Source organism: Amborella trichopoda, chromosome 6 (assembly GCF_054954075.1).
Source record: "Amborella trichopoda isolate Santa Cruz 75 chromosome 6, AtrichopodaSantaCruz75HAP2 v2.0, whole genome shotgun sequence".
Taxonomy (NCBI): Eukaryota; Viridiplantae; Streptophyta; class Magnoliopsida; order Amborellales; family Amborellaceae; genus Amborella; species Amborella trichopoda.
Window position 1 is genome coordinate 39,137,795 of NC_142341.1, and position 144,179 is coordinate 39,281,973.

Genomic DNA, 144,179 nt, shown 5'->3' on the forward strand with positions numbered 1-144,179 from the left:
TTGCTTCATTTGCTTGACTTTGCATGTGGTTTGGGGTTCTCATAACTTAGGAAACCATTTTACTTTCACATCTTCATTGAGCTGACTAAGTGTTGGATAACAAGGACTCTGGTCGGAGCTTGCAAGATTCCTGAAGCTAAGGTATCGGAAAACTCTACTGGTTCCCACATATTTCGTTCTGGGCTCGGCATGATGTCTAGTCTAAGTGGACTTGCCCAAGTTTTTTAGCAGAGTTAGTGACTGTATGCCATTTGCTTCCTGGCAAAACTTCAAGGGTCTATTTTTGGTGGACTTGCGGACGATGCCATTTTTTATTTTTTCATGCTGAAGTTGGTATAACTATAGTTATTGGGATTGGAAGCGGGGGCGGGATTGGGAGCATGGGATTGTGATAGGGTAGAAGCTCCCTATTGTTGGGATCGTTTTAGGGATCTCGATCCCAACATGTTGGAGCTAGATCCAAACTTTTTGCGATATCATGATAAATTCTAGAGGTCAGAGACCCATCTCGTAAAGCACTTTGAAAAATATAGAGTACATTATTATGTGACATAATTGCTTTCTTTTTTTAATAAATGTGCATTTAAGACTTGTTTCTGTATAAAAGATTAATATAATATGAGTGTGATTGATGTCAACCAATCCCTAAGGGATTGGGGTCGTGTTCCCCTCATATGGGAGCGAGATCCATCGTCAGTCCAGCTCTGGGGGAGTGGGATCACCACCAAGTTGGGAGATCCTAGTAACTATCAGTAGAACTCGTATTAGAACAGCTCAAATCACATGAGGCTATAGCTGATACCATGGTAAGTTCTTGAAGAGAATGTTTTCTGTGCTTGTGCATGGGGTGAGTTGACACGAATTTAAATATTGCTCTTACTGCAGTGATGTTTGTTTCAAATTTGTAGTTATTGTCAATGCCTTAGAGAAATTCGTAGGACATAGCCATGGCATGGGGTCTCTCAGGTAGTGGTTATGACATATTGATGTTAGGACAACACACCATTAATATCTTTGATATTCTACATTGTTTTATTTGGATGAGTTAGGGTTGTCAATTTTGGTGCATATGGAAATATTCTGTTATTTTTTACAAATGTATGACTTGTTTTTATGTTATTTATTGAGAAACAGTATCATTGCCAGTTAAATTTCTTTTTCATTTCTTTTGGTATATCCAGTGGCACGCGGATTAAGACCCGCAAACGGAATATAGCAGCTCCTTTGGACCCTGCAACTTTTGCGGATGCAGTGGTCCAAATTTATCTGGATAATGCGGGTGATTTGGTAAATGTCTCTCCTGTAAAGATACCTCCTACTTTATGTGGCAAATGAACTTGAATGGCCTTTTTTACTTTCTAAACGCACTATGCTAACAAGTCTCTTGTGCTTATCTTTCCCGTATGTAAACAGAAATAGTTCAATTTTGTGGGCAGTTTTGCCAGCATGTTAATTCTGTTCTGTAATATTTCAAATTTCTACCCTCTGAGTTCTTTTACTATTTTGCTGAGTAAATCTGTGTTTTTAGGAACTTGTTGCGAAGAGCATTGAATCCTCAGATCTCAATTTCTCAAGATATGGTGACACCTTTTTCGAGGTGAGGATATGAGATTATTTGGGCCTTTTAATTGTTGCCATTCTTAATGCTTTGTTTTGTGGAAAACGCTTCACTCAATGAGATCTTTGCGGTTAGTAATTCTATGTAATGTTTTTCCTGTTTTGGAAACTCAATTTTACAAAAATAAGAGAGGCTTATCCAAATGAAACAATAAACTGATCATCGTCAAGAAGGAAATACCTTCACAATAGTATTTATCTTTTGTGTAGTTCAGCAGTAGGAATCCATCTTGGGCTGTAGTGCTGCTACATGTTTGCTGCTAAGTACTTGAGCCCAAGCCCGAAATCTTTGCACAATAGTACCTGATCTAATGAAAGATCAAGGTTTGCAATTCTATCTGCTCCCTAGCTGGCATGATGTTAATGAGAATCTACACATTGATTCATGGATGACATTCCAAATTACCTATTCAAACATACGACACCTTTTAGATTTTATCCAGGATTACCATAAAGATCTTATCCAGACTTTGTGGTCGCCTAAAAGACTGTAAGGCCAATGGTTTTGGAAAGTCCTACATTAAACTGGTTGGTGAGAGCGAATCACAATTGGTTGTGAGATCTCTATAGGATGATCTTTCTTGGAACACCCCATACGTCTTTCATGACTATGATAGCTCTTATAATGAGTATAAACCTCTGCAAAATGACTGAACAAAGCGGTGGCTTCTTGACAAATTAATCCTAAGTCTGAGAAGATACCTTTTAACTTCCTATGATAAACCAAAGGTTGTCCATGTGATTTTGGTCGGCCTAACAAAAATTGAGTGTCATCTGGCATCTGCAAACTGAAGGTTGAAAATAGATGCTTCACCAGGAGCTACAATCAAACCTTGCACCAAGCTCAAGCTAAAAGCTTTGTTGTTGCAAAAGTTTTTGCTGCAGAGGTGAACTAAAATGCTGATGAAGGGTTATGTTGCTGGATAAGCCACAAGGAGATCTGCTAGTCGAAGTAGGAAACTACATGCTGGAATGCTTGAGGTTTGCAGACATCCTCTTGCTAGTGCTGTTAGGCATCCACTGTTGCATATAAATGAGGAAAGCCCGATAAATGCGGTCATTAGCTTTCTCCATTTCAACCATATTGGGTGATGGCTGGCCATTTTTTCATTATGTCTGGAGCCTCTCCTGAGCAGTATTGTTTGGTATCTGCCTCCCTTTCACAAGGCTCCCTAACGAGGGAAGTAAACCAATAAGCCAATACAACCTATATCATAGAAGTTTCTACAAGATTTATGAACACTCCCTACTATAATGACTGTGGTTGGAATATGATTCCGTTGTTTAATAAAAAAACACATATTGCGATTTCCTTCAGCCATGTCGAGGCTTCTTTCTCCTAATTATTCTCGATCTTTCTCAGCATATACTGGAAACTCATCTGTCTTTTCTCCTTTTCAATGTCTCCCTTTCTTCTGATCCATCTGACATAATTCTTTCTTTCTTTTAACTAGAATTTAAAAAGAAAACATTGTCAGATAAAACCGTTTCTTTTAGAAGGGATGGCCTTGTCTTCAATCCAATCACACACCTCCCCGTTCCAGATCTAAAGGTTCTCTTTTCAGCCACTAAGGCTTTTTATGAAATCTGTATAGTGTGACCATCCAGGAATGTATATAGAATTTGTTTTCCTGCCCAAGTTTCTGTAACTGATTGTTCTGAGTGGCCATAATGGAATAGGAGTTCTGCTTGGTCTCCTATGAGAGCTTTTTCTCTTTAAATTTTTTTTGGTATTAAGCACTTTAATTTAAGATTTCTTTATATCTGGGGGCTACAAGTTTCTGTCCACCTTTACTTTGATCTTAGCATGAAACCCACATCCATCAAAACTCCATGTTCCTCATCCATGGAAATCATCTATCCTTGGAAAAATGCAGGAGCTCTTCTCGTCAGATACTGTTTGTGCAATACGAGGGAGGTATGAACCATTATGCCCTTGTATTCTGAGGCCAGACCAATATGTTTCAAGGAGGAAATGAATTATCTCCTTTTTGAGTTAAAAATAGACAATTATGGACTTGCAACTTGCCAGTCTATATGATGGATAAGTGCAGTGGCTAAGATTCCTACTTTTTCCTTCCCATGCATCATTTCCTAAATTTTATGAATCAGAAGATCATTAGTTTAAGTAAATGGTTTTAAGGTGTATTACTGAAACAATTCCCGTTTTCAATGGTTGCTGAGGTACACTAAAAGTTGTCACTTTTTATAGCTAATTCAAGATTTGTGTGTCCAGATCAATAATGGTTTTAAGGTGGAAGTTAACCTTCTCTCCTTTTCCTTCGGTGCTGGCATACTTGCATAAGGATTGACCATGCTAAAAGTTGTAATATTACAGTTCCTGGGATCTCCCAACCTAGGTGGGGATCCTGCTCCAGAATCTCGCTCCCGTGTTTCGGGACAGGGGTCTTCAAGGGATCTTCGATTTTTTAATTTCGGGATCTTGATCCCCCCGGGTTAGGGATCTCATTCCCCCATATTAGGGATCTTGAGCGCTACCTTAAAGACCAAGATAAAGGCCAAAATTATTTTTCTCAAACCAGCAAGCAATGCAACTATACTTTTAATATAGGTGCATTGCTTGTTGTCTATAAACAAAATGATCCCCTCTTTAAAAAATATGTATGGTACTAAACTGTATATACTTTTTAAGGTTATGAGCATGATCTCCGAAATTTTGGGTTCGAGATCCCAAAAGCTCAGGATCAAGATTCCTAACATTTAGGATCCTTAATCCCTAACATATGCATTCTAGGGACAACGTTCCCAACAATAGGGATCTTCTAGCCTTTTAAGAACCCCCAGCTCTTGATTCCTATACTGCTCCAAATGTGCTCCCGATCCCAACAACTATGATCGTATTACTTGTGTATGACTTGTCTAAGTACTTCAATATTTGTGTGTCCAGATCTTGTTATCAGTAAATATAGCTATTCAAGATTCAATAACAGTAGCTGTGCCTGAACTCTGGTTTTAATGATGAAACTCGAGTTAGGGGAATTTTCTCCTTTAGATACAAGTTGGAAACGTGTTTTCTCTACTATATTATCATGAAGAAGGATACATACTTAAAAGTTGATGAGACAATCACCAGGTTGGGCACATTCTTTGCGATGGACTGAGGCTCTTTAATTGGCTTCAGTTATGAATTTACGATTGATGGCCTTACTAGTGTTTTACCTACTCATATAGCTGTGCCTGTGATTGAAACTCCATTAAAGGGTGTTTGTGACATTTTTGAGGGTACTGGATAAAAATTGGGTATCAATCCAAACAAATTGGTCAAATATATTGACGGAATGAAATACCATTTAATCTTCTAGTTAGTGAGGGCATTTTAACCAACTCAGAAAACATAGGCTTCCTTCCATATACACATTGTAAATGAGGGAGGCAAATTTTTTTTTTTTTTGAATAAAGGTTAACTTGAGGGAGGCAAATTATTAGTATTATTATTATATTTTTTTATGTTTTTTTGCTCATGAAGCGGGTTGAGCCCACAACCTCAAAGGTCATGACTCCAACTGCCACTCAAGTTTGAGCTATGGGCTTGAGCCCTGTTTGGTAAAATGGAAAAAATTATGTGTTGGAGATTCATTATCTACACTGGAACTGAGAGTTCATAATGAGTTATTTCCACTTTCCAGTAAAATAATCTTGGTGTGTATCTATTATTTTCAGGGGAAAACAGTCCATTGAAAATTGACGGTTGCTTATGAAATCGCAGGTGGTCTTCACTGGAGGTCGCACTCAACCTGGCACAATAAAACCTGATGAGGGAGAGCGCCACACTAACTCTGTTTTAGACTGTGAGCCTATGCGTGAAGCCGTCCTGCCATCTGTTCTATACATACAAAAGATTTTGCGCAGGAGGCCATTTCTCATAAAGAATCTCGAGAATGTTATGCGAAGGTTCCTTCAGTCGCTGGAGCTCTTTGAGGAGAATGAGAGGAAGAAGCTTGCCATTTTCACTGCTCTCACCTTCTCTCAGAAGCTGTCGGGGCTTCCACCGGAGACCGTTTTCCAACCACTGCTTAAGGATAACCTTGTTGCCAAGGGAATTGTCCTTCCCTTCATAACAGACTTCTTCAAGGAATATCTTGTTGATAACAGCCTTGATGACCTCATTTCACTTCTCAAAAGGGGAAAAATGGAGGACAATCTTCTCGACTTTTTCCCAACTCAGAAGCGCTCAGCTGAAGGGTTCTCCGAACATTTTACGTGGGTTCTCTTTATCTAAGCATCTAAGTTTATGATTCTCTTGCACTTATTTGAAGTTTGGGTATTGGGATGTGCAGTTCTGCACTCATGATTTTGTCAATGGCTTAGAGCATCCACATTTTCATAATGCCATGTGAGAAGTGGGGGTAGTATTTTAATGTTGTTGTTTTTCTGTATGACCGCATATGAAGTGTCAAGTCTTTTTGTTTCGCTAGCTGATCTTCTTTATGAACTGCATGTTAAGGGTACTTTGAAAGTTCATGTCCAAATCCCTTTGAATGTATTATTTTCTCTTCACTCATGCCATTATATAAAAAGGCAGATCATGTATAGTTTGTGAAATGGGTTTTGCATTAAATTTTGGCGGTGCAAGGAAAGCTCTCTTTGTAAAATAGGGGTTGCTGTGAAGCATGAGTTCCATTATGCTAGTTTGGTTGTAGACTGCTGCTTGGTGCATTTTTTATTTCATTGCGTATTATTAATTATAGGTTAACTTTCTTAAAAAAAAAATGTTCAGCCCAGAGTTGTGGGTATTTTGATGGCTTACTGTTCACTTAACTATTTTTTGCAATATTCGTAGGCAGCTTTACTTTTTATTTTTACTTTTGATAGGTTGATCACAACTAGCTGGTTTCCTCTCCCATACTTTTTTTTGCTTAATGGCTATTAATTGTACGGTAGTTAATGTCAAGAATCTTCCATGTATATACCTGAAATAAGTTCCTAAAAAACAAAGAATGGTTAGTCATACTTTTACTGATCTTGTCAAAGTTTTTGATGGGTACCCTTCAGCAAGGAAGGCCTGGTGGCACTTGTGGAATACAATGAGAAGAAGAATTTTGAGGTGAAACTGAAGGAGATGAAATCAGCATTGACATCTCAGATCGCTGACGAGATGGATATATTAGAAGTCATAGAGACAGTGAAGCAGCACATGAAGGATGCCAAATTACCTGATGTGGAGGTTGTGCGCATACTGTGGGATGTGATAATGGATGCTGTTCAATGGTCTGGTAAAAACCAGCAGCAAAATGCAAATGCAGCTCTTCGCCAGGTGAGAATACCTGTCAGCATACGATCATGAATATGCATATATGGTTTTTATGTGATGTCCACTTCTCAGAGATTAATCTTCCTTTGTTTTCTCCCATACTTGTCTTCTTTTTGTTCTTAAGTACAAAAGTTCCCTGTTCCCTGATTTTGAAGCCATATGAGCAAGAAAGGGCTAGATCCTGCTGAGACTTTTGAGCAAAACATGAACTTCCAGTATATGTATGTTTGTATCTCTGTAAGATTTTTAAGAATTTTTTTTTCAGAAGTATTAAATGCGATATATTTTGGTGTAGCATTGGATGTCCGTTCTGTTATTCTTGGGAAAAGGAACATAAGGTCTATTTTCTTGAAAATACTCACCTGCCAGATACGTCAGAAAATTTTGGTTCCTCTTAATGCTGTAGGCAATATTGCCTTAATATTTTTATGAAATAATGGAAAATTGTCTTGTGCTTGCAGGGCATAAATGATGTGCCTGTGCAAGTGCCTACACAAGACATCCGAAAATTATGGAACTTTAAATTTGTGATCTTTTGGTGTAAGATTAAATGAAGCTTTTGGATATTTTTACCTTGAGAAATTTCAATAGTTTGATATGTTCAAGAGAGGTTTAGGGTGTGGTCTTAGTCCTGTTTTTCTCTAGTTTTCTGTTTTTCCTTGGAAATTCTGGAAATTTTTAAACTAGCTAAATAGCTATTTGCATTCTATCAAGTCAAACATCCCAAGGTCGTCAATTGAGTGAGGTTGATGGCTTGGCAAGAAGCTTAGTTGTCTATATCCATATAAAAAAATAGAAGCAATGCTATTTTTTGTCCTTTTAGCATTTCTTCTTTTATTTATCAATCAAGAAAAATTATTTCCTCTAATTGTCAGATGCAGTATGTTACCTGTGTGCTTCTAGAAAGTTGACTTGAAGTCTTTGTATGGCTGCATGTGGCCTCTGTACTTTTCCCTATGTATTTTTCTTCCTTTTCTGGTCTTTGGGTCTGGTAGAACTTCCTTAACAGTAACCCATGGTTGGCTTAAATGCGAAAATCCTGTTGTAGCATCAAGTATCTTGTGGTATTTTGGTAGTCATGGCAACTGTTGACCGTTTGGGTCAAGCCGGAGTTTTCCATATGGCTCCTTGGGATCTAGCTGTAATTGTCATATTTAGTGAGTAGCCATGAATTTCTATCAGCTGAGAAATAGAATATTGGAATTCAGATAGGGAAGTTTCACCAATCCAGTCGAAGTCGCAAGTAGTGCACCTGAGTGTTTGTGAAATACTCGTATTGGTCCACATACAGTTTAGTTCCAGCAAAGGACCGTACTTAAGTTTCCAATGGAGTTTTTAGGTGTTTTTATGCCATTATTTTGCAAGTTAGACTAAAATAAAACCAAATTAATTTTTTGCTAAAATAAAACAAAATTATTATTTTTTTTCAGTTTTGAGGTGCTGAAGTTTTTGCCTTGAGCATAGTTTTTGCAGCTGCGCATGTTGATGAGAAGTGGTGTTTTGCATGTGTTGGGAATTTGCTCATCACCATTTTCCTTTGGTGGCAGGTGAAAATGTGGGCGAAATTGTTGAACACGTTTTGTACAAGTGGGAAGCTGGAGCTTGAACTCATGTACAAAGTGCAGATCCAGTGTTATGAAGATGCCAAGCTCCTGAAGCTTTTCCCTGAGATTGTGAGGTCCCTCTATGAGCAGGAGGTGCTTGTGGAGGATACCATTCTCATGTGGTTCCGAAAGGGCACCAACCTTAAGGGCAGGTAGGGAAAAACATCACCTTCTCAGTATAGTGATGTGGCTTGTTTTTACTTGCTTTTCTATTTTTTCTAAATGGTTGTTGTCTTTGGCCTGCTATCAGAAACCAAGAGTACGCTTAATTCCCAATCAACTTGGCTGTTCATTTTTTGTCAGTTTTTAGGAATGGAATCAAATTGCTACTTCTTGGGATCATTTTCAAACGTAAATCAATAATGGAAACAAAAACTGGGGAAAGTTAGAAGCTCTCTCTAGTGAATAATTTATTCAGAAAGATCTTTGGATAGGACTATGGTAGATTTCATATCTTGTTGAAAGTGAAGGTCAATGAGGGGAGGGGGCACATAGCGTGCTTTTGTGTTGGGGGGCAGTTCAGTGGGTGGAATTAGAATCTGGAATGTTGTGCTGCAATTGTCCATACCCATAGAACCAGATGCTGATTCCCAACTGATTCATAAAAAGAGTTTGGTCAGCTTGGTTTGGTTTTTGGACAAACTTCCTAGGATATGAACCGTTGTTCTTCCTCATACAAAACAGCTCTCGTCACCTTTGGCCAAAATTGTCGAGGGGGCACATAGTGTGCTAATATTAATGCTTTACCTTGGATATATAAAAATTTGTGTTAGGATCCTCAGTTTGTCTGGTTATATGGGTGTGCTAGGACAGAGGTGCTTAGCCTTTTGAAAGGTAAATGAACCGGGAATTCAGGGGAAGTATGGGCTGGTTATATCTATAAATGGTTTATGGATATAGCATTGGAAAAGTACTGGCATCAATGCACTGGGATGTTCGGCTTGGTAACTTTTAGGCTTTCTAATATTAATGGTCTTTACTGGATAATTTAGGATCAAACCAACACTCAATTTTGTTGGTGCCGCTATGAAATGCTTTCTTTTTTATGTCAGTTTTTCCTTATTCTCTTAAAGCAAAGTTGGCTTGGAAGTGGCCTATATTAAAGCTGGCTGGTGGGTACCCTCCCATGTTTTTTCATGTAAATGAAATTGCAAATGTGCTTGATATTAATAAAGGCAAAATATTCCATATGGTTTCTGCCTGCAAAAGGGGCTTGTTCTTGTTCTTATTATTTTTTTTCCAGTTTTTCCAGGCTTAATTTTCTTCTCAATGTTGAATTATGATTTACCAAACAACCAAAGGAATTATCTCTTTGATGAATGATGAATTGCACTACCCTGCTTTTCAGTTTAGTTTCTGATTCTTGGAAGGTTATGTTGTGAAAACAGGCAGACCTTTGTGAAAGCTCTTGAACCATTTGTTAACTGGCTCGAGGAGGCCGAAGAAGAAGAATAGAGAAGGGAGGCCAAAACAGTCTCTTGTATGCCTCTTTCGGAGGGCCATAAGTTTATCTCTAGTGCTGCATTTCCTCTGCCTTTTGTCTGCCACTTTTATCACTTTACACATATCGTATGCTTTCGACAATAGATTTGGTGTTCAACTACTCAATTGACTGAGCCTAGTATTAATTATTAACTGCAATAAAACTTTTGGTCATCTAGATTTCTTTTTTTTCCCTATAGTCCCACTTTGTTATTGCTATTTATATATTATGTATTACTTATTTTGCTGTCTGTTATTTATTTTTTAGTATTATTCTTTTGATTAATAATTAGAAAGATACTCAGAAACCTCGGCATATTACTCTTAACTATTGGAAAAAAGAAAATAAGGAAATAAAAAATATTTGTGGTGCTTTGGCTTTCCAAAGCTTTAGCAAATTAGTAGCTGCTACGAGTCTGGTCTCCGTTGTCATTGCTATTTTCTTTTTCCTTCAGAATTTAATAGATTGTGAAATCTCCTGAGCTGAACCAGTTAACAGGAACTTGAAAAGCAAGCGTCTCACATGCAGGGAGTCTTGCCCCTGTGACCCTGACTGGGGACCCGGTGATTGGGGCGATGGTCCCTTGTTCCCCATATTAGTCATCTTCCTCATACCTCAGAAGAAAGTAAAGCTGATTGCTGATGCTATTGTTATAATGTAGAATATGGAAGGGATAGGAAGAAAGTCAGCTGATTGCTGCTGCTAGTGTTATAATGTAGAATATGGGATGGGTTGTGAAATCCTTTATGTTATGCTGTTGGCGGAAGCGAGTCCTTTTGAACAGCGTAAGAGCGGATTTTTAAGAATAGGTCTGTTCCATGGGACAAATCAATAGGAAATGTTATTTATCTCATAGGAAGAAAAATGAACTTACTATGAAATGAAAGATTTTTCACGGGAGTTGTTTTGATTGTCGGGTAGAATTTAGAAATAGGAAGAAGTGTTATCGGACGATTACCTACAATTCTTCCTTGTATGGAATAAGTCAAGAATCAAGCTTCAAGTCTCAATTTATCAGAAATTCACAGATCTTTTTGTCTGGGTTTCGTTGGTGGTTTTCCTTCCTGAGTTTGGGGAAAGATGATGATCAATGGCAACAAGACAAGGGAAACCACCCAAACTATCGCCTATTGTCGCATTGACATCACCTAATAGGCACTTCCATACTATTTGGTGCAATTTAATTTTATGACCTTGGATTCCTGCTTTTAATTTTTCAACTCAACAATACTTTTCTTTATGCATAGATTATAATAATTCTCTGACCTATGGGAGATGACTCTCAGATCTTGTTTATATAATTTTCCCTCGAATAGAATGAGACCATTGGATGTAAAGTTGGGTGGCTGCAATTATTCTATTGACAAGCTCGAATTTCAATTTTTTTTTTTTCGAACTTTGTGACATCCAAGCTATCAAATTTCACATCAAATCATTGTAAGGAATTGTAATCATTTTGTATAAAAGGTAAATGGTTTCATTGTATATAATTTTTTTTAAGATTTTATAATTATTTGTTTTAAAAATAATTTGTGGCAATTTAAAATACGAAAATTAAAATTCTATTGTAACATTTATTCAGAACGAATATAGGAATTTTTATTTAGAGTATTTATTGAATGCGCTTAGAGCAAAAGATTGCAAATAGAATGTCACGAGAAAGAATTTAATAAAATTAGAAAGCAAAGGCAATCATAGGGACAAAATTCAAATTTTAAACGCCTATTTATCTTTTAGTAATATATAGGTTTCGCAAGCAAAAATAAGAGATGTGATATTCCTTCTAGGGTATTTATTGAATGTGTTTAGAGTAAGGATTTGTAGAATTTAGATTGCATATTAGAGCATGATATGACAGTACAAGATTGGTTCAAACGATAACAAATAGTTGGGATAAGACTCGGATGAAGATAATTTTAAATCATAAAACATCATGTTCCTCTAATACCACCGGGTCTACTGATGAACGTCTCAGGCACTAAATACCTCCATCTAGTAGGTCCTCTAATACCACCGTGTCTACTGATGAACTTCTCGGCACTAAATACCTCCATCTAGTAGGTCCTAAATCTCACGCCGAAGCACGAGACATTCCTCGGTGTCTTGGTCACGATTTCGGTGCCATTCACATAACTTAGAGTTATCCCCAAAAGGAAGTGGAGGAATTCAGGCCATAAGCAATTAACGTTTTGAGGGCATTGCTCATTGGCTCATCAATTCGTGCAACTACTTTGTCGTTGCTACGTGTACGAATGACCCTAGGTTGGCTCATTAATTCCAAATTCATTAGTTACCCCACCAGGAAAGGTCGCCTTATCGTTATGTCGTGACGTAGCTGATCCCCTGTGCATAGGTGGCTACCTGGTTTGATTCTTTACAGCTCGTATCGGTTAAATTTAATAGAAAGACTATAATTTTTGAGCTTCTTTTATAAAAAATATGATCCATGGAAAAAAACTTTTAGAATATAACAATGGAACTAAAAAGAAACCACATGATCTAGAAAAACTAGTTGAATGGGGGAGTTAATAAAAAAACTTAAGATGATGACTTGGTTGATGGGGTATGTGGAGACCAATATTGGAGTCAACTTGAGCAATTTTCAAAATGCTTGAGAGGCATGGGTTTTTTTGGAAGCAATCTATCATCATACTAACTGGGCGAAAAAGTATTAGTTAATTCAAAACTTCGTTCACATCGACAATGTGATCAGTCCATTCAAGACTTTTATTCTACCATGAAGGTGCTTTGGGATGCCGTGGCCCTTATGAAACCTGAAATCACTGAAGGACCTAGTATAAAGATTTTTGAAAAATCATGAAATTAGTTTATAGTTATTGAATCCTGATGGCACTTTGGTCTGAATTTGAGAGTGTTAGGAATGCCATGCTGCACAATGCCACTCTTCATATCTCACTCAAGTGCTTTCTGAGTTGATTCAAGTCTTGTAGTATTGTTCCAATGTGAGAATCAACTTTTATTACAACTCAAAAGTTGAAATACAAAGACCCTAAACATAGTTCTTCTTATATACCTCGCAAGGATATGTCATTTGTTAAATGTTGTTATTGTTAGAAACTTCACATGCCCAAAGAAGAAGAAGAAACATGTTGTTGCAGTTGGTGTAGAGTCAAGCCAGTGCTTAGAGGGACGCATTCCGGATCAACAAGTTATTGGTGATACACAATCATCAGTTTGCTTTACAATGGCAGAGCTTCAATGATTTCTTTCACAAATTCAAGTGTCCAACATATTTGTTTTTTCTTTTTTAGGTAAAACAACTTCAGCTTCTTAGTTAATAGACTCTGGTGCCTTCCATCATATTACAACCAATGAGTCTATTCTTGTTGACTGTAAACCATGCTATGATACTGTTCATACTGCTGATGGAAACACTATAAAAGATTCTAAGGTTGGCTCTATTACTACAACTTCTGATCCCTCTGATAAATTAAATGTCTCTGGTGTTTACCATGTTCCATCCATCATTATGATTCTACTATCTGTTGGCCAAATTTCCATATCCAATTGTAAGGTCGTTTTCTATCCCTTTGGATGTTATGTGTTAGACAACCATGGATGATGATTGGGGCTAGGTATAAAGTTGGTGACCTCTCAATCTAAACAAAAATTGAGGTTATGAAACTTTTATTTTATTTTTCTTGATTTTACTTAGGAATAGGAAGTGCACTAGGATAAGTTAAGTGGGAGGAGGGAGGATTTTAGTGCACGAGTTGTTAAATGGGAGGATTTTGGTGCGTGAGTTGTTTTGATAATGTGGTAGCAATTGGGTTGGTTAGGATACGTTACACTTGGTGAGATAGAGTTAACATTTTTATTTTTATTTTATTTATTATTTATTATTGCTTTTAGTTGTATTTAAACGGAAGAGGTTCCTTTTTTGTAAATAGCTTATTAGTGATTTAGTAAAGAGTTTGATCTTGTGAAAATATCTTGGGGTAGACTCCTTTGCAGATTTTGAGAGAAGGTATAATCTCTCAACTCATTTTATTTTATTTTATTTTTCTAGTTTATTATTTTTTTCCCTGTATCAATCGGTATCAGAGCAAGTATGATCCAACTATTGCAATACCATAAAAAACTAATTATGTTATAGATGATCGCCTGGGACAAGTTTTAGAAAATTTGACCAAAATCATGGAGGATGTTCAAACCAAATTTCGTAAAATGCATAAGCAGTTACAACGGTTAGAGAACAATGTCCATCACGAAGATGGTGCTTGCAATCACGAAGATCCAACACCTGATTTCATTGTAGAGATGAATCGAGCCTCACGACTAACTAGGGTTACCGATCTTGAATGTGACAATCACATTGTTCTGCAATAACTACAATCTGAGGAGCATCCACATGATCTTGATATTCAGTTCGATCTTCCCAAATTTTACAAAGAACTTGAAAAAAAAAAAAAATCATGATTGAGCTCGAGATCCTAATGTTCTATTTAAAGATGAGCAAAAAAGAAATTTATGAATCGGTTTATTAAAGAAAAAATGTCAAGGCGCATGGTGGGACTATATTTCCAATAAGTCGATTGGCTGCAAGCTTGAGGTCGAGCTTCTCCCAAGCCCGGGAAAATTATGCAAATAAAAATTGGGGTTGTCAAAATTTTATTTTATTATTTTATTGTTTTTCTTAAGAATAGGAAGTGCGCTAGAAATAAATTAAGTGAAGTGGAATGAGGGATGATTTTAGTGCGTAAGTTATTAAGTGGGAGGATTTGGTGCGTGCATTGTTTTGATAATAGGGTAGAAATTGGGTTGGTTAAGATATGTTAGACTTGGTTGTAATAGAATAGAGAGAGTTAAATTTTCTATTTTTTTTATTTTTTTATTATTCTTTTTAATTTGTATTTAAAGGAAGATGTTCTTTTTTGTAGACATATTATTGGTGATTTAGTAACGAGTTTGATCTTGTGAAAAGATCTTGGGATGGACTCCCTTGTAAACCTAGAGAGAGGGTATAATCTCTCGACCATTTTTATTTTATTTATTTTATTTTTTTAGTTTATTATTTTTCTCCCTTCATCACCTCTACTACCTAGACCATCTTTATGGGAAGATTTCTGCTAAAACCTTTGCTTTTGTTGCAACTGTTGATGAAGGATCTTTATGGCATCAGCGTCCAGGTCATACTTCCAATTCTTGTTTATAGTTTTTGTTTTGATTCTATCCCTTCTAAAATCTTGTCTACTGTTAAAGATTGTGAGTCTTATAAACTCTCCAAAATGGATGAATTTCCATTTAGTCATAGAAATTCTATTTCTACATCTATGTTTGATCTTTTGCATACTGATGTTTGGGGACCAGCTCCACTTCTGGTTAAAGGAAGGTCACGGTATTATATCATTTTTATTAGTGATAATACTAGATACACATGGATTGTCTTTATGAATAACCATAATGAGCTATATGACATATTTGTCCAGTTTTTTGACGCTCAATTTTTTGCTAAAATCAAAGTCTTACGATCTAAACCCAACGGGTAATACATCAGTGGGACATTTCAAAAGTTTCTTTATGATAAAAATATCCAACATCAAATGTCTTGTCCCTATACGTCATAACATATTGGTGTTGTTGAGCACAAAAACTGCCGCATCCTAAAAACTACACGAGCTCTACTTCTGTCAGCCTCAATTCCAAATACTTTATGGGCTGAAGTTGCTATCACAACAATTTATTTAATTAACATTATGCTTTTTGCTATTTTGTTTGGATATTCACTTTTTAAAAAACTATAAAGAAAAAAACCCAGATTACTCTGCTTCAACCGTTTTCAACCTCTCAATGGTTCGCTTTCGACCATCATGAGTTTTTTTAGGGATGTGTCAAATATTATATAAATATATAAGGTGTTCTCGCATAATCAATATACTAAAATATACATATCAGTCACATAAATCAAATTTAATATCTTGGCAATGGGTAAGATCCAGTCCGATTGCATATTTTATACCAAGTCAGGTCAACCCGGATCTGACCCAACCTAACTTGATAGGGTCCACATGCCAGACCCAAACCCCAACCCAACCTAGGTCGGGTCCAAGCATTTGGATCCAGACCTAACCTACTGGGTCGAACACATAGACCCAAACCCGGTTGTTCGGGTTGATCCAACTGGTCCGCGGTTCAACCCAACCCGATGGCTACCCCTAATTATTAATATCAGCCGCCAACAACTCAAGTTCCTGATTCGTAAATGTTTCTAACACCGCAAAAGCCCAAAAGAAAGGTATCTTGTAACACCTCCCATGTCACTCCCCACCGACTCAAACCTTGGACATACCAAAGAGCTACACAATGTGACAGAAGTCCTACACTCTATTTTTACACCTTTTACTAAAGTATTTTCCTGAGCCAGCATGAGTCATCGAGAAGCGTATTTTACAGTTGATGATAACCATTTTCTACCATAAAAAATCAAATAATATATAAATATCACTTAATAAATTCATAAATATTCAAGAGTCTCCCATGCAAATAGACCACATGTCACTCTCTCACAGGTACTGCTGTTAGAAGTGTGACACGTTCATACGCTAGTAAATAATATTAAATATAATTATTTAATTAAAAATGGGAACTAAAAAATTAAATATAGAAATATGAAGACGTGTTAATAGTAGCCTAAGAAGCACGGCTGTTTCAAGTTCCTGGGTTGGAGTGGTGTGTCTTTATTAGTAGGGGGACCTCAGGACCAAAAAATAGAATTAGTTTTGCCCCAAAAGAAGGCACTAAAATAATATTAATATTATTTCAAGGGGGTTTGGGGAGAGAAAAAGGGGCAGCTGCCCCTACCCACCGTGAGCCAAAAGTCTTCCTTTATAGGAGTTCATTGGTGGCCGTAGATTTTGGAGGTGGCCAGGATCTTATAATGATTCCTGAAGATCTACACCTTGATGGTAACGTGTAGGGTTGGTAACGGCCGAGCCGAGTCACAAGTCTAACCCAACCGATTCCATGGCTGGACTATGAAACATTGACAAGTCGGCCATTGCATTATTTTTAGATCACCCTTAGAAGCTCGAATTCCTTTTGTTTGTGAAATTGGGCTTTTCTCATTAAGATAAGGCCAGGTTTGTATCAGGTTGTTACCTTATAATATACAAGTAAGGCGCATCTGTAAATATTTGTTGGAAGACGTATATCTGGTGTTGGAAACCTTAGTATGAGTCTATGTTCAACCTTAATTATAAAATTTAAAAATTTCAAAGATGATGTGAATCAAACAGATTTTTAAATAATTGAAAATATTGAAAATAAACTGTCTAGATAATTTTTTACAAGATACATTATTTTTTGGATTCAAATTTTTTATTTTTTTATTTTTTCTTATTGTATCTATACGCCTCGAATTGAAGATGATCAATTGGAAAGTTTCCCAACCTCATAATACTATTTGTTACTTGATTTTTTTAGGAACTTCTATATTATAAAGTTATAACTTTATATAAACTTTTTCCTTATAATAATGAATCCTCTGCAAATACATTTTGTGTCAAACTTGGCAAAAGAGCTACACAGAATGAAAACCTGTGGACTACCAAAAATGGATCAAGGGCAGTTACTTTCCATAAATCAATGTACAAAATGGAAATCAATGCACAAAATGGATTTTCAATTTTCTCACGAGATTTCTCTAATTTTGTCAAAGATTGAGATTAGCTTCCATATCCTACGTTCACCATTGGATTATTTGATGGCAGGCAGCATCTCCTTCGGACAATAGCTCAAGTCCTACAACAACTTTCTATAGAAAATTTCTCTCAACCCTCCCACCAGTAGTGCGGATAAAGAGAATTTTACCCCATATTTGGTCCACGTAAAGGTATTTTCACATGAAAAAATTCTCTCATGTAGTTAAATGTGGGAACCTTTTTACATCAATTAGTTGATAAGACCAATTTGTATGATTATATTTCTACACTTAGCCCCATGAGATAATTTATTCATGTTAGAAATATTTTCATGCAAACCAAACCTGCCACGGAAAAGGTTTCTGCTTTTTGAGGTTTTCGTCACGAGTGAGAACAACCTAGAAAGGATGAATTTTTTTGGCTTGGGACCTCTCATGTAGAGAGAGATTGAGTTAGGGTAGGGTTGGCAATTGGCTTGGCAGCCTGGTCCAGGCCTAAAAGAGTAGGGCCTGGCTACAAATTGTGCTCTAAGGGCTGAGCTAGGACCAGCTTGACCGACTCTCTTTTTTCTTGTTTTTCTTTATTTTTTTTTCATTTGTTTTTTTGGCTCCGCTAGCCCGGCCTTATACGAACAAGGGCCGGGCCAAGGCTAAGGCTGGCCTGACCCGTTGCCACCTTTTAGTTTCTTCTCAAGTGAAAAGACATTTTCGCTTCCCAAAAGGGCAACAATGAAGAAGCACAATTATCCCAGAAAAAGCTACAGGACTGGGAGGCCCAATCGTGAGTTAAAGATGGATAGCCCATCTCTCACACAAACATGAACCTAATAAAAAATTTCCCTTCTAAGATGCCTATATTAATCATTTGTGTTTATTAATTTGCTTGTAACGTTCCTTTGGACTAATAAAACCTAACTTTCTTGGTCTTTTTTTCCTTTGTTTTTTTTCTTTTCCTTTCCACCAATAAAATGAAAAATAAAATGGTTTCTTTTACTTTGCCCTACATTTGTTAGAGGCAAATTATTGGTCAACCCGTACACAATTGATGCCTTCAACTTCCCCCCTCTAGGAAGAGGGGCATGTAAGTTTACTCCTTGGGGGAAAAGACCAAAACTGGAAATATTCTTTCCGGGAGTGAGAAGAGAAAGATTCGGAAGCTAAAGAGAGAGGGGGGGGGATTTTAATAGAAAGAAAGCATGGTTAAAAAGAGAGAGAAAGAGAAGACATCGAAAGCGAAAATATGGCAAGAGAGATGAACTTCTTGAAAAACTACATAAGTGAGGTCTATGGGGGATGGAAGCTTATGTTTTCAATTTTTAAAACACATAACTTCTTAAACCCAGATTCATGTAGTGATTCTTGTTTTCAAAGAAGGAAATCCAACAGTAAACCAGAGTTTTTAACTTCTGGATGTGCATCTTCAATATATCAAACACGTTGTTAATCAAAGATTTTGGGATCTGTAAATGAGTACTAAACAATCAGAATGGATGTTGAGTTCTTAAATACTCAGATCTAACCATTTAAAATTGTATGATCTGTAATTAACGTACCTCGAAGGAATTTTTTTTTCCAAATTTTTGGGAACCACTTAAGAATTATAAGATGATTATTCTTTTAGAAAACATGAAATTTGAGTTTTCTAATGTTTAGATTTCGCCATCTAAAATTTGGATGGCCTCTATTCAATGTTGAGACTTATTTTTTTCATGTGCATAGAGGGTAAAATTAAAAAAAAAAAAAAAAAAAAAAAAAAAAAAAATATATATATATATATATATATATATATATATATATATATATATATATATATATATATATATATATATATATATATATATATATATATATATATATATATATATATATATATATATATATATATATATATATATATATATATCGAGGTTAATCTATGTGTTGAAGATGTTACGTCCCAAAAATTTGGGGTCCTAATATTAATTTTGGGTGGGGTTTTACCCTAGGGTGTAAATGGACAATATACACCTATAGAAAGTATAATATTTTTGGCTTGAGTAAATAAGCTATAATTATTTTGTACGTAAGCCCCGTTTGGATAATTTTTTTTTGTTGTTGTGGTAGCAATAGAATATGAAATATGTAAATGAAACCCTTCACTTTTGATGCAAGGAAGTCACTGTCATTATTAACTTTAGGATGTGAAATCGGGTGGTTGATAGTGTGTTATTGATAGGATATAAAACTAAAATAAATTTTTTCAAATATTGTGATATAATTTAATCTATTAGATTTCACATCTCATAGTTAAAAATAATTGTTACCTCCTTGTATGAAAAATAAATAATCTTATAGTATACATTCTCCAAAAGCTACTGACAGTCACAAACAACAAGAAAACCATTGTTTTGCAACTATGTTAAAAATATGAAAATGTTTATATAAGGTGTCAACCTTATACTGTAAAAGTAAGGTGCACCTAAAAAACCTACGAGAGAATGTTGTTCCTATGCTAGAAAACCTTCAAATTGGTCATCTTGACCTTGAGATTCATAAACATATAAAAAATCTGATTTGTAGTACTAAAAATAATTCATTTTTTGATATATTATCTGAACCTTTCATTTCAAGATTTTCAAGTGTTTATAGATCTACTTGATCATTATCATTTCTGGAACTTAAAATTTCATAATGGGTGCAATTTATATAGAGCCGAGGCTCTAAACAATCAAAGTAGAGCGCACCTTCAAATAGTATCGAGAAATGTGGTTTCAATATTGAAAATCTTTATGATAGCCTTAAAATATATTTTTATATTTAATTACGAAATTTAAAGCTTAAAAAATAGTGTAGATCGAACATATCTATGAAAACTTGAAAACCTTAAAAATTGACCGTCCAAAATTATACTATTTCTAAAACTTGAAATCCATTTTTTCTCATGATAATGCATATTGACGTCGAGATGATCAGTTTGAAGATATTTGGTCATCAAAACAACCTCTTCTAGTGAAATTTTTGATGTGGGCCATAAAAAATAAAAAGACTGAGATATTACTGCGGCATACCCAACGGACCCATAAAAAAAAGAAAATTTGTTTCATGTGGGGTGGACCGTATATCTATACATGCGGTCTAAAAAGTGTAAAGCATCCATTTCAAACCTGCATATCAGAGGGGGAGGACAGTGTGCATGACTAAGTGTTGAAAACTAGCAATAACAGGCATGGCAATTCAACGGTGAGGAGAGGCCACATGGAGAGAGGCAATAAGAACATTGGAAACTACATATATTTGGACAAAGAAACATAGTTTAGACTACAATTGCAAAAATTTACCACGAAACACTACAGTAATGGTATTCATTCTAAAAAAAAAAAACACTACAGTAATGGTATTATTTATACATGTATTGTGTAACCATGCAGGTAGCAAGGGAGCTGCGGGGGATGGGTGTGAAGTGCCGGCTGGTTGGGTTGAGTGGGAATGCAATGGAGAGCGATAGAGAGGAGTTTATGCATGCCGGGGTTGACCAATTCCACACAAAACCAATATCACGCGACGTGCTACTCTCTCTTATGCAAGGCCTCCCTCCCTCGCCAGGACTCCTAAATCTGTCTTTTCAACAGTGTCAACCTCTTGACCATCATCACCATGAATCATACACTTCCGCCCTCTTCAGCAGAGACCGTTCAACTTTCCAAGCCTTTACATAGTAAGAATGGCTACAACCATTACATAGTAAGAATGGCTACTCATACCAATTTCCCGCACTTAGAGCCTCAGTTGCATGGAACCGTTCAAATGGATGTCATAGCCGAAGTTTTTTGAGTGACAATCCTCAGCAGCAGCCATGTAATAGATAATAATTTTTGAAGCCAGAGTCCTTCAGAGCCCTCATTCTTCGCAAGGCAACTTTCACCAGAGAATATCAGCAGGGAGAAGGTAAGAGTTCGTATAAAAGACTAGTTCCAGGTGCACTTCGCTGAGCCTATATGCAAGCCCACCACAAATGTGTCACTCTAACTGTAAACAAGAAAAGCATAAAACGTTGCAGTCCTCTTGGATCGGTTTGTAATTGATGATTGCACAGAGCAATTCATTGATGATACTTCCCATTTTGTATTCCTTTATTTATTCCAAGCAGATGACTTTTCAAAGCTTACAAGTGTAACTGGAAAGTACTGGAAATCAAAACAAAATCCTAAAATACCGATATATGGTTTGATGGTATACATGCCATGTGTGCATATCACGTACATATACATACACTCATACATGAGCCATTCAATAAATTTAGCTTCAATGGGAACCAAGTGCTCTCAAAAGAGTTGCCCTTACACGTTCTCTCTCTCTCTCTCTCTCACTTCTCACAATCACACTGTTTTGATGCCGTAGAGGCAGACCGAAAACTGCGTTCCCATGTATCTGAAGGTTCAGCCTGGGAATGAGGGACATGGAGTGGATGCTTTTCTCTTTTGTCGCCCTTTAGTTGCCTCAGCGCATGGGGTAGAGCAGGCATTAAAGCGTCTATACATTCTGCTACAGCGTTTGGGTTGCCAGGCATGTTGATTATCTGGAAACAAAACAAAATGCCACCCCATAAAATAACCAAGATGAACAAAACATGATTATATATTTTAACAATAAAAAGGGAGGAGGAGATATGGTTTCGGCATTCAGGGCTGTTGCATACGAGTGTGGATCCTCTTATTCCCGCCATGGCACGAGAGAGCATGGCAAATGGGGTCACCTGCTCAGGGATTAAGGGAGGGCATGAGTTCCATGTGATATTATATATATACACAAACAGGGATAACAGTGATTTAAAACTTGGACAGCCCAAGTGGTCTGACTCAGCTGAGTTTGTGTGAATGACAAAGATGTGTCATGATCCCATGAGACACGGATGACTCTCAGGGTTTTTGAACTGGACCCAGCACTCTTCCAGGTCCGAGTGACAGGGCAAGTCAGGCCCAAGTCACTGAGTTATCTAACAGTGGACATAGACATATAACCCGCAAGATAAAAGCATATACGTGTACATATATACCTTTTAACATGCTCTTGAAACCCCATAAATGAATACATATATCTGGTGTAATATATATATCTGGTGTTCAGTGATTCAATAACCAGAGTTGATGGAGTCTCTTTGATATGAGTAAGTTGAAAAAAAATTGCAAAGAAACCATGAACTCCTACCATTTATAACTCAAGAAATGTATCTAAAGGAAGCATGTCTCATGTAATACTAAACTGAAACAAAATAATCAGATGATAAATAGATTCCAGAGCTACACATTATGAAAAGATTCTATAAAGAGACTTCTATCAATGGAAATTCGCCTAGATGCATCCCCATTCAAGAGTACAGATTTCTCAATTTAGCGCACAGAAATAATAAGCCATTTCATATGTTTATCACTTCATTTATATGGCTTGTCATACCTTGAGACTCTCTTGTAGCATCACTTGGAGAAGTCCAGGAGCCTCTCTCTCTATTAAACTCTTTGTTGCTTCCGGGGTAATATCACGGGGAGAGAAGCCCGTCCCACCTTCAAGAAAGAAAGATAAAAGGGCTAAGAAAAGAAACCAGTTCTTTCATTACCTCCATTGATAGTGTTGCACAAATAGCTCGACAATGTTTCAAGGAAGCCATGCCTTTCTTCTCCTCCTTGATAGTCATATACTTTAAATTTGGTGTTTCAGAAATAACAAAATCTATAATCCACAGTGCACTTTTGAACTTTGATTCGACTAAAAAAAAAAAAAACATCTACTCGTTTGACCCAATTTGGTCTCAAAATCCAATTTAAGTGCAGCTGAAGATCCAAAAGTTATGCAGGTTTACCTATCCATTGCCTAAACTTACTTTTAAAAACATGAACAATTCATTTGATATTCACTTGAAATCTCAAAATTTTGTTTCATTCTGAATAGCTTCTGCCATCAAGCATACATTGACATTCGATGGGATGGTGAGAAGATTGAAACTATCTTTAAGAATACAAAAGGGGGAGAATGCCAAACCCGAACCTGTAGTTAGAATTAGATTGACTTTCTTGACATCACTCCAATTTTTCAGAACATTTTGGATTTCATTGACCTCATCTGGAGCTACGGCTGTTGCCACCACTTTTGCTCCTCCTAACTTTTCTGACAAAGAATTTATGACGGAAACCGCCCTTGGACCACTGCAAATACTCACATAAATGTCAATAATCAACATTCATTTCTAGGGGTATTGAAGCTTCAAGCTGAGTTTTTACTATTGCTACTATTGCTCTTTAAAGAGGTGCGAAGGCTGGTAGTTAATGGTTTAGTTGTTTCAAAACTTGAATCCAGGCCATGACCAAGCCCTTGGCTTGGCAAGTCCAGAGTCTCTATGAGCCTACCCTAGTCCCCAAAACAAAAAATAAAAAAATAAAAAAAGGCCACAGAAAAGGAAAAAAATGTGAAAATGAGGAAAATGAAACAAGTCAAAATATAGTATGCATGTGGAGAACAAAATAGAGATCTTATAGATACCAAGGGTCAGAGACAAGTTTTGGCATCGTTCGCTATTTGGCATATGTTCAATTGTCCAAATTGGAGTATATAGCAATAGCGACATTCATAAGAGCAGCGACATTCATAAGAGCATACGAAATCACAATATAATTTCACAGTGACTCAAAACTACACCCAAAATGAATGGCAAAAAGGATCAGTGTCCCCACGACAATCTCCATATCGGATAAAAAACGACTGATGGTTTGGTAACTTCGGAAGACCTTCCTGACCTAATATCCTCAAGGCTGGTCCAACCTCCTGCCAGCTCCTACCATGCTACTCATGCTCTCTTTCACGGCTCCTCCTGTCATCATTGTCCACTTCAGTGGTCCCATCACCATCATCATCGTCAGATCATCTCCTCAATCTTCCTCTTGCTCCTCAACTTGTACACTTCTCCAATTCTGTATAACTACAATCCCACCTTCCCTTCCTCATCAATGGGCCCAAACTCTTTCTCCAGTACCCTCTTTCTCGAACTGGTTCCTCCAGTTCCCCCAACCACTCTATTATTCCTTTACAAAGATGTGGTTCCAAATAATACCCTCAGAGACCCTCATCGACTCTTGCTTTCAGAGGTTTAGTTTGTAATGGACATAGACCAGCATGTGAAGATTGGCTGCAACCAACCTGTTCCTTCTGGGTGAGTAGATCCATTTGAATGTCATCCAGTTTCTCTCATGCCCCATTGCAGAACAGGTTTGACTGAACACTTCGATTGTGATTCTCTGTAGGAGAGGAGCTCTAGTGCCATGTAGTTCTCATAACTTTGCTGAGAAAAGGAGAAGGAACAATAAGGAGTGTAATGATAATAAAAAAAAAATGTTTCAGAAAATAATATAGCTATAGGCACTTGAAAGCTAACTTGGACCCAGCTGAGTCCAAGAATTTAATTTCCCGTGGGAATTCATATACAGAGAAACTAAAAATGAGGCTGATTAGTTCTCTTATGTGGCATAGATCACTGATAAATGCCCTAAGCTGAAGAAACTTCTTCTCGAAGTATGTCTCCCTTACCTCCTTCAAAGCTTCGAGCTGTATTTTACTTTTTCCATATCCTTTAACCTCTTGATTCAATATTTCACTCCCTAAATAATCTCAGGGGTGATTAGTTTGCTCCCAAGCAAAAAGGTGTGCCGGGTTGAAGAAGAAACCTAGATAACACATACATTTAAGACAAGAACTCATGATCAGTTACATGAACCTTCACAAGACATGAACCATAAATCATAATCCAAAATTTCAAATTCAAAATGGTTATAGCTGTTAGATGTTTAAATGTTAAACTGCCTATTCACTGTGTGGGTGTCGCAGTGAAACAACTCATTCCATCACTCATCGAATATTTCCTGGACTTTCTGATGGAATGTGCATGTCATTTTGATGTCTTACTTTGCACGATCAGCTGCTTCATATAAGAAACTATAGCAGGTTTCATGTCAGTGTCCACCATCTTTAAAACTGCCATGAGGAACTTCAATAATTACAATTAGCTCGTACCTATCCCGTAACCTCCCTTCAAGCTCTCTTGCAATCCCTTCTTCCGAGGCAACCATCTTTTTAAGGTCAGCTCGCGACCTCAATATCTAATTGATAGACAAGAATAAGGTAGTGACTCCAGTAATGGCTGGCCTAATCAGCTCCCACTGCGTAGTGCCTCATTATGTTGAGAACCCGCGAATGGTTCTATATAAATTTGGTAATTTCCTTCCCCATCTCAACATAGTCATTTTACATGCTTTAGTTGTTCAATATCTCCGAGCATCAGGTCGATCAGGAGGGCTGGCAAGGAACTCCAGAGCAAATGCTTTCTCTTCCTCGTCAGCCTCTTTCTTGCATTGATGTAGTTCTTTGCATTTGTCAGCTATAACTTAGACTTGTACTCACCGACAGCCTTCACCACATCATTCAAATGCCCGAACATTAGCTTCCCAGTCTTCACCTTATTAGGGGCATTCATACTAGCGGATTTGTGGATATTGAAATGCTTGTTTATTTATTTATTCATTCATTTTCTTAATTATTTATTTACTTAACTTTGAATTTTTCAATTGATAAATTTGCATTGATTCCTCAATATGCATATTAGGACCCATTTATTGAGGAATTCTTTTCACCTCGAATAATATTTGAGCTGACAAAGAAAAAGAAGGTTGGAAGAGGTGGTTTTGATATTGGGTTCATCTTAATACACTTCGAGGACGAGTTTTCTCCAACTAGGGGACAATGATGGAGGGAAAAATTATTCTTATTTTTACTTTTATTCAATTTTAAAGGATGTATATTTTGATTTTGTTTTTAGGATTTTTAAATTTTTTTGGGACTCTTGGGTTTTTTATATTTTCTTTATCTACTATTCACGGTTCATGGGTATAGCTTACATCTCACTGTTCACGCATTACTATTCATGGCTACAATTCATGTATTACAGTTCACAGATATTGTTCACGTATTACTGTTCATAGGGGCAAATTGTCATTACAAATTTAAGTTAGGATCTACGGGTCAGCATATTATTTTTTCGGACATTTTTTGTATTTCGAATATTAAATTATAATATATAAGTGGTGTGTGGGGCCCTAAGGGGGTCATTCCATATGATTTTTAGAAATTGAAAGAGCTTAGGCTTTATGAATCCTAGCTTGGATTATGGAGAAGAAATCCTAGGTTTATTTGAATTGTGCTTGTGTTTGGCTTTGTTTCTTGTCGATTTTACTGTTTCTTCAAGTTCTCTACATCACCTATGGTTTTGGGGGCCAAAATGCTCCCCAAATACTATTTTGCCCTAGTCAATGGGGGAAATAACTTTTTTTGCCCTTTTGGCAAGGGCAGTTTCAGCCCTAACTGAAAGGCCCCTAAGTGGTGCCCTGGGGACCTAGTCGGCCGCCCTGGGTCACCCTTTGACAATGGGCTACATAAGCCTAATATAATGCGGCCAAGCCTCCCAGCCGCCTAGGCGACCCACCTAGGCAGCCCACAGCGGACTTTTTTAACATAGCCGATTTGCAACTTTTCTAAAAAAACAAATCATTGTTGGCACCCAAACAGAGAACATCCTAGTGGGGATTGGCATCGCTAAATGCATCGAACGTGCAAACACATGTAATTAAAAAAAGAAAAGAAAAGTAAAGCATTTCAATGCCTCAGAAATAGCTTGTTTCTAATTTTTTTCTCAAGAAAATATTTGTTTACACCCAAATGGAATGCATTCAGGTCTGAATGCATTTGGGGGGAATTAGCATACCTAAATGCATTAAACGTGCAAACACACGTAGAGAAAGAAGCATTTCAGTGATAAAAAAAATGGTAATTTCCAAAAGCAAAACGCATTTTTTTGCGAAACAAAATGACAGAAATGAAAAATCTAAATAATGTAGATGAAAAACTAAAAAATAGAGTTAGTAAATCTAGAATGAATTGGGGAAAATAAATTACTACACAAAACAAAACATTTAAAGGCATATTCCATAATAGGAAAAAGAGGTTATGACCTTTTTCTTATCTCTATATATAATTTCTACATATTCATATTCGTCAAAGCCTTTTCCCAATTAATTGGGGTCAGCAAGACGAATTTTGGTCTGCCATTCTGCTCTATTAAGGGCCGTACTCTCAGTGAGGTCATAAGTCCGCATATCTTTTCTCACTAATTCCAACCATGTCCCTTTGGGCCTTCCCCTTGCCCTTTTTGAGCCTTCCATTTGAACTAATTCGCCCCTCCTAACAGGTGCTATACTAGATTTAAGCTACATATGACCAGCCCACCTAAGTCTACTCTTTCTCATTTTAGCGCCTATTGGTGCCACACCTAAATTTTTTTTAATGCATTCATTTCAAAATCCACATGTTATTCTAAAAAAATGAAAACACAATATCAATGTGAAATGGACCCTAGATCCATGTTGATCTATAGTATCTTGAAGAAATCAAACCAGATTTATAATTGTCTACTAAAAGTATCAGATTTAAAAAAAAAAAAAAAAAAAATGAAACATAGAGACTGTAAATAAGTTATCGGTCATAGATCGACCCTCAAACTTTATGAAACGAACCCCTAATGTATTTTCAGGCAAGCCTTGGGAAATCTTCCTTTTGTTGAAGTTAACTATTGTATTAAGAAAAGAGGAGAATACAGTATTCCTTCGAGAGAGCCCATAAACCGGGCCTCTCGGCAAAAAATAGGCTTCCAAAAAATTAGCCCTATACAAACAATGGATGGGGCTTATAGCAGTTTCCCATTTATAGAGGATTTACAAAAACGTAGATGGAGATGTGGCAAAAAAAACCCATGCTGTTATGATCCTGCAACACGTGCCACCGCTCCCTCCTTAGTCAGTTGATTTGCCAAGGCGTTTGACGTCCTTGGTAAAATCTTATTTAACCAAATGCTAACAATGCTGAGAACCAATCTTATGGATGTCTTTTAGGTGCTTAATATCCCGTGTCGGCTGTAAAGGCCATGTTCCTTTTTTCTTTTACAATTCCCACAAAGCGTAACAGTTTAATAAATTGTAGGATTTGCCAACTCCTAGCTGGCTTAGCCTAGACTTGGGGACACAGACAAGTCTGGCTCAGTCTCAGAATGTGACAAAGAATATGCTGGGTCCCTGTAGGGATTCACCCAGTTCTGCACAAGATCCTAAGTCCCCCCAGTTCAGGACCCTTTGGACTCAGCACCTTGCCATGTCCAAGGGACACAGGCAAGTCCAAGCCCATGTCACCATGTTTCTGAACACTAATTTATGTTTAACATAAGGATCCAATACATACATCATGTACAGAATATATTTTGCCCCTCCACTGCTTCCTTTGACAAAGAGCAGCAATAACTCTGCCATCTACTCTAGCATCAAAAAGTGGCCCCTGAGAAATAAGTATCCGCAGAGGAGTATCCAGATGCATATGTTTCAAATTAGAGTATATCTTGTTAGAAGACAAAATCAAGAGGAAAGCCTGCTCCATTATAGTATTCTCAATAGATGCAAACATTGGAATCACCAATGCCTTGTTGAGTGAACCCATGTCACAAAAATCGGTGACCCGAGCATGGAATCACCCAAATCACAAGGAATTGGCCATGGCCGATCCAAAGGGTCCCTACTCCAGGGAGTTGACACCCTAGGCCTCACCCTGACAGTTAATTATAGTGAACTAGCCGATTTTTAGCTGGATTCGCCCAAATCTTGAGTCCCGATGAGTCAGCCAAGATAAACCCCAGCGCTTCTAACTAGTTTTGATTTGTTTTTCACTTTATTGGTGGAAAAAAAAGAAAAACATTTAAGAAGGATGCTTAGGGCTAATAGGGGGGCATCAAGGCTCCAAATTTTAGCACTGATCGCCTTTTAATGATCCATCAGATCCATAATTCTCTTTTGCATAAGATTGACAGATTTTCGCATATCACGATTTTTAAATTTTGAGCTCAGAAGAGCTTCGACGAGCCTTAGAGGCCTAACCCCAATCTGGGGGTTGATATTTGGAGACTCTTAGGGTCGAACTATGATGAGTAATAGATTTTACACTGCTCATATGCAGTGTAAAATCAGTTTCTCAGAGAGGAATTTTTTTAACTTTAAAACTAAAAATATTCTGTTTTCTTCAAATTTATCTAAATCTACATCGATGTAGAATTCATTTCAGCTATATCCAGCTTTTATTTCCTGTAATTCACTAAAGCATGTTTTTTACTCTTCGATTTTGAACTTTATTTTCAAATAATATGATAAAATCCCCCATTAAAAGGAGAAAATCCATTTTTCTATTTTAGCGTGGAATATGTTTGTGTAAGTATATATTTTTGTATCATAGCTTGATCCCCCCAATTTTCAACAAAAAAAATAAAATAAAACCATCCAATATTTTATTCTTGATTTATCAAAAGTTATTCGTATTTTTAGGACTTCTTTTTCATAATTTTCAGGTATTTTCTCTATAGCATATTCAATTTTTTTTATTTTTTTCTTTTACTTTTTGATATCCACATAATTTCTGTGTTAATTTTTTTACCACGGAATTCTTTTGTGTTTTTTTTTTTGTTACAAGTTTTGGGTGTTTAATGCTTTAAGAACCTTTTGATAATGGTGATAAGCGGGGGAAAGTTGTTGCTTCCCTGCATTTCCCGGTGCTAGGAACATGCCACCTGTTTGTTTGGGTGAAAACACCAAACAAATTTACTTGTTTCCCTCTATCTCAAGAGAAAAGATGGGGAAAGCTGCATACCACCATGGGGGGTGGTCTGCAACTTTTCGAAGAGATGGGAAAACCCTATTTTCGGCTCCCTGTCTATCTTCTTTATTCTCTCTTGCTTGACCCTCTCTCTCTCTCTCTCTCTCTCTCTCTCTCTCTCTCTCTTTGTGTGTGTGTGTGTGCATGTGCACGTCATTCTCCAACCCTAGTCTCTCCAATCCCCTCTCTTCCTGTCCTTCACACTAAATCTAAATAGGATATCAAGCTGAGGCAACTGATTGTACCAATTTTCTAGATGTTTCTAGAATCCTAGGGATTCTCAAGAATTTCGTGAAAGGAGTGGCTAAGTGGAACAAAAGGTATTAAATTCAGAATTTTTCTTTTTCTTTTATAAAATATACTTGAATTCCATTTACATAGGCCACTAAATATGGTTGTAAATCAAAATTAATACCCTATGTACAACTTAGGATCTTTCTTTTCATTGCCAAAACAAATAGAACTATCTAGGAGCTTTAAACAAACCTCCACTATAAGTTTTAGTATAATATATACTCCTGAAAATTCACAGAAAAAATAAAAAATATTACTGAAAATTAATTAAATCAATTGGGAAGACTCACTGAAAGATTAATTGCATCAACTGGGAAGACTTATTGAAAGATGCCTGGAGTTACCCTCATAGGTCTTGGTATACCCACAACCAATTCCCTGACCGATGACACCCTTTTAGTCCTAAGGTATTGCTTGAATTTCTGAAATAGAGAAGCTTTTCAGGTACTACCTCTTTCTCTAGGGTTTTAAAGAGCTCAAAAAATCAACTAGGGTTTGGTTTGTAGAAATCCTATAGGTTGGGCTTCTCCCTTCTTTTCTTCAAAATACAGCAAACCCTAGCTTTACGATTTCATTATAGCACCACCTCTTCTTTTCTTTTAGGTGGTGTGACATATATAAGAGGAGAGAGAGTGGCGCGCCTCCCTATGGGTAATGAGAGGGGAGGCACGTGACTTAAAATTTGAGAAAGAGAGAAAAATGGTGTGGAGAAAGGAGTGGGAGAGAAAATTTTGGCTCCATGGAGGGAGAAAACTTGGGGTGTGAGAGAGAGAGGAATCTTTGCATGGGAGAGAAAGATCTTGTCATGATTTGAAAGAGCTTCAAAATAGGTCTTTAAATAGAAGGAAATCTACCTCCCAATTTGAATAGGATTTTCTTAGGTATGTGTTATCTTTATTTTCTAGCTAAACATTTAGGATAATTACGAAATATGTGGGGCAGCCGACCCTAATTAATTGGAAAAAAGCTATGATGATGATGACGAAATCTGTGGGGTGAGAAAGATTTAATCCCATCCATCCGACAAATAAGCCATCATGATTTTGGATGGAGAGTAGGAACCTTATCCCTTTATATTTTTACCCAAATCCGACTCTTATTTAAATTTGAAATTTAACAACTATTATCATTATCTAGATCCCCCATAATATTTATGAAGTCAAGGATAATCTATATCTTAATTTTTAAAACTCCCACTAGAATAAGAAACCAAATCTTATTTAAAATTAAAAGATTTTATATATTTAACTAATTTAAAATTTGAACAAATTAAAAGAGTAGGGCGTGCCCCCCTTTTTGCTCAAAATGTAGCGTGCCACAATGTTTAAAAAAATTGGGTGTGTCCCCTTAAGGTGGTTCACATGGGCCCCACATAAAAAATTTGCACACGTGGGATCCTTGGTTCCACATGTGTAATCTAAAGTTCTGAAAATTTCAGACCCTTTTTAATGTATTTTTCAGCAAAAATAAAATTTTAACATTCTGAAAAAATATTTAAAAATTATAAAAATATTTTAATACTGAAATAAAATATACTAGAAGTGAACTAGTACCCATGAGTCAAAATTAGAAATAATAAAGGTACTAGAAGTGAACTAGTACCCATGTGTACATGTCATATGAAAGTTTGTTGAATCTTTGTGCCTTGCTCTCACAGACCTACAACCGCACACAAGAGACCACACAGTTCTCTTAGCCTACAAAAAACATCTTTGGGCATCTCTCCGACCTCAACAAGGGATGACCCACTGTAAACCATATTTGATAGTGCCACATGCTTAGGGTAAGGGTTTTGGACATAACCAAGGCCATAAATTGTCCAACCCTTGATCAGCAAACACACTCCTACTAAAGTGTATACTCCACTATAAAATATCATATTTGCAAGTCTTGTAGGCCTTTAAAGGCCACACAACCCAACATTCCTAGGTAAACTGCAAAAAAGTTGTCAAACAGGAACGAACTAAAATCCACACTCAAACACATTCACTTGGGTTCAAACAACATTTTTCTCAAAAAAGTGGAATCCCTTAGCTTTCTGGCACATTGAGATTAGGTCCAAACAATGTTTTTCCTCAAAAGATTGAAATTTTCCAATTGTAGGGCATTAAAATGCTTTCTCATAATTTGTTTTTACTTGTCTTTTGGTGTTTGATACTTTGAGGAAAGCAAATCCCATTCAAACATATACAGTTTGGCTACTTAATGGTTTTTAAATAATAAATAGGGCGAGCAACATATTGGGGCGTTAAAATTTGTTCTTTTTTTTGGTGTAGGTTGAAGTTTCAAGAAAGCTTAGCTGCTAGTTGACAGTTGAGATACTTTTCTACTTAGAAGTATGCTGCATTTAAAAAAAAATCTTACATTGGAGTATGAGGTTAGAGCGTAGCTGTTTGGACTGGGAGAAGGAGCTTAGACCCATGGCTTAAAGCTTCATGCCTTGGAAGATAGTTCAAAGAGAGGTCTAGGAGCAACCCAGGATAGAAATACCATTAGTATATGGGAGTGAGCCTTATTTATAAACGAATTAATGTGAATATCCCTTTATTCAGCTATATTTAAAAACTTACCTTAAATTTTCCAATTTTACGTGCATGTCCCCTTTCTTCCCCTTTTTTCTTTTCTACAAAATGTCCTCAATTCAGAATTCCAAGTTTCCGAACTGACATACTTTTGCATTTTGCCTTCGTTGTTAGATCGAAACCCCATGTTTTGAACTATTTTTTTTCCTAAAAACTCAGGTTCAGAACTTAAAGTTCTGAATTAATTTTTTTCTTAATATTTTTGTTCAACTCTTCATGTTCCGAACATAAATTTTAACAAAAAAAAAAAAGTTTGGACACCCGGTTCCAAACATATATTTTTGTTAAAAATTATGTTTGTAACTCATATATCCGAGCTGAGATTAAGAAGAATTAGTTCGGAATTGCAAGTTCCAAACCTCAGTTTTTAACAAGACAAATGGTTCAGAACTTGGAGTTCAGAATGGAGGGCATTTTGGGGAATAAACAAAGGGAAAAGGGATATGCACAACATCATCATCATCATCATCATCATCATCATCATTGCCTTTTCCGAATTAGAAAAAGGATATGCACATAAGATTGGAAATTTTGGGGACATTTCTTAATACTGGTAGATAAAGGCATATTGATTTTCCTTATATATACTTATTTATTTTACTTTTTAAGTGATATTTCAAATGGAAAATGTGTAATCCACTTTTTTGGTGATACATATACGCATGCACAATGTGAACTCTATAGCCAAAAAATTTGATATACATAACTGCCCCTTCCCCAAGACTTGGGAATCGCCCATTCCTACTGATACACTACAACTCCCGTAAAGAAGGAATGAGTTCTTGACAAGGTTTAAAAAATTGAATCGGGTGCTGACTCATGTAGTAATGGATTTGAGTCAGCGCGTCAATTCCTGAGTCACCTTGCCAATCTTCAAGTCACATTGACAATTCTGGGTGGGATGCCCTAAACAATGAAAAAAATAAAGGAAAAATTGAAAAAATTGAATCGGGTGCTGACTCATGCAGTAATGGATTCGAGTCAGCTCGTCAATTCCTGATTTACCTTGCCAATCCTCAAGTCACATTGACAATTTTGGGCGGGATGCCCTAAACAATGAAAAAAGAAAAGGAAAAAGATCAATGGTAAGAAAAGAAGAAATTAACATGTGACTCAAGAATCACCGAGGCCCTACAATTAATAGGGCGATTCATTACAATAAACTGCCCAGTTCTAGACAATCCAAGTGATGCCCCAGTTCAGAACCATCCAGGATAGGGGAACCCCTGGCCCAAGTCGACTCTAGCAAAACCAATATATATATATATACACACACACACACACACAATTGGTCGCTAGCTAGAAATTCATCATAAAACAAAAAATTAGAACGAAATAAAAGATATTGAGTTCAACGTTTGCAAATTTTTAAGGCCTCCTTGGGATTGAGATCCCTTCAGCCCAGGAATGTGCCCTCCTTTTCTAGTGGTGGTGCAACCTCTAGCATGGGCGTCGAAACTCCTTTTAGTCAGAGATCAAGATCCCGTTTTATCGAGGCCATGATCCCTATAAGATGAGAATAGGGCTGGCAATAGGGCAGCCATGGCCCTAGCCTGGCCTTGGTCTCTAAGGGGCCAGCCCGAGCCTGGCCCGGCCTTGATCGGGGTAAGAAGCCCTGGGCTTGGCTCAGACCAGGCCTAATACACTTGAAGGGAAAAAAAAATAAAAATAAAAAAGAAAGAAAGAAAAAGATAAGAAAACAAAGGGTGGGACCAGGCCCATCCAATCCTGGCCTTGTGGCCCAGATACGGTCTGACCTTACCCTCGGGTCGTGGTGGCTCTGCCTTCAGGCCACATTTTGTGATCTAGGCCCTAGTTTTACGGGGCCAGCAGCTCCACATGGCTCATTGCCAGCCCTAGATGAGAATTGCCATCCCTTTGATGGGAGGGAGCAAGCTTTGCTTGGGCCCTATAGCTCCAGGATTTGCCAGAACGAGATTCTGTGGGCCTTTTTATGTCCCTTTTTTTTGTTTGGGGGGCGGGGGGAAGGGATCGTCACCCCTAACCAAGCTCCATGCATCTATGGGTTAGGGTACATCCTAATAAAAAGGACAAAGTTCAATGTTTTCTTTTGTGGGAAGGGGGTGAGTGGCAGTATCAACCATTCAATGTTTTCTTATGTGGGAAGGAGGTGAGTGGCAGTATCAACCACCATAAATATCACCTTGTGAGGGTGTAGGGTGATGTTGTACTGTGTCCATATGCCAAAGAATGCAAGGCAAAAGATGCTGGCAATTATCATTGCTAATAAAAAGATGTAAAATAGACAATGATTGACAAGATTAGTAGCCACTTCACCAAGCTAGTCAAAAGGGGCAATGAAGATAAGGATTTTAAGAGCTAACTCAAACCTGTGGGAAGGGCGAGTTTAGACATCACTGCTGGGAGAATGGCAAGGCAGGAGGTATGGAGGGGCGAGGTCCTAGGGGATGACACCAGTGATGCCTGGATGTCCTCAGAGGTTACCTTAAGCCACATTACCAATGACACAGGGGACTGCACTCCTAGTTTGTTTAAAACTGCAAGTTTCATGGACAGGGATGGAGGGCGAGGAGCACACTCTAGGTGTGAGGAGCACATGGTAGATCTCATCAGCCACTTGACCCACAATTTTAGTAAGACAATAAGGAAGTGCTTGATGAAGGCGATTGCGAAAATAATACTGCTGTCCCTTTCAATGGAACCAATATTAATACTAGGCGCCCATTATCTCCAAAATAGCTAGTATAAGGCCTAGAGTGAAGCCCTCAAACACAGATGAGATTAGTTGCCCATGCTTGGATGAGGTGGTAGCTTAGGTGGGGCAGTTCATCAATGAGAACAAGCAAACGTGGCACAAAACACGGGTGTCACGTCAAGTGGAGAGAGGGATATCAAAAGGAGATGGCTAATTTGTGGTATATTTCTCACGAGGGACAATCTTCAATAGTTGCGTTTTTACCACAAGGGCTATAAAGAGTGGGAAGCTATTGTGCACATTACTCAGTGATGTGGTGATAACTGGTCAGGAGTAGTTTAGATTGAACTGACATTGCCAAGAACTATATCGAAGCAAGGAAGAGACAAATGAGGAAGATGTAGCACTTGGTATGGTGTCCTTTTGCAGCCCACTGCATCAACCTGAAGCTAGAAGACATTTGGAAGATTAAGCAGGTGAAAACGTAGTGAAGAAAGCGCAGAAGATCACCATTTCTATACAACCACTTGGCGATCCTAGCTTTGATGAGGCAATTCATAGATGGGAGGGATCTGACTAGGGCAAGCATCATGCAGCTTGCTATGTCGTTCTTATCCATGGATTCCATATCAAGGTTGCAAACAAGACATAAATAGATGGTTGCCTGGGAAAAAATGAATTAAGGACCAATGAAAGGTAAGTTGAAGCGATAGTAATTAGCATGAGGTTTAGGGATAGCTGCGAGCAGATAGTAGTAACTGCAGCATTTATAGAGGTAGTGCTGAAGATGGAGGACAGCGATATGAAGCCCACTATGCATTCTTGTAGGAAGCAATTGATTGAGTAAAGTGGCCATCGAAGCCACATGTTCATTCTACACAAAAATATTGGAGATAGTTGATAGCATATGGAATAACTTCTTGTGCTTGCCAATACAAGCCATAGGTAATGGGAAATGGAGGCGATAATGACGATTATGAGACCATTGATACAAGGGATGGTGACACAAGGGTTCTCGTGATCGAGCATGAGAAGCAAGGTGGGGGCAAACATAAGGGCTAGACTGGTCCTAAGGCCATTGCATTATGAGGCATTACCCAAGTTTGTTCTTTTTTTGGTAATAAGGAATTGCCCAAGATACCCAATGAACAAAGTCATTTTGAAACTGTTACGGAGATAGCCGAACTGTTGATGATCGGGGTTACTTTGAGCCTCACCGTCAATCATATTTGCTTTAAAATGAGTACTTTAAGTAGTTTATTTGTAATTTAGAAATTTGATTGCTCCCATAAAACTCATTATTATCATGTACACTTTTGATTGTTGAATGAATTTTTGGCACTATGTTAGATAAAAGCCCCAGTACGTATAGGTTTTCTATTTTTTCATCAATATACATATCGCACGCGTAGTTTTCTTTGCAGCTAGTGCGCCTAGCAAACTATATCTCGAAAGCAAGAAGACACAGCTAGCCTAGTGCGAAAGTCGTAGAGCTAATGCGCATCCCTTTTCTTGTAAAAGCATTTTTATGATTTTTTCATTCATATATTTTGCATTTTTTTATCGACTTTTTTAGATTTTTTAAATGCTGCTTTTGGCCTAATAGGCCAGTGTTGCTGAGCTTACTCAGCCTGGCCATTGGCTGATTTCGGCTTTAAAAACATTAATGCAATGGTAATTGGCAGCCTGTTTTGTCATCAACTGTTTTGGTAGATGTGCACAGCAACTAATGCCAATTTAATCATTTTTAGATTGTGAAATAATCGACCTGAAAATTCAATTAAGGAAGCAATGAGTTGGGTGTGATTACTAAAACAATAGCTAACAAAACTGATGAACTTGGCCAATTCTAACATTTGAGATAGCCATACCTTCTCATAATGCTCCTCAGATGCAATCCACTAAAGAAAGAAACTAGGAGCGCTTTAAGTTATTATAATTTATACGCAGACATATTGTTACACATAAGCATGCAACAAGAATGGAAGGTTTTGGTGTGGAATGCAAGTTTAGTAATAATAGGAGTAGAGACAAGGAAGTAGTTAAGATTGATGTCCAAGAAATACCAAAAAGACCGTATTTTCGATATCCTCGGTTGATAATCCAAGAAACAGAGGGATTGAGGTGTCTCATATAGAATTAGAACCGGTTGGGCAAAGTAGAGATGTGCAACAAGTGTTTTGTGTGATCGCCGCATACTAATGAAGCTGAAGGGGTAGTTTTGTAAAACAGTTGCGAGGACCAGCTTTGATTTATAGGGCATAATGTTAGGCGGTCAAAAAACAACATACCCATAAGATGAGCGTAGCTAAGATGAGGATGTTGAGAAGAAGGGATAGAATCGAAAATGAATACATTTGAGAGAACTTGGGTGTAGCTCCAGTAGGTGATAAGATGATAGAAAGTAAAATTAGGTAGGCTAGCCATGTGCAGCGCAGACCCAGTATAGCACCTATTAGGAGATACGAGTTGGCTTTTGTTAAAGGCTACAAAATGGCAAGGGGTAGGCCTAAAAGGACATAGTTGGAAGTAGTGAGAAAAGATATGGGGACTTGTCGCCACATTAGGGGTATGGCCCTTGATAGAGCAGAATGGCGAACCAAGATTTTTGTAGCCGACCCCAAATAATTGGGAAAAGGCTCTGATGATGATGATGAGAAAATATATTGATGCAATAACACATGAATATGGATAACTTCCAGAACAAGATTTGTTGAAGTGCTCATAGAAGTCCACTAAACCTTTTTTTTTTTTTGATAAGCATGTGCATTGAGCAAACCAGGAAGGTGTGGGATTATAACTGAAACCTGAATAAATAAAGACATGAATGGGACTTTCCAGTAGTCTTCCTGACATGAAAAATTAAGTCCCTCTCCATAGTAAATCTAAAATTCACATAGGATATAGATTCTCAGAAAAGTAACTACTAAAAAAGCATAAAAGTTACCAAGTAGATGTGAGCATTAAAATTAACTAAGCTGCATCTTACCTTCCATCAGGTCCAGCCCCAGCTGCAACTGTGTCGCTCACTGTAAGAATTCCTACCTTCACTGGGGCATCTTGAAACTCAGTTAAACTTTCAGTGCTCATTATGCTGGTTGTACTACAGCCATTTTGACCGAATGACAGAGGCCCCAAACTCTCTGGAACAAAAGGTAGAGGTGTGCTGCATATATCTGAAATTAATATGGCTTGAACAGAACTTTTAGCTGGAAGTACTTTTCCCGAGCATGGCAACTCTAATAATGCATTTGCTGACTTCATGCCTAAGAGACGACTGCTCATTTGATGGCCACTGCTCTGGGCAACAAAACTGTAAGCCACATAATCAATACCATCAAACTCTACTCAGGTTTAGCAGAAGGAAACAATACAGTACCAGTAATTCTGTTGTATGGCTGCATTCAATAAATGGAACAGATTATAAGAAACAAGATCACATGAACAGACCCAATTCTTACCCTGGATTGCCAGATCCATCATTATGCTCCCACGTAATTATGGCACGGTGAAATTCTGGTCGAATAGGATCTGCCTTTATAGCCTCTGCAATACGAACTTGCACCCTGTACATGCTCTGCAGATCAGCTCATTTGCAACCGTTCTTTTATAGCTATAAACACATGTCAATCAGTTAAGCAATAACTCAGTAAATAGCTAGAAGTAAGAGGTGCTTCTGGCAAGCAAGCAATGTGGGCCAAAATGTTTTCTTGTTTTTTTCTTCTTCGTTTTTTTTTTTTTGAAATTGTTAGATATTCAAGAGGTTGAACCACCCACAATCTGGGTGTTCATGTACAAAAAACCCTTACGGGGCAAAAAATGCTATACAAGATAAAAGACTGTGAAAAGGAAAACTAAGGTGTGGTCTAGTGCTCAAAAAGGTCCTCAAGAGTCCCCTGTGTTCTGCTGTGAAGTGCCGTCCTTAGCAAGGGCATCGACTACGGTGTTGGCTTCCCTCCAAGTATTCTGCCAAACCACATGAGTATCCCTGTAGAGGTAGAAAATTTCATCACAGATGTGATCCAATCTCCAAGGACGAGATGATTTAGATGCCCAGGCTATGACATTGTCGGAGTTCCCCTCGATAATCAGACTAGCACCCCAGGATGAGTTGAATTTGCGAAGTCCTACTAGAAGGGCTAGGGCATCAGCAACAGTGCAGTTGGTTTGGCCAATGAATTGGGAGGAGAGGAGGGTGGCACTGTTGGAATCACTGAACATGCTCCCCATTCCAGAGGGGTCTAGGTTGACAATGGAGCAACCATCAAAGTTAGGATTGACTTAGCCTTGCTTAGGTGGTCTCCAGAGTGAGGAACGAGAGATGCGGCTGTTCTGAGATTCGGAAGGTTCCTCCAATTGAGATGGAAATCTGAGAGGGGCCATTGTTGGAAGAATTTGGAGTCCTTGGCCCAGAAGATAACCAAGGATTGGACTTTGTATAAAGGCCACTATGATAGTCTTCTCTCCTCAAAATTTCTGTTGTTGCACTCCAACCAGATGACCCAGACAGTGGCAGAAACTGAGGCCCACCAAAGGAAGATTCTAGATCTGGACCACAGTGGAGAGCAGAAAGCTTGGATAAGTTGGGGGACTGAATTTGGAGTCACCCAAGACCAACCAAAAAGCTGAGCAAGTACCCCCCTATGCTACAGTGGATGAAGAGATGGCCATTGGTCTCTTCCTCCTCCATGCACGTGGTACATCTATTGGGTTACTGTAGACCCCTTCTTTGGAGTTGGTAAACTGTCATGGCTCACTTCATTTGATGTTCCTTAGAGGCTTCAGGACCAAACCAGTAGCCATGTTTTGAACTTCATAGAGACAATGAAGAATAGTTTGCAAAAAAAGGATAATTCCCACTCTTGACGGCAGGAACACCCAAAGTATACAACCCATAAACACAAAATTGATCAGGACATTTCCATAATATGGCAAAAAGAATGAATGAGGAGGAATGGACTCAAGGATAGGTGGTCAAGGTGGTGGGGCGCCACAACATGATGTCTTGAGTTCTATTCCTATAACAGGAAGGGTACTCCTTCCCCACTGAACTACTAGGAAAAAGAAAAAAAAAAAAGAAAAAAAAAAAGGGAACAAAAACGAACAAGAAATAATTGTGAATTGCACAAAAACAAAACATTCTTATAACGAAATTACAACCCTAAAATGTTGGATAGGCAGATGGAAGCAAAGTCTTTTGTACCATGCAGGACAATACTAAACAATGTACTTGAGAATTTCTCAACCCATCTTAAAACTGATACCCATAGTGGTGGATGTACACTTAACTCCATAACTGGAGTTTCACAAGGCAAATGGTAGTTGTTGTATGTTGATGTTACAAGCTCTACTAGTCAGAAGGGTCTGAAGGTTGGGGCTTCAGCTTTGAGGGCTTCGCATATCCATTATCTTAGTGTCAACCTCTCAGGTTGTCCAGGAGGGCTGACGTTCTGGTTCCAATGATGGTCTAGGAACATAGGAGTATGGACATATCAATCGTGGTTCAGTCATTACGTGCATCAATCGCACTTCAAATCAGGAAAGAAAAAGTGTGAAGGGACTTCCTTGGCCGTTCATAAAAATATATATATGCAGTTAGTGCAACTTATAGAGTGCAAGAAGAGAGGCGAGTAGTAGAATTCTATAAATGTCCTTTTTTCAATTATCATGGATGTGAAGGCAGATTGATACGTGAAAACTATAATATATCAGAGATCGATAAGAAGACCTGAAAACAAAGTAACAGATCCCAATTCAGATGTTAACATAATCAAAGAGATACTATAGCTTTATCCTTATCGTTAGCTGTAAAAGCATTTACCGAAACAGCTAAAAGTCCATTTCATTATTTTCCCAAAGTCCATTAGACAACCCACTTTCTTGTGGCTGTAAAGATCTCCTCTGCATGTCCCCAGAAGCTTCTTGGTTACGAAGATGAGTAGTTCAACTGGAGATGAACCCATACACCCTGCAACTCTAGTCACCTTTGGGTGCCAAGGATCATTGCTATACAATAACTATTTTGTTGCCTTTTGAGAATGTCTATACAATAAATATTAAACTAGTAAATATTTAAACAACTAAGATAGACCTGAAAAATAACCAAATTGTTTTGATGCTCGAGCTCTCTGTCAGCTTTGTTTTAGAATGAAAATGTTCCCCTTTTTTTAAAACCCAAATATTACCTTTGGATGCATGATCTGAAAAATGGGACTCGCTAAAGGAGAGGGGGGGCTCTTCCTTAATAATATTGTTTGAAAGAGTTCCCAAGAAGAGAGAAATATGTTCACAAGAGAAGTGGAACACGTTTCCGCTACCGAACCTCTTGAAAGAGTAAGAACACCACCTTAGTTGGAAGATTTTTATAACAAATCACCCCCCTCCCACCCTTCTCCCCCTCCTCCTCTTAATGACGCATGACTTCATAAAACTATAGATAGAAACATCACTTGACCCACAAATGCAGTGAAGTGATAAATGACAAACTCTGGCAAATAAAGGTAACTGCAATTTTTATCTAATAGAGTTCTGCCCAGTTGGCTGTATCTAATAGAGTTCTGCCGAGTTGGCTATGTAACTAAAACTTTAGATCCAATGGCTCCATCAAAAAGATAAAAGCATGTCTTATCACAAAGGGTCGAACCTAACATATGGAGTTGAGTTCACAAATACATTTGTACCAGTGGCAAACGATTAACTACATGAGGTTGATTTTTTCGATTACTATCAATAAGAATCAATTGCCCTTTGCGCCAAACAGATTTTAAGATGCCTATAATGCCAACCAAAGCAGTCAAAGCAACCCTATCCAACATCCCCATTTTTCAAATGTCTTTGATCCATATGCCGGCCCATGATACTAAAAAAAATGTTGTGAAAGTTCCTTTGATTGCATGGGACAAGGTGTGCAAATCCAAAAAGTCCAACTTAGAAGTCCGAAACAAGCTAACCTAGCCCTCCTTGGGAAGTGGTGGCACAGATTTGCCAGACGAGAAGATTAGTTCTTGAGGGAAGTAATCAAAGAGAAGTATGGCCTGGAGAGGTACTGCTGGTTCCCAAGGTGCCCTACTCAAGCTTCATTATATTCAAAAAGCATCGTCTACACTTGGGAAATCTTCAGGAGACATGTGAGATTTAGTCCTAGGAATGGAGAAAGAGTCCATCGATGGAAAGACTTTTGACTAGGAACTCAAACATTGGCTGAATGGTTGCCTAGTCTTCTAAGTGCCACCAAGGATCGAGACATCAGTATCCCTAGGATGGTGGAAAGCAGAAGGGGTGCCGCAAATATGGACTCCAACAACGACGTGGAAGCAAAGTGCCTGGCCAAATACTTCTAGAGCTTGTGAATCACTTCCTGTCAGTGAATGGAACAAATTGGACTATTTGGGCCCCCTCAACCTCATCACTTCACGGCATCTTCTTTCTTCAAAGTTCTCTCCTCTGAAACCACTAGGCCCAAAGTCTCTAGCCAAGTGCGCGCCGTATAGGTGCCACCTACGGTTCAAGCCTTTTATTGGATCGCGCTGTTGGGTAAAACCCTCACAGCTAACCAACTTTAACAAAGAGGTATCCAGCTTGCAAACAGACGTGTCATGTGCTTGCTAGAAGAAGAAAATTTGGACCCCTTTTTTGGCATTCTATAGTGACCTCTAGTCTATGGTCCAAACTCCTTCAGGAATTTGATAGGCAATGGACCTTCCCCTAGTCCATCATCCAGCTAATCTAAGCCATCCTATCCCCTCCTTACCCCAAGGTTGGCACTTTACTGTGGAGGGCCTTGGTGTTAGCTACCATATAATCTAGTGGACCACATCAAGTCAGAAACTATTTTCTGGGCTAAAAGTAATAGGGTACTCCGTACTCTAGTATATCCCTCCCCCAACCTTCCTTAGCGGCTGGAAGAATATCCTATTCCTCACATTTCCTAGGCAAACCATTGCTTCCCCATGGACACCACAACCACCCAAACCCCCCCCCTCTCCCCCCCCCCCCCCCCCCAACAAACAAAATAAAAAAAGGACACTTAGATGGTTTCTCTTTGGGCAACTCGGAGCCCACTGGTATAGGTGATATATGGAGGGACCAATCTGGATAAACACTTCTCACATTCTCACCACTTAAACCACTTATAGACTCATGAACTCTACAACAGCCGAATCGAGCAATCACAGAAGGTCTCCAAAGAGTTTCACATAGCCCTTTCCAGTACCATGGAGATCGTTGTAGAAGGGGACAACAACAATGTCATTGCATGGGCGTCAAGGCAGTGTGTCCCTGGCATCTATTCCCTAATTTTGACTGTATAAACCATCTCTACAGGGAACTAAGTGTGATGTTCTGCCACATTTGTAGAGAGGCAACCAGTCAGCAGATGCATTGGCACAAAAAAGGGCTGTTAGGGGCCTAAATGGATCACATCAAGTCGGCTAAAACCACTCTCTCTACACCCCTTTCTCAACCTCTTTTCCTATCTGTCTTTCTATCTCTGCCTCTTTCCCAACCTCCTCCCCTCTTCACTTATCCTCTCTCTCTCTCTCTCTACCCTCCATCACAAAGGGTAGAGCAACTGTCGATGTAGTTTGCGTGAAAAAGGATTCCTCTCTCTCACTAACAATCTCACTCTTTCTCCATCTCTATCTCTGTTAACCTCCTCCCTCCCCTATTTCTTATTTTTCTTCAATCTAAAAAAGCATAAGGAATTCTTGCTACATTTTTGTAGAGCACCAGGCTTTGAGCTTCCACTGCCCACATCTCATGGGCTTTTTGTAATACTCCCTTTATATGAAATATGTTGCTTCCACTTATCAAAAATAAAAATATTTTACGACAGTTATTATTATAAAGAAACAAACATGGAGGAGGTTTACATGGCTCCCCTATCGGGCCTTTTGAGAGGTAAGATGTGTTGGCTTAAGCGGGAGAATAATAGGTATACAAGATCCCAAGGGTCATACTAAAATAAGAAGCAATTTGTGGCAGTAAGATCGAGCGGAAATGATGAGTAAAGGAAAATGGCTAACATCAGACTGAACTAATTTGATTGAAGCCATTTATGACATTAGTAAAGTTCAGGGAAATGGACCACCCCAGTTATGAACCAATCCAAGATGCAAGTAAAAATTTGAGTTCAAAATTATATGGACATCAGCCGCGATAACCAGGTCTCCATTCATAAAGCCTCCAATCCAATTATAGAAAGAAGCTAATTAAGTATATAATCTGTATGTGAAGTTTAAGGACATACCACACTATATATTAGGCAAGCTAGGCACGGTTGATACCTATTATTGATCTTGAGGGGTAGGATTGTAACTCATATTATAAGGATATTTTAGCATATCATAACTTTTAAATGCATACATATTGATGAATATTAGTCCACAGCCCATCCAGCGCTTTTCTTTTACTTTTTTTTGGTGGGGGTTGGGGGGGGGGAGGAGATGGTGGAAGAGGGACCATGATTAGATACAAAAAATAGTAGAAGATAAAGGATAGGAAAGAGAGAATCTCAGTGACCAATCTTTCTTATTCATGGATTTCTACAGATTGGACTTTTGACAAAGAGGCTATGTCATTACTATTTTATTTTATTTTTCTTTATTTGGCAGTAGAGATATAGGAAGAGGTAAAGATGGGAAAGAGATTATATAGGGGAGAGAGAGAGAGAATCAAAGGCTCCAATTAAATAGATGCATAAATAATTGAAGGATTGTGGTTCTCTGGTAATGGACGAACATACATTTTAACAGAATTAGAAAGTAGTGTATTTGTGTGTATTTTGTGTATATGGAGATAACATGCCAAAGAAAGATATTGCTTGTTCAACGAAAAGTTCACATGCTGATGAAAGAATATTGCATGTACAAATTAAGACCTTTGGAGCTTAGGGTTCTCCCAGCCAGAAAGGCAACGAATGGCAGGAACAGCCACAAGATGGAAACCTACTATGCAGCTCACAGGATTTCCAGGCAACCCAAAGGCAAGTATCTTCTTATTTGGCTTGCCCTCCATAGAATTAGTGCTAATTACTGCAAAGGTTAGTGGCTTTCCAGGCTTCATCAAGACCTGAAAGGCACAAAAAAAGTGAAAGAAATGGATTAAAAAAAAATGCACAAGATACAAGATAATTCTAACTATCAAGAGTCAAGTGAAGGAAAGCTTCTAATTGCAAACGTATAATTCAAAACCATATGTGAGGAGTTTAACTAGGCAATAATATTACATTGCATTTTTTAAAACTATTAATGATACATATCAAAACAAAAATGATAAGAAACACAACCATGGTCACTGGGTTTTATGCAGGCCGACTTAGGGCACCAAATTTCAGGACCAACGTTCAAAGCTTCAAAGGCCTTTTTTCCCTCATTAGCTGGGCAAATCTGCTCTGCAATTTTAATGTCGTAGAGGTTACAATTCCATTTCCATAATGGGGTCGAGTAGTGATTTCGATATCAGAGCAAAAAATTATGCCTACATGAAGTTAGGGTATCATTTCATGGTTTGAGCTATTTTATTCAGCAAAAGTGTTCGGAATAAATCTTAATCGGAAGTTTTAGGGTTGCATTATCTGAGCGAGGTTATGTCGTTCATGACAGTGATGGGTCCAATGTAGAGAAATGTGAACCCATTCCATAACCAATGGAGAGAGATCTCCCGTTAGATGATCACTTGGTTGGTACTCTAGAAGGGTCAGAACGAGGAATTCAGGTAAATGTGCCTGAAGTTTCAGGTATTACAACTCATGATTTCTTGGATTGGATTGCCAGAGGTGAAACTTCTTTGAGTTAAAAGAATTATCAGAGGAGAAAAGGTAAAATTCATGACTACTCAAATTGAAGGCCATGCCTTAAATCGGCGGTAGCAGTAGTAGGCAGGTTGAGTTTGAAACTGGAAAGACAAAATTGCAACTTGGAAGAAGATAAAGTTGTGTTTGAAATACAAATTTGTTCCATCCAACTATGCACAAGATCTATTCCAGGGATATCACCACCTGTGACAAAAAGAGTTGAGTATGCAAAAATAAATAGACGATTCTATCATTTGATAAGCCGAAACGAGTTCAACGAGAGTGATGATCAGCTTGTTGCAAGATGAAATTAATATAATATATTTATATAATATAATAAAATAAAATATATATTATATAATAAATATTTACAATACAATATATATTATATAATATTTACATTTAATATATAATTTTTTAATAATATTTAAATATTATTTAAATAAATATAACTATACATTTTTAGTCATAATATTAAATAATGCATATATATATTTATATAACATATTTACAAAATATATTTAAATACTGAATAAGTTACCTAACAAATGAAATTCATTGCATAGTGCATTTTAAACATGTTAACCATAGTTAAGGGAACCTTGAGGGTAGGGTGACGATCCTACTCCGGAGCCTCGATCCCACGGTTCCTGCAAGGTATCTTGTAGGGACCCCGGTTTTTCGATTTTGAGATCTCCCTCCCAAAAAATGGGGACCACGTTCCATCCATAAGTAAAATCCAATTCTATTTCAAAATAGATCCCCGCTCCCATCAACCATGGTCCAAGGTTTTGGTACATTAAAATCTTAGGTTTCATATTTGTGGGATCTAATTTCATTAACGAATGATACTAGGTTAGAGATTGTCATTGTCTCAAGTTCCCATTATTTAGGAATCATAAGTTCCTTATTGTAAAATCCAATCCCTTTTTCGCATAGCATAAAATTTCATTATTTTAGATTCTTTTTTTTTGAGAGAAAGTTAACATTGTGTTCCTGGGGAGAGATGATTATATGGATGTGAGAGTTCGAAGTCACCCATACGAGGTCCATTATTTTAGATTCTTAATTTGAACTAGGCATAGTCTAGAGTGACCTTTTGTTTTATTAAGTCTTATTGTGTAAGACATCCCTCTTAGTTGTGAGAATATATATTTCATTTAAAATCTTATATTTATGATGTCATGTTGTTTTAGATTTTTAAAGCACAATGTTGAATCCTCTTAGTTGTGAGATGAGAATATATGTGTTCATTTCAAGCTTTAAAAAGCTTCTTTTACATTTACGAGAGAGAAAGAGAGTGAGAGTAGTTCATCTTGTCCTCTTGCCCCTTCGGAGAGCCAGCCTTTGAGAAACAATAGAAGCAGAGGAGACTACATTCGAAGAAGATGACCCTTGAGTGGTAGGATTCTAGGTTACTGGGGACTCCGAGGGAATGGTGCATGCCGAATTTGTATCAGGGCCTGAATTTGTAGTGGGAGGGACATGCCTTGATAATGGAGTTCTCTGACGAGCCTCATCATCAGCATCAAGGCAGTTGCCTAATGCTTCTAATGCCCCAACATTATCCTCGAGGTGGTCATCATCAGGATGAAAATCCCATCCTTTGTACTTCTCTGCATAGTCTCATCGTAATCTACTTAACAACTTGTCATTGTAGTGAACATAAATCAATGACTCAGAGTGTTGAGCATTTAACTTGTTCCGCTTAACACTGTGAATATAACAATACATACTCTAGCACCTCTCAGCACATGACGAGTTGACACTTTGAGACAACACCTTAATAGCCAGTGAATATAATTTAAGAACCCCACCATCGTATAGATCCCACCACGAAACAACTGACATTGTACCTCTGTAGGAAATGAATGCCGGAAGTAAGACTCCTTTACTACTTACAAAATCATTGATATGTTGTCGTATTCTACCCCTCTCATTCTTGTTTAGGTACAACCTCTCAAGGGCAGCAAGATAAGCCTCTTCTCCCCACCAGGACTTGGCATAGTTAACCATTGTCGAGAGTGATACTTAGGACTTCAAACATATGCCAAACATAGTTAAGAATCTCGATATTAGAACAAGAGGAACCCCGTTATATGGCATACTTAAACCTTGACTCCCTAACCAAGGGAACTCGTACTAGTTCTACTTGACTAGCATATTTTTATGTATAGTGGAGTTTAGATTCCCGTTAATCAAAACATTGAACTCATTGACATGGGATATCGCTCCCATAAACCTAAGGATCTCATTCCTTGTCTTGTTCATTGTACGGACGTCGATCATAACCACAGGGAGCTTCCACTTTAGGGCGGTTTGGTGTATCCCGAACCAATCCCGCTCCCGATCTCGCTCATGTCTCCAACAACTATGGTGTTAACAAGCATGGAGAAAAGAAAGTTTGCAAAAGTTTTTCCTGCAAAGCGTTTACATATGTAAATATTTTTCCTGTTACGCACCAACCAAACGTGCCCTTAGTGATAAGTTGAACATGTCAAAGTTATGGAGGGAAAAATTATTTTTATTTTTTATTTTTATTCAATTTTAAAAGTTTTAGGGTTTATTTTTGGAGTTTTTAAGTTTTTTTGAGATTCTAGGGTTTTTTATATTTTCTTTATTTACTATTCATAAGTGCTATTCATGGGTACTGTTCACGCGTTATTGTTCACGAGTACTTATGCATTATTGTGCATAGGGATATTTTTGGAATTAAAGTATTGTTTAGTGCTATTTTAGAATCTTAATTGCTTACTTCAGTTTCAAGTTAATTTAGGGCTTCATAGGCTTATAAAAGATTGGATGCCATATTTGGGAGATATATGTTATTGGAATAAATTTTATTTTATGAAAAAAGAAAGTTTTTCTTCTCATGGCTTGATTTACAACAATGTTCTTTCTCCAATATTGCTGATTTTACTTGTTTAAGGTTCAGAAAAGGGTGGATTTAATTGTCCACCCTACTTCTTGCATCACAAAGGCTGGGTATTCTACATATCATGTGGAGTTTTATGCTATTATGCAAGCACTCTGACGAAATTAATAGGTGTCCAAGACTAGGTAGTGGAATTTAAAGAATGAAAAAATAGGATTATTTGGGGATAAATTAGTTAAAGAAGAAAAATGAAACTCTGAACATGAGGACAATGTTATGTGAAATGAGATGACTGACTATATTAAGAACAATGTTTAAAATGCGGCCGCATCGCCACATACACAGCCGCATCAGGCGCTACGCGCTGGCCAACACATCCCACATGCCTTCATATGAGGTTTGGAGAGATGCGCCCACATATGCGCTGCACTCTCCGCATCAGAGCTGTGCATCCCGCATTGAGCGCATCAGGCTGCATGATTTGTCTGCCATTTTTTTAGAAACTGAACCCCTCAACAGGGGTAATAAGGTCATTTTGACCTTCGAAAATGGAGGAAAAGGGTTTGGGGGGGTATTAAATCCCCCAAACATCATTTTTCAGCCACATCCTTGGCTTTATTTGGATCGATTGAATCAAAAAATAAATTTTGGGTGGGAATTTTATTTGTTGAAGTTCTTCGATTTGTGTATTTGTTGATTTTTGGTTGTTGATTTGAATCTTTTGGGTGTTGATTTGAGTAATGATGGTTGTATTAACTCTTCTTGAGCTTGACTTTTTAAACTCTTTAATCTTCATGGACTTTTAGCTTGTAGTATTTTGCCATCTCAACAAAAGTATGCCTTAGATTATTACATAAAATTAATATGATGAATTATAAGCTTTCAGGAACACATGTTGCCATGGATAAAAGACAAAGCATGAAAGAAGACAACTTGTTACGAGAACCACAGAAGTACAAGAGTACTTCATGACTAGATATTTCATTTGCAGCGAAACAGGTCTATCAATTTATGCATATACCCACATCATCTCATATAGAAGCCTTAAAAAGATTAATCAAATACACAAAAGGAACAATCACCCATGGCATAGTCTTTCATAAATATGATGCGTAGAATCTGCAAATTGAATTGGTAAAGGGGTATTAAGATGTTGATTGGGCTAGTGACCCAGATTCAAGTACGTCAGTTTCCGTATTGTATTTACCTTGGGAAAACTTCATATCATGGAAAAGTAAGAAAAGGAAGACAACAGTAAGGTCAAGTACTGAAGCTGAATATCTAGCTTTAGGAAGTATTATATTAGAGCTATTAAGGATCTAAAGTCTTATGACCACATTGGCCATGAAAATTCAAAGATCCACAGTGTTATTTATATGATAACAAGAGTGTCTTAGCCTTGGAAGCAAATCCAGTATTTCATGATAGATCTAAACATATTCAGATTGAATACCATTTCATGCAGGGAAGGAATGAAGCTGAAGAAATTGAACAAGGTCCGTGGGAACAGAAGATCAAACAACAGACATTTACAAAAGGGTTAACAAGGGAACAACATCATTATTTTAAGGATAAGTTGTATAATTAAACATGACGTACAACTTGAGGGGCAAGTGTTAGTCATAATTGGTCAGGGGTATATATGGTGCTGTAACTTATTCTTGTAATTGTAATTCAATATTTAAACGTGATGTACAACTTGAGGGGGAAGTGTTAGTCATAATTGGTCAGGGGTATATTGGTCATTTTATATGCTGCTCTAACTTATTATTGTAATTGTAGCTCATGTTCACTGCAAATGCACAAATATGTAATTTTCAGATTTATTTATACCCTTATCTAGTCCTTAATTAATTATGGTAGAAACCATATAATTATATATCTTTGAGTGCAGCCCCTCACACATGAATGAATTAGGGGTCACATCATTCTTCTATGACTTCCTCTCCATCCATATCTACCTGAACCAAAACTTGGTCTTCTCTCTCTCAAGTATTCAAGGTGACATTTTAACAATAATTACATTGGATTTAGGGCTAGGGCATCCAAATAAAGCCTATAAATAGGGGTTGATTCTTCTTTAAGAACATTATTCTTTGAGAATTCTAGTGAATTCTCAAGAATTCTCAGACCCATTGAAGCTATGCTTCCTAGCTTCCATTATATTTTTCAATCAAACTATTGGAGTAGTACTTTTTAGTCTTTCCTTTTGTTTGTTCAGAATCAGCATTGGAAGCTTTGACACCTTCCACACCAAATGAACTAGTCTAACACTTACCTACACAGACATATGAAGGATCGGGTTTACATGCAAAGTAAGATGAAAAGCTATCATTAGTAATGCCTTGTCAGTGCTTAGTGTCTATATCCCCTTATAAAAATTATCGTTGTAAGAAAACAAGCAAATTACAGATTCCCAAAAAAATGCATAGGACTATGCATCTGATATGCTAGATGGGCTTTAGAAGTTTTTTGGAGCTTACATGCTACATAGACATCAGAATTTAATATTCGTTACTACCTTACCTATTCAAATAATTTAGTGAAGTATAGTTATTTTGTATAATTGATCTCATGAACATATTTACAATGTCTCCAAAAGGACTTTAAAATATTCTTGTACGGATTTTACAGTGTGCACCTTTAAGCCTGACTGCCCACGTAGCTACTTTTTGCAGTTCAAAATGAGGTCAATAAAGATCAAATGTGATTCGAGGGAAATTCGGAAACAGCCACCCATCATGAGGATGGTTGCATTCTCCTATCTTTTCTTTTCCTTTTCCTTTTTTTTAAAAAATGTCAACCTTGCAGATTAGCCATAAAAACTTCTGATAATCTCGAATGGACAATATTTGAGTAGTCAATAGGATCTTGACTGAAAACTCAATAATGTAGTGAGCTAATGGCAATGCTACTCTCATTTATGGTAACATCAAACAGAACATGGACACAAACTTGTGAGCGATAAGATATGTTGGCACATGAAACAGTCTCTTGATATTCAAATTGCCGTAGTTCTACATCTTTCAAAAAAAAACAACAGAACCATAGCATGCAAAAGATACGCATCATGAAGTAATAATCATTGCTCCCTAATCTAAGGCATCAAGCAGTGTTTCAAAAAGCTCTAGGTGACACCTAGGCGGTCGGGGGGGTCCAAGCCACCTAGAACCTGGGCAGCCCAGTAGAAATTTTTCTTTTTTAGGGTTTTCTTTCTCTAAAATAGCCTCTAATGGGTTTTAGGTTTCAAATGAATCTAAAACCCACAATTTTTCCCCTTTAGTATTAAAATAATGACCCAAAAATACCTTCAAAGAGCCCCATTTCTGCCCCTAGGCGGGGTGCATGCCCTAGGCGGGCGGCCGCCTAGGCATGTTCAAGTGGGCGCCTAGGCAGGTTCCCGAGCGCCTAGGCGGGCGCCCAAGGATATCTGCCTAATTTGGCTGCCTAGGCCTGGGCAATACGCCCAGGCCTTCTGGACCGCCCAGGTGGCTGCCCAAGAGCTGGGCGGTCCGCTTTTTAAAACATTGGCATACGGTGACCAAGAGATGTTGGCACATGAAGCAGTCTCTTGATATTCAAATTGCTGTAGCTCTTCATCTTTCAATAAAAAACGACAGAACCATAGCATGCAAAAGATAGGCCATGAAGTAATAATCATTGCTCCCTAATCTAGGGCATCCAGTGACAAAATTAATGATGAACTGGATTAGTATCATTTGTATTCTTACAACTAATCAATAGAACAAATGAGACAAAATATTCAGGCTGATAAAAGAAGTGTTTTCATGAATGCAAACAGGCTAAGCATGTATATCATTGAGAACTAAGAGATAAATATGTAAGAAGTTCAGTCAACTCAAGTCACTCGAGTCAAGTCAGATCAAAGAAGTCCTACCTTTTGATTCTGTTGTTAGTGACTTATGAAACAGGACATGTAAGTTACAGTTCAAATAGCTCGAACTTCTTTTTATTTCTTTAGAAGTTGCCTGATATTTTCTGATCCAGGTAACTTCATTCCCACACATACTTCTTTTAATTTTTGGATGAACCAAAACACCAAGGATATGCATGTTAAAACCAATAAAATGGTCTTTCAGTTACCTTGTTGAAATATAAGGTTCCCCGCTTTTCTAACAAAGGCTTGACAAGATCTCTGTCTCCCATGGAAACACCTCCAGAAGATAGAAGAATATCTGCCCCAGCAGAGATAGCTTCATCAAGAGTCTTCTCAAGATGTTCAGCATCATCACCAGCAATGCCCAAATCCAATATTTTACAGTTCTGCTGAGAAGCAGCAGCAAGTAGCATGGCACGGTTGGAATCTCTAATCTGAAAAGGAAAATGAAATTCCATCTCAAATGGTACATCAAAACATTTTCACTTTGAGACATAGTGGACATAATTTTGGTCGAAATTTGGTATTACTGATTAGTTCAAAGAAATCCAAGTGACATTGCATTAGTGGATGTTATCAAGCTAAACTATTACCTGGCCACGGCCAAGAACGCGAGTTGCTGGCTCCACAAGCTCATCTCCTGTAGACAAGACTGCTACAGTTGGCCTCGGATAAACCTGAAAATATTTTTCATTAATGAGAAACTTTTTCATAAGAGATAGCAACTAACAAAGTAGATTACCTTTACCATCACCATCCCCATCGAGGCAAGTAGACCAATCTTTGCGGTACCTATATGCTCGCCCCTCCTTAATATAGTTGCACCTTTCTCAATGTCACACCCCTGATCAGTTAATAACAGGTACTTTTCTCAGCTTCTATATCCAAGCAGAAATAAAAATGCCAAGGATTTTACAGTGTAATTTTAGTTTAATCACCAGGCTGAAATAAGGTTATGAGAGACCTAGCTTTTACATCCCTTGGGTATCATAAAACCCTTGAGAAACACATAATAAAAGCTGAAGATATATTTTAGGAAACAGTTTTTGAGAACTCCCAAAGCCCAGGATTCCATTTTATCCTTAAAATTCAAGTTTATTTTTAGAATTTATAAAATATCTCAGCAAACCTAAGCGCAAATGCAAACCCATCCAGGTTCATATTTTTGCAGATCGATGTAGTCCTCCTAACATTTCAACTCACTTTCTATGGAAGTAAAGTTGTAGACTGAAAATAGCCATTATTTTCTCCCAAATCACTCCAGGACACCAATATTGGGACAATTCAGGCCAGATATAACAAGCTCCTTACCAAACTAAAGTTCCAAGTTCATACTCTGATAAGAATTTGAACAAGAAGATAATGGCTTGAACGAATATCCAAAGAATAAGCATGGGAAATATATATGTTCAATTGATCAGGTCAAGAAAGTAAAGAACATTACAAACAGGAAAAAACATATATTAACGAAATTTCAGAAATCGTCCACGAGAAAAGGAGCAGACTGATTCCATAGCAATGGCCTAGGTCAATTCGACCTTTTTCACCAAGATGAGTTAAATAACGTGCCACATCTTAACCTTCTGAACAAGGAGAACCATGTATACTAGAGTCTATACAACCAAGACTAAGTCCAAATGAACCATAAGTGGCGCAGACCAAGTGGCGTAGACCTAGTAGCTTGAGCTAGGGTTTTAACAAAGAAAGAGATAAGGACGATCCAGAAATAGTTCATCATCATCATCATCATTATAGCCTTTTCCCAATTAATTGGGGTCGGCTACACGAATCTTAGTCCGCCACTCTACTCTATTAAAGATCCAGAAATAGATAAAGATTAAAAACCCAGAGATAAAAGGAGCACTTGCTGCTCTAGGGTTTCTGAATAAAAGTCCATAACCTGATCCACCATTATGATTGAGTGCATCCTTTATATAAGAAAACCCTAAACAAGACTTAATCATGGCCATTCATCTACTCTAATCATGATCATTTAGTATAAAAGACTTTAAGTGAATAAAAAGACATAAAAGACTCTAGAAATGACTACTTATGCCCTAAGTAAATAAAAAGATTCAAGAAATAAATAAAAATTGGCCTCAATGCTTAATTTGCCCATTTCTAACTTACAGCTTATCTCTCTTGTCTAGCTACTCGTGAGCAGTATTCTGGGCTGCATCAATCCCCCCTTCCTCAAAAGAATTCGCCCCTCGAATTTGGCGGCTCATCATCGAAGGTATCACCACAATATGGAATGAAATACTTGACATTAAAAACATCGGAAGTGTGAATATGGCTTGATAGCTTTAACTGATAGGTATTGTCATTGATCTTCATCAAATTTTTGAACGGCCCTACCTTGACAAGGCTTGAGATCTTGACATGCCATTTTACTGTAGTCCCCATAGACATTGGATATTTGGATTAACTACATTTTGGACCCATGGAGAATTGCCGTACTTGTTGTACTTAAGCACAACACATTGGGTCCCAAACATATCAGAGAATACTCTACCATGAATTTTGAAGCGGCCCAAGATTAATGATGCACAACCCCCGTCATTTCCTTCAATTTGCATATAGTGATTAGATATAGAGGTTCTCCAATCAAAACAAAATACTGGTTGAACATCATGAATCATATAAGCAACCCAACCATTCAATGGCCAGCTTCTATATTGAATTCACTAGCAAAAATTTCATAAGAAACTATTCGCAAACCCTTGGGGCGCACCTCACATGGTGATCCATATTCAGGCATGACATCAAGAAAACCAACATCCTTATTGCCACCGTCATCCGCTTGATCCTCCCTTTTTTTGCATTGTTGTTCTCCATAGAGAATATCACCCATCAAGTCATCATTAAAGATGGGATCACTATCAAAGACATGATCACCATCTCCATCAAAAGGTTCCTTGCAAAAGATTGGATCACCATTAACGCTATGATCACACACTTCTTTCCCAACACCCAAATCTTCATCCAAATACTTGTCAAAGACTAGCAGTGAGTCCCAACCAATAACAAGCTGATCTTGAGAACCATTTGATAAGAAAAACGTTTCTCCATGGTTTTCCTCTGCGGGATCTCAACCTTGAGACCGGTTTCCCACCTCCTACTATCCCTATCTATACGATGCACTACCTCTCTCCTTGGAGCTTAATCATGGAAGGGATTTATAGATTCATTTACTCAATCTCATACTCCTGAGATGGGGCTTCCATCAGCGCCAAACACATAGATGGGGTTTCGACCAATCTCCCTAGATCTGCAATCTCTTCTCACGAACTAGCAACAAAGCCTTCTATGGTTGTCGCTTTTCCTCTGCGTGGAGGCATGGTTGTTGATCTAGGGCACAAAAGCACAAAAATCGGCACTACAATACCATGCTACAATAACCTGATACAATACCTTCTTTACTGATCATCAGACTCTGGTACCAACTTGGCACAAACCTAGTAGCTTGAGCTACAGTTTTAGCAAAGAAGAAGATAACGAATATCCAAAATTAGAGAAAGATTCAGAAACCAGAGGTAAAAGGAGCACTTGTTGCTCTATGGTTTTGAATAAAAGTCCATAGCATAACTCATCATTATGCTTGAGTACATCCTTTATATAAGAAAATACTAAAAGCCTTAATCCATATACTCTAAGCATGGCCTTTTATTATAAAAGACTTTCAGTGAATAAAAAGACATAAAAGTCTTTAGAAATTACTACTTATGTCCTTAAGTAAATAAAAAGAATCAAGAAATAAATAAAAGACATAAAATGATAGACTCAATTACTAATTTGCCCTTTTGCGGTTCCTCCTGTAAACTTTAAGCTTATCTCTCTTGTCTAGATACTCGAGAGCAGTATTCTGGATAGCATCAATAAGGGTAGTCCCAACCACTTTAAGCTCATTGATTTAGCAAGAGTGATCTTTGTGGAATCAAATAACGGACCTTAAAAAAATAGGCTATCCCAATTTCCAAAATAGAAGACATCTCCAACATGTTATTGAGGAGCCAAACAAAGTACATAGAGTTCGAACTTTGGAGTTATTGAATGTGGGACAGTCATCCATAAGACAAATCCGGAACTAAGAAGCAATCGAAATAGTCAATAGCTAGTTCTAAAACTTCCAATAGATCATACAGTACAAAGTGCAATCCAAGCATACACAAGTAAAAGAAAGTAAAAAATCTTGTAAGCCATGTTTGCCATAGCATAAGCTATATGTCATAGTTAAAAGCAGATGGCAGATAGGCAATTTAGCATAGCCAAACCCTAAATCTCGAGGATATATAAATGTCTCCAACGCAAACACATGGATGCAAACATGCTTCCTTTAATAGTTGGTAGGTCCTACATATGATAAATCGGTTCCTTTACAGAGAATTCAACACTTGCACTATTGGATGAATATGTTGAGTCAAGGTTGGAAAATTCGCCTGCTCGAGCTGCCAGAGGCCTTGGGCGCATCGCCCAGGCCTAGTCGGGCAGGAAGGGGCCATGTCACTATTCAGGCAGCTAGGCAACCGCCTAGGCGGCCCACAAAAATTTCGAGAGAGGCACAAAAAAATTCCCCTTGAATAGGGGCATTTTTGGTCTCTCTATCCCTCGAAGCCTTGTGCTAAGTCCACGGAGGTTGTTTAACCGCCCAAAACCCTTGGAGTACCAACTTCAACCAAAAACACGCTCAAATCCAGATTTCTTATGAGAAATCCAAGATCGAACAAAAATCTAAAATTTTCAATTTCTTGCGAAATCGAAAGGCATTTGCACCTAATCTTTTGAGGGCCTGAAGCGGTTATCAAAAGAGGTCATTGGCAACCAAAGCCCACCTTTTAGCTCGAAGGATTCTGTTTTAGAGGTTAGAGATTTTCAAGTTTTGGATTAGGGTTTTATGAGCAATTATATATTACTCATAAGATATTTTTGCATATTATGTTTTTCTTCTTTTTTGTTTGAGGTATTTGTGATTTATTTCATCTTTAGAATGTGGATTAGTGTGGTTTTGATGTGCTTTAACTTTGTTTACAAATTTGGATTACGATTTGAAACCCAAAGTTCAATAAACCTAACCCAAATCAAACCTGATTCTCTCTTTACCTTTTCTGTTCATTATATTTGTGTTGTGATTTTTTTAACTTTAGTATATGGATTTGTATGGCATATGGAAGGGGCCTTGATATAGCTAGCAATGAGGATTGGTGAAACAGTTTTCTTTATGAGTTCATCATGCTTGTTTGAAACATTTTATGCTTTTTGTAAAAAGACTTGACACTTTAATATTTTCATCATTTTATGAGTTGTGGTGATTTCTATATATGATTTTCTTTAGTGTTTGACTATTTAATACAATCTATGATTTACGAATGCATGGGTTTACTGTTTGGTTTCTTTTTTTCTTTTTTTTTTTGAAATTAGGTATTTTAACTCATATACAAGGGTGTTTGGTATTTAACCTAACCATAGTTGTTGGAAACGCCTGCGAACCTGAATCGTTAGAGGAACCGGAATCGCGGCCTGCTAGAAGATTCCTATCTTAGGAATCGTTGTCCGTACAATAGGAATGGCTAGGAACGAGATTCCTAGTTTTTGAGAATCGTGTTTCGACCAAAATAGATTCAAGTTTCATCCACCTATGGAATCGAGATTCTGTCCTCCTTGAAATCGGGATTTCCAACCCCCTAGAATCGACACTCCAAGAGTCAAGATTCTTTAATATGCAGAATCGAGTTTCGACATCTATGGAATCGAGTTTCTGACATATGTGGAACATAGATATGTTGTTATTTCAAATCGTGATTCCAACATATTTGGACTCAAGTTTTTAAAGTATATAAATCAGAGATCCATACCAGTTTGAGATCGAGATTTACAATAATATGGACTATGGAATATGTTTGACGACCCCTAGCAGGAATCAAGATTTTATTTTTATGGAAAACGAAGCCACGAGCACATCTTGAGCCTCATCAATTTTAGAACCTATATTGGATGTCTCTCATTAGAAGGCTTCCCAAATTTTATAGTGATTGTGTTGACTATTGAACTTATGGTCATTATATACAAAAGACAAGTATTCCTAAATTGTGATTTTGAATTCATTATTATAAAGACAAAATAGGATTATGTCTACACCATGCTTTTACTTTTAATTGTATGCGTTGTATTTATCAATTATATTTTAAATTTAAAGTAAAGGCCATCCAAGGTGGCACAAGTAAAATAATGAAACCCAGCAACCACAAGACGCATTCGAAGGAAGATTTCTACTCCAATTGACATGGAAACAAGATTTAATCCTCCCTAGAATCCAAATTCGATATATTTGGAAGCATCTACCTGCAATTAATGGGCTCAAGTTTTCAACGATGTGTTGGATAGAGATTCTGAAATTAAGGAATCGAGTTTCCTTGGTTCCGATAAATGGTTTCTAAAGATGTGTTGAATCAAGATTCCGAAATTAAGGAATCAAGTTTCCTTGGTTCCGAAAACAAGTTTCTAAAGATGTGTTGAATCGAGATTCCGAAATTAAGGAATCAAGTTTCCTTTGTTCCGAAAAACGGTTTCCGTGGAGATTCCTTAACGGAAATGCGGAATCGGGTTTCGGAACCGGAAACGCGAGGTCGGTAGAGAGATTCTGGTAACTATGAACCAAACCCTTAAAAAGAAAGAAAAAGACATTTGGGCCCCAGATTAGGCGGGCCCTCATAACCTAGGCACTGCCTAGCGAGTTTTCCAACCTTTTGTTGAGTACCACACTCTAGGCACATGTTACAAAAACCCACACTTAAATGAATATGTTGAGACAGAGAAGGAGCATGTGAAGAGATAATTTCCCATCAGGAATCACCTAAAGACCATGACATCCTTCCCACAAGTGAGCCCACATGGCATCTGTGTTAAGAAATCAGGGTTGACTCAACTTAATCAATTCGGTTCATTGATGTTCCAACATCAAATGTAGGACTCTTAGACTTTCTGGACCAAAGCTTGAGAAAACCAGATTTAATTCACTGTATTCTTTGAGTATTTCAGGAGGTTGTCAATACTTCTACAATCAGGGCCACCATTTTGCCTGCATATGATTTTCCTTTTTAGGTGGACCTAAGACTTGAAGAAGTGAATCCCAAGCGACACAAACCGAAACCCAAGGAAAGATAAGGTGCATTTGGACCCTCTTCAGCTCCTATACCTTCCGAGATGGATTCCCATAACCCAAATACCTCGACTTTTGCAAACTGATACATTCTGTCCTAGCTTTCGAGAAACATCATCTACGATTTTGTGGATGGGATTGCCCCGAAACTTCAGGCGAATGATTACCATTACTCCAAAGTTTTTCACATAATCATTTTGTGACATGGGACCCAAGAAAATAGACATTTCAGATTAGGGTGATAGAGAATTATGATAATTATCAGCACATACTTGTTAAACTGGATGTAATATATGCAGTAAGTACCTAAAATTTCAACCAATAGTACTGCCTCAACAAAGAAAAATTCAGCAAATAGAACTGTCAATTCCTTCCACTTATTCTGAAGATTTCTGTAACATGGTGGTTATTGCAAGTTCAACAACAATCTGAACTTTATCAGAATAGAATCAAATTTCCATATAAAGAACTAGAAGGACAGGCAAAGTTAATGAATAATACCACAGGTCGAATATCCTGGCCCGGGTTGGCTGCCACCAATATTCTGACCCTTTTTAAACCATCTGGAGTGTCTTCGATTTGTTCAGTATCCTCAACTTGTACAACAGCATCAGCACCATCAGGTACAGGCCCTGATCAAAAAACTCAGTCAAAATAGTCATAATTTAAGAAAATCAATAAATATGAAGGCCAATGTCCATCTCCATATATACAAGAGTAACTAAATAATGGTAATGCATTCAGTGTATGCCTTCGAAAGGAGGAGACCAAGCAACAATGTTTTTCATGGCACACTCACGAAGAAAAACAACTCTTAAGATATACTAGTTATTACAGACACGAGCCACAACGGTTAGCCATGTGAGACCAAGCAACAAGCCCCATAACAACCAAACAGTATCTCATTGCAGCACTTCATGTCACAGGTGATTAAGACTATCACCATAAATTATCATTAAAGAAACACAGGCAGTGACTGAGATACATAACTGTTCTCTTAGCGAGGAACACATTTTATTTTAACTGCATTGAACACTTTGATGTTGGCCTTTAAAAGCAAATAGTGATTTCACAAGTTTCAAGTACAAAAAGAGGAGACAAACTCCTGGTCATTGTAGCAATCATTAATGGGTCATTTGCGACCTAGGATATGCAAATCCTTCTCTCGCATATCCAGGTTTTGATGGCCTAAGGTCGTTTGGATGTATTTTTGGAGATACTATCTTAGATATCCACATCCTCAAAACCTCTCATATCCAGCATTTGCTGATTCCAAAAAAACTTGGAATGAGAAAATGCAAGGTTTTGAGAAAGCTAGCTTTTGCATTGGAGCGCGTGCCTCCTCCCCTTTTTCTTTCTCACTCCTCATAATAATGATATTATTCATTAACATTTATTATAATTATTATTATTATCATAAAATATCATCAACATTATTAATATTTTTTTGAGAAAGTTAACTTTGTATTACTGAGAAGTGATAGATTACAAAGATAAGATGATCCGAGAGCACCCTCATGGCGTGTCTCTCGGTAAAAAAAGCGTCAACCAGCCATGTACAAAAAATGGGCTTATAGGACCCCGCCCGACTACAAAAATTTACAAGAAGTTTTCAAAAAATAAACCAGGGCTGATAGATTTAGCTGAATACAAAAAAGTCTATGCAGTGTGCATGTGGTCCAGAACAAAAAAGGAGTAGAACCAGGCGTGTTCTTCTACTCGGATTCTAGCTCCCTCTTTCGCCATGAGATCTGCGAGCTCGTTGGACATCCTCAAGATATGCTTCCAAGAGACGGCTGTATCCCTGCAAATGTTAGCAATTTCATCAAAAAGTGAGGCTAGGTGCCATGGTGGTGAAGTCGTAACAGTTTCCCAAGAGAGAATATTTTGTGAATCTCCTTCCACTAACAGGTGTGGACCCAATGACCGGTTGAAGCTTTTCAGACTCAGTAGTAGGGCCATGGCTTCTGCGTAATGAGAATCATTATGGCCAAGATGCTCAGAGTAGGTAAAGAGGATTTTGGGATGATGGTCTCTAAAGACGCCCCCAGCTCCTGCGGGGCCTGGGTTCCCTAAGGAAAAACCATCAAAATTGAGCTTGATGGTGCCTTTTGGTGGTGGCAGCCAGTTGTTTAGTCTTTTAGCCTTGCGCGATTGGTGGCGGAGGATGTTTCTTCATTGGCTGAGGAAAAAGTTCCCTGATATGCCCGAGAACACCTTGTGGTTTGAGGCCCAGAAGGTTGCTAGAGAAGTTGCTTGTAGAAGAGTGCTGATATGTAGAGTTTGTGACCTTGAAAAATTCTGGTATTTCTTTCCACCCAGATTACCCATATGGAAGCGGCTATGGTAGCCTTCCACAGGGTTCTTCCAACCGTAGGCCGATGTGATCCAAGATCGTATGAATTTAGGGCCTTGACCGTTGGGGCATGACCCATTGGATACCAAAGAGTTGCAACACTTGGCTCCAAAGTTCGTGAGCAAAAGTGCAGAGAATAAAAAGGTGGGGATTGGATTCCTCCTCACATTGGCACAAGGTAGATCTATTGGGGATTGAGATCCCTCTCTTTTGGAGTTGGTCCACTGTGAGTGCCCTTTGGGAGCAAGCAATCCAATTGAAAGTTTAAACTTTGGCTGGGGCGATGGTGGACCAGACTTTCGACAATACCGAGGTGGGATTCAGAGGAGAGGTGGGGGGTTGGGTAAGGCTCTTATAAAAGGAGGCTACCGTGAAGAAACCTGAAGGGGCTAAAGTCTAAACCATAGCATATCTCCCATGTGTTCAAATGAAGATCGAGTGTAAGACTGCCAAGAGTGACTGGAAGTGTTTCCTCTTCGGATAGGTTTCTTCTGAATGATGGGTTCCATACTCTTCGGCCCCCTGACAATACCATTTCCTCAGCAATAGTAGAATCTTTGTTTGAGGCTAGTGTGTAGAGGGCTGGAAAGACTCCACAAAGTGGGGTCTGTCCCAGCCATAGATCTGACCAGAAGTGCACTCTAGTACCTTCTCTTGGATGAAATCTGATGTACCTTTTGAATTGTGAGAGGGAGGAGGCAAAAGATTTCCACGCTCCTGAGGCTCTATGGAGGTGTCTCCTTTCGGGATCCTACATTTTCTACGTAAGCCCTGGGCCCAAAGAGAGTCTGGCTGAGTGGCTAGACGCCACCACCATTTCCCTAGGAGTGCCAAATTGTGTTTTCACCCGAATCCCTAGTCCTCCCTGGTGTTTGGGTAGGCAAATCTTATCCCATGATACTAGGTGAACTTTGGTCTTTTCCGCATGCCTGACCAAAGGAAGTTTCTCATGAGCTGATCCAGGCAATTGGCCACCAAAGATGGCATGTGGAATAGGGACATGAGATAAACTAGAGAATTTGCCAGGGTGGCTTTGATCAGGGTCTCTACCTGCCAAAGAGAGGTATCTACTTTTCCACCCTGCCAAACGCCTATCAACCCTGTCTATTACAAGAGACCATTGTCACTTTTTTGGCTTCCCCAGTCTCAATGGAAGACCTAGGTAGGTTGTGGGGAGATCCTCCACTTGGCACTCCCAATTAGGAATGATCGCTCTTATTTCTGCATTCGTTTGAGCAACTCCCATCATATTAGATTTTTCCATGTCAACTTTGAACCCTGTCGCTACTTGGAAGCATTTAAGAAAAAGCTTGAGGGTATCAACTTCTCTAGGAGAGACGTCAAGGAGCACCAGGGTGTCATCTACATATTGCAGGTGAGGCATTGTTGGGCCATGGGGGCTGCTCTTGAAGCCGGAAGTAAGTACATAGAAAGAAAAACAGAGGAAGTAAGTACATAGAAAAAAAGTCCTAAAAAATGTTATTGAGATACACATATTTCATGTTCAGATGGATATAAACATGTCCATACGAGTAATCCAACTGGAAATGTGACTGGAGACTTATGGTACAAAAACTATTAAAATCTTCCAGTACATAAAAGTTAATGAAACATTGGTAGAAAAACTATCAAAAACCTCAGTATATAAAAGTTAATGAAACATTGCAGCACACAGTTATATAACTCAGAATGTACTCTTTTCCAGGAATGACCTTACCTCCAGTAGTTATATAAGCAACAGTTCCAGGAGTGATTATCATTCCCTCAGCATCATTCCCAGCTCTTGCTTCAGCGATCACAGGATATTCACCTGGACCATCAGCCGCAACAACTGCAAAACCGTCCTGCAAAATATGTCATAAGTCGCAGACATTCTCAATGATATATAAGAAGTACATCATAGAGAGAGCAAGAGAGAGAGATTCTTGCAAATTCAGGAAATTATAGTATATCAAAAGCTTTACAACTTAAAAATAAGAAATTTTAATTCCTATTTTGAATAAACATGACGATTAGAAACGACGAAATACCAATGATTCTAGCACTCTTCACTCATATTTTTGAGAGATTTTATTTTCGTTTTTTGAAATTGATGACAATACATTACTTTATAGATAATAAAAGTGAGGGGGGAATGAGGCAACCAGGTCAGGTGCTGTGTTACTCACACAAAAAGTACATACCAGAAAAACAAAAACACAAAAAAAGCCTCTTTTGTGCAAAGAACTAAGGCCTGTACATGGGTCTAAATACAGTTATGAGAATGATAAAATACAGAAAGAAAATTAGAGTCAAAGGAGATATGGGCAGAGAGGAGGTACAGAAGAAAATGAAAAGCATAGAGAGGAGAATATTGTTGCTTTTTTTTTTGGCAGGGGACGGGGTGGGGAGGAGGGAGAGGGAAAGAGGTAGGTTGGGGTAAGGTGGGAAAAAGGTGATGAAATAAAAACCTTCAACAATGGTTTTTGTTATAATACCAACCCACACCTCAGACAAACGAATGAGTTGAGAAGACGAAATGTCCCTTCTAGACAACAACGATCCCCCAAACAACCCCATCATCCAACCCAACCCATCAGCCAACCCTTTTCCACAGTAATATCCCATCAACAACCCCAACCACAATCATCTAGATCTTTCCACCCTGCAACTCCAGCCATCCCTACAAACCAAGTAACACCAATCTAGACCAGCAGAAAACCTACCACTGCCAAAGCCAAACAACAACTATTCCCAGTTAATTCACCCAAGAAAAGTGCCCCATATCACCCAGAATTTGCCAATGTGGATCCACATCACACTCTCTCTCTTAACGAAGCTAACCTTTAACCCACCTACTCTTTGCAGAAACAAGCCTCCAATCAGGCCTATAATGATCCCGATGGCCAAACTCAAGAAAGTCCAATAATTATCATCATCATCATCATCATCATCAAAGCTATTTGGGGTCAACTATACGAATTTTAGTCTATCATTCTGCTCTATCAAGGGCCATATCCTCAGTGAGGCCAAATGTCCAGATATCTTCCTCACTGATTCCAACCATATCCTTTTGGGCATAGCCCTTGCCCTTTTTGAGCCTTCCACTTCAACTAACTCACACCTCCTAACAGGTGCTATACTAAGCTGCGCTGCACATGAGTTCCTCTAAATGTTTCATTTCGAATTCTATCCCTTCTTGCCTTGCCACTCATTCATCTCAACATACTCATCTCAACTACACTCATCCTATGGGTATGTTCCTTCACTGCCCAACATTCCCCTCCTAAAAGCAAAGTTGATCTCACAACTGTCCTATAGAACTTGTCGTTCAGCTTTATTAGTATGTGGAGATCACATTGAACTCCGGCTGTACATTTCCACTTCACCTATCGAACTCTAATTCTATGTGCAATATCTTCCTCAATCTCTCAATTTTCCTGAATTATCGACCCAAGATATCGAAAGCGCATTATTTTTAGTATTTCTTGGCCATCAATCTTAACTACTTCCTCATCTGTCTAATCTTATTATTACTAATCTTGTATTCCATATACTCTTTCATAGTCCACTGAATGTTAAATACTTTAGATTCTAAAGCATCCCTCCAAAGTTCTAACTTTGTGTTGACGTCATTCCGGGTCTCATCGATCAAAACTATGTCGTCCACAAACAATATACACCAGGGTACCTCATTTTGTAGGTGCCTAGTTCAGACGTCCATAACTAAGACAGAGGTATGGGTTCAACACTGACTCGTGATGTAGACTCATTGTCGCTGAAAACTCACTTGTCTCTCCACTAGTTATTGGCATACTAATTAGTGCTCCTTCGTACATATCTCTCACCAACTCAATGTAGTGTTTGGAGACTCCTTTCTTTCCAACATCCACCAAAGTAAATCTCGAGGTATTCTATCATGAGCTTTCTCTAGATTAATAAAGACCATGTGGAGGTCATTTCCCTTTGCCCTAAGCTTCTCAATCATCTGCTGAAGTAGGAAAATAGCATAAGTTGTTGACCACCCTGGCATAAAACCGAATTGATTTTTTGATGCACTCATTTCATGCCTTAAAAGTTGCTCAAACACTCTCTCCTACAACTTCATAGTGTGGCTCATAAGTTTGATCCCTCAATAGTTCACATAATTTTGTACGTCTCCTTTGTTCTTGTAAATAAGTATCATAATACTTTTTCTCCATTCATCTATTATTTTCTTTGTTCTCAATTCCTTGTTGAATAGTTTGGCCAACCTGTCAATGTCAATCTCCCCATGGATTTCCAAACCTCTATCGGTATACCATCTGTACCTAAGGACTTCCTATCTTCATCCTCTTCAAATCTTCTTCCACTTCTGATATCCTAATCCTACGAATGTATCTATGACCTCTGCTCTCAAAAATCCAATCGACAACGAAAAATCCCCGACAGCAGCTTGCAGACCGGGTCAATTAATCCATTTGTCCCCCCCTGGCTCGCCCATCCTCCTCGACACTATCCCATTCCTTGTGAAGCGGCCAAAACCATCCTAATTTGAAGAGAATATTAGTCAAGAAAGGGATTCCCTGTTTCAGTTGACGACGCTCGTGGGGATCATCGAGCCTCCCAAAAATGATCTAAAGGAGATCAATGCTTGGGCCAAGAGAGCATCGTCCCAAACTGAAAGGCTCTACAAGGTTGGTGCATTACAGTAGCCCATTCTTTTCCCTCCCCACTCAAGAAAATGCCTTACAGGTGTTGAAATCATCCTGATCTCCACTTCATGGAGTCATCCTTCGTCTGCAACCTTGGCATCCATCATTAGGTGCCTCGAGAATCCATAAGACATGGATGTCCATGGCATCCTCCTCCATAAATGGAAGATCGAAGTCTTCAAAGAGATGGTAATAGTTGCAAGTTCTTAAAGGAGAATTGGAAGTTTATAGGGGTCCTGCCTCCAATTTCTAGCAGAGGTCCTCGATCCAGCCCTGATCCCAAATCTATTGGCCTAATTTTGCTCAATCAGAATTTCTGGTTGCATAGAACATCAAAAGGGTAGCAAGGTCCAAAGGTTGGAGTCATCAAATCAAGTATCAATAATGAGAGCAGATAAAGGGCAATTCAAAGCGATCAAAGGCAAGTAGGTAGTTGATCACTGGAAAGATCTCAAAACATGAAGAGCTCGCTCGAAATTCGAAACTCCAACAACTAGTGTTCGAAAATTCGCCTCCCGACTGCCTAGGCGAAAAAATTTAAAGAACGCCTAAGTGTTGTCTGGGCGGGGTCATTATGCGCCATGTCTTTGGGCGCCCGCCTAGACAGGCAACGTGCTGCATCAGCACTAATGTCTGGACGCCTGCTTAAGCGCCGCCCCTTGATGCTTTGCGGACGGGTGGAAGAAAAACCTCGGTGAGAGTCAGAAAATGTAATTTTTTCCCCCCCTTAAAAGGGGGGAAAAGGGTTTTGGGGGTATTCCAAACCCCCAAAACAAAAAACATAGCCTTTAGGGTGAGAAAAACCACTCTTTTGTGATTTATCGAAAGATTGATAAATTTTTTATTTTTTCGCTTTCTTCCCAAAATAAAGGCAATAGTTCGTGGGTGGATTTGGAGCTTCTAGGAGTTGACTTTGAGAACTTTTGACGACCCAATAGATGAGGTTTGCACCGACATCCATTTGATTTTAATATTTTTAAAGTATTATTATATTTGAAAGAGGGTTTTGATTTTATTTTGCTACAACATATTATGTTATGAATCATGTGTTTTTTCTTTTACTTTTTTTTTCCTTTTACTTTTTTTTCTTTGACAATGTATTTACATGTTTGTAGTTAAAAGATTGATTTTTTTGTGATTAATTGAATTTTTTCTCATTTGGACAATGAAATTGAGTATATATTTACATTTTTTTTATTTTCCCTTGCCGCCTTTGTGTATTGTTTCTAGTCTAGACTTCTAGTTTTCTACAATGACATTTGGGATTTCAAGCATTTTAATGTCTTACAAGTGACAATCTCTTTGAAACTCATATCATTTGTAAATTTGTTATGTGATTGCAGTGGTGTATTGTTATATTATGTTTTCGTTTATTTCACGATCACAAGGAGTTTGGGGCTCTAAAATTGCCCTAAGAACTCCCTAAGGCTTTATGCCCTAAGAACTACCCTGTTTTTTTTGTTTGAGGTGGGGGGTTCCAATTTTGGTGAGGGCACCCTGTCTCTAGGCAGGCGCCTCGGCAGCCAGGCACCCAAACTGCCTAGGCGACCGAATCTGCATTTTTTAACATTGCCAACAACATAACAAAAGATGAAGATGACTTGGAGAAAGGAGAGATATGTTGATCCAAAGAAAGGTCACTGCCTGTTTACTATGGGACACAAGCGCACACAAATATCTCCATCTCCCAAACATGCTTACCATCATCATTATGAATTCCCATACAGGTCATAACCCCAAAACTCGAAGCTTATCAAAATCCAATTTCCAATCAGATTCCTAACCACACAAGAGACCAATCCCCACCATTGAATTCCCAGACCTTGGACAAGTCAAATCTGCATGCGACTCACAACTGAAGGAAGACAGATTCCCTAGTCCCATCGATAATCCCCTTCCCGTGCTACCCTGCCAGTCACCACCTATGGATCACCGAAATTCAAATCCAAATTTCCACCACTCCTGCCCAATTTCAAACATTAGTAGCCCACCACAAATTCCAAGAAAGCCACCATCAAACACTACTCAGCCACCCCTAGCCCTGGGAGACACCTGATAATATAGAAGTTGATCCCCCTTCTATGACAAACTACATGCCGTCAGATGTAGGTTCATCCACATTAGAGGACCCAAGGGGGATTGAAAGGATAAATCAAACGTAAGGCAATATTTTCACATCCTAAGTGTCATGGGCGTTGTCTATGACATCCCCTCCAACGACATCAGCTTTGCTCTACGGAGTAATGCTAAAGGGAAAGGCGAGAGAGAACTCAAAGGCCGCTCTTAAATTATTGACTATGAGAACACAGAGGATCAATCCTCTAGACCTCCTACCCTGGCCTCTTCCTCTTCGTAAGAGAAAAAGCTTAGACGGCTGTAGGGACGTCTCCGGATCCCCTTGTCCACCTCCAAAATGAAAGTTTTGAAATGGAACAATTGGTTCTCAGCCACCTTATCAAAAAAGAAACATGCTAGAGCAGTGTTTTAAAATGCGGCTGCATCATGCGGGATGCGCGAGCATCCGCATTGCGAACTGGCGCATATGCGCTTTTGACAGATGCGACCGCATATGCGCTACATCAGGCCGCAACATGGCCGCATTGCGCCACATCTGTTTCCGCAGAAAATATTATCTATGGGGATGTTAAGGTGCATTTGTGATAAGAAATTGGGGATTTCAGAGGCCGTGAAGAAATCGAGCACTACTTCACAGAGTCGGTAACTTTTTATTCCTTCTTGTACAATAAAACTGTTATACTTATTTTTGGGGCAAGGTCTTCTTCCCAATCTTCTAGTAACAAGGATCCGGCTTGGAAATATGCTAAACTAAAAAATCTGAAAGATAGAAATTGTGTGATATGCTTGCTCTGTGGAAATATTATATGGGTGGTATTTTTCAACAAAAAGAGCATTTGGCTGGAATTTTTAGGAATGTAAGAGCATGCCCACAAGCTACAGATGATATAAAAAGGCTATTAGAGAATATTTTGATAGATTGAAAAAAGATAAAGAGAAAAAAAACAAGAAAAGAAAGGAATTACTTGATGATATGCAATTATTTGATAATGTTGATGATGATGATGATGATATGTTTGAAGTTGCTATGAGGCAAAGGGGTACACATACTCCAACCTCAAGAAAGAGGGTTATAAATATTGGTGGTAGTGCTGAGAGAAGAACACCTCTCTCTAAGGGGCCAATGGATTCTTTTTTCACCCCTATCCCCGAAATTGTGGTTCAGGAGAGAAACAAAAAAACATAACAACCCACAATTCACAATAAATATAAGAAAGAACAAAGGAAGTCGGTATGTAAGTGGATTGCAAAGTGGATTTACATGGCTGGTATTCCTTTCAATACTACAACTCTGGATAGTTTTGCAAGTATGGTCCAAGCAATTGGGCAATATGGCCCAGAACTTATTCCTCCTTTACTACATGAGGTTAGGGAGCCATTGTTGAAGAATGTTGTATTTGATGTGAATAAAATTTTGATTTCTTAGAGAGGGGTGGGAGAAATATGAGGCCACTATTATGTGTGATGGTTGGTCCAATGGGAAATCAAAGGCATTCATTAATTTTTTGGTTAACCGGCCAACAGGTACTTTTTTTGTTAAGTCTATTGATGCATCAGACAAGTCACATGATGATACAAACTTATGTGGCTTGATGGATGAGATTGTCGATTTTGTTGGGGAGTAAAATGTGATACAAATTATCACTGACAATGGTGCCAACTATGCTGCAGCTGGGAATTTCTTGACTTTGAAAAGGAAGCATATGTTTTGGACTCCTTGTGCAGCTCACTGTGTTAATCTTATGCTTAGGAAATCGGTACAACATCTTTATTTAGTGGGGTGATTTCAAGAGCTGTGTTTGTTGTTGGATTTATTTACAATCACACCATAGTCCTAAGCATGATGAGGTCTTTTACAAAGAAGAGAGAATTAGTGAGACTGGGTATCACTAGATTTGCCACATCATTTCTCACTCTTTGGAGCCTAGCCAAGCAAAACAGTGCCTTGAGGACCATGTTTGCTTCAAAGCAATGGAGTCAAAGCAAATGGTCAAAGCATAAAGATGGGAGAAAGATTGAAAAAATTATTCTGAATACATCTTTTTAGAGTCAAATAATTATTGCATTGGAGGTGACTCGCCCTTTAGTGAGAGTGCTTCGACTGGTTGATGGTGATGCAAAGCCCACCATGGGCTACATACATGAGGCAATGATTAGGGCAAGAACTAAAATACAAGATGGTTTAAAGGATGATAAAAATATGCGCAAGGCTATACTTGAAATTATTGATAGGAGATGGGATACCCAGCTTCACAGGCACGTCCATTCAGTCGGTTATTTTCTAAACTCATCTCTTCACTACAAGCACCCATCTATTGAGTCAAATCGTGTAATAAATGGTGGGTTCTTAGATGTGCTGGAGAGGTTGGTGCCAGACAAAGATATCCAAGATGAGATCCAAAGCCATGAATTGATTAAGTTCAAGTTAGCCTTGGGAAACTTTGGGAGAGATATTGCCACTCAAAATAAGGACACTACAGATCCAGGTAAAGGCCAAAAGCCCAAAAATAATCTTACTTGTCTCTTACTTTATGTATAGTTCCATTATTTATTTTATACCCTTAATTTTTAACTATATTCTAAATTACAAAATATTATACAGCTGCATGGTGGGCATTATATGGAAGCGAGACACCAAATCTACAACATCTCGCTATTAGAGTGTTGAATCTTACATGTAGCTCATCTGGTTGTGAGTGCAATTGGAGTGCGTTTGAGCAAGTAAGTCCTTTACTCCTTATTCCTTAATCCTAATTTCTTGAATTTCAATTCTAATCTAAAATCTAATTTATCTGATTTCAAATTTCTACCACAGCTCCATACAAAAAAAGAAATAGGTTGGAGCAGAAAAAATTGAATGATTTGGTTTATGTGCGATATAACGTGCGACTTAAGGAGAGGTATGAAAATTGTACGAAGCTCAACCCTATTCAATTATATGAAGCCGATGGTGATTCCATAAGTGAGCGGACCATAGATCCAAGACAAGAGCGTGTGTTTGAGGGTGAGGATCTTACATGCCTTGATGTCGAGCTAGCAACAGGGGCTAATGAAGACGATCGACCTAACACTAAAGCACAAAGGAGTAAAGGAGCTACTAGGTCTAATCGCACTCGCACATTAGCTTCAGAGGTCGAGGAGGAAGCCAACTCAGAGGAGACCGATGAAGAAGAATACATTGAGGTCGTCGAGGATGATATTCATGCTGCACATGACGACTCTCAAGATGACTTGTCTGATTGATATTTGAAAAAATGAAGTTCAAATTTCAAAATTGACGCTCAAAATGGATGATTGTATTAAATTATTATTTATTAACTATTAACTCTTCTTGAGCTTGAATTTTGATTTGTATTTTGTAATATCATTATTTTGTGCTTATGGTTGTACTTGTGGTTGTTGATGGTTTTGCTTAATTATAGTTGTGCTTATGGTGCAAATTTGTGCTGATGGTTATTGATTGTTGAATGCTTTATGAAGCTGGTTTCAAGTTTCTAGTTTCTATCAGGGGATAGTGGATAACTGGATACATAATCTCCGACAGCTAATAATTTTGAAGTTAATCATTAAACTAAAATACCTACTATCACATATATCACCTTCATATTTTTTTCTATGCATTAACTTATTTTTTTAGATTTTTTAGAATTTTTTTACATTTATTGACTGCATCATCGCGATGCACCCGCATCCAGGCCGAATCGCCGCATCGGCCCCCCACCGCATCAGGGCCGCATCCCGTATTTTAAAACACTGTGCTAGAGTCTTCATGCAAGCTCTATCTCGAGATCCTTGTGCTCTTAGATTCTAAGTTAGGCACCCTTGACAATATACTCCAACAAGGTTGGGGTAGAACCGTAGAAGACCCTGGCAATGGGAAGGTCTTCATGCTGCTAGAGCCTCAGGCGGGATTTGGGTCTTAAGGAACCCCTTGTGCCTTGCGAAATTTTCAATCTACTTTTTGGTGTCGATGTTCTTTGGTCCATTAGAAACTTTTGATAGAATTTCACAATGGTACACGGACATAAGTCACAATTTGAGTTCAAAATGGTACACAAAACTAATAGTCACAATCTGAGGGACAAGTTTTAAGCAGAGATAAATGTTGTAGCTTCCGTCTCTCCAGGGCTATGGTATCCCAATTGAGATCTTCACGTCACTAATTACAACTAGAATGTTAGCATTTAAGATTTTTGCATTTAGAAGCAACCTTCTTGATGACTTGACCTACACTCAATGGTGCATCCTTCACCTGGTCAAATCATGTGGAAATCCCTACCTGGCTAAAACTACACCAATTCCTAATATGGCCAAAATGGGAAGAGAAGTTCTCAAGTGTTCACTGTAGATCTCGTTTAAAACTTACCTCATATCATACCCCCATTCGATTGAATATTGCCCTACACAATTTCAAAAACCTCTTAGATTTGAGATTGGTGTTTCAAAAAATGTCGTGCAGCCCCTAGGTGGTCAAGTAGGGGCGAGGGGGGGGGGGGGGTCTAGGCCGCCAATGCCTACACTAGGTCTTGGGTGGGTGCCTGGGGTCCTTAGGCCGACATCTAGGGATAGCTCGCCTAGTTGGTCCGCCCAGGTCCCCCCTAGCCCGCCTAGGCACTAAGCGAAATGCTTTTTGAAACTATGTTTCAGATGATGTGACTCGAGGACAAGGAGCTAGGCTTATCCCCCAGAAATGACCAACCTTCATGGATCAAAGCTGCTTTTTGGTTTTGTAAAAGGTGTGAACTTCTTAAATCCACAATATAAGGCTAGTATTGCCAACATTTTGGTGACTTTCAAGAAAACAGGAGGCTATCCTTTGTGAGGATATCATGAAGGAGTTGAGAGAACTTGTGCCTTGAGAAAGGGCAAGGAGGGCAAAGGCAAAGGTTGAGAGCCCCATAAAAAATGTGTCAATCACAGCATAAAAGGCTAACATGCCTATCCCACAAAAGATTCAAGCTTTACCATAGCCCATATTGAAATAAGGGGAATCTCAACCTATGTGTTAAGCCTAATGTTCTAAACCCAAACTCGCTACAGGAGAAAGGGGTTGCCCGAGGCTAATAGAATCTTGAGTGGCCTAGCTGAATCTTGACAGAGTTCCCTAAATTGACCACAAATGATCCCCAAAAAAGGGAAAAATTCAAATAATTTTTTTAATAAAAATAAAAAACACCAATACATAAATGAAAATATTTGAAAATTAAAATGTAAGAAACAATGATTCTACATGAAACAAATTTCATTTTGTATATAGGCATTTAGATTATTTCTATGCGCATGAAAACGAAAAAATTTTTCTAAAATGAAAATGAAAAAAAAAATCTTTCTAAAATTTTTTTTTAAAGAATGCAAAAAGAAAAAATATATATAATATTAACTAAGACATAACTACATTTGATAATATTTGTCAAATAAATTTTCGTTTAAATGAATTTAAAATGAAAAAATAAAACCCATTTTTGCTTAACAACATTTCAAATCCAATCCTCCAATTTTTTTACCCATTGTGAATCGATGCCTCTGATCTTCGTGAAAAGGTCCTCCAATATCCAAAATGAAAAGCCCTAAACTAGACTTCGGTTTAGACTCCAAATCTTAGTTGCTCTAGGCTCTTGAAGTTTTCGGCCAAATTGTATTTCGACATCCAAAAAACGTCACAAATCCAAGATTAAGTGTTTTTTCTGAAAACTAACCCTTGGATTTTATTTAAGCAACAGATAAGCTTATGGAAGAATTTTCAAGGCAAACAAGACTTGTGTTGAAAATATAGTAAGAAAACAACCCTAGCTTGAAAAAAAATCTCACAAATCTGATACTTTTAATTTTTATTTTTCGTCAAACGTGATGTTTGTAATCAAGAAAGGATCAAAAAGTACACCTAGGGGTGAAGTTTGAGAGCTATGAACTCATTGTGTCTCTGAAAAGCTCGCCACTCCAATAATTGGGTGGATGTTAGTACAATATTGTCCCAACAAGTTGGGGCCTTTTGGCCTCGGCAGGCTGCCAAGTCCAAGTTGGGATGGGCAAGATCTTGAACACTGGTTATGAGTGAACATGAGGAAAATACTAACCATTTATTTACTCATTGCGCAATTGGTGCCAAGGATTGCACTTTTCTAATGGGCAGACCCTTCTGAATGGGTTTGCATGTCACCCAAAATGCTCAACAAGAATTCTCATGCTATGTCTCTCCACCATACCATGTCGCCGAATAGTTCCTTTGGTGAGCTACCATGTTGGACACTATTGGGTCACTACAGCTAGACTACAGGTATTGTATCTTTGAAAGCAAAGAAAGGTAATTGGGACTCTAACGGACAAGATTAAGGGCTTATTTGGCAGAAACCATGAGGATTTATTTGGCTAGTCCTTGATAGATTTGCACCAAGGCCTCATCCAAGATGCATGACAAGCAGATACTTCAAGATTGAATATGAGATCGCTTTCACGTCCGGTGTCATCAAACTAAACTTAGACGGTTGCTCTCTTGAAACCTGGGAATGGCAGGGGTTCAATGGATCTCTAGAACCAATGTACCCCAATTTTGTAATGTCCTATTTGAGTCCCATTGGCACGACTAGCTCCACTGCGGCTCAAGCAGTGGCATTGTAGAAGGGCCTTAAATTGTTCGATTGCAGCTGAGGTTGAAGGGGTTCCAAATAGGTGGGCCTTAAAGGAGCACAGAAGCAATGGCACTATCGGAGGGCCTTAAATTGTTTGACCACAGTTCAGGTGGAAGGGGATCAAGGATGTTATTAGATGGGCGTAAGGAAGTGCCCCTATCCCTGGCAGATTCAGCAACTGTTTTGACAATTTTAGAGATTTCTAGCAACTCCTTCAATCATTTGTTTCACAGGACAAACGCAATTGCAGTTTCCTCTACAAAGGAAGGTGCTAGTGCCAATAGTTATGTTGTCATCAAGCCTCAGTCCTGAACAGGACGTTTATAAATGATTCTTTGGGTTCATTCTAAACATATATTGCTATGTTTAGTTGTGATACGTGGCGATGTAATTCCTTGTTCTTACTTATACAAAGTCACACTTTCTTTATTAAAAAAAAAAGTCTACTTATACATGGAAAATTCAAGTGGAAGAACTGAAAAAGGCAAGAGATAGACCCAAAAGGACGTAAGAGACAGTCCCAAAAGGACGTGGTTAGAAGTAATCCGCAAAAAAATGGGACTTATGGCTTCATTGAGGATATGGTGAGCAGGAGAACCAGGATTTAGCCGACCCCAATTAATTGGAAAAAGGCTAAAATGATGACGATGATACATGTAAAACTCAAGCAATAAACATTTCTCAAGCAATAAACATTTCTCAAGCAACAAACATTTCTCGAACAATAAGGATTTCTCTAACAAAAAGTGGTTAACATAGAGAAGAGCTAAAAGAAGAAAGAGGTTACTTTGATAGATGCACGAAATGGAGGCAATGGGTCAGGAGCCTTAATATCTTCTGCCAAAATCAATCCAAGTGCTTCTGGCAATGGCACTGTGATGGGTTCCAAGCCCTGGGCTCTGCTGAGCACAATGTGGGTGGCATCCTCAATTGAGAGCATTGTTGGAGGCGCGCACATGGAACTCATAGAGGTGGGCTCACTTCTCATACTCAAATTAATGCATTAGAACTGCATAGACAAGAGGCAATAAAAAATTTCATATACCGAAGAGTAAATGGGGGGTCGTGATCAAATTGAAAAGCCAATATAGTAGCCAATTGAAATGATCATCTCACATATCAACAACCCAAAGGAGTCATTAGATTTTCTTTTCTTTTCGTTTTTTTTCATGTCAAAAATCATATGTATTACAATTGCATAGCGAAGACAATAAAAAAACGACATAAAATTAGGGTGAAGACGATACCAAGCAAATATAACAGCACTAGAAAACAAATTTCTCACAGTTTCAATCAAGAATACGAAGATAACAGATTACGACTGATTAGAGAGAGAGAGAGAGAAACTTACCCAACAAACTAGAGAGAAAGATGAAACTTTTACTAATTGATTTGCAGAGTAATCGATTTGCAGAGAATCAGAACATGGAGGGAGAGAGAGAGAGAGAGAGAGAGAGAGAGGACAAGAAATACCCTAAGTCAAAGACCAACAAAGCCTCTGTTTCAGCCGCAAGGGAGGAGAAAGTCATAAACTCATCCAGGGGTATTTACGGGAGTAGTGTTATGTATATATAGTTGGGAAACTAACCAAATATGCACCATTTAAAAGCCTTTTAATAGGAAATATTTTTTACACTAGAAAGTGTGCTCCTACTGGAGCTTTGAGAACGTGCATGCAGTATTCGCAAAATCAAACCGAAATGATTAACTGAAAAATTGGTATGGAAGCGATTTAATCGGCTTAACCGATAAACCGGCCGATGCAACCGTTCTAGCCAAGCAAATTCCAAACGATCAAAAAAGTGTTGAAAAAAATTAAAAGATACAAAAACAAATACTAAAAATATGAAAAACATATAAAAATTTTGATTACAATAAAATACACTCAAGTGAAGTTGAAAATTTTCTGAAAAAGATAGAAAAATATAACAGTGAGTAAAATAAAGAATATTAAAATAGTGTTAAAAAAATCGATTTGACCAATTTTTTTTAAAAAAAAAAATGAAGAAAGCATTATGTTATATATAATGTAGGCCCTTATTTTATCTAAACAGAAGATGAAAAGCTAAATAGAAGATGGCATATTGGTTATTGGGTCATTAATAAAAAGACGGCCTCAATGGAGGTTCCAAGTTCGATTCCTTTGGGCTTTTTTGAACAAACAAAATGAATTCTTAAAACAAAAAATGCTGGCGGGTGGGATTTGAACAAAAATTCATATAAAAGGGCTGGCGCCAGGATTCAAACAAAAATTCATAAAAAAGTCAAAGTGTCAACGCTAACTAATAAATCATTCGAATGTATTGAATATATATTTGAAGTAGTATTCTATCTAAAGTTTAAAATACCACCAAAACCGGAACTGGCAGCTGGTAAGTTAGCATTACATTGACTGGTTTTTTCAACACTGGGTGCATATAAAAGGTTAAGGTTATTAATATATGGTATTCATAGAAATATTATGAAAAATAATAAAGAAAATTACGTACGGGCAATGTTGGGGACATCCCAGCATGGGAACATAGTGTTTTCAAATTACGAGGAGCACCCCCTCCAGCTTTTGTTTCTTTCCAGTTTACCCCCTATCTGGTAAACCGAACATTGGACATGTATTTTTGTGCATTTAAATGGAAAGAACATGTCCAATGTTCAAAACACCAGACAGGTCTTTAAGTTTTTCAAAAATTTTAAAGTTTGATGTCTGGTTTTATAAATACTGGACATAATCGTTTTAACTTACAAAATTAAAACCTATGTTCGGTATTCAATATACCAGACAGTTATTGGGTCTTTTTAAGCGAAAAGAGCCCCCATTTCACTCTGCTCTATTTGTTCTGTAGTGAAGCTTGCTCTGTAGTTATGCCCAAGCCCAAGTCAAGCACTTATCTCAATCTGTGTTTTCTGAATCCAAGCCCTCTATGGGACATTCAAGCAAGCTTCTCAAACCACAACCGGATCAGGTATGTTTCAGGAAACTGTTTTTTTTTTTGGTAAATGAGATTTAGGGGATTAGGGTTTTGGGGATAAAATAACCCCAAAATTTGTAAATGGTGGATTAGGGTTTTTGGTTCAGTTATGAATGTCCATTTTCCTATTTGATTGTGATTGAAAATATGCATTATTAGGTCTTGTTGAATATTCAATTGAATCGATAATGAATGTTTATTGTTTATTGATTGATAAAAATAAAAAAGGATCAAGAATGCCTTAAATATAGAGCTGGGTTCCCTTATTTTAAATATATTATTTTATCAAATAATGAACTCAATCTTAGGGTTTACTGGATTTTTATTGATTGAATGTAGTGGCATAGCTTCAGTCATGGCATATTATTTTACTTTATTAATAAAAAATATTTTATGCTCATGCATCGGTGCAGTGTTGGTCATAAAAAAACAACCCAATACTGAAGGGTTTTTTACTTTATCTGGAAGATTAAGGTTATGCAATCTTGTAGGAAAAAACCCCAAATCTAGATTTTAGTTAATTTCCATTCGATCTCACTTATGTTATAGCATATGATGTACAAATTTTTGTTTTATGATTATGCTAGATCTATTTTATTTTTGCTAATTATATTTTTTGGTTTTGCTGGAGCTTATGAAGTAAGAAATCTATACCAATTATGTGGACCTTATAATATTAATTCTACTTACCAGATTCATTCATGGCCACTGGTGGAGTTAGATTATTGGTTCACCATGGTGCTTATTTTGAACGTAACAAGTATGACTGACGGACAATTTATGTAGATGGTAACTTAAAAGCTACAGTATATAAGGGGGGCGACTCACTACAGTAATTAAAGACTCATATCGGGTCTATATTGAGCTCTGACCCAAACAGTTTGAAACTTATGTATGAAGAAAAAGAGCACTTAGTTGATTTAATAGATCATGGGGATGTATCGTGTATGCTGATTGTGGCCTCCAATATATTCCTATATATTGCAAACTAGCCATCGCAACCAAATCTAGTGGAGCAACAACCCTTTGTTCATACATCTGCTCCATCAACAAGAGATAGGTATGTGTGACGAAAGACCTTCAATATTTATATTTCAATGAAATCGCATTATATTTGAAATACATGTGGATAGATACCTACTAAATACTTGAAATTTTTTGTCACATCTACCCTTTTGTACAAGTGAATGTCGCTACAACGAGTAACACAGCGGCAGTGCTGGGGTCAGAACCCGAGGGTGAGCATGTGATGGAACGTGATGTAGACAACATGACGCCCTTAAATCGCCCTTAAATCACCCTATTCATATCAACACGTCCACGAGTTAACCTAGTTGGGAGATTGGATTTCGAGACTGTTGTGGATTGACGCAATCACTTAGTTGATTACGCAATATATCATAATTTTGTAATGAAGTACCATAGAAAATGATCAAGAAAAAATGCATGGATATTGTAAAGGAGCACTGGATTGCAGTTGACACGTGTGGTGCTCTAGAGTCATATAGTTGAAATTCTTCAAGGTGAGATAATTTATAAATGAGCACACGTGCAGAGGACCAATAGACTGGGCGCATTAGTCATTTGCAAGAAGCCAATGGGTTGCAAAAAAGATTAAACATCGACTAAACGACCAGATGACACTCAAACCTAAAGATATTGCAAATGACGTTCAACAGGATGGGGTCCAATTATCATACATGCAAGCTTGGCATGGCAAAGAAGTTGCAAGGGCAATGATCCTAGGCTCAGAAGTGCAGTCATATATTGAACTACCTCTCTATCTTGAGAAACTAAATGTCGCTAACTCTGGAACTATATCAGTCGTACAAACCGATGAGGATAGGATATTTGATCATCTATTTCTTACCTTTTGTCCATGCCTTAATGGATTTCTTCATGGTTGTAGGCCATTGTTACGGTTAGATGGGACATTCTTGAAGGGAACATATCTGAAGATCCTATTGGCTACAATAGCCATAGATGATCATGGTGGCACATTTGTTGTTGCGATTGCAATGGTAGAGAATGAGCACATTGAAAATTGGATATGGTTCTTAGAGAGATTGAATTGGGCGTTTCTTCAGGAAGTAATAAACTTACTACGTCTAACAATTCTCTATGACCGTCAGAAGGGATTGCAAACTGCAATTAGGACGGCATTCCCGAGATCATATCCAGGTCATGGCATGCACCATCTTGTAGACAATTTCAAGAGGAAATGGAAGAGCAAAGTACTCCTAAAGAAGTGGTGGCTGCACGCCCATTATCTATTGAAAGGTTCGAGGAAGAGATATTAAAAATTAAAGAGATAGATGAAGCGATTTACATTTGGATAATGACTCATGGTAAAGAATACTGGGCGAATGCTTATTATACGGCAAGAGGTACAATAATCTTACATCTAACATATCTGCGTCATTTAACAATTGGATTTTAAAGGAACATGAGATCCCTCTCATCCCTTTGTGAGAAAACTTAAGAATAAAGTTAGTGAAAAGATGGGCAGAACGTCGGCAGGAAGATGAGCGGTGGGATAGTGAACTTGTGCCTAAAGCACAAAAAGTTCTTAATGAACGACGGATTACGAAGTCAAGTTCGGGCATAATGTTATATGGGTCGTAGATAGAAAATATGAGATCCATGAGGAGATGGCCCATGTTGTAGATCTTGATGCTCGAACCTGTGCTTGTAGAGTGTGGAGGAACAACGGGTTACCGTGTACCCATGCAATTTGAATTATGGATGATTGTCACCTCCATTCAATCCACTTTTGTAAGCCGTATTTCAGAGTTCAAGCATACAGGTCCACCTATGCAACTGAATTCCGTCCTGTACCAAACTCGATGCCTCTGACTGGAGCTTTTAATAGAACTATATATCCCCCCAATTACCAAGTTATACCTAGGAAGGTCAAAGGAGAGGCGCAGGCTGACAAAAGAAAAATCCACTGGGGGTGATGCATGCAAATGTTGTGGTGAGGTAGGCCACAACATGAGGAGTTGTAGAGAACCCATAAATACTCCATTGCCTCCGACCTTCAATGGAGCTAGTGCCTCTAGATCATCTTTCTAACTTCTGCTTCTCAACTTTTGATTGATGACCATTTTGATCGTGTATGTTTTGAGAAAGAATCATGTAAATCTGGATGGTGTTTGTATTTGGATGGTCTCTTTCGATGGTGTGGATATTTGGATCTAAACTTTGAACCTGTGGCTATCCAGTAGAGCAAATACCAAACAACCACAGGAATTTTGGACAACAGAACATTGTCTGGTAGAGCAAATACCGGACAGCCACAAGCATTTTGGGCCACAGACATAGAATGTTGTCTGGTAGAGCAAATATCGGACAACCACATACATTTTGGGCAACATAACACTATCTAGTAGACCAAATATCGGACAACCACAGACATTTTGGACAATAAAACGTTGTCCAATAGAGCAAATACCGGACAACCACAGACATTTTGGGCAACAGAACGTTGTCCGATATACCAAATACCGGACATCGTTCTTTTGCAGTTTTGCGTTGTTACTATTTAGTAGAGCAAATACCAGACACTTGTCGGTTCATTCAAAACCCATCAATTTGAATCAACACCCAAATTTGCTGAAATCCCCTAGCCCAAACAAAACAAAAATTAAGACTCCCAAATTTGCTAAATTCAAGACCCTTTGAAATCCGCTCCCAAACGAAGTAAAGCAATCAAAAAGAAAAAAACAAAACCCTTATTTCAAATAGATTCTCCCCCTCTCCATTAAATACAATCAAACTTCAAAACCAGGCATTACAAACACCACACATCAATGTCAGTCTCAATCCTTATCAAAATAGAGACAATATTTCAAAGGCCTGACAAATGCTTGATCAAATTTACATCGAAATAGTAACCCAAAAGAGTTCACATTGAAATTGTAACCCAAGAGAGCTTTCTAATTTAGATTGACTTTATCAAAAGTATCCCAATTTACATCCAAATTATACAATATAAAATCAATGTCCTCTTCCTCTTCTAAGGGCAAACACTTTTAGCCTGTTCCCAGAGGCTGGTGAATTGGGACTCGCTCTCTCAGCAGTCTTGGGCTCCTAAGTCTGTGCGGATCTTCCTCTTGGAGCTCTTCTATGGTGCATCTACAGTTGTGGCTCAGCAGTTAATACAGGCTCTTGTTTAGAGTCATCACTAGACTCTTGTTCTTCCTCAACCAACTTGCCTTTAAACAACATTAGCTCTCGCCATAGCTCCCAAAAATATCAATCCTTCATCCTGGGGTCTTGAGTCGCAAGCCCATTGTCAACAATTCCAATCAAATGATCTGCTTTGGACAACTGAAAAAACACAATTACCATCAAGATACTATTACAAATAAAAACAAGAAATTTATAACGTATAAATTTCGTCTAAATTACCATGTGGTCACCATAGCCTCAAGGTGCATACACATTCATTCGAGGGTTCTGTGAGTTATGAATTATGGGAATAGAAACCTGCACGTACCACGCTTCATACTCCTTTGAAGGTAGACCACGACTCGAGTCTTGCTCACCTATTTGACGATACTGAAGGCGGTCGTGCCAGTCTCTAATTTGAGAGGCAAGTTTTTGCTCCCAATTTTCTTCATTTTTACCCCACCTCTCAAATATTTCCCATCTATCGGGATTTGTTGGGATGGGCTGTCTCATTCCAAATTGTCTCAATACCTGGTCTGGGAGGTACCGCTATGTGATGCTGTCGAATATCAATTATGTCTTGAAAAGAGCGGTCTCAAATGGCTGCCGATCTAGAACCCTTTGATGGACGTCCTCAGCAACAATGTCTTTCTGACCTACATATGGGTTCCATAATACCTATAGGAGTGGATAACAACACATTTCTAAATCAATTCACATCAATAAATATGAATAACTTTCAGGCACAAGAGTATGTATATAAACTAATAAGCAAGGCAATTATACCCTATCAGGATCAAGGAGATCTAATTCCTGCCGGTAGTATGCGACATTTGCAACTAAGTTATCTCATGTACCTGGGTGTACCCATCTTGCAGCCCTTGGTATACCAGCTTCAACCCATCGACTGCTTCCTTCAGGTAGCAATGTTTTGAAATGCTCAAATATCCATACCTCACCAACAAACATACAATAATTAAGTTAACATGTATGAAATGTATAAATATAGCTGAAAAAAATGTATGAAATTCACAAAACATAACCTTTTACAAATAAAGAATAAGTAGCACAACAAAATGAGTTTACCTAAAATAATGTCTCACACCTAGAGAGGTGAGAACCGGGTGCCGCCTGAACATCATTCAATACATTTTGCCTCCCCCTCTTAATTTTAACAGAAACGGACTTTTTGAGGCCCCTAAAAAGATATGCTAGGGTCGCGAGCCCCCATGCGTACCAGCCCGCAGCATCAAAATCCTCGAACAAAGTTAAATGCCTAATAGGGACTTCATTACCTTTCGACTGCGAAAAAACGGTGTTGCCTACTAAATATAGCCAAAATGCCCGAGTATAACGTTTTATTTGTTGTCGTGTAGGATTTTCTGGTAGATTTCCAAAAGTCTCTCTCAACCAAGTGAAGTTCAATGAATGGTGAATTTTATAATCATTTCCCGAGGGGTGTCCTAACCATTGTAACAAGTATTGCCCATATGGTTTGCATATCTGTGTCAATGCCGACTCACATGTGACACTGAGCCGAAAAATATGCCACACATCATATAAAGTTGGACAGTGCAGTGCATTCATCTATGGCTGCCATCTCTCAGTCACTGCCTCCATAAGATCGTGGTCAATCTGTCGTGGTGCTCCCTCCATGTTAGTGTACGGAACAAGATGCCATAGCCCCGTCCTTCTAACCAAATCCTCCTGCTCATCTATAAGCCTCCAATGTTGGGTGATGCTAAAACCCTCATCAATATAAATTTTATTCCTCTCCAAGCCATCAACAGCTAATCTCCAAACATGGTCATCTTTCATGTACAACAAGTCATCTTCATGTGTCATAGAGTCTGAAATGCATGTCATGATGTATTGGTAACGTGCATACTAAAGTAAATGACACACACATCACAATATATATTCGGTTTGTTATTACTACAAATGCTTTACATAACTTTCATTTAGAACAATTAGATATGAAAATAACCTTTCTGTATGGAAATCAAGATGAATAAATAGAGACAACATCCTAAAGGCTTTAAGAAGAAAGAAAAGAATTTTTTGCACCACAACAAATGAATCAAATGCTAAGAATTCAAAGCAAGAACACTGCAAAGAAAGACATAACCCTATAACTAAAGCAACTAAAACTAGGTTGGGATGAGACATCATTAGAAGGAAATGTATGCAGTAAAACTATTTACCAACCGATATTAACCATAAGATATGAAATTAGATGGCATGGGATATATCATTGACTAGAGCATAAGTTTAAAATACATTTCTTTAAATATTATAACACATCCCCATTCTATCAGATTTAATATCCAATGGCTAAGAATAAGTGTGACCTCCTGATATGATCATATACATTAAAAAAAGCACAACTATCACTTCATAAGCACCAATGGAATAGAAAACAAATATAGAAGAATTAACTAAGATAAAGCTGGTGAATCCATTGAACACAAGTGAATCAGCTTTAAAGATACACAAATATCCCATGGTAAATTAATAAAGGGATTGTTTACATCGACCTAAGGACATGAAGAATCAAGAATTGCTAAAATCAATGACAATTTGTTGATATTAAATAACAATGCATACTTCCCAATGATTGTATACATAAAATCAATCAAGAAAAATTCATGACTTATTGGAGAATAATGTAGGGAAAAAAAGTCAAACAAAAAATAAATAAGAGAACTACATCAAAAATTAAAGAAATTTTGAAAATAAATCTCTATTAAAATACAACAAAAAACGCTAATTAATATTTGACCATTTTGGAGATGTATCGTCTTCCACCTAGAGACCAACCTTATTAAATAAATAAATTAATTAATTAAAAACAAAAACATCAAACCATTAACTCTATATGCTTGAAAGGAATAGCAATCCCAATATCAAATAGGGACTACGTAATTTTTAGCAGGTAAGATCTAGGTATTGCAGAGCTCAATATCCTACATTTTTCTAAAAAATAATCATCTAGTTATTCTTAAGCAATCCCAATATTTCATATCAAAAAAGCTTCATGTGGCTTTTTGCCCTAGAGAATTAATACACATCACGAAATGGACAATCTAGTTCCAATTTCCACATGAAGGAACAAATGAATACTTGTTCTGTAGAATACCAAGCTGAGAACTCCAAATTAAGCAAATACTATTGCAATTAATGCTGGAAACTAACATAACTAAGAACTAATATTACAAATATAAAGAACAAAAAAAAAAACCACCATTGGGTGCTCAGAAAAAATAAAAAAATATATTCAATACACAATTTGGGGTTATTTTATCCCAAATACCCTAAGCACCTAAATCCTATTTTCAAACCCAATCAAATAATAATATGAATATCCCAAAAAACTAATCAGATTTTTTACCCATTTTGGAATTGTTTTATCCCCAAAACCCTATTTTTGAAATCCTATTTTCCCAAAAAAAAAAAAAATGAAACATACCTGATTCAATTGAGAAGATTGTGCGTCGAATTGCGAAGATGGTGCTTCGAATTGACCAAATATTGAGCAAAAATAGTGGACTGGCAAAACGGTAAAGAGAGAGTGTGAGAGAAGAAGAAAGGGGCACCACCGTCCAATAGAGCAGAGCGAAATGGGGCCTTTTCAGTTTAAAAGAGCCAAACCCTATCCGGAATTTCGAACACCGGATAGCTTATTTTTGTTTAAACACAAAAAGTCCCAACTGTCCGGTGTTTGGTTTACTAGATAGGAGGTAAACTAGGAAAAAAAGTACCGGGGCCCGAGGGTTGTCGTTCGTAATTTGGGAACACAATTTTCCCATTTTGCAATTGCCACCCCACCCCGACCCACAACATTGCTCATACCTAATTTTTTCAAAATAATATCGTTATTATCATCATCATCTGAGTCTTATCCCAATTATTTGGGTGGGCTCCGTTAGTCATTGTAGCTCTTCTCATTGGTTCTATCCATGTCTTTTTAGGCTTTCTCCTTACTCTTTTAGGACCTTCCACTTGAACCAATTCGCCCTCCTTACCGGTGTATTAGGTCTACGCTACGCATGACGAGTCCATCTAAGTCTATTTTCCTTCATTTTATCACCTATTGGAGTCTCCCTTAAAAAATGACATTGTCTCTCTTTCGAAAAATGATATAGTGCGTAAAAAAAAACCATTATTATTATTTTGTAATAAAATAAATATACTTGTGTAAAACATATTCATACTATTTAATTATGACATGATGTGGGCTAACTTTTTTGCAACAAAATTCATGGCTAGTTTTTAGACCTTGAAAGAAATTTTCCAACCTAGATTGTTGAGCAAGAATGACTTGGTGATTTTGGCATCACATATCATTTTATCTCCTTTTCTAAAATAGGCACATGAAAATATACAGTTATGGAAGTTAAAGTATATTTTCAGTAATAGAATAATATTTTCTTGAAGATAGATTTGCCTTATTTTACTTCCTCAAATGCAAGAGTTGTCAACTAGATCTCATTTGATTAGGATTCCTTTTTAATTTGGATTTTGAGTTCATAAATAGGTGAAGAGTTTTGGAGATTATTTTTTAGTTTCGCACATTAGTTTTACCTTCCATTTTCAATTAAATTACTAGTCACATGACCTTAAACTTAGTTGCATATATTTGATCCATGGCACATGACCCTCAATTGTACATCATATGGTCTACACATGATCCTAGATTTTTTGTTCTACAGTTCTTCCAGCATTGAATGTAAACTCTATGGTTCTTCTCCCTTGGGTTTATACTTGAGAGCAATTTGAGACTGTGCCCTCTCATAAAAAGAGATCTGGAAGGCTTAAAATGCCATCCTATACACAAGAATCTTCATCTTATCCCGGATATCTTTCCAAGAGTACAACCAACAATCCATGTCCACCATATGGCTAAACCGATGAATCAGGACTTGGAGTTCTCATTTGGGTGAATTGAAAGTCCCAATTTAGAGTGCTTACATCTACACTTTCCTAGGGGTGGCAATAGGTCAGGTTCGGCTGGACTGGACCAAGACCCGACTAGTATTCGGGTCCAGGATTTGGACCCAAACCAGGATCTGACCCATCAGGTCCAAAAATTGGACCCCATCCCCATAGCCGTCAGGATGCGGGTCTAGTCGTGTCCATTTCCACCCTCACCATGAGCTTTTTTTCTTTTTTTTTCCATTTTTTATTATCATATACTCGTATTATTGGTAAAAGTTATTACATGTTGTCTATCTCTTCAAATCCCTTTTATATTGAGGTACCTCCTTCCAAGATTTTTTATCTTTGGAAGACTCATATGCCAATCCAAATCCTTTGACTTGGATATATTTCTCTTAGGATATATCTAAAAGAAAAGTATACAATGAGATCATGTACCTTTGGTACAAGGTGGTCACAATTAATATCGACCATTGGATGTAAAATTGGGGGGCTACATTTATTGTATTGACGAAGCTTAAATGAAATTTTTTGAACTTTGTGACACATTCAAATTATCAAATTTCACATTGGATAGTTATAAGTAATTGTGACCTCTTTGTACTAAAAGTAAATAATATCTGTAACAATCCTAAACTTTCAAATAAATAAATAATTCTTTATAGTGTGATAGTCCATATAAGTATTATGGTCCTTAGGGACCATCACCACTTTTGTTGACTTTTTCCCTTCATTACCACATCCATTAGTTGACGTGGTGCTTAAATGTTTCACGTTTAATAATATCGTCACACCTCATGTATGAGGTGAAGCTTAATAAATAACATAATAATGTGTCTTAAGAATTTAAATAGGATGAAAAGGTAAGACATCGCCTAACAACTCTTTTCTCGCTCTCCCTCTTACAAACACATTGAACTCCTCTCTTTAGCCGAATTTTTATCAAAAATACCTTCTCAAATATTTTAGGTAAGTGACTTCATTATTTTGAAAAATAATCTGCTCTTTTTAAAAATGAAATGAAATAATTACTTCTGCTTATTATCATGAATTTTAGGCACAATAAATTTTATGCGTAAGCGACCTCTTTATTTTGAAAAATAATCTTTTTAATAAAATTGTGATATTTTATCTATATTAGAAATTTTAAATGCTGTAAATTCTTAGAAATAAATTTATTTATTTTTCTTGTCTATTGCTAGAAAATTTTAGATACTGTAAAATTATTAGAAATAATGTGATATTTCTGCTTTTAGTAAAATTGTGAGATTTCTTTCTACTGTTTCTTAATATTTAGACATTGTAAATTTCATGTGCAAATGACTGCCTTATTATTTGAAAACTGATATTTTTGCATTTGATTATAGCATTGTATGTGAAATGTTTATTTGCGAATTGACATCCCATAAATTGTGATAATTCCGTATCCTTGAATTTCTATAAGAGTTTTTCTATACATATTAGATTGCCAATTATACTAGAATGTTTCTACGAACTGCTGCCTTTCTAAATTTGAGCCCAAAATACTTGACTGGTTATTTTTGAAATGTTATTGAAAATGACTGTTATTAATGGTTTCAGTGAAATTCATATTAATAATTTCAGTGATATGTTGAGTATATGATATTGCTACTTTCAAATGTTTAAAGAGATTTAAGAATACTTTAAGTATGCAAGTGGACTCATCCAGTTCGTCGGTGAGGTATAAGTGGACCTATCCAGTACCCCGGTAGGGATTAAGTGGACTCATCCAGTATGCCGGTGAGGTATAAATGGACCTGCAGGGATTAAGTGGATCTATCTGGGACGCCGATAGGGATTAAGTGGACACATCAGGACGCTGATAGGGTATATAGGTGACCTACTTAAGACGTCAGTAGTGTAATTTGTGAAATCCTTTGAATTATGCACTGCCGTTAGCATGTTATATGCATTTCAATTATTCGAATTATACTTAATTATGTATTTTTTAAAGTGAAACTGTCATTGCATTTCTGTTAATAGATCCCCTTTTTTAAAATATTGATATCTTTCAATCATGATTATTTTTAAGATTATGATGATCACTTACTGAGTAGCCAAACTCATCAAACTATGGTAAACATTTTTTTCAGGATAAGTACGGTTTCATTTTGAGTGCTTGTCAGGATCAACTTTGGAAGATATTGTAATTGTGCATAAACTTTCTTTTGTTACTTTGTAAGAATTCGCCACTGTAAATTTGTCCTATCAAGAGATGTATATATGTTTTGACTGTCACATCTCAGGAATATCAGTATTGTAAATTCTTGAGGCGTGACAGTCTCATTGTATACAATCCCCTTTCTAAAATATCAATTATATTAACACCCATCTCATCTCAATTCCAGAGACAAAGTCCCTTATTTTGGAAGTCATTCCAACCACATGCAGTCCTTGCAGAAAACCAACACCATCCCACAAGTAATTACAAAAGACACCACAATGGTGCTATCTATGGGATGGTAGTAAGGATGGTTGTTGCATAACCTAAATTTTGATGAAGGTCCAAATGTAACTGACGAATGATGTGGTCATATGGTAGATTTAAGTCAAATGAAGCTTAGTCAACATGACAATCAATTGATCTAGCTTGTTAAGAAATAAAAGGCTGAGCCTAAGCCTAAGGGTACCCTTAAAAGGCAGATTTGAGTTGTAATAGCTACTAGGATGATGGTGAGGGATAGGAGTTCAGATGGGTACCAAAAAAATTTAGAGCAAATTACGTACGGATACCATTTGGGTCTCTTTTACCAAATGGTAATATTGTTTATAGATATTATGAGAACCACCCCCTTACCCTCGGGGCCTTTTTTTTCTAAGTTGCCCTCATGTCTGGCAATGGAAACGCAGGACATGAGGGCTATTCTTCCGCAATCACTAAGAGTTGTCCAGTGTTCGAATTACTGGAGAGCTCATGTCGTTTAAGTTTCAAGTTCTTTGCTGTCTGACGTTGGAAATACCAGACAAACACCATATAGCTCTATGGAATCCACAAAACCCGACAAGCCTTTGTTCCCATCATTTCTCTTCGCTCTCTCTTTTCCTCTCTAAATCTATGCAAACCAAGCAACAAGCAGCCACCCCCCAACTGTGATTAAGCTGAATTTTGATGGCAGTGTTATAAAACATCAAGGCTTATAAAACATCAGGTCCAACAAGTTAAGAGAGGTCTTAAGAGGTTTTCCAAATAATATAGTACTCTTTTACTCTGTTTGAGGAGTAGATGAACCCCTAGCACTTAAACTGAGAGTTTTGTGCCTCTGATCCAGCTACAAGTTTTCATGGAGAATCAGTCAATGCAATAACCTGTTGCAATTCGAATAATAGAGTCCCTTGGACTGGAGATCCATTATTGATGAGAATAATGAGATAAAACATTGTTTAAGTAATAGGGATGTGATTTTTTTGCACTTCAATTGGAAAAAGAAGTCAGCAAGAAAGACATTGACAAAAGATGGTATTCCTGGACAAAAAACAAATATGCTTCAAAGGAATAATGTTCGATGCAAATGTGAATCATCTTTTTAGCTTTTGCTATTAGGCAAGGTCTAATTTGGCAATCTAGATTGGAATCGCTCCATTCAAATTGGATATCGCTTTAGACGATCTGGTTCTTAGGGGATAATATAAAAAACCGGGGGTTCTTAGGGGATATATAGAAAACCGGCCTAACCAGGTCAGGCTTGAGAGAACTAGATTAACCGATTCTCACAGTTTTGAAGTTGTACTTCACCTGGGCCTTAGCGCACACGTTTCGAGGAACATCACTGTGGGACCCATCTACCAAGTAAGTACATGGGTTAGAATTTGGCAATCTGGATCGGAATCGCCCCATTCAAATCAGAAATCACTTCAGATGATTTGGTTCTTAGGGGATAATATCGAAAACTGGCCTAACCGGGTTCTTAGGGGATATATCGAAAACCGGCCTAACCGGTTAAGGCCTGAGAGAACCGGATTAACCAGTTCCCATAGTTTTGAAGTTGTATTTCCACCTGGGCCTTGGCGCACACATTGACAAAAGAGGGTGTTCATGGACAAAAAGCAAATATGCCTCAAAGGAATAATGTTCGATGTAAATGTGAATCATCTTCTAGGCTTTTTACTGTTAGGCATGGTCTAACAATTTGGTATCGCTTCATTCAAATCGAAAATCGCTTTAGAAGATTTGGTTCTTAAGAGATAATATCGAAAATCAGCCTAATCGGGTCAGGCCTGAGAGAATCGGATTAACCGGTTCCCACAAGTTTGAAGTTGTATTTCCACCTGGACCTTGGCACACACATTGACAAAAGAGGGTATTCATGAACAAAAAGCAAATATGCTTCAAAGGAATAATGTTCGTTGCAACTGTGAATCATCTTTTTGGCTTTTGCTGTTAGGTAAGGTCTAACAATTTGGCAATCTAGATCAGAATCGCCCCATTCAAATCAGAAATCACTTTAGATGATTTGGTTCTTAGGGGATAATATAAACAACCGGCCTAACCAAGTTCTTAGGAGATACATCGAAACCCGGCCTAACCGGGTCAAGCCTGAGAGAATCGGTTAACCGGTTCCCACAGTTTTGAAGTTGCATTTCAATCTGGGCCTTAGCGCACACATTCACAAAAGAGGGTGTTCATGGACAAAAAGCAAATATGCTTCAAAGGAATAATGTTCGATGCAAATGTGAATCATCTTTTTGGCTTTTGATGTTAAGCAAGGTCTAACAATTTGGCAATTTGGATTGGAATCACTCCATTCAAATCGGAAATCACTTTAGACGATCTGGTTCTTAAGGGATAATATCTAAAACCAACCTAATCGCGTTCTTAGGGGAGATATTGAAAACCGGCCTAACCGGGTCAGGTCCGAGAGAATAGGATTAACTGGTTCCTACAGTTTTGAAGTTGTATTTCCACCTAGCCCTGGCGAACACATTGACAAAAGAGAGTGTTCAAGGACAAAAAGCAAATATCAAAGGAATAATGTTTGATGTAAATGTGAATCATCTTTTTGGCTTTTAGGCAAGGTCTAACAATTTGGCAATCTGGATCGGAATCGCTCCACTCAAATCGAAAATCGTTTTAGACGATATGGTTATTAGGGGATAATATCGAAAACCGGCCTAACTGTGTTCTTAGGGAATAAATATGCTTCAAAAGAATAATGTTCGATGCAAATGTGAATCATCTTTTTGGCTTTTAGGCAAGGTCTAACAAATTTGGCAATCTTAGATCGGAATCGCTCGCTCTAGTCAAATCAGAAATCGCTTTAGACGATTTGGTTATTAAGGGATAAATATCGAAATCGAAAACCAACCGGGTTCTTAGAGGATAAATACGATGGCAATAGTTTAGAAGTTTTGTATTTCCACGTGGGCCCTTTTTGGGCGCATGCTTCAAAGCCGTGGCAACTTCATCTCATTGTCTTTGGATTTATTCAATTTGCGCTCGTATGCCCTCTTACGAGTTTTGCAATTTATATTTGCATTTCCTCTCACACTAGTTTTGCAATTTATATTTGCATTTCCTCTCACAAATCTACAATGTAGGACAATCTTCGAGATGAATAAACTCTGGACAATAAAATAAATAGAAAATTTTGTATCGAACCCTAACTCCTGCTATTATTTCATGGTAGACCCTCCTTCTGCTTTTCTTTCAAGCGGCATAAAAAAATCTTTAAATATTTCACCATGCCCCCTCATCTCTTGTGTCCCTGTTTTATTGACTTTTGATCATAAAAACTAACCCTAAAAATTCTTTTATACTATTTCAACCAAAAACGTTTTGAATGAGTAACAAGAAAAAAAAAATTGTTAAATAAAGTTTTTGGGTTGAAATGATATAAAAAGATTGTTTGGGGCTAATTTTTATAATCAAAAGTCTCGACAAGAGATAAGGGTGAATATTTAAGAGAGATTTCTTGACAGAAAAAGGGAATGAGGGTCTACCATGAAATATATGAAGAATTAAGATTCTATATGAAATTTTCCCTAAAATAAAATTTAGGGTGAATAATACTAACTCATTGAGATATATTAAAAGAAAAAAAAATTTAATTTATAGGATATTTAAAAAAAATAGTTTAGAGGATATTTTAAACGAAAAAATTAATACTAACTTATGGGGTATTAAAAAAAAAGAAAAAGTATAACACATGAGCATCTTCAGTCCATGGCTTAAAAATCTATTTTCAAGTTGTTTTATCCATTATTTTTTATTGCTATTGCGAATGTATTTATTTATTTTTTTAATTTTATTAAAACATATCGTCAATTCATGTTTCTAAATTCTATGTTTTTATCCATACTAATTAATTCACATTAGATCTATTTCTTTGTGAGCATAGTACCCTTATTTTCTCTCTACTAAAACAAAAGGTCCAAAGTTATTATGCACTTCCTCTTTTTTTCACTATTTTTTGTGAGTTTGAGAGATCCATTTTATTGTAATGAGCTACATCTTAAAGTTTATCTTGACTATAATGAATGTAATTGATAACAAATACTCATACATGAGACAAGTTCTCAATATTTATGTATTTTCAATAAGATAATAACAAATGATAATACAATACCATTATTTTTTTATATTTTTAAAAAATTAGTTATTTTTTGAAAAAAATTTAATGCCACATCTTGCTCATCCTCCCATCCTGATCACCGATCCGTCGATTCGACTCGGTTTTTGAGATGGACAATTCGGATCACTAATCCATTTACCTAAATGTTAGAGAGAGACAAACTACATTAAAATTTTTAGAGAGATAACCTATCTCAACATTTTTATAGAGAAAAACTATCTAAAATTTTCTACCCTACACCGAAACAGCTAATACATATAATTGGTGGTTCTGAGAATTCTCCATTAAAAGTTTCAACAAAATAATCATAATGTTTATGACAAAATAAACAATAGCATAATAAAAATATCAAAAAAAATTAAGGGGAAAGAATAGAAACTCAAACCATGATGCAGCCTTGAGCGTATCTCTTGGGAAATGACATCAGAAGAAGCTGACTAAGAACAACAAAGATTAGGACCAAGAGAACATACATCAGAATAAACAAAACCCCTGAAACTAACAAACCCAAAATCTACGAATAAACAGACGAAGCTCAAATATTTGCCCCAATTTCTACATTTCTCATAACCAAATCCTCTTACGCAAGCATTACAACACTAATTAACGAACCAAATCCTCTTACGCAAGCATTACAACACTAATTAACGAATAACAACAATAGCAGAAATCAAAATGAAACAAATGAGAAGCTTTCCATGTCAAAAAAGTAAAAAAAAAAGGCATTATTAAGGCAGTGAGATATATTGAACCCACAAGAAAGGGAAGAGATGATCAGTCCGTACACAAGCTTCGGGAGCTCCAGGAATTGCAACCCATAAATCTAAACAAAAAATATAAAAATATATTTTCAATTAAATAAAATAACTAAAATACCTTTAAAATATTTTGGTAATTATTTTTTATCAAAAAATTATTGTTAATATTTTTTATAGGTGCGTCCCAATAAAAAGATATCACATACCAAATTTTATATTCAAAAAATTTGTATTAAAAAAACTAAAAATAAAATAATGTAAGATGTCGGATCTAAGATCAAAAGTGAGTGAGTCTCTTGATAAAAAATAAACGGCTGGATGACAAGGAGAACATAAAACTTCTATGTTGTAAAGAGAACATAGAAAGTTTTGGTTTTTTTTTTTTTTTTTAATGACTTTATTTACCCACGTTTTGGTATATCTTTGTGGGTACACAAAAGCTCGTTATGTCACTACAAACATGCCAAACGATCTTTTTTCTCGGAAGAACACGGTTATATAAAATCACGTTTTGTTTACCCAAGCATCCAAACGAGCCGTTAAGCTTTCTCATCTCCAAATGCATAACTTTATCCAAACTTTAATTAAACCAACAAAGACGAGTTTTCAAAAATTAATATCCATGGACACTCATAAAGGAAAAACAATATCTCAATATTTACCTAATTTTTTTACAATGAAATTGTCTACGAAGAGGTCATTTATCTTTGTTACAAGGAAGTCACAACTATTCTCATTCATTGATGTTAAATTGGATGGCTTGGGGTGAGTTGTTAAGTCCAAATATTTTTTTTGAAACATGACATTTTAACCCCTTATTTTGAAATTTAAAAGACTAGAATGATTGTGACCTCCTTGCACAAAAAGTAAAAAAAAAAAAAAAAATATATATATATATATATACAATGAAACTGTTTATCTTTGGTACACGCTGGTCACAATTAATCTTGACCATTGGATATGAAATTAGGTTGCTGTATTTATTTCATTGACCAAGCTCAAACTTCAAAGAAATTTTTTCAAACATTGTGACACACCCAAGCTATCATATTTCACATGAGTGGGTTGGTTGTAAGTACTTGTGACCTCCTTGTATCAAAAGTAGTGGTTTAAAAAATGGATCAGTGACCTGGATCGGGCATCCTAAAAGTCAATCTGGATCGGCGATCTGGATCGGGAATAAGGTCGAATCGCTCAGATTAAGCCTTAAAAAAATTCAAAAAAATATATTAAAATTCATTATAAATATTGCTTTTTAGGAATCCAATAAGAAATTGGGGTACTACATTATTAACTTTCATTGTTTTCATCAATTTATGAATATCGAGATGTTCTTTCCCTGTATGAACTTATGTTGACCATTAAATTTACATCACACAAAAGAAATCATAGAATTATCATAGATAAAGTATATAATCATATATGGACTACAATAAAGAGTTGACTAAGTCGATGAAAAATTGGCCACTAAAATCTCGAATTGGCGGAAAACCCTAATCCTCTAAAAAAACCCAAATTATTACAACCTAACTAACTATAATATTATATACCAACAATATTTTATAATTATTTTATTATATAAATAATAACAAATCCAAAATATTTTATAATATCATCTAATTTAAAATGTATTATTGACCATTGTAATAAAAATAGTACACTACATGATTTATAATACAAAAATTAATAAATAAAAATAAAGATTTGGTTATCAACGTAGACATTATTAAAACGCGTACCAATTTTCTTTAATTTTTTAGGTTTCTAGAATAAATTAGTGGAAGAGATTGTTAGAAAGAGAGAGATTTCAAATGGCCTCATTATATGAATCCTATCTTTAAATTAATATTACTAAATTTATGTTAAAGACCATCATGTCATAAAAATAAAAAATATAATTAGACCATTTATTCCTAGGTTGTATTAAGAAATACCTTTTATTTTATGACAAGAAATACTTATTGTGTTATCTTTTATTTTTTTTTACAAGAAAAATATGATACTTGTTGATTATCTTTCTTTTTTTTTTTTGACAAAAGAAGATGTTGCACTACATTTTTTTTTGCTTGTTGTATTACCTTTTTTTTTTTTTTACAAGAAAAATAAAAAAATGATGCTGCCAAAGTACATTTTATTTTTTTATGCCTTTTGTTTTATTTTTTTGCAAAAAATACTTGTTATTTTACTTTGTATTTTTTTTACAAGAAAAATAAAAAAATGTTGTATTATCTTTTTTATCTTTATCTTGAAAAGCCTTTTATTTTTTATTTTTTCTATTTTTTTACAACAGTATATTCTGCCTTTGTTTATTTTTGCTAAGGAGTTCGAACTCTAGACGTCCACCGAAAAATCGGAGACGTCAACCGACACCGCCACGTTGCCTAATGTGATTTTATTAGCTTTTATAAAAATATATATTCAATCGTTTTGCTTTAATGAGTTTTTGTGGGAATTATCCCACATCGAAGGATGAGCGTCGCTTTGTTCTCTATAAATTCTTATGTAATAGATATTGCGTTACGCATATAGAAAAGCGACGACGCAGACATGTAAGGTGAGTTACCACGTGTGGAGGATTTTTAGGTGCCACGTGTTGCTCTCGTGAGGCGACCACGTGTAAACCCAAATTACTAGTATGCTCAGGTTTTTTCGGACACGGGCGATTCTCGGTTTTTTCATGGGAATCGCTCGGTTCTCTCTGAACACGAGCGATTCTTGGTTTTTTTGTGGAACTGGCTCGATTGCAGACAATTCCGGTGAGACTCGCGATTCACTATTGAGAATCGCCCGGTTCTCTCTGGACACGGGCGATTCTCGATTTTTTCGTGGGAATTGCCCGGTTCTCTCTGGACATGGGCGATTCCCAGTTTTTTCGTGGGAATCACCCGGTTCTCTCTGGATATGAGCGATTCTCAGTTTTTTCGTAGAACCGGCTCAGTTGCAGATGATTCCCACTTGTAAACCCAAAAAATTACTAGTAGGCCAAAAAATTACTAGTATGCCCAAATTTTTTCGGTGAGACTCGCGATTCACTATTGGGAATTACCCAGTTCTCTCTGGAAACAGGCGATTCCCAGTTTTTTCGTGAAACCGACTCGGTTGCAGACGATACCCGGTTCTCTCTGGATACAGGCGATTCCCAGTTTTTTCGTGAAACCGACTCGGTTGCAGACGATTCCTGAGTCGAATTGGACGAGGCCGGCTCGACTCGACGAGTTTTCAAACCCTGATCAAAAGTAAATGGTTTCATTGTATACGATCCCAAAAGTAAATAATCTCTTCGTAGACAATCTTTTTTATAAAATAATGAAAGTCCATAATACACTACCCTCATTTTTTTTTAAATCTAAAAATAATATTCATAACGGCGAGATAGGGCAGGCCCAGCCAATCCACCGATTCAAACTGTCGATCCAAACCAATTTTTAGAATGGACGATCCAGGTCACCAATTCGGTTTTTAATTACCTGATATATTAACCAATGCACATATTGAAACAGAACCATCATAAGTTCCCTTCGTCAATCATTATCACTTGCCAGGGACCTTTGATTCTAAGTGGTGGTGCGGCAGAGAAGGTTACTTCTTTGTTGTCTCTATGTTTGTACGTTTCTGTTTTGGGACAACGGCAGCGTGAGTCAGCGGGTGCACGTTGTAAAACATAAGTAATGTATGGATGGTTTACAAGAAAATACCAAAAAATATATTTTAAATTTTAAAAATTTATTTTTCTTTTCATATTCATGATCAGCTTGGCCTAGATGATGAATCTACAAAAAATAATAATTAAATCAATCTTTAAAATGGATTTTAGAAACGGGCCCCATGTGTATTTTTCCAATTATTCTATGCATCTTCTGTTTTTTGCTTTATACATTACTATTTTGATTTTATTTCCATTAAGGAGCTCCTTTTTTTCAGTAACCTCTTCTCTCTTTTACTTCTTTCGTTCCCTAACCTTAGTAAGTAGACAGAGGGAACATGAACAAAAAATAAACCTAAGACCAGCCAAATTGAAATGCAGTTAAACTCCAGGACAGATCTGCTGATAACTTCTGGTCATCGTAAGCACAATTTGCTAGGTCTTTAAAATCACAAATGTCTGTTGGCATTCTGAAATGGTCAAAAACAGAATTGCAATGACAATTCCACAATTTCAAAAGAAAAAGTTGGGAACATGGTCAATGGTCATGAAAAGCATAAAAAAAACAAAAGGATCAAAAGATATAGTAGTTCCTCAGCAAAGGTATCAAGAAGTATGTGCATGTGATAGGAATGTTGAATTTTTATCAGCTTTATGTAACCAAAATCACAGTCATAAACTTGCAGATGTGGCTGAGATTTTCATAGTGTGATGCCTTCACTATAATTAACAAGAATAAGAACTTTTGAATCAACATTCTATAGCTTATAACACTAAGAACTTTAGAATCTGGCTCACGACACTATGGTCTTGGGCCCAAAATCTCAACAGAATTAAAACTATGCGAAGGCAATAATCAGGAAGAATTACAAAACGCCCAATCTCTCCAATAAATTAGACAACGTACAGCCACTCTCAGAAATAACCAATTTTTATTTTCAATAATTCACATTTAGCAATACCAATACATAATATTTCCAAACATAACAATAATACAACATTGGCACAAGAAATAGTGTTATTTTGCCAAAAATCTCGATGCAATGGAAGGCACAGGACAGAAGACAACCTCCCCAAAACCTCATTCCCTTAATTTACAACACAATCATGTGCCTCCCTGAATCCCGTATTAGGAACGACCGCAACCAATAAGTCTTCCAGTAACGCCAACACCTGCATCTCTATCACCATCCTGTGAATATGCATAGCCATTAATTTAGAGATCACTAAGCTCAAGCATCATACTTTCACTCTTGTGCTCCTCTGACATACCAGTCTTGGCTGTAGATGCAACAGGCTCACCCAACAAGGCCCTCTCCAATGAGTTTGGCAACTTACCTTCCCAAACACCCAACTTGCAAACCCTCTCATAGGCATTGTACCCTGCAACCCTAAGCCCTCCCACAATCAAATCCAATAACGCACCCGACTCAACCTCCCCTGACTCCACATCTTTCAAGAATCTCTCTGCTGAACCTGACTTTTCAAACCCCACAACCGCACACCCATCATCAATTATTCGCACCTGAAAGCCCCCATGAAAAGCATCATGGACATCACATAGAAGCTTCCGGAGTCTATCAGGAGATATCCCATTCTCATAACCCCACAAGAAAATCAAGTCTTCAGTGCTCACTTGTTTACTCTTGTTTTTATCGATTTGTATTGTTGGCTCTGCATCTAATGGCTCTTGAATGCTTACACAACAAGGATAGAAAGCATTCTCAAAGTCCATCATAGAACGATAGCCAATGGGCAATTGACCAGTGGAGGGGAAGATCTTAAGTATAGAGCATAGTTTTGCAAATACATAGGCAATCCTCAACACATCATGGCCATGGGTCACATCGATATCTTCAGAAACTGAAAACACTAGGTTCGTATGTGAGTTTGAATGCATGAATGAAGGAGAAAGCTTGGAAATGAGCACAGAAAAGACAGATGGTATTCCATCATTTCAAACAAGGAAAAAAAGGAAATACTTAATCGGTGCCTGGAATACCTTAGATGCATCATGCATATGCTCCAAAACCCTAAAAGTGCAGGCAAGTAACCAGAATATCCCCCTAATACGTGGCAACTGACATGACTTATTAGTCTTCCTTTTTTAGGGAAAATTATATAAATCACCCTATCTTGAATTTTCTACACATAGACCCCTCACCCATATTTTTTTATTCACAATATAAACCTTGTTATTCCATTCCTTTGCATTGACACCCCCAGGGGGAGCAGTGGATGGATATTTTTAAGTCATTTTGGGCACAAATGCCCCTCTCAAACACACAAAATTTCAAGTTTGACACTGGTTTGACCTTGGGGAAAGTTCTTGGAGCCGAGGTTGGTCCAGCCCTCCAAGGGGAACCACCTTTAAACTTAAGACTTTTTGTCTTTGACTGAGGTGGTGATTTTCCATCCAAAATGACCTAAAAAACTCACCTAGAGGGAGGGGGGGGGGGGGGGGGAGGGAGTTGGTCAATTCAAAAGAAAACAGTATAAAAATGTTTATGATGTGAATAAAAAAATATTAAGGGGTCTACTCTGTAGGAAGTACGATGAAGGGGGTGAACGCAATGTTCCTTCTTTTTGATGAATTTACCATCAATTGCCTTGAACTATGGGACCCCAAATGGGAATTTCACAGCAGACGGGGCATATTTTATAAAAGGACCTGGTTTCTATGCCGCCAAGCCCGCACATGTAGTAATGCGGGCCTCTTAATAAATCTATTTTTGAGATGGATTTTAAGACTTAATTTTTAAGGACATGTAATCTCTAACATGGAGATCATGAATATGAAAAAATAAATAAATTTTAAACACTAGAAATAATAATTCTAGTAAGAAAACATTTGGACCGTTAGTTTCCATTGTTTTTTGATGGAACACCTGCTTGCATCCATCTTTAAGATGGATGCTTTACACTTTCTGGACCGCATATGTAGAAATGCAGTCCAGCCCACATGAAACAATTTTCCTTTATAAAATGCTCTGAACCGGAAGTCCCCTTCTATGTCTTTTGATTAATAGGTATTTCTGTAAAATGCCCAACGTAACGTCATAAGACGAATTGACCAATCTAAGCACCTGCCTAGAATTTGGGTTCCTAGGGCTCTTACATAAATTATGAAGGTCTTCCATGCACTGATTTAACGATTTCCTAGAAAAGGAGAAAATTTGTTTCTTATTTTCTCCTAATCATTATAGATAATTGTTTTTACTAAAAGATAAAAAAAGAAAAGAAAAAGGATTAGGAATACCTTGCCTTCATAGGGAGTTTCCATTTCCACAGGCGCAAAGAACTGCCTTTTTATGTATGAGAGAGCAGAATGTAAATTGTTTGCTTTCCTCAAAGGGCGGACTGACTTCATTAAATGGTTCACGTCAAGAATGCAAGGGAAAACCAAACGTAAGGAGCACATGAACTCAGCCATGGTTGAGGGCAGGTGAGCAAGGAACTTTGAGTGAATGAAAGCAGACTCTACAAGGGCAAGCGCAAAAATTTAAACACAAAATAACAACATAATACTGAGAAAACACAGAAAAAGAAAAGAAAAGAATAGAATTGAATACCATGAAAACGTGTTGTAATTGGACACAAAACAAAGAACATGGCAAGACCTGAATGAAATTACCTGTTAGACAATTGTACGCAACGATTGGTTTACAAGAAGCCGACATTGCATCAATGACCTCTCGGAAGCCACGGAAGTGTTTGTTTTGTTCTTCCTCAAGGGTCTGAATCTCCTCCTGAAAATATAATAGGTTGTTAAGACAAGGTTATGGGCTAAGCCACTGAAACATGCACGATGTGCTTAAAAGGGATTAAAATCCAAGGTTCATACCATGAGAAGGTTTCTGTCCTCCTGGGAACTGGCCAAAACTACTCGAATTCCTTTTGCTGTACCATTCTTGTGTGGGATTATCAATGGTACAAGGTCATCAGCTACATCGTTCAACATCTACACCAATTCAGAAAGATAAGCCTGAACTAGTAGTACAAATCACAATTTGCATTTAGATTTGTATATAACTAGCTGTGACCATGGCTTGCAGTGCTGGACAAGTAAGTGGCATCAACCTTAGTATGAAGAGTGATAATCTTAAATGTAAATTTTAAATTCTACTTTTAAGTGAAAATTTCAGAACTTATAAAAAAAACAACATTCAAAATGCATCCCAGGATTAGATGTGAAATGTTAAAAGCTTAAGGGACAGTAAAATTGACATTTGAAAGATTAATTAAAAACAAGCGTAACACTTGAAACGTGATCATTATGTGGCATGTTCAGGCACATGTGACCATTCACAGAGCACTATCTTCATGCATAAAGAAATATATTCCTGCAACATTGACACTGGTTTTTTATGTGTTAAAAAAACTGACACTGAAACACTGTAGTTACCCCAATAAATTTTCACATTTCACAAGTTTTGAGCAACTCAAACAAATAATAATGACACAGGTTCAAACAGTAGCTTGGAGAAGTCATCTGTTTAGCGTGTTTGATAACAGGAAGTGTCTTCCTGGAAGTTTAGAACTTCTTAATACTGTTCAAGTTCCGTGTTTGATAAAAAAATTGAACTTCAAACAAAACTTCAAGGAACTGTTCAAGTTCCAATCTTGCTTTAAAAAAAAAATTCCAACCCAAGGGTTGGAACTTTTTTTTTATGAACCACCCCCATATATAAAATGAATATATTTTATTGTATAATATACAATACAATATAATTTATTGTATAATATATCATATATTTTATTATATTTTATATTTTATTTATATAATAGATATTTATAATATTATATAATAAAAATATATACAATGTATAATATATTTTATATATATATATATTATAAAATATTATTTTATGTATATTATAAAATAAAATAAAGATTAATAAAATAATTCACTATATAATATATCTTATATAATACAAATATATATCAATAAAATAAATATAAAATACACTATATTATATTTTACATTACGTTATATATGATATATGTATATATTTTATTGTATAATATACAATATACTGTTTTGTATAATATATAATATATTTTATTATATATCATATTTTATTTATATAATAGATATTTATAATATTATAATAAAATATATATCAATAGAATAAATATAAAATACAATGTATAACATACTAAAATATTTTATATAAATATATATTATACATTTATGTAATATAATATATTTCATTATATAATATATATTATATATTATATAATAAAATAAATATAAAATAAACTATATTATATATTATACTATGTTATATATATTATATAAAATATATATTCATATATTATATGTTTATGTAATATAAGATACTTTCATATATATATATATATATATATATATATATATATATATACATATATTAAAAATAAATAAATATAAAATACAATGTACAATATACTATATTATTTTATGTAAATATATAATAATAAACTAAACAAAAAGTACATTATTATGTTATATATTTTATAAATTTATGTAATATAATATATATTATATAATAAAATAAATATAAAATACACTATATTATTTATTATACTATGTTATATATATATTTATATATTATATATATAATTTACAGTTCTTAAGAAACTTCTAATTTACAATTACCATGAAGGTTACCAAACACAGAAACCATGAACTTCTGAAGTAACTTCTAATTTACAGTTCTTCAGGAACTTCCAACTTACAGTTCATGAACTTGCTTCCAGTTATCAAACAGGTTAAGGTTTTAAGCGTATACATTTGTATTGTATTCAATATAGTTGTATTCAATACAATTGTATGCAATTCAATACAACTGTATTCAATACAATTGTATTCAATACAATTGTATTATATATATATATATATATATATATATATATATATATATATATAAAGGATGCGGTTTCTATAGGGCCGCAGCCTTTTTTTGTTGAAATTGGGCCACAGCCTTCTGCTCCGTTCATCTATTTTGATGGTATGCATTTTGCTCACTTCCCAATAAAAAAAATATGTAGAACTGGGCTCCCGGTTACCTTGGTTGCCTTTGTCTTTTCTAAAATCTCCTCTCTCTCTCTCTCTAACTTTTCTGTGGCCCAGATTCCTTTCGCTATTTCGCATCCACTGTCTCTGTACCACCTGATCTCCCTCCACCCATATAACTCCATGTTCACTCTCGCTCTACATCCTCAGTTTGTAAATTCCTCTTCATTGTCACACTCAAGTTTCTCTCTCAACGATATTAGCCCTAATTCAAGCAATTTCTTCATCTTCCTGTGACCCATCACAAAATGACCTTGGCTTCTAGTTTTGTAACCCCAATATAAGGAATTATTCTTTTCAACAATTGCAACAGAGTTTATACGATTTGCTGCACGCTGATAACACACCCAAGAAACCTAGAGAGAGAAAAATTAAAAGGTGGGCTTTGAAGAAGGGAAGGATGAATCTTTTGTGGTTGTAGCAATAAGTAAGAGAGAGAAGCCCACAGCTATTTGGCGCCAAAACAAGGAAATGGGAAGAAGAGGAGATAGAAGTATGTAGAGAGAGAAACAAAAAAACCCATGAATTTGGGGAAAAGTTATTTAAATCTTCTGATTTTTAAAGGATCTTTATAAATTTTATGTAGGATAAGTTTAAGAATTTATATTCATAATCTTGGCAATCCCACAGGGTATTCCAAGAATTTGTAGGATCCATGATCTTATATTCATCCAATAGAGTTCGATAATTTTGTTGTTGCCTCTTTAATTTTCAGTGCTTCTGAATTTGCTCGGTTCTTTCAATTCTAAATTTCATGCTTGTATTGCTCTAAGGATTCATCATCGACCCTCTTAAAGGACCCCAAGTTTTTGGGAGTATTTAGAGAAGTGGACTGACAGAGAAAGTGGGTTGGACTTCTGGGTATTTAATCAGGGGAAGAAAGAGAAAATGGAGCTCAGACAATTGGGTTTTTTAAAGAATTTGTTCCTCAGAGAAGGGATACCAGAGAAAATCAAACTAATCTGTACTCTTCTAGATGGTGGGCAAGGGTGGTGAGGTGATTTTTTGGCAATGAAAGAAAAGAGAGCGGAAAAGTGCTACTAGAAGATGGTTAGCCATTCTGCATAAGATGGAGAAGAGAGATACTGGCCATGCAAAAAAGTTAGAAGGAAAATAAAAATGAATGGGAAGGGTAACTGGCACCTCCCATTCCCCAGTTTTACTCATGAAATAATCTGCACCTCCCATTACCCAGTTTTACTCATGAAATAATGCTAAAAGATCTACACCGTTCAAAATAAATTGACGGTGTAGGAGGGTGCAGCCCAACTTATTTCACTAGTGCTGCAGCCCTATAGAAGCTTTTTCCTAAAAAAAAACCAGGACTCTTTTCTTGATGTACATCTACCCTTATTTGTGGCTCATTTGAGGATGCCATCAGCAAGAGGTTCTTGGTATCGACATATCATAACTAAAAAAAAAACGATTCCTGTAACAGAAAGAAACCAAGCTTAATGCTTAAGAAGAATGGGAAAATTTCTGGATGGATACATCACATGCAAAAACAGGTCAAGACAGGATTCTCAGGATAGAAGTGGCACAAGGTGAGTTTCTTAATGGAGATTCATTGGAACAATAATTTTCACAATCATTTAAATTGGACCAGTTTAGAAGGCAGAACAAAAAATGTTTTGAGGTTCTCAAACGAAGAGAAAAAGGATGCAGAAAATACAAAAAACAGGAAGCGATATCCATTCTTTTCTGCTTTGCTAAATACACAGATTTGAATGCCACAGATTATATTATTATTTCCAATGCGTTAAGCCAACCCACTGGGATGCATATGAGCATTAGCAAGACAATAAGAAGCATCTTTAGCCAAGACACACCCAAAAGACATAGTAAGCACAGCCACACCCATAAGTCATACTAGAACTTAATCTAGACAGAATCAACCAATACTTAATGCGATAAAGTCCTTATTGAAAACAAAATCTCATATCTCAAAATAACTCAATGAATGAAATTTCCTACCTTTGCAACTAGCGGCACCTGATTGTCAGTGCAAACGTCTATATTTATGCATGGTCTCGTTCCATATACCTCACTTCCCAAAATATGTTTCCTTAACGATTTCATTAAAGCCCCTGTAAAAGCCAGCCCCAAACCAAAAATAAGCCAAACAGAAAAGCCTATAGCCAATCCTATAACATACAATCCCCTTCCCAGATCATAAAACTTACCATCAGATGACCCACTTGAATCTTTGCATGCATCCCTCCAATGCTTCACCCGTGATTTAGTTCCCTCCAAAAAGATTGCATCCGCAAATGATGGTTTTGAAGAAGTCAAAGGGATTGTGGTCGGAATACAATTCCCATTTTGATGTTTTGATGCAGATTCCTGCACTCTTGATAAGTATGATATGCCTGTTAAGAGAACCACAATTCAGTGCTAAAACTTCACAGGGATTTAATGTTGAAACAAAATGAGTGTGTTCAATTAAAATGAAACTTTCATGTGCATTTGCATGAAATTCAACATCTGGAAGAATAGCCTTCATCATCCAAATTTAGGCTCACCATTGTAAATGCAGGTGTTAAAATCAAAACCCTCTTGAGCCATTGAAGTCAAATAGGATGTTTGGCATGAAAAACTGTAGGATGGCATGCCTATATTTAACTCGTCACGTGGGAACAAATGAAAGTTGTACCTGTTATCAGTAATTCAAGGATTACTAAATCACAGTTCACAGATAAACCACAATTGCATAACTTTAATTCAGCATAAGCTCTCTACATCAGGAAGAACTCAATGAGAAACACTGAAAAATGAGAAGAATAGGCTTATACATAGAAAATCTAAGAATTCATGAGGTACAATAACATATTAATAAAGCTCAAGGTATTAAAATGTATATCGGCAACAAAATTTCATGAAAGCAATAACGATACATTTGAAAACCCCAGGGTCCTCAAGGATATCAGGTCCAAAACCCAACAGAGTCTCTTGGACAGTGGTTTAGGTGGTAGACTACTGGTTCAAAACAGAGAAACAAGAGTTAAAATGAGTGTTTCAATGTCTTCTTAGCTTCACAATAGCAAGCAATGAGCAAGCCACCTAATGGAGAGTATTCTAACATAAAGATGATATACCCATATTAGTATGGTCACCAGATTTTTAATACTCCCAGCTTTTTCTTCTTCCAGGGGCCAAAGAAGATGGCAATAATAGCCACAACTGTTTTTTGATTTGCTCATTGACTATCTTCCATTCAAAAGAGTGGCTTACCAGAAAGATGGGTGTCAACTACTTGGAAGAATGTGTATAATTTAAAATAAATTAATATCTAAAATTGACCAATGACCTGCTTATCTATATACTATATTATTAAGCCACACTTAACGGGTGGATATATGTTGCAAGAATAAGAAGGGACCCTATGCATAGAGATAAGATAGGGAATATGCCTAAGAAATAAAGGGCATTTTAAGTTAGGGTATCTTTTTAATTAGATAAATCAAATCAATTTTTGAGATTTAGAGAGATGACATAGAAGAGAGAGAGTCACGTCGATATAACAAAAGATAGAGTTTAATATTTTCAAACATCCTATAATTTTGAGAAATAGTTCAAGGTTCTCTATCTTAGAAGGAGATCTAGATGGATTTCCTTATCCTAATCCAATATTTCCCTTAGAAACTACAATGTTGATCCTAAATAAGTTTCTTTTTTATAATCTAATAACTAAACTAGTGAGTTAACAAATCCAAAAGATACGGAGAGAGAAATAGAGGGAGGGGGAGAGAGAAAGAGAGGGGGTGGGATTTAGAGAGAGAGGGGGAGAGAGAGAGAGAGGGCATGAGAGCAAGGGGATTATGGAGAGAGAGAAGGCATGAGAGCAAGGCGGTTATGGAGAGAGAGAGAAAGAAGGAAAGAGGGAGTTTTGGAGAAGGGGGAGAGAGAGAGAGCTAGCTCATCACCCACTCTTTCCCTTTTTTACCTTTATCATTCAACAATAATTTTTATACTTATTTTTTATTATTTTATAAATATTACTTTTTGAAAGGTTTTATTAATTTTATGTCTATTGATGACCTAAATTTTAGTTATGCACTATGCCTATGCATGTGTTCTCTCCCTTATGTGAAGTATGACAACATTCAAATTCCCTTTGTATGTTGATTTATAAGTTTTTCATTTTCTTTTTAATTTTTCATCCTAGAAGTTCACATAAATCTAATTTTTTTTTACCTTTTGAAGTAATTGATTTGTAATTCCATCATCAACTTTATGTGTCCCAATATATATTTGTCATTTCTTTCTCAACAATGTTTTTTTTTAATCAATATTTGTGTATATTATAGGTTGGTTTTGTCATGCTTCTCTTCTCTTCCTTTTTTTATATTTCATTGTATCATGTAAGTTGGGTACTTAAATATTTGAGTACTTATGAAAATATTCTTTCTAAACCCAATACATAAATAAGTTAGCCGTTACTCTAATATATTATTTTAATTATTATATGAATTTCATTTTTTTTTACTTTTCATTATTAGAAAGCTAACATATTGGAGTTCTTTGAGATTTGTATTCGAATTTATGGCGAAAATTTTATAATCTAGGCTTGTTTTTCTGTTTTAGTCCATGGTTAATTTACTATTTCTTCTTCCCCAAGATCACTAAAAATTTTATTTTTAAGGAAATGAGTTTGTTTCTTTTTATTGTTCTTCTTTTGGTTTTCTCCTACATTTAAGAGGCATGCTTGGAAAGTTAAATAGATTACATTTCCTTTGTAGATATGTATTTATATTTTCTGGTCTATTTTTTGCATTTTTTTGTATGTAATTTTGACTTTTTTGTTATTAAACAAATAAGAACTTACTTTATTATTTAGATTATTACTAATGATTTACTTTTGTCAGTGACATTGGTTTCATTTATTTTTCTAAATATTTTAACAATTTCAAAATGCTTCATAAAAATTATACATTGCATTTTATAAAAATAGTTAAAAGGAAACTATCTTTCATCCCTTATTTTTTACTACCAAATCATTTTTTTATTTTTGTTGTTTTAATACATTAAAATTATGTAAAACCAATTTCTAAAAAAAAAAAAAAAAATTCGTTCCAAAATTTTTTTAAAAAAATTCTTTCCAATTTTAACTTATCATCTTCTCTATGTAATTAAAGATTTTAATTTCACAAAAAAAATATTTGTGCATGTTTATGATTTTTAATATTGGTTATGATTATTTTAAATATTTTCATTAGAAAATTATAATTGTTCCAAACTAGAATGCCAATTTTTAATTTATGCCCAAATACCTATTGAATAATTCATTTTTTTATTACATTTTTTTAATGTATTGAAGTTAATTACATTCTCTTCACTAAAAATAGGAAACAAACTTAATCTCATTTTAGACTTTTTCAAACACAAAGGAAACCGTCTTTATTTATTTTTGGAAAATTTCAAATTTCAAAGTGTCTCAAATAAGAAATGTTGTACCTACTATAATAACAAGTAAATCAGCCTGAGATATCAAATATTTATAAATTTCTGCTCCTACAAATTTTCGTTAATAACATCTTCCTTGTGTTAAAAGCTTTTGAAAATATAAAAATTGAAGTTAGTTTAAGAAATTTTTGCATATTATAAAATTTGTTCATGATCATTTTCCAAATGTTTTACAAAGAATTTCTTAGTGCTCAAAAATATGATATTTGGGAAGAGTTTATATAAAGCCGAGGCTCAAATTTGAGCCTACCTCAAAAATTTCACTAGAAGAGGTTATTTTGATGCCCAAATATCTTCAACTTAATCATCTCGACATCAAGATGTATGGACATGAGAAAAAAATGGCGCAAATTTTGAAAATAGTGTATTTTGTAACGCATTTTTGGACCGTCAATTTTCAAAATTTTCAAGTTTTCATATATATGTCGATCTACACTATTTTTGAAGCTTTAACTTTATAAATAAATATGAAAATATATTTTAAGGCTATCGCAAAGATTTTCAATATTGAAACTACATTGCTCAACACTATTTGAAGGTAGGCTCCAATTTGATGGTTTAGAGCCTAGGCTCTATACAAACCGCACCCATGATAATTTGGTATAATTTTTTAGGATGTAAAAATAATTTTTAAATTCCATCTAACATTAGATAAGTATATTAAGATTATATTATTAATTTCCTTTGTTCTTTGATTTATTTTATTTTTCATTTATCTTTGCTTACATTTAATATTAAAATATATTATTGATTTATTTCTCTCTATAAAGTGTTTTTGTCATTCTTCTACCTCTCATTGCATTTATACGTGCAACACACATAAATCTACTAGTGTATATATATAATTTAAGATGAAATAATATTTAACATTGACAATGACCTCCTTAAGGATGCAACCATCCTCATGTAAAATGCTTCTGAGTATTATGCAGGGATGACAAATAGTCTAGAGATTACAGAGTAACAACAAAAGAGAAATGTAATACGCTTCAATGAGTTATGAAAAGTCTTGATCTTCATCAAAGAGTATGTATTTCGAGAGACCATTTCATGTCGTTACACACAAGGAAATTCACCAAAAAGCTTTCTCTTCAACTGCAAAATGACGGATCAAAGCTAAAATTGGTTCATTAACAAGTTCCCACCTATTATGACTGAATTATGATTGAGTTAAAATGAGATTGTAGATGATCAAACATTTTTCTACAAAAAATTCATTTTTGTTGCCAAATAACTCCCCCCATGAAAAAACCATTCATTTACTAAACTACCTAATGGAGGACAAGATTATTCTTATTTTTTATATTTGTTTAATTTCAACGATGTATATTCTAATTTTAGTTTTAGGGTTTTTATGTTTTTTTGTAGGATTCTAGGGTTCTTTTATATTTTTATTTACTATTCACTAGTTACTATTCTGGTCTAATAAGGGTGAGGACCTTAAACTTTCTCTTAACTAGTCCCAAGCCTAGGTAAAGGAGGTCAGTTGCGTTAGGTCGGCAGCCAACATAAACATTACTACATCTTATCATGAATCTTGAACCTATTTTGGTCTTATAAAAGATATGACTCTTGATAGAGAAGAATGGAGGGGGAACATGTTTCATGTACCTAACCCTAAGTAATTGGTATAAGGCTAGGATGATGATGATTCACTGGTTTCTATTCACGGGTATTGTTCATAGGTACTATTCACGTATTGTTCATGGGTCTCTATTCATCATCATCATCATCATCAATATAGCCTTTTCTCAACTATTTGGGGTCGGCTTCACGAATTCCGGTTTGTCATTCTGTCCTATCAAGGGTCATACCCTCAGTGAGGCCATAAGTTGTCATATCTTTTCTCATTATTTTCAACCATATCCTTCATGGCTTGAAGTTCATAGGGGTAAATTTGTCATCACACATTTTATGTTTTATTTTTTTTGGGTCATTTAATTATGGAAAAGGTTTATATAAGGTTGCAACCTTAAAATGTAGAAGAAGAGTGCACCTCAAAAATCCATCGGAAAAGCCATTTTGATGTTGAGAAACCCTTTAATTGATCATCTCGACAACAAGATGTATGAATATGGGAAAAAAAAAAGATTTCAAGTCCCAAAAATAGTGCATCTAGCAATACATTATGTGGACCGCCCATTTTCAATATTTTCATGTGTTATAGATCTACTTCATTTGAACCATTTTTGGAGTTAATTTGATTGTTTAAGGTTGCAACCTTATGCAAACGACACCCTTTAATTATTATAATGTATTTGAATATTAAATTATGATATATAAGAGGTGTGTGGAGCCAGTCATTCCACTTGATTTTTAGAAATTTTCAGAAATTAAAAAGAAATAAAAGCTTAGGCTTTTAGAACCCTAGCTTGGAGTGTGGAGGAAACCCTAGGTTTCTCCTAGTTATTGCTTGTGTTCTGCATGATTTCTTGCTGATTTTACTGCTTTGTCAAATTTTCCTACATCACTACCACACCATTCCATCTCTCCGAGTAAAAAGGTTCTTTTTTCTCTCTGTTATAATTGTAAGAGCTCTTCACCTCCACAAATGCAGATTTGAAGTGCTATTCCAAAATCTAATTCCTAGAAAATTATTGCATGTTTCATTCCCTCTATGCTGAAACACCAAACTTCAGTTTCCCTACTAAAACAAGCTTGAAGAGTAAGACTAGAAGATGAAATTGCACTAAAAGATTAAACAAAGCCACTGTTAATAACCAAATCCTATTTCATTCATACAAAATAACATTGAAAATAAAATATTTCTGTTTACAGTATCAAGAAAACCCTATTTCACTCTTACATTTCCTTCCTCTTTTAGTTGTTCCAAAGACTAAAAACCACATGTCGATGATTTAAAAATTACTTCTAAAAATTATCCATATCTTTGTAGAACTTCTACTCGTCCCTAACTACCCAAGCCCTAAACCCCAATCAGTAAAAATACACATTTTTCATCAAAGAATAAAAAACAAGAGAGAGAGGAATGGACTTACGGATACGCAATCACCTTGGTTCCCTGAAAAGTGATGGGGCAAACAGTGAAGTGAAGCAACTCAAACCTCTCAGCCGCATCCCTCGATTTACAGTAAGCAGTTTCAGGGGTATCAATGGGCAATATGCGACGCCATGGAGCTGAGAAGGTCCCCGTCTTCTGAGAAGAGACGCAGATGAAATCGGCACCATGAATGCGTTCCTTCACCTGAGGGAGTATACGAGAGAAGTTGGACTTAGTTATCTGCTTTATCCGCCATTGTTTCGAGCTGGAGGAGAAGAAGCACCTCTGCCACTTGTGCGTCATGGCGGGAACACCCAGAACCCTAGATTTTCAAGGTGCAGCTAATATATACAGTAGAAAAAGTAGCCATTGGTGCATCTTACAATTACTCTTCACCCTTTGATTTGAAATTGGATGGCTGCGTATAATATGCACGATACTATCTACTTTGCGGTTTATATAAGCCGCACGGTACCTGCAAATATATTGTCTCTCAATTGTATTACTACCGTAATACATTATTTGCAAATGGATTTTCACTGATGTGGTAATATTTAGATAACATTTTTAATGTTTGGTTATCTCAAAGAAATATAAGAAATGTATTACCAACCAAATATAAAAAATATGGTTATGTTTGGCTAACATGATTAGACTTTGCATTCAATATAATATGTCATTGAAATAATATAAATGAAATAACATGATTTTATTGTGAAAAGCCTTATTTTTCATAGAAGTATTTCAAATGTCTCTTTATATATAATTTCAAATAAGCAATAAATTTGTGATACCAAAATCAAATTCTTTATGGTATAAGTTAAAAAATGAGAAGAAGTTTGATTAGTAAACTAGAAGGTTTGATAATTGCAGTATAAAATTTTAAAGCATTAGAGGAGACTAAAAAAGTATCTTGTTTCAATTGAGCTTTTACTAATCACTTATGAGGATTATGTTATGTGAAATTTTTTATTATAATTGTGTTGTGTAATTTCTTATTGATTATCAATTATTATTTTTATTTTTATATGATCCGATGGTTTCAAATGAGAGCTATATCCCAAATTGAGGATAAAGAGATGTAGTAATTTTTTTATTAAGAATATAATAAAAAATTGTCCCTTATCCAATTTTATATTTATTCAAATCAATTTAAATTTCTCCTACTTTCACTTATCCATTATTAAAAAAATTCGTTTTTATATGAGAGTAAAATGAAGGCTACAATGAAAATTGGGGATAGAGGGATGTAGAATTCTTTTTGTTTTAATATGAGACTTAGATGAGGGCTACAATCCAAATTGGAGATAAAGAAATGTAAATTTTTTTTTATTAAGAATAGAATAGAAAATTGTCCTTCATCCATTCTACACTTATTCAAATCAATTTAGATTCCCCTACTTTCACTTTCTCATTTTTAGATGAGAGTAAGATGAGGGTTACAATCCAAATTGGGGATAGAGGGATGTAGAGTTTTTTGTTTTTATATGAAAGTTAGATTAGGGCTATAATCCGCATCGGGGATAGAGGGATGTAAAAATTGCGGTAGAAAATTGTTTATCATTAAGTTTATATAACTGTTCAAATCAATTTAGAGTACCCTTTTCGTATCCCTAATTTCACTTTCTACCTACTTTAATAATTATACAATACAACATAGACTAGGGAGATATTTTTTTCTATTTACCTTAATAATTATACAATACAACATAATTATGCAATACCACAGACTAGAGAAATATTTTTTTCTACTTACCTGAATAATTATACAATACAACATAAAATAGTTATTTTTAAGTAGCATAGGAAAGAGAGACTCACGCGAAATATTTCAAAAAAGATTACCTAAAAAACGCGTAATAGATTTTTCACCCTCAGTTAGGGAAATCTCGGGTAATCTCGTCGATTTCATTATTATTAAAGTGTACCGAAACAGTAGAAATATAGGGAAAGAGACGTACGCGAAAGATTTCAAAAAAGATTACCTGATAAGTGTGTAATGCATTTTTCACCCTCAATTGGGGAAATCTCGTGTGAACTCTTTTTATTTTGTTATTATTAAAGTGTACCGAAATCGTGAAAATATCATATTTCTTCGTAATCGATTGTCACGTAATAGATTTTCTCGTGCCCAAACACCCTTAAAGCATACTGCGTAAACATAATGTCCTATTGCCAGTTTTTATATGGCCAGAAATGCATGCCTATTAATAAATCAATTTTTTGATGACTTTTTTGACTTAGTTTTTAAGGACATATAATATATATGGAGATCATGATTATGAAAAAAAAGCAAATTTTTAAAATTAAAAACTATAATATTAGTAAAAACACATTTGGACCATTAATTTCAAATGTTTTTAAATGGGATACCTACTTACATCTATTTTTAAGATGGATGTTTTACACTTTTGGACCGCTTATGTAGTCATGCGGTCCAACCTGAAACAATTTTCCACGATTAAAAAATAGAACACGAAAACTTTTTTTTACCATCTTAAGCCTATCCTTTTTCTTTTTTTTTTGTCTCCTCTTGAAAAAAAAGTACATTTCTCTTGCATAAGCATATTGTCTATTGGCTTACCCAAGCAATGTAGGAAGAACCAGCTGAGTGAAATTGGACCCCGCAGGGTTACCTTGACTCACCTATTGGACGAGGCAGTTTTTAGCCAGGGGTCTAACCGCTAGGGGGCTGGACCCCATACCTGACCTACTCGAGTAGTCTACCTACACGAGCGTCTTTTTCTACTACCCGGTGGGGTTTCTTTTAATCTGGTCAGTTTAGCCCAATTAGCTCAGTTATATCTTGAGTTTGGTGGTCAAGCTCGAAATCTTAAAAAAAAAATCGAAAAGTTGTAAAAATCTCAAAAAAAAATAATTTATTTGTAATGTATTTTTTTATTTTTATTATTTTGGCAAAGATTGAAAAGTGTTTTGGCATGTTTTTACATTTCTCTTCTTTTTAGATTATTTCTAAAATACTTCTAGTCACAAATTGATTTTTCAAAATCTATTGCACTATTTTTTTTATCCTTTTGTTTAATTTTATTTGAAACATATTTTTAGGATTTTTATATTTTTTTAAAGATTTTTTGGCCACCTGCCTAATTAGGGCCGGGATACTCGGACCTAGTCTAGGTCACTCAGCCCGGCCCAGGCTAGGTTCCAATCCATGTTCATGCTTTCCTACACCGGTACCAAGGATGGATTAGTTTTAGGATGCCAAACTCTAAGATTTTAAATATTTAACCTACTACTTAGTAACCAACTTCAATATAGAAAAACTCAAATCACACATTCTTTGCACTTGAATAAAAAATATGAATTTAAAAAACGCCGATTCGGATCAGAACCGAGCAATCCAGATTGAAAATCATCAAACCGAACCGGTTCCAATAAAATATGAGGAACCAGCCATTCCCCCTAGGTTGATTCTCCGTTATGACCGGCATGTTCAATCCGGGTCACTAGAGAACCGGTTCCCAAACACTTAACTTTTGTTGTTATTTCTTTTACATTTCATATTTGAATCATTTATCTTATTCTCTTACCATTTTAAAGTTGCAACCTTATATAAATTTTTTCTAAATGTAACTGTTAAAGAACTTAAAATTCAATTTTCTTTGAAAATAATTTTCAGTGATTATTAGATGTTTTCTATTTTCAAATCCAAGAATTTCTACAAGAAACTCTTTTGCCGTACAATATGCTCCTAGAGAAGGTGATACTTTATATGGTACCTTGCATGTCCTAGAGAAGGTGATACTTTATATGTTACCTTGCATGTCCGAGAGAGTGTGTGATGTAGAAAAACGTCGCGTGTTTATGCCATGAATATCAACGAAATTTGCCAACTGCTTTATCCAAGGAGTTTGCTTCTACCTTCATCTCTCTAAATATGTGCACCAAATAAAGAAAATTGTTTCATGCGGGTTGGACCACATTTCTATAAATACAGTTAAGGAAGTATAAAGCATCCATCTTGAAGTAGGTACTCATCCTAAAAACAATGAAAACGGACAGTCCAAATATTTTTTTACAAAAATTATTATTTATAGGTTTTTAAATTTATTTATTTTTCATATTGATGATTTTTGTGTTAGAGATTACTTGTTCTAAAATTTTAGGTCTTAAAATCCATATCAAATTTTTTTTTATTAAGAGGCACACATTTCTACTATTAAGAGGCACACATTTCTACATATGCGGGCTTGGCTGCATAGAAACCGGGTCCATCAAATAAAGGTCGATGTCCCTAAGGTCTTTAAAAGGGGAAGCAAAATGCCATTAGTATGGTGCAGTCTCATCTCCATCAACGAATTAAGATGAATAAGAATCGAAGGACATCGCACAAGTGCTTTCTACCACTTCATTTGCAGGAAAATGAGCGCTAGTATTAGTATTTTTGGGTTTGAAAAGAAAAAGAGAAATAATGTATATATCCGTTATATTTAGTATTATTACATAATTATTGGGAAGTTTCTGTTATTACATGTATGTTTGTTTTTCCAACTTCATGGCAGTTTTTTTTTAAGCAGACATAACTGCCTTTTTTGGTTTTTCAAAAATGGGAAAATTAGTTTTTTCCAATAGATTTTTCTAGTAAGTTACTGGAAAATGAAAGATAGTTTTCGGTTTTAAAAAAACTGAAAATATCCACTTTTAAATTTTTGAAAAACCGAAAGCACAACATTTTCGGTTTTGTAAACACCGAAAATCTATCTCTTTCCAGTAAATTTTCCAGTAAGTTCCTGAAAAATGAAAGATAGTTTTCGATTTATGAAAAACCGAAAACACATCAATTTGGGTTTTTCACAAAACAAAAAATCTACCTTTCCAAGAAATTTTCTAGTAAGTCACTAGAAGATGAAAGGTAGTTTTTGGTTTTTTTAAAACTGAAAATACGACAAATTTTGTTTTTCAAAAACAGAAAATCTGTCTCTTTCCAGTAAATTTTCTAGTAAGTTACTGGAAAATGAAAGATAATTTTTGGGTTTTGAAAACCTGAAAATATCCAAATTTTGGTTTTTGAAAATTTGAAAACACAACTTTACTTAAATGTTTCTATTTTTTAAAAATCGAAAAGGGTGGTTTTATCTTTTTTTTAAAAAAAATGTTATGAAGTTGAAAATTTGGGTATACATGTAATAATAAAAACTTAACAATAATGCCATAAGAACACTAAATATAACATATATTTTCTCAAAAAAAGATAGTAAAGCATTCCATATGACCCACCAACATATATAGAGAATGTGATCCATGATCTCAGCCGTCAGATCTAAGCAAATGCTGAGATGGTTTAAGTCGCAATGTCACAAGCTAGCTCTTGAGCGTTAGATCTTGATCCAAAATCTCAGAGTATTTTATTTTTAATTTTTATTCTATAAATTATTTTATAGCAAAATTTGGGTCATGCACACATCTAATAAGGCTCCTATGATAAAAGCAATAAAAAATATTTCATGTGATGAAAATTATCACAATACCCCTGAATCCTTGAGGAGCATTTTGGTTATTTATTTTCACAAGAAATTTTTGTTTTCTAGGTGTGCCCCAGGAAGGAGATGGGATGCTTCAGCCAAAAGGTTTTGCAGAAAAATAAATAAAAATCAAACATATGGTGCGACATTGTGACATGAGCAATACTCCTAGCTATCGATTCAGATCAAATGGTTAAGAATTGGGGTCATATATAATTTATATATGGTTTGGGTAATACAAAAAGCTTTCCTTCAAAATATTTAGTTATATTCAAAAATAAATTTCCCCTTGTTTGATAGTGTTTTGGAAAGTGTTAAACCATGAAAAATGTGTTTTGTCTTATTTATAGAATGAGAAGTGATTGATCATTTATCCCACATTGAAGATGTGGATAAGAGTGTTGGGTTTATGTGGCCTATAAAGGCCTTATGAGTGCTTGTATAATGAAATGATATAGTGGAACATGAACTCAGTGAGAGTGTGGTCCCTTGTGGACCATACTAAGCAAACGATGGTTTGCTGATACCGATATGGGCTTAACGATTTAGGCTAGTCAGTTGGGAAAAACCCTTGTTACCTGGGCATGAAGAACAAACTGATGAGGGTTTATAGGTTAGCCCTTGATGAGGTCGGAGAAAATGCCCGAATGAGTGAGTCGAGGGACTGTGTGACCCTTGTGTGTGATGGTGGCGATAGAGCTATGGTCGCATCAAGTCGTAGTGACTTTGACTCGTCGGCCTGTAGTCCACAACTGAAGGTGGAATACCCAGTTATTACAGATTGGATTCCTAAAACCATACGGATCATTTTCCCATCATATTAATTTAATTGTGTTCATTTTATTATTGAAATGATTTTAGTTTTATTATTTGAATTTTTATGAATCTTTCAATATTTTATTTGTGATTTTTGGACTTACAAAAATACAGTTATTGTTCTTACAAAGTTATAAAAATTCAAATGTATATTTTAAATTGTTTTCTTCAATTTTAAAAATAATATTTTTTTTTATAATATTCCATAGGGCCCATAGTGCACATGGGCCCACCATGTGGCATGTGGGTGAGGCCCACATGTGCCACAAAAGGGTGGCACGCCCCCCCCCCTCCTTGGATTCTCTTGTTTGCTTTTAAGATAAGGTTAGTTTGATTTGTAGCATGTGGTAAAATCTTGGAAGGGGTATATTGTCTATGGCTTTATCTATTTTGTAGGAAGTTTGTTTTAAAGAGATATGGTCAATTTGAATTGATATGGATCTTATCTTATTTATATTTGATAGTATTTATCTACTGGATATTATTTGACATATCCTTATGAAATATGTGACGTGGATCGTGCAATTTTATAGAATGCATGATATTTATTTTATTTAAATATAGTGATGGGAAAATAGTTTTGGAAAGGGGGATAATGGTTCATACACATTCCATAATATTGATGACCCATCTATGGAATGGATGGCTCAGATCTCTCACCCCACAAGTCACTCTTGATCGACGGTCTATGTTCAATCTCACAATAAGGGGCAAGTTAAAGAAAACCCTAAGAAACCCTAATCTTATTCAAAGCCTATAAAAATAGATTGTCTATACCAAAAATATCTACACCTTTATCTCTCGTACCTAATTCCCATCTTTCTCTCTCATATCCTAAAAAGGGGGCACGCACCACTCTCTCGTGTTTGACCTCTCCCTCTCACGTTGTGAAAGAACCTAATGGCTTAGGTTATGGAGTTCTTCTCTCTCTCAAACTAAGTTGTTAAGAGAATTCACCTAGGGTTTGAGTTTATGATCAAAGGGGTTCATGTTCTATTGGTGTGGCTTGGTCGAAATTTGCTTTCTCGGTTCGATATTGAAGCTAGACCGTTGATCTTATGCCATCGGATGGTGGTGACTCGGTATGGGGTATAATAATCCCGGTTGAGGTAATCTCCGTCACTCTTCTTTTTTGTTTCTTGTAATCATGTCTTTTATTTTCAAGCATAGTGCATAGTTGTTTCAATGACATCAATTTGTTAAGATCTTGATTTTGTTGATTTTATTTTGAAATTTATCTTATTATAATAAAGACCACCTGGAAGTGATCTTTTGCCAAAAGAAAGAGGTGAAAAAAGAAAAAGAAAAAGATATTTCCATTAAATGATCACATAGGTCTTTCTTTCAAAGAGAATGGTGCTTGATAAGGCCTATGGGGAACACATGCAGTATGTACAAGCACAAGGGTGCATGATAGCCCACTTAGCACATTTTTTTTGTTTTAAGGCGCAAGCCAAATTTGACTGCAGTAGGTGGTAGTGGTGAAGCAAGTTTGGCTGCAGTTAAAATACAGTCTACTGTGAAAACTGCTAAACCACCACGGTAAAAACTATTTGAATATGTATAATCATTTTCCTCTCTCTCCATCAATTTCTACTGTCATTCTCTCTCTAAAATGTGCCCACTTTCTCTCTCTGCTTCAGGCAAAGTAGACCTTTGCCTATAACATACAATTATAAGCGAATATTAGCATGACCTTATGTTTTTAGATATCCTAAAGACTATTCCTTTTTGCACACTATAATTTAACAGTAAGGGAGCAAAATATAGTTTTTATAAAGATCTTTCTTTTTAGCGTGGTTATCAACAGGAAGGTTTTCCAACAGGAAGGTTTTCCATGTCTATTTGCAGTTGTATTTTATTTAGCCACAGGAAGGTTTTCCATGTCTATTTGCAGTTGTATTTTTATTTAGCCCCCGATTCACCATCACCTAATTTCCAACAAAAAGGTCCTTAGTGTTTAGCACATATAGTCCTGATTGATCTCTAATCATTCCTCTCCTCCCTATCGGGCTTTGACCTCTAAATGATTCACCTTCGAAATCATGCGTGGGTTTCCTTGGGTGCTACCATTGACATTCAACGTTGGGTATCCCTCCCAAAGAGGGCCCACATGCTCGAGACCTAGGGTGCACTTGGGCGTTCTAATTTAATTGAACCGGCACCATAGATGTTTTAGATGCTGGTTTTGCTTTGTTACACCACTCCACCCAATTCTGTAAATTGGAGATAATTATGTCTGGGTCATTCAATGAAAGGATGCCTCATTCATTCCTAGCTGGAGAAGCTTGCTTAAGGACATGCTCCTCCATGGTGACCGGATTTAGGAGAGGTCCAGAGGAACTGAAAGAGAATCTTCAGTTTTCTCTGTGTCCCTTTCGTGCTTGGGACTATGGGACTGGTCTAAATCAGATCAAGTCATGGGACGAAAGAGCAGACGGCAAAAGTCTGTAAGGGATTAAAGCTGCAGGCTTAGGAAATGCTCGAGGCAACTAAGAACTTTGAAGCCTATTTGTGGAATTTTTGTCACCCGAAAAACTACCGATAGCTGTTGTTGTGAACATGCTCACTATATGATAAAATTACTAAAATTGATTCCATTGTATCATAAAGTGAGGGGTAATCCATATGTGAAACCCCACAAAATATGGATAGAGAGAGAGAGAGGACCCTCATCCATAGTTGAGGAGCTAGAAGACGCTTGGGCACCTCTATCTACTCCTGCTCAGTATCCAACCTCCTTAGGGTCTCAACAAATTCTTAAGCCTGTACCTTCGCCAATTCATATCCATCTCGCCAAGACTTCTCTATAATGTTATGCTCCAAAAAGCTACAGTGAAGCCTCCTTCTAAGTCTCTTTACCTTTCTCTCCTGATGCCTCAGACAACATTTGAGAATCCTGAATTCATTCTGCAAAATGCCAGTTGGGTTTGTTTGTGAGTCCTCTAACTCGAAGATACCTCTCAAGTCATATAGGAAGAAGAAGAACTATTATTCGATGCCATTATGAACAAAAAAGAACATATGAACAAAATAATTAGTAGGAAAGATTAAAAAATTTTAAAAAAATTAGGGAAAATAGGGGGATTTCTAGAAAATATCTCAAAAATAAACAAGATAAAAAAATAAAAAATAAAAAGTAAAGAGGAAAGAGATTGCGGGCCTACTTGGAGTGAAGCGCCACCTAGAGTTGGTGGCTTGAATCATAGTTGTCGATGTGAGGGGATCGTTCCCATGTGTTGTCGAAGAGCTGAGCCAGAGATGCTTACTATCGAAGATTGATTAGAGTTGAAAATGGGCCTTGAAGATGAAGTATGGACCATGGTGGTCTATGGTAGTTGAATGGGATCCATAATGTAATTTTAGGGCTCATGAAGTCTTTCTAAGGGTTGGAAATTTCTCTGTGGTTGTTGGAGGACATGAGGAGCCTAGGGCTAAGCCTAGGTTGAACCTAGGGTTTTTAGGGTATAAGGGTAAAATGGTAAATTTGGTAAGATTAGGGTTTAGGGTATAATGGAGGCCTTCCGGACCCTCAAACGGCCTAAAATATACTATGATAATAGCCCTAGCTAATTGACGGTTCAATATGTGTCGTCGATATGTTATTAATTAAATTCGCACCTTAACTAATCAAGGGATAAAATACCTCTATTTAATCGGTTGCAAATGATAATAACTACAAGGACAAAAATTATAATTGTAGACAACCCATTTTGAAAACTGGCAATTTCAATAGTTTTCTAAACGCTAGACAGTCTTAGGACCATGCTATCCCAGTAAAAACCTCGGACCATAGATCACCATAATTCATACTGCCTACTAAAATCCTGCAGACCCACTGTTTTTGGAATAAATTAAGTAAAAATAGCAAAACCGCATATTTTTACCTAATTTTTGGTAGGCATTATCATGTAAGCCCATAAATCACCTCAGAACTGGAATCTACCAATTATGAGCATATTTGGTCTGGGCGACACTATTAGTGTCACCCAGCCCAGATTGGCCCAAATTGTGTGATGTTTGGCAGGCAGCATCTCAAGAGCCCGAAAATCACCCCAGAACTAGAATTTGCCAATTTTTGGATAGATTTGGTCTGGGAGACACCACTGGTATTGCCCAGCCCAGATTGTCCCAAATTGTGTGATATTTGGCAGCGATCATCTTAAGCTCCTGAAAAGCACCCCAGAACTAGAATTTGCCAATTTTTGGCAGATTTGGTCTGGGAGACACCAATGATGTCGCCCTCAAATTGTGTGTTTTTTGGCAGGCAACATCTCAAGAGCCTGAAAATCACCATGGAACTGGAATCTGCCAATTCTAAGCAGTAAGGGCGACACCCAGCCACGACTGCCCCAAAATGGAATTTCCACATGTTGATCACTCCTAGACCATTTTTGGTAGATCCATCGAATCTGTACCCTTTTTTTACCCCAAAACAGCAGTTTGAGCTATTAAATCTAGTGATATTTGGGATATATCCATTATGGTTCAATTTGAGCCCTTAAAAATGTGCTTTCGAGACCCATTTAGATTTGACGCTTTAGACCATTTGGAGCGATATGCCAGAGGAAAGCTTGAGAATTGTGAACCTTGAGAGAAAACCATAGATCTAGGAAAACAACCTTGAAACCCTAGGTCCCTTTGAAACAAACTTCTAGCCTTAGATTAGAAAACCCCACTCAGCCAAGCTAAGGCTTGGTCAATATGAAAGAGAGACATAGATGATTTACGACGAAAATTGTAGCCGCGTTCATGATACAAGTGAGGCATCGAAACCTTGGGCCGACTGGCTTGGCTAAGTATTCTTCTTACTCTCTATTTCTTTTATTTTCAGTCTTTTATTAAACTTTGGTATTTTATTTGATCTATTTTAATATTTCGTGTTCTTTGGATCAAAGCTGGCTCTGCCACTGATATGAGAACATACCTGCTCATTTTGAACAGATTTGGTATCAGATTAGATCTTGATTGTCCATACTCTTTATCACTTTTAAAAATAAGTTTGTGGTTCGGATTTGATCGATATTTATTTGGAGATTGTCTCGATCTGCATCGTGAACAATAGTATAGGATACAATATATTCTTTCACATACAAAAGGCCTCGAACTACATTCCTCCTGCTCTCTAAGTTTTTCAAGTAGGGAACTGTCGTGCGTGCCTTATGCTAAGTCATCATTATCTTCTCCTTCTTGTTGATGATGTTGTGACTTGGGACTATCGACCCTCCATGTAATGGAGGGTTCCCGTTGGTAGTTTAGATAAGCCAGTCTCTAAACACCATTATATCTAATGATCAATGGTCAATATTTAATCTAGGGTTAGGATACAAGGCATCTCTAAGGTATTACCTATTTATGGCTAAATAAAGCCCTAGCTCACCACATTAACTCTAGGATGCCTCAAGAGAGCCCAAGTGAGGCTATCTTTGATGACTATAGAAATCCTCCACGATGATGCCCATAAAATCCTACATCATATATATGATGATGCCCACAGTCTTCAACATGAGGGAACGCGATGGATGCCCATAAAACCTCAATGCATGGCAATGGCAGTTTGGATAAGCTAATCCACCCAAGTCTTCAAATCAGAGATAATTATGTCTTGGTCATTTTATGAAAGGATGCCTCATTCATCCCTAGCCGAAGAAGCCTGCTTAGGGACATGCTCCTCCACGGTGACCTTATTACAGGATTTTGGACAGTCCCCTCTTGTAGCGAGGTCATCATCTTTCTCTTCGGAATCAACATGACTTCTAGAAGAAGGAAGAGGAACCGAAAGAAAATATTATGTTTCCTCCACCTCCTTTTTGACTGGTCTGAATTAGATGAATCAACCATGGGATGAAAGAGCAAAAAAACAAAAAGGCAAAATGTTTACAAAGGGATTAAAGCTGCAAGCTTAGGAAATCCTTGAAACAGCTAAGAGCTTGAAGCCTATTGATAGATTTTTTTTTCTAGAGAAACTACTCATGACTGTTGTTATGAACTCGCAATTGCCAAATCATGTAAATATTATTTCACTCTTTTATTTTTTGCACTATCTTTCTTTCCTTTATTTTTACCCTAACCTTGGTTTTTATCCTATACAATTGGTATTATAGTCTTAGGGTTTACGATCCTTACTCCGCATGAGATTTGTGGTAGATCACAGATCTTTGAAAGTTCAACCAAATACAAAATTCCAAAACTTAATGGTTTGAATTTCTCAACCTGGAAGTTAAAGATGCATGTGATTTTGGTAAAGGATGGTTGTGTAATGTTTTTAAATGGCCAAAAAAGAAAGAAAGAGACATGTAAGAAGATGAATTTGATGAGAAGGATGAGTTGGTCAAGTTCGATGTTCTTTTAGCCTTAGATGAATCCATTTTATTCAATGTCTCATTAGAAACTATGGCAAAAAAATTATAGGGCAAGTTAAAAAAACTTACGAAGGCAAATTTCTTTCTAATAAATTATTTCTTCATCGGAAACTTTCTAATCTTAAGATGAGTGATTGTGCTTCCTTGCAAGCTCATTTAAATTAGTTTAATGCTCCAAATAGTAAGTTAATATCACTAGATGTGAAAATTGATGAAGAAGAAATGGCAATCATATTACTTTATTCATGCCAGAATCATGGGATGGACTAATCATGAATATTAGTGGTGGGAAATCTATTGAATTTCAATTCAAAGTTAAAACAAAAAACGGATCGGTGACTCGGATCGGCCACCCCAAAAACCGTATTGGATCAGTGGATCAGCGATCCGGTTTGGAGAATCAGTCAGATTGGGCGGTTTTAGCCTAAAAAGTTCTCAAAAGAATATTATAATTTCTCAAAATCTAGTGTTTTAGGTTTTTAAAAGAAATAGTGGCAATTGTATTATGGTTTTTTATTATTGTATCAAAAATACATAAATACAGAGAACGTGTCTCATGTTGAGTACTTGTTGTCTATTAAATTCATTTTATAGTCAAAACAAAGTTTAAAATGCAACATGACAATAAAATGAATCTCTCTAATTCATTTTAATTTTTTTTATTTTTTTATTAATTTAGGAGTTTTGATTTTTGAAAAAAGATATTCGAAAAAAATTTAGTAGACGTGGTTGTTAGTAGAGAGAGATAAAGAGAGAATTTTCGTACAATAAATTGTTTGGAGAAAGAGAACTAACCCATATCTCATAAGATAGCTTAAGTTTTTTACAAGGTTTGAAAGAGAAATAGAGGAAGTGAGAAAGTGCCTAGTTGTTGCCACCATTCCCACATGTGATATTTAAAAAGGGAAAGGTTTGTATAAAAGCTTAGGCTCACAATTGTTGTCAACACGCGAAGGCTAGCGTGATAGATTTTTCAAAAACATGGTCTAGGTGAGGTATATGATGGTGGGGCCCATGGTACAGCTTTTTCCAAAATAGTGTATATTGGTGGGGCCATGGTACAGCTTTTTAAAAATAGTGTGTATTGGTGGGGCCCCGTGACAACTTTGTGTATTGGTGGGCCCGTGACAACTTTCTCAAAAATATCGTATGGGCTGTTTTAAATTTTTTTAGAAGTGCCTTTGAATTTTATTTTATTTTACAAAAAATACACATTTCTTCATCCAAACCGGTTCGGGAAAATACCAGTCAGTTCTGGTCTGAACGAATTGGCAGGTTCTGTCTGAAATGCAGCCGGTTCAGTGGGTGACCTAGCTAGATCCCGATAATTGAGATATCCGAAACGGGGTCGATGATTCCTTATCCGGGTCTGGTGATTTCGATCCGGATCGTCAAATTTTTAAACCTTGATTTAATTCCATTATTTTAGCACTTCTAACATAGGAGTGTAGGTGAAGTCTGGTTAGGATTTCTCTGATAATGTATTTATAGCACATGATAAATCAATAAAGGGAACTATACGAAGGGGTCATTTAAGATCTAAGTCGAGAGGGTGTAAGAAAGTGATGTGTAGGGCAATAGAAAATTACGTTATGTGAAAAAAGATTATAAGGACAAAAAGGGACCCGCGAAACCCTTAAATATGGTTCTAATGAGAAGTCTTGTTCAAGTGAGTATCAAGGAAATCAAGTAGAAGACATTGAGATTTCTGAAGATAGAGAAGTTTCATCTATAGATAGGGAATGTTTGATTCAGGTGCATCCATTCACGTGGCTCCACATGGGAATTAGTTATTTAAATACTAACCATATAATGGAGGTGTTGTATACATGAGAAATTGTGATTCATGTAAAATAGTATGAGTTGAAGGTGTGAGAATTAAGATGTTCAATAAATTAACATACACAATCTTGGGTATCAAACACTTTTAGGGGTCGTTTGGATTCTTGGAAATATATTACTGGCGTAATACATTACCGCATAATACATTACCTGCAAATGGATTGTTACTGTTTGGGTAATATTTAGATGCAACCTGGGAAATACATTGTTACTGTTTGGCTATGTCCGAAGAAATATCGGAAATGTATTACCAACATTTTACCAGTACTTGCTTATAAACTATCATTTCTTTTTTTTTTGTCACAAAATTCCACTGAAATGTGGAATTAAAGTCATCATCACACCATTTAAAAAATATTTTCTAATAATAATATCATCACCATTCTAGAGAGAGAGTGAGAGAGAGAGAGAAATAAAGGTATTAATAATTACCATTCCAAAGATAGAGAGAGTGCAAAGTATTGATCTTAATCATCACCCTTTTAAAGAGAGAATGAGAACGTGAAATAAAATTGTCATTGTTCCAACAAAATTTACTAATGTTATCATAGATATAGAAACTAATAGAGAAGTTCATCATCATGGCTTTCTTTTACTACACCTATTGAGTCCATAGTATCAATCATGGTTTTTTTTTCCTTTTTCGATGGCATAACCGATGTTGATTTCTCGAATGGATTAGTGGTCATTCCATTCGTCCTTAATTGGATCGATGTCTTTGAGAAGTCCCTATCATCACCTATTTCCTCAACACCATCATCATCATCTAAGCCTACAATCTTCTCTCAAACATCCTCAACATCATCATCAATGTCCCTCTTTAGTTGTGTTGTCGTCTTGGCACCAGCACTCTCGGTAAAATCATTATCGACAATTATGTTCAGCTCATTCTAGTATTCAAAGGACTTCCATTTGAAGTTCTTTGCAAGTGGATTAGACTGCAAGATTAATATAATATGACTTGCTAAGCCTTTTAGCATGAAGCGAAAAAATAGATTGTCAAATGGAAATCATCTCCATGGTAGAGCAAGATTGCTATCACTATTCAAATTCTAATGGTTTGTTGAATTATACTCACTTTTTACTCCCCTATGCTGCTGCAGCCAGGGATGAATTGATTATATACCTTAGCCTACAAAACTTATTCACTGACTACTCAAAAAGTTGGTTTATGTTGTTACAATTATTTACTGACTGCCCAAAAAGAAAAAAATGGTATATGTGGTTGAACTATATAGAGTATTGCAGGGATAACAAGAGTCATGAATAACATTTGTAAGGGAAAATTGCATATAATAAGAGTCATGAATAACATTTGCAAGGGGTAACAAGGGAAAATTGCATATAACATTTGCAAACGATTTTAACAGTTCTTTCCACAAACAGCATGCAATGAGCAAAATGAAGAAATTTTTTAACATGTTGAATTCGTAAAGCTCTCAAGAATAATACAAACTGAATATGTGAAATGCAAAGTATCAACGATTCACATTTTAAGAACACAATGTAACATTCAATCAACTGCCACCTGCAAATCAACAACCCAACAAGGTTCAATTTTCTCGCCATCATGCAAATTGACTCGAGAGACTTACATGTGAAGCATTTTCATGAATTTTAATAACGAAAGTGAGAAATAACTAAACTATGCAAACTTTGAGCTTATGTTATTAGGATTCACAAGTGACTAGATTTGGTTGATAAGCAAAAACATCAATGATCAAATAAGAAAGAGCTGTCAACTTACCTTTCTTACCACTCTTCACATTGCATATTATATATCTCATCCAATTGTGCAAAATCAAAGTCTCTCCAATCCAAAGAGCTGGGCAGACATTCTTAATCCTCAGTTCTCTCAAATCGGCTTTCATAATTTTCACTTCTACCCATTTCCTCTCTTCACTTAAAACCTATATCTTTGCCCTTAAATTTTGGGTCACTAGCAACAAGCAAAGCCTGCCATCGCGCTCTTGGATTCTGCGAATCCCTTTACAACCCCAACTGGTGTATTAATACTTTCCTATTCCTCTTTCTCCATATCAAAAGCCATTAGAAGGCTGTCCTTGTCAGAAAATACATAACAACCGGACCTAGTGCACACTACCCTCTTTTGTTTGTGCAATTGAATTTGTGCCAGTGGTCTCGAACTCCCAGTCAATGAATCAAACAATCGAAATATGCTTAAACCATGGACAACTATGGATGTATAAATAGAAGTATCAATCAATATCTTGAAGCTTTGAGTGATGGGGCTATAAAACAACCCAAAATTAAGAACATTGAAATCAAGCTTTGGAAAAGGGGTGAACTCCTTATGGGTTGTTAGGCTTCCAAGGGTAAAAACATTACTGCTTCCTGATACCATCAAGGAGCATATCATGTCATTGCTAGAGGCCACCCACTCTAAGTCTTCATGTGAAAAGAAGATTCTCTTATAGTAAAGCGGACTGACTATATCAGAAGGGCAAACATAAAACATTTGGTTACCATGAACGCAATGTTGAATGCAATGCCTTATGAAGAGAGGAAAGGTTGAGGAAGCAAGGAAGAGGAGATATTACTGAATGCAATGCCTTATGAAGAGAGGAAAGGTTGAGGAAGCAAGGAAGAAGAGATATTACTGAATGCAATGCCTTATGAAGAGAGGAAAGGTTGAGGAAGCAAGGAAGAGGAGAGATAGTTGATTCGAGCAAAATGATGGGAGGAGAGAAATTGAGACGATGATTTAGAAACAACCTTGAATCTGTAAATGGACTTAAAGTACAAGGCTGCAAGGATCTCTATCATCACATCGCCTGGGAGGATGCAAGAGAGAGATTCAATCTCTCTGTCTTTAGAAACTATTTACAAGAATGCAAAGAATTCAACAATTTAATTGATAGAGATAAGTAACTAAAAATTGGAAATCAAGGTTTTAAGGCTCAAAATACCAAACTTTTGAGAGTTAAGACCTTATTGGTTTTTGATTTCGTTGCTGATCTACATCAAAAAGTTGCCCTGTGAAAATAGTGGAGATGCTTCTACTTCTCTATCTTTCTAGGTAACCAACTGGAAAAAAATCGCCAAAATATGAGAGAGAGCTTAGAGAGAGAAAGAGCACATCTTATGGTAAAAAGAGAGAGAGATGCAAATGACTTAATACAAGAGAGACATGGAGGAGAGAGAGAGGAAGGTGATAGACTTACCATGTTGAGAGGGAAAAGAGGAGCTTGAGAGAGACAAGAGGATGTGCAAGAGAGAGGAAAAACAGTTGTACTTTTTTTTAGTGGCAAATAAAGGGAGGGATTTATTTGGAGAGATGTGCACTATAGATTACCCGTCACACATGTAAAAGATTTCCCAGCCCTCCTTGTGTGTAATAGATTTCATGATATTTGGAGAAATATTGTGTTATATATTTTCATTTCCTTATTAATAAAGTGTACCAAAACATTGTAAATGTCATATTTCTTAATAATCTATTTCCATGTAATATATTTTCAGATACCCAAACAACCCCTTAAGGTCTTAGAAAGAATTCTTTATCCTTGAGAAAATTTTATGAACAAGGTTTCAAGTTTATAGTTCATAATGGATGACTGAAAATTTCAAAGGGAGGACTAGTGGTTGCAAAATGAGAGTGAGCATGAAATTTGTAGAGACTTGTTAGAGAAACAATTTTGAGAGTGGCTTAAGAGAGACTCTATCATGACATTATATGCCCATTTGGGCCTCATGAGTGAGTATGAACTCAAGATACTTCTCGATAAAAACTCTCCCCGGTTTAATCTTCTAATTTAGAGTTTTACAAGTCATACTTATTTGGAAGTAGAATAAATTGCACTTTTCTTTGTCCACCACTAGAAGCAAGGATTTTCTAGAATTGATTTATTCGGGCAAATGAGAACCACATGTTACCTCTATGCAGGGTGTTGCATATTTTTGTCACTATTCATGAAAGATTAAAAAAGTGTGGGTTTTTTATCTTGAAAAGAAATCGGATGCCTTCGATTGTTGCAAAAATTTTAAGGTCTTTGTAGAAAATCATACATATAGAAACTTACAAGTTTCTAAGAACTGATAATGGGGCACTTTTGTTCATATGAATTTAATAATTTTTGTAGCTAGGATGATATTCCGAGGCAATTGCTAGTTCCTGAAACATCTCAGCAAAATGGTGTTACTGAGAGGATAAATCATATTATTATTGAGTGTACTAGGTGTATGTTGAGTGTTGTACGCTTAAAGCAGTATTGCCGAGCAAAAAACAATTTCTATAATTTGTTTCTTAATTAATAAGTCTTACAATGTTGCTATTGACTACAAAACACTAAAAGAAGTTTAGACATGTAAACATGATGATTATTCTTTCCGCCGTATTTTTTGGGTGTGATGCATACACTTTGATTCTAAAGGAGAAGATAATTAAATTGGATGCGAAATCGAAAAGGTTTATTTTTCTTAGCTATGTAGATGGTACAAGGGGCACAAATTATGAGATCTTACTAACTGTAACATTATTGTTAGTCAAAGTTATTTTCAATGAAGAAGAAAGAAGAACCAGATGTAAGAGTTGTTGAAGTATAATGCATTCATGAGAACCGGCGAGATAGTGGTCAGAATCAAGAACTTGAAATTGTCCAAGATTTTCAATAATATTAAAGTGGTATTGAATTGAGAAGATAAAAAAGCCTAAAAAGTTCTTGTAAGGCTTAATGACTATGTCTTATCCTATGTTTTCGTAATAGATGAGGATGAACCAATTTCATATCATGAGGCATGTGATGTCGATGAAGCTAGTCAATAGAGAGCATACATGGAAACATTAATGGAGGCATTACAAAAAGATATACTATGGAAACTAGTTAAATAACCAATGAAGCGAAAGACAATTGGTTGCAGGTTGATTTTCAAGAAGAAGAAAGGTCCTGATAATGCTGTTAAAGGTTCAAAACTCGATTTGCTGTGAGAGGTTATGCTAGGAAGTCAACTTTCAATTTTGATGAAACTTTCTCTTTTATTTTGTGCATGGCTACTAGTAGAGTAGTTTTAGCTATTTGTTGTTCTTGATTTAGAGTTAGAATAATTAGATATAAAAACTGTGTTCTTGAATGATGACTTAAAAATAAGAAATTTTTGTGACCTAACCTGATGGTTTTATTGTAGAAAGACGAAAGCATTTGATTTATAAGCTCAAGAAATCATTATATAGGTTGAAACAAGCACTAAATTATTGGTGCTTGAATTTTTATAGATGTGAAGCTAACTATTGTGCTTATTCTCGTAGTTATGGTGATGAAGCTTTATTATCTTATTATTGTATATCGATAACATAATACAACACGAATATATAAAGAGAATATTGGGATACTTAAAGCTCAATTGGTTAGGGAATTTGAGATGATAGATTTGGGAGCTTTTAATCGAATTCTTCGGATGAATGTACTTAGAAACATGAAGAATTCAAAATTTTGGTTAACTCACGACTTATGTAGAGAAAGTTCTACGGTAATTCAATATGCAAAATGCTAAACTAGTTAGTACCTCATTTGCTATACATATGAAGTTGCATTTGAAACAATGTCCTAGCATCGAAGCTGAGAAGACACAAATATTTTAAGTATTGTATTCATCAACAGAAGCGAGCCTCATGTTTGTGGCATAAAACCTACCATTGCACAAGTAGTGGAAGTTGTGAGTATATACAAGGCAAATTCTGGCCATGATAACTTGATGGGTGTGAAGTGGATCCTTTGTTATTTGAAAGGAACTTTTAGTGCTAGTACTTGTTAAAGTGGGATGGATTTAAAAGTTCTCGGTTATATTGATGCGGGTTTTGCAGGTGACTTATATAAAAGATGTTTTACTACCAGGTATGGTTTTTTTTGGGAGGTGGTATAGTGGCTATCGAGGTTGTAGTCAGTGGTGGTTTTATCTTCTATAAAAAATGAATATATGTTAGTTATGCATCTAAAGAAGCAATTTGGCTAAACACATTAATTGCTTCTAAGTTGTGCAATAAGGGATGCCATTTCATTGTGATAATCAGAGTACTTTGTTTTCGGTCAGGAATCCAACTTTTTATGATGGGACTAAAAACATTTATTTTGAATGCTACTTTGCTTTTAACGTGGTAAAAGATGAAATAATTTTATTATAGAAAATTCATAATGATGGCAATCCAACAGATATTTTGATTCTTCTCATTGAGAATGAGAAGTTCACTTGGGGCGTATTTGATAACTGGAATCGTCTACCTGGAAGTTTAGAACTTCTTAATATTGTTTAAGTTTCGTGTTTGATAAAAACATTGAACTTCAAACAAAACTTCAAGGAATTGTTCAAGTTCCAATCTTGCTTTGAAATAAAAGTTCCAACCCAAGAGTTGGAACTTAAACTTGGAACTTTTTTTGTATGAACCCCCCCCCTTCCCGTCACATATAAAATGTATATAATTTATTATATAATATACAATATAATTTATTGTATACTATATAATATAATTTATTATATTTATATAATATATATTTATATTATTATATAATAAAAATATATATTAATAGAATAAATATAAAATACAATGTATAATATACTATATTATTTTATATAAATATATGTCATATAATAAAATAAATAAAAAAATACATTATTATGATATATATATATTAAAAATAAATATAAAATATAATAGATATTTATAATATTATATAATAAAAATATATATTAATAGAATAAATAAAATGCAATGTACAATATATGATATTATTTTATGTAAATATATAATAATAAAATAAATAAAAAGTATCTTATTACGTTATATATATTATAAATTTATGTAATATAATATATTTTATTATATAATATATATTATATATTATATAATAAAATAAATATAAAATACACTATATTATATATTATACTATGTTATATATATTATATAAAATATATATTTATATATTATATATTTATGTAATATAAGATATTTACCATATATCCCAAGAGTTATTAAACACAGAAACTATGAAGAGGTTATCAAACACAGAAACTATGAAGAGGTTATCAAACACAGAAACCATGAACTTCTTCAGTAACTTTCAACTTACAGTTATTTAGGAACTTCCAACTTACAAACTTGCTTCCAATTCCGATGGTGAAGAACTTCCTTGAGGCTTGTGGTAACTTGATGATTGGTAACTCGTGGGCGTAATTTGTTGGAGTAAACCGGTCAAAACGGAAATATTGTTGGGAATGTTAGACGAGAATCCACGTTTCCTAGTTTCTTGGAGCAAACCGGTCAAAATGGAAATATGGTTGGGAATGTTAGACGCAATGTTTTAAAAATCAGCGAGTCGAACCGGACTCGCTCGATTCGACTCGGGAACCGGCACAGCCCGTGTCGATTTCATCATAAAACCGAGAACTGCCCGGTTCTAGAGAGAAACGCCGGTTCCCATCCGGTTCACGCACGTGCTCTCGTTCGTCCGTGTGCACTCACACGTGCGTACGTGCAAGGTTGCCCCAATATTTTTGCACATCGCCCACTTCTAGAAGAGAATCGACGATTCCGGCCGAATCACTATATAGAATCGGATGGTGACGTCATGTCTCGGCACGTATGACGTTTTCAAGGGTAATTGGGATATTTGTCTTAAAAATGAAAGTTATTTTCGACATTGTTGGACGTCACCACCACATTCACATACAATCACGTGTTACCCCATGTACCGTTCGCTCGCACGCTGTTGAAGAGCTCATCCTCACATCTTTTATAAACTTGGAAGTCGTTTGATATTTCCGATGTGGGACAATTCCCACTTGCCTTCAACAGCGTGCAAGCCATCGTCACACAAGCCATTACCTAATAAAATGGCCATATAATTTTTCCAAGCTATTAACTATTGCAAGCCATTGTTCATATGTGTAGCGTTTTAATTTAGCATGTCAAATTAATAGCACTAATAAACGGCTATATAAAATTAAAAAATAAATTAATAGCACTCATTAATTTAGTGTGTCAAATTAAAAAATAGCCATGTAAATTTTTTTGATGTTTATTAGTAAAATAGTTTTTTCAATAGGTTTTATTACAATATTTTATTTTTATTTTTATTTCTTTGTAGCTATTGTGCATATTGCCGATAAGATTTTTTTTTGAATTTTGGCATCTTTGTTTTTCATTTTTTTGGTTAAAGTTATTTTGAATTTTTTAATATAATTACATTAGAATTTATTGGTGGTTTTATTTTTAATTTCAGTCATATGATATGGAAGCCTCTTCTAATAATTTTTTAATCACTTTTCAATTAGATAATATTCTAAAATATTTTAAATTTGTTATTGTTTGTCTAATAAAATAATTATAAATGTAAACTAATAATTATAATTTCAGTATATAATATTATAATTAGTTAGGTGGTAATAATTTTGGATTATAGTTAGTTAGGCTGTAATAATTTGGGTTTTTTTAGCGGATTAGGGTTTTTCGCTAAAACGAGATTTTAATGGCCATTCTTTCATTGATTAGTCTACACTTTATAATAGTCCATGTATAATTATATATCTTATCCATGATAATTCTATGATTTTTTTTTATGTGATGCAAATTTAATATTTAAGTTTATACAGGGAAAGAACATCTCAATATATACAAATTGATGAGAAAAATAAAAGTTAATAATGTCGTACCCTCATTTCTTATTGGATTCCTAAAAAACAACATTTATAATGAATTTTAATCATTTTTTCGGATTTTTTTGAAACTTTAATTCGATCGATTCAGTCGATTCTCGATCCGGATCGCCGATTTGCCGATTCAGATCGATTTTTGAAATGCCTGATCCGGATCACCGATTCGCTTTTTAAACCATTGGTTAGACGTGAATCCACGTTTCCTAATTATTAGGGAACTTGATAATTTTGATAACCTATATGTTTCCTACATTATAGATATCCTATTTTATGAGGATTTGAATCCATCTTGATCCAGGAAAGGGTCACGTGATTCCTATGGGGAGAGGGAAACCTTTCTCACTCCTGAAAAAGTAAGGAAATTGAGAGATGGATCACGTGGGTCTACTCTTGAGGTTTTTTTTTTATAAAAAAAGTATTTTGTAGATTTAAGATTTGAGAGAGAGCTTGTAAATTTTAAAATTTCCATGTTTATATGATGTTTTTCTCATTAGTGAAATTTTTTTTTGTAGTATCATGGACGTAAGCAATGTCAAACTACGCAAATCTTTGTTTTCCATACTTTTTATTTTCTGTACTATTTTTCTTCCCAGGCCAAATTAAATAGGCCTTTCAAGCTGTTAACATCATTGAGCAGTAGCATACCTGAGAAAGGGCAATATAATAATTTATTAAAATCTACAACTGGTGGGTGAGATAAACTTGTTTCTCATTTTTTCCAAAATGGTCGATTATACGTGTTATTAAATTTTAAAAAATATTTATAAATAAAAAGAAACACCGCTATAATATCCATTATATCCGTTATAAAGTTTGTTATATCCAATTTCTTCACTAAATCATTATGTCTACAAAGTGGTCATTTGTTTTTATTCTCGTGTCCCCCAATATAATCAAATATTGTTATATATCGTCAATTCAAACCTTAATGCCAATCCCCGTGTGCGAAAAATCGGCTGCCGCTAAGTTACTTGGGCTCGGGATTTTTCGAAGCCTGAGTAGTCCCAAGTTGGATGTCCAAGTCGGGGATATCTAAAAAAATTTCAAATAAAAAGAAATAAAAATCCTAAAAAATAAAGAATATATTTTTTTAATGCTTTCTATCACTTCGCAAAAATTGAAAATTGTTTTTCACATAAATACTTATTTATACATTTTTCCATATTTTTTAGATTATTTTAAAAATACCCCTAGTCATATTATTCTGCTAGCTCATATGAACATATGTGCCAAATGGCCGGCCCAGATTCAATCTGGGCTGATCTGACAGTTACGACTTCATTTCGTATTTTAATTTTAATTTTATTTTTCTACAAATCCAAATGACTTGAAATTTTAGGTGTCCATTCTTCTCATCAAGGTAAACCTAATAAAAATATTTAAAAAATAATTCGCAAAAATTAAATTAATTAAAATACCCTTGAAACATTTCAGGGGTATTTTGATTAATTTATTTATTGTAAATTATTTTTTTGATATTTTTATTAGATTATTCTATTTTTGAAGAATACCTGTCTAAAATTTCAAGTTATTTGGATTTGTAAAAAACAATTAAAATTTAAAAACGAAATGAGGTCGTGACTGTCAGATTGGCCCATGTTCAATCTGGGCTGTTGGGCTCATATAAACTCATATGTTCGTATGAGCTAGTGGGGTAATCCCAACATTTTTCATATATATATATAGAAAAAGTCTTTACAACACCTATAGGTGAAAATGAATAGTGATTTCGTGTACCCTCATCACCGTCCAAATTTCATCACGCAGACACGATTGTCTGGTAGTGTTTTATTTTTCATTTTTTTTCTACCAATCGGAATGACCTGAAATTTGGAGAATATATATATCTTACTGAGGCGCATCTAATAAAAATATAAAAAATATTATCCGAAAAATATAAATTGACCAAAATACCCCTAAAACTTTTCAGGGGTATTTTGATCAATTTTTTCATGTAAAATATTTTTTTATATATAATTTTCGAAGATTTTTTTGAAGAATACACGCTCTAAATTTCAGGTCATTTAGATTTGTAGAAAAAAAAATGAAAAATGAAACGTTATCAGACAATCGTGACCACACGATAAACTTTGGACGGTGATGGGTATAAGCGAAATCACTGTTCATTTTTGCCTATAGGCGTTGCGTAGTATTATATATATATATATATATATATATATATATATATATATATATATATATATATATATATATATATATATATATATATATATATATATATATATATATATATATATATATATATATATATATATATATATTATTAATTATTTAAATTTTTTATTTTTTATTTTACTTTTTTTTTGCTGCTACAGTACTCAACATGGACTTGGCCCAAATAATCAGCTCATGTCAAGTCCGATTACTCGATCCAAGTGCCCTTGACCCTTGCATGGAACCTTGCAAAGGTTTGACTATTAAACATGACTAGGATTATTTTCGTGTATCTACATTCTGGTCTCAAAGTTGATATCCTTGGGATTGAACCTTGTATCTGTTTGAGTTTTTTTTTTTTTGGGGTTAAGTTATAGGATGAAAGCTTCTACAAGGTATGGACATTGTGAAAACCAAATAAAACTTCACGTCAAATCCTTGTTCAGAGACCACTTTGAGCATAGGAAATCTCCATGACGCATCTAAAATCAATACCAGCACTAACTGTGAAATTTGACACTAAAAAAGTATTACAGATCTTGCGGATATATGAACACTTATTTTAAGGTAAAATAAACAATTTACATAATATGTTACAATATACACTATCTTTAAAGCTTGAATGCTTAATTTTTTTTTCACAACCATATGGTCAAAGCCAAGATGATGGATTTGAAAGTTTTCCAAAGCTAGATCAGCCATTTTCATTGATTTTTGAGGTGATGCTTTACTTTTTTTAATGTAGCTGTTGTTGTGCGTGAGGAAGCAATAAACCCTAAACCAAGGCTCTGATACCTCTTGTTGTGCACGAAAGCTCTAAAACTAAAAGGTTGATTTTTTTTAGCAAATAAAGTACGAAAAATAAAACATGAAATACACACCACAAGAACACAGGGCTACAACCATGGGCACTGCAAACAGAAATCCACTATACTAATGAAAGTTACGACAAAGATTTTGGATCAAACTTCGAGAAAAACCTAAGTCGAGCAAACCCTTTTAAACCACTCTTCCTTCTTTCTATTTATTTCTAGCAACCATTACCAACAACGCTAGATAAAGATGCGAGAGCAACGAGAAACTTATTTCTCTCTAATTAAAAGGAGAATAACCCAAAATCTTTATAGGAACCACTTCTCTACAAAAAACAAATAAGCCATTTAATCTTCGAGAGTCTAAAAGAGATACCATCACAATGTTTCTGTCCAAATGAAGCTTCTTCTCTTTAAGAGGAAATTGCATCTTATGCATAGGAAACTCTAGCTCCCTCTCTCCCTAGAAGAACCACCATTCCCATGTGGTGATCCAAATAAGGCATGAAAAAATTCTCTACACTTTCATCACATATATATAAAATTAGAAATCCATCCTAAATAAGAAACTTCATATAGATATCACATATATCTCAAAAGACCAAGAAATATATCCCAAAGTCCTAATCCTTTTTGGATTTCTATTTCCCTTTAGGAAACTTATAAATATCAATCTCAATCCCATAAATATAAGAATATCTCAATCTCACATAATATGAGAATATCACAATCCCACATAATATGGATCAATTGAAATCAATACCAAAAATATGAGATTTCCTTGAATGGGTAATTTTGAATAGCATCAAATCTAACAATTATGGGAATGGTAGTTCCTCCGGAGAGAGAGGGAGATAGAGCTTCTTGTGCATAAGATGCAATTTCCTCTTAGAGAGAAAAAAGTTTCATTTGGATAAAAACATTGTGATGATGCCTCTTTTAGACTTTCGAAGATTGCGAGGCTTATTTGTTTCTTGTAGAAAAAAGGTTCCCATAGAGATTTTGGGTTGCTCCCCTTTTAGTTAGAGAGAAAGTAAAGTTCTCGTTGCTCTAGCATCACTATCTGGTGTAGTTGGTAATGGTTGCCAAAAGTAAAGAGAAGGAAGGGAGAGTGGTTTAAAAGAGTTTGCTAGACTTGGGTTTTTGCCGAGGTTTATTCTAAAATCTTTGATGTAACTTTCATTGGTATAGTGGATTTCTGTTTGCTGTACTTGTGGATGGAGCCCTCTAGGGTGAACCACGTAAATCTTTATGTTCTTGTGGTGTGTATTTCATATTTTATTTCTCGTACTTTATTTGGCAAAAAAAATTCACCCCATCGGGTTTAGAGCGTTCGCACACAACAAGTTATATCAAAGCTCAACAAGTAGTATTAGAGCCTGGTAGCCCCGTTTAGGGTTTTCGGTAAGGCAATAAAGGTTTCGAATGCAAAGTTCAAGGTGGAAAAATTTGATGGCCAATACAATTTTTCACCAAGAATGATGTATAAATTTATTTGGCAAATGATTAAGAATCCATCAAGCTATCTAATGGATGTTGACATGGTGAGCAGGTGATTTTGATATTACGGTGGAGATTGTTGGATTCGATGCTATCGAAAATCACCCACACAAGTAAAACCCATATTTTTTGAGATTGATTGAGATTGATTCATATTATATGGGATTGAGATATTCCCATATTATGTGGGATTGATATATACCATATTTTGTGGGATTGAGATATACCATATTTTGTGGGATTGAGATTGATATTGATAAGTTTCCTAGAGAAATAAAAATCCAAAAAGGATTAGGACTCTTGGATATATCTCTTGGTCTTTTGAGAAATATGTGATATCTATAAGAAGTTTCATATTTAGTATGGATTCCTAATTATATATATATGCGATGAAAGTGCAAAGAATTTTTATGTGCCTTATTTGAGTCACCATATGGGAATGGTGATTCCTCTGGAGAGAGAGGGAGCTAGAGCCGCTTGTGCACAAGATGCAATTTCTTCTTAGAGAGAAAAAAACTTCATTTGGACAGAAACATTGTGATAATGTATCTTTTAGATTCCCGAAATTGAAATGCTTATTTGTTTCTTGTAGAGAAGCGGTTCCCATATAGATTTTAGGTTGTTACCCTTTATGTTAGAGAGAAAGTTAGTTTCTCGTTACTCTCATCTCTCCATCTAGTGTTGTTTGTAATGGTTGCCAGAAGTACAAAAAAGGAAAGGCAAGTGGTTTAAAAGGGTTTGCTCGACTTGGATTTTTGTCGAGGTTTGTTCTAAAATCTTTGATGTAACTTTCATTGGTATAGTGGATTTCTGTTTGCCGTGCCCATGGATGTAGCCATCTTGGGTTAACCACGTAAATCTTTGTGTTCTTCTAGTGTTTATTTCATGTTTTATTTCTCGTACTTTATTTGCCAAAAAAAAATCAACCCATCGGGTTTAGAGCTTCTGCGCACAACAATTGGTATCAGAGCACAACAAGTGGTATTAGAGCCCGAATTAGGGTTTTCGGTAAGGCAATAAAAATTTTGAATGCAAAGTTCGAGGTGGAGAAATTTGATGGCAAACATTATTTTTCAGCAATAATGATGTATAAATTTATTTGGCAAATGATTAATCCATCAAGCTATCCAATGGATGTTGGCATGGTGAGCAGGTGATTTTGATATCCAGGTAGAGATTATTGGATTTTGTGCTATCCACAATCATCCACATAAGTAAATCCCATATGTTTTGAGGTTGATTGAGATTGATCCATATTATGTGGGATTGAGATATTCTCATATTATGTAGGATTGAGATATTCTCATATTTTGTAGGATTGATATTGATATTGATAAGTTTTTCAAGGGAAATAAAAATCCAAAAAGGATTAGGACTATTGGATATAGCTAATATTCTTTTGAGATATATGTGACATTTATATGAAGTTTCCTAATTCCTGATCTTATATATATGTGATGAAAGTGCACAGAGAATTTTTGTGTACCCTATTTGGGTCACCATATGAGAATGGTGGTTATTCTAGAGAGGAAGGGAGCTAGAGCCTCCTGTGCATATGATGCAATTTCCTCTTAGAGAGAAGAAAGCTTCATTTGGACAGAAAAATTGTGATGGTGCCTCCTTTAGACTCCCGAAGAATGAGATGTTTATTTGTTTTTTGTAGAAAAGTGGTTCCCATAGAGATTTTGGGTTATTCCCTTTTTAGTTAGAGAGAAAGTAAGTTTCCCATTGCTCTCGCATCTCTATCTGGTATTGTTGTTAATGGTTGCTAGAAGTAAAGAGAAGGAATTGAGAGTGGTTTAAAAGGGTTTAGTCGGCTTAGGTTTTTGTCGAGGTTTGTTCCAAAATGTGTGATGTAATTTTCATTGGTATAATGGATTAACGTTTACTGTACCCATGGATGTAGCCTTTTTGGGTGAACCACGTAAATCTTTGTGTTCTTGTGGTATATATTTCATGTTTTATTTCTCATACTTTATTTCCAAAAAAAAATCAACCCATCGGGTTTAGAGCTTCCGCGCATAACACGTGGTATCAGAGCACAACAAGTGGTGTCAGAGCCTAGTAGCCCGGATTAGGGTTTTTGGTAAGGCAATAAATGTTTTGAATACAAAGTTCAAGGCAAAAAAATTTGATGGCAAACACTATTTTTCAGCAAAAACAATAGATAAATTTATTTGGCAAAAGATTAAGAATCCATCACGTTATCCAATGGATATTGGCATGGTGACCATGTGATTTTGATATTATGGCAAAGATTGTTAGATTTGGTGCTATCCAAAATTAACCACATAAAGAAATCCCATACTTTCTGGAATTGATTGAGATTTGATCTATATTATGCGGGATTGAGATATTCTCATATTATGTGAGATTGAAATATTCCCATAATTTGTGGGATTTAGATTGATATTGATAAGTTTCCTAGGGAAAATAGAAATCCAAAAAAAGATTAAGACTCTTGGATATATCTTTTGTTTTTTTGAGATATATGTGATATCTATAGGAAGTTTCTTATTTAGTGTGGATTCC

The 144,179-nt window shown here is 36.1% G+C and overlaps 3 protein-coding genes and 1 long non-coding RNA gene across 12 annotated transcripts in view; 1 reads left to right on the plus strand and 3 right to left on the minus strand.

The window, feature by feature from the left end:
* LOC18437187 (uncharacterized) overlaps window positions 1-10,153 on the plus strand; it is a 22,054-nt gene extending 11,901 nt beyond the window's left edge. For all 3 annotated transcript variants that reach the window (XM_006847405.4, XM_088870642.1, XM_020669033.2), the window contains exons 3-8: window positions 1,182-1,287; window positions 1,529-1,597; window positions 5,345-5,838; window positions 6,631-6,892; window positions 8,437-8,645; window positions 9,882-10,153. In XM_006847405.4, the coding sequence (XP_006847468.1) occupies window positions 1,182-1,287; window positions 1,529-1,597; window positions 5,345-5,838; window positions 6,631-6,892; window positions 8,437-8,645; window positions 9,882-9,948 (1,207 nt within the window). In that variant the 3' untranslated portion in view covers window positions 9,949-10,153. The remainder of the gene's footprint in view (window positions 1-1,181; window positions 1,288-1,528; window positions 1,598-5,344; window positions 5,839-6,630; window positions 6,893-8,436; window positions 8,646-9,881) is intronic.
* Window positions 10,154-21,717: 11,564 nt separating this feature from the next.
* On the minus strand, window positions 21,718-78,107 carry B73 (molybdopterin biosynthesis CNX1 protein / molybdenum cofactor biosynthesis enzyme CNX1 (CNX1)). 4 transcript variants are annotated; one of them, XR_016058458.1, is made up of 14 exons: window positions 77,874-78,100; window positions 77,188-77,409; window positions 64,743-64,869; window positions 61,171-61,301; window positions 54,256-54,357; window positions 54,107-54,190; window positions 53,720-53,947; window positions 45,897-46,016; window positions 39,410-39,514; window positions 38,938-39,261; window positions 23,655-23,812; window positions 23,067-23,173; window positions 22,312-22,368; window positions 21,718-22,191 (listed from the first exon to the last, which is right to left on the minus strand). XR_016058458.1 is itself a non-coding variant. In XM_006847403.4 (14 exons), the coding sequence occupies exons 2-14, from the start codon at window positions 77,386-77,388 to the stop codon at window positions 21,979-21,981; spliced, it is 2,028 nt and encodes a 675-aa protein (XP_006847466.2). In that variant the 5' UTR covers window positions 77,389-77,409; window positions 77,874-78,107; the 3' UTR covers window positions 21,718-21,978. The 4 variants fall into 4 exon arrangements, 2 of the variants coding, with proteins under 2 accessions (XP_006847466.2, XP_011624489.2); XR_016058457.1 differs by lacking the exon at window positions 77,874-78,100 and adding an exon at window positions 77,752-77,825; XM_006847403.4 differs by having other exon boundaries at window positions 45,826-46,016; window positions 77,874-78,107.
* On the minus strand, window positions 24,122-25,326 carry LOC148781749 (uncharacterized). The gene is made up of 2 exons (XR_016058459.1): window positions 25,188-25,326; window positions 24,122-24,942 (listed from the first exon to the last, which is right to left on the minus strand). It is a non-coding gene; the product is annotated as an uncharacterized LOC148781749 (long non-coding RNA).
* Window positions 78,108-100,383: 22,276 nt separating the features above from the next.
* Window positions 100,384-114,314, minus strand: LOC18437216 (Polynucleotidyl transferase, ribonuclease H-like superfamily protein). Of its 4 annotated transcripts, none has more exons than XM_088870643.1 (8): window positions 114,003-114,314; window positions 108,049-108,179; window positions 107,710-107,895; window positions 107,501-107,613; window positions 103,313-103,429; window positions 103,103-103,217; window positions 102,733-102,948; window positions 100,384-101,331 (listed from the first exon to the last, which is right to left on the minus strand). In XM_088870643.1, exons 1-8 carry the CDS (start codon window positions 114,176-114,178, stop codon window positions 100,685-100,687), a joined length of 1,701 nt encoding a protein of 566 aa, XP_088726769.1. In that variant the 5' UTR covers window positions 114,179-114,314; the 3' UTR covers window positions 100,384-100,684. The 4 variants fall into 4 exon arrangements, with proteins under 4 accessions (XP_088726769.1, XP_088726771.1, XP_020524710.1 ...); XM_088870645.1 differs by having other exon boundaries at window positions 102,728-102,948; XM_020669051.2 differs by having other exon boundaries at window positions 113,989-114,314.
* Window positions 114,315-144,179: the final 29,865 nt, after the last annotated feature.

What these genes read in the sequence shown, in the direction of transcription:
- B73 (XM_006847403.4), bottom strand. Translation starts at nt 77,388, where the DNA reads ATGAGAAGTGAGCCCACCTCTATGAGTTCCATGTGCGCGCCTCCAACA. An exon ending in CATTTCGTGCATCTATCAAA is followed by an intron (nt 64,870 to 77,187) that starts GTAACCTCTTTC and finishes CATATTTTGCAG; the next exon opens with GACGGTTTTGCAGTTGTTGC. An exon ending in TGCTTATATAACTACTGGAG is followed by an intron (nt 61,302 to 64,742) that starts GTAAGGTCATTC and finishes TTTTTTGATCAG; the next exon opens with GGCCTGTACCTGATGGTGCT.
- LOC18437216 (XM_020669051.2), bottom strand. Translation starts at nt 114,293, where the DNA reads ATGACGCACAAGTGGCAGAGGTGCTTCTTCTCCTCCAGCTCGAAACAA. An exon ending in TAACACCTGCATTTACAATG is followed by an intron (nt 107,896 to 108,048) that starts GTGAGCCTAAAT and finishes TTCTCTTAACAG; the next exon opens with GCATATCATACTTATCAAGA. An exon ending in AGGACAGAAACCTTCTCATG is followed by an intron (nt 103,218 to 103,312) that starts GTATGAACCTTG and finishes TTATATTTTCAG; the next exon opens with GAGGAGATTCAGACCCTTGA.